This window comes from Leptodactylus fuscus, chromosome 10, assembly GCF_031893055.1.
Source record: "Leptodactylus fuscus isolate aLepFus1 chromosome 10, aLepFus1.hap2, whole genome shotgun sequence".
In the NCBI taxonomy this organism is placed as follows: Eukaryota; Metazoa; Chordata; class Amphibia; order Anura; family Leptodactylidae; genus Leptodactylus; species Leptodactylus fuscus.
In genome coordinates this window covers 15,091,529-15,213,424 of record NC_134274.1, presented here as the reverse complement: position 1 = coordinate 15,213,424, position 121,896 = coordinate 15,091,529, and the positions used below count along the sequence as shown (strand labels likewise).

Below are 121,896 nucleotides of genomic sequence, written 5' to 3'. Positions count from 1 at the left end.
ATGACTTTTTCCATCAGCTCGTACATGCAGGACTTTTTCTTCCATTATAACAGTAAGCAAACACAACGGAATAAAGTGTTCATCCTATTGTTTACATTAGAGTCAACTGGAACAGACACAGACAGAGGGGGCGCCATCTATGTAAGTTACTCTGCTACAGATAATGATTGTTTGTCATTCTGTATGTAAACCCCCAAATATAAGGCACCATGGAATTAATGATGCTATATAAACAATAATAATAATAATAATAATAATAATAATAATAATAATAATAATAATAATAATAATAGTTCTGTGAGAGATGACAGCAACGGACATCGATAATTTTAGTGTGAACATACACTAAGACTGTTCCTTTGCCACTAGTAACCACAAAGCTCTGTGCCTTTTAGAAACTTCTTAAAGGGGTTGTCCCATCACAAGGATCCTATCTAAACTGCTTGTTAATGTGGATTTAAGACTTTTCCTAAATACACTGCTTCAGCAAAACTGCTTTGTTTGTCCACTATCTTACTTTATTCAATTCATTGTTGACACAGCCCTGACTTATCTGCTCATGAGTCAAGTGATGTATCTGCTGCTCTGAGGGGGGAGGGAGGAGGGGCTAAGTGCAGGGAGCGAGCCTGTGTATCTAGCTATTCCTGTGTCTACACCACGTGACCTAGCTCCCTGCTATCAGATAGGGGAGAGGAGCTGCTTTTATTTCTTCTGTTCTCCCAGTTATCAGGCTAGCTAATTCAACTGTGTTCATTATGGCAGAGACAGGCAGTCTCTGTATGTAACACAGAATGGAGTTGCTCCTGCCTGTACTTCATAGTCCAATATTGTGCATATAGTGTTTGAGGACCTTTGACAGGCCCTTCAACGCCCCATAGGATCACGCTATGCGGTGGGCAGAGCTACACGCTTATTTGGGGGCAGAGCAAAACGGCAGGTTGCATGTGAAACCCCGCCCACCAAATGACGCAGGAAACCAGGAAGAAAGAAGATTTTACAGCAGTGAAGACTGGCGAGTATGCAACGAGGGAATACCCCTTTAACTTGTACTGTAACCAATACATAGTCCTCGTAAGGAGTAGGTCATTAAAATTTCATGACTTCTCTTATTATTATTATTACTGTTATTATTCATACACAATAGATAGTATTGCAATGCTGGTCTTCTGTTTTTAGGTACATTCTTCCTCCTCCTCATCATCATCATTATTAGCTTTTTACTAGGATGATGTTTTCTGTTCTTTTCATATTTTATACCAATATTGATGTCACTAGTATTATTATTTCTCTCACCATTTTTCTTATCTTTATGGTTGTTGTTTGTGTTCTTATTAATGTTATGATGATTTTTTATGTTATTTTTGTTACGATGGTTCTTATCATTGGAACTGTTTTGGTTGAGAATTTGTTATGGTTGATATTATGAACTTTGGTGTAATTCTTATCACTACTGTTTAGTCACTAAGATCGTCATTATAATATCTTTTGTTCTATCATTGCTGTGTTTGCCATCATCGGCGTCGTTATCACGATTTTTGTTGGAATGCTGACGATGGTTATTGTTGTAGTTCTTATCATTGCTGTTTAGTCACTGTGATCAATATTGTTATGTTTGTTATTATTAGGAATATTATCAATGTTACTATGTATTTTATTCTAAATATTTTGCTTTTATCATTATAAATATTGTTACTGTTATGTTTTTATTATAAATATTATCAATGTTGTTGTGTTTTATTATAAATATTATGGTTACTGTTACATTTTTTATTATTCTAAATATTATCACTGCAGTTGTTTCATGGTTCATGGTAAATATTATCACTGCAGTTGTTTCATGGTTATCACCAATACGGTTCTTATTCTGAGTATTTTGTTGCTGCCTGTTGTTCTTATTCTCATTTGTGTTGCTTTCCTTCTCCGCCAGGCCTACCCCTTCCTCCATACCCCTGTAATATCAGCCAGCACTGCAGTGTCTCCAGCCTAGAAGAGGAAACAAGCAGGCACAATCCTGCAGCCAATCCGCACAGCTCTGTCATAGAACTCGTGTAGAAGTGGTAGAGCCCTGTGCAGACCAATGGCCGCCTGTGATGTGTCTGAATTGGAGGCTAGCCCTACAGCACAGAGGGTGGGAGCTGCAGTCAGCTAATCGGCTGCTGGCTACGTGAGAAACGTCATCCAGAGCTTAAAGCAATAACAATAACAAGCCCAGTGACAAAGCCAGCTGCCGCAGCTGTGTGCATGAGAGCAAAGCCAGGGGAGCCAGGGTCTGAGCACAAAGCATGTCCCACAGTGAAGGGCAAAACCTCCAGGATGAGCCCCTGCAGGGTAAGAGTATTTCCGTCTACCATACGATTTTACTGTATGCATTTACTGACATAGCAGAGCTGAGTTTGTCATGCAACTCTTTGGGTCTGAGCGGTTTATGCGTTGCCATAGGTTTTACCTAAAACCACAGATAACATATGAGTATATGATAGTAATGACTTGTCTCTGATCAGCTCTGTACATCGCCGGAGTAGCAGATTATATTCTATGCACTGTACAGTAGCAGATTATATTCTATACACTGTACAGTAGCAGATTATATTCTATACACTGTACAGTAGCAGATTATATTCTATACACCATACAAGACTTATTTGCTTTCTAAACACCCTTCTGTTTGTCCCATTTGTCACCTGCGGTCGCTGGCACATGTCACCGGGGTGAGGTGTGATTGCTTTTCCCAGGGGTTTGTTGACATGACATAGACCAGGGCAATGGAGTCCAAAGCTGCGTGTTTCCTAATAGTCAGCAGAGCTGGAATCCTGACATCAGCGACAGACAACGCCATCTATGCTAAAGATTAAATTGTCCCCAAATAGAACCTGGCCGCAGATGGATCTGATGAGTAATGTACACGTGTAGCAGGGCAGAGTTTGTCATCGTGGCAGAAAAGAGTTGATGCTTTCACGCAGGTAAACTTATGAGTACAAAGTAAACAACACAAAGACACAATCAGCTCTGCTATGTTGGCGTGAGCGTTGCGTTCTGTGCGAACTAGGTAAACAAAGACTCCAGGAGGACTGTCAGCTCAGCACGGTTTTTGTGAAAAGTCCTTTGTTGTGTCAGCTATGGTTACAAGGTATTTGCAAGGTATTACTTGTGTCTAGAATGCAATAATATCCAGTGGCGGTCCGCAACCTGCGGCTTTGCTCCTTTAAAACTAAAACCCCCAACACGCTTGGAGTAGTTCAGCGACACCTAAAAATTCACAGGTTGCCGCAATAACCCTAAAAATAAAGTCATCCTTTGGTGATTTGATAGAAATCTATTAGGATCACTGCTTGCTGTCAGTGAATAAAAGTATCCTTGTTTATACCCATAGACTGAAGACATGTTCGGACTTGGGGTGCGTTCACATCTGTGCGGTTTGATCTGTTCTTCTGGTCCAACGTAGAACCAGAATAGATGAAACCATAAAAGTGGTGATGGACAACTATAGGGGGGTCCATCGGGTATCTGACACTGCCGGACAGAACAATCCTGCAGCAGATTTCAGAAGGACAGACATCAGGCACAGATGTGAAGATAGCCTTAGACCTTTAGACACTTGGTAGTTTACTCAGGCTGGGTTCACACCTGTGATCAATATCCGTTTTGGGATTCTGTTCCCCATTCAGATAATAGTCCTGCAAGACTTATCTCTCCGTGGTTTTTGGGCGGAATCCGCATTATAGTCTATGGGGTTTGTGTGGTTTCTTAGCTAACCGTTTTTTAATGTGTATACGCTTCCATTCGGGGGTCCCCAACTCCCTGAACAGAATACAGAACGCAAGTGTGAACCAGGCCTGAGAATGGAGACCTGAATGCAGTTGTCAACCTAGTGTCAATTGTATCCAGTAGGCTAAATAGACTACAAACAATGTATCCCTGCCCTGATAGTTTGCTACATTGTATCAATGCAGGCCAGAACGTAGTAGTTTGGAGCAGTCGGAGCCTTGTCCAAACGAAATTGTATCCACCTGTAAACTGTGAGCGGGCCTAGGACAGATGGTTTTATTTTACTGGCAAAAAGCAGAGATCTTGAAAATTGTGCAGAAATAAGATACAAAGTATATGAGCAAATTGGTGAATTTTTGGTTGTACTGTCCATAGAACTTGTATAATGCAGCTCCACATGGGCGCCCACATATTTACACCATCCTATTATGTGGAAGCAGAAAAGGCTCTTAAGTTTTTTCCTGCTTTTATATGACAGCTTTCAGATTCCACGAATTATTTGGAGACCCTTTAAGAGAATTAAATTGGCGCAATAAGTTACCCTAATGGTGCTGTGCTGCAGGGTACAATAGTGTCCACGGGGTAACCCCTTTATGATGTAGTAACGGGGGTATCCAGAGGGGTAACTTGAAGCTCCTGTGCTCCAGGGCAAAGTTTGTGACAATAGTGGTATATTTTATCTGTTAGAGGGACACTTGAGGCCCATCTCAGAGTCCAAGGCCTGGTAGCGACCATTACTGATGCACCTTGTATAACTACACCCCAGAGATTGTACCCATTGACACAGCACAACATTACTAGTACAGGGATTTTCCAAACAGGAAAAAATCTTTAAAAATCCAACTGCTATGAATATAATATATCAGTGCTACTCACTTTATAGACTCCCCAGTGCTCCAGTTCCAGTGTTACGCGGTCCCCCCCTTCTCCGGGGTCCAGGCACCATTGCAGCAGGGCGGGTGTGGGGTGCGTTTGCTTGTATTGTATTACAACATGCCAAAGAAATGTAAAGGATTTTCCCTGGTTGGAAAGACCCTTCAAGGCCAAGACCCCATTTTGTGGACAAACTGCTTTTTGTTGTTGTTGTTGCTTATCCTTAGGTCATCAATATGTGATCAGGGGGGAGGTCCGACTCTGGAGAGGCCACGAGGTGGTCACATGATACAGCAGCAGCTCAGTCCCTTTCAAGTGAATGGGACTGACCTACCATAACAAGCATAGCCCCTATGCAATGTACAGCACTGAGAATTGGTATAAGTCATGTGTGAACACGTCCTGACTTGTTGGTTAGGTCACATTGTGTTGTTGGGAAACTGTGTAGGAATCTCCTGTATAAGTGCGGGATGACATATTTGATCCTGTAATCCCACCACATCCTGGGTGTAGGTTGCTCTTTATCGGGTGATCATACATCCGCACTGTCATCTTCCTTGGAACCGCTTGCAAAGCATGTGCACACTGAACCTAAATATGTCCTTCACTCTGAAAACCCAAACTGGAATCTCCCCCTTTACTGAAGCCAGCGTGCCTTGGTGCCAATACTGTCAATTACCCAATTTTTTAACATTTTTTTTGGAGCTAAATAGAACAAGCAGATTTGCAGTGTAAAGAATGGGGGACGGAGAAAGCAGCATTGGTGGGTCCTCCTCCTGTGTCTAATAGGGATAAGACGCACTTAATAACGGAATATATTCCCAGGCTGAGATATATAAACTTGCAAATATTAGGATTATTTCCATACTAATAGGATGTAACCAAATTATTTCTATTATTTCCTTGCTCTATGACTGTTATCATTGCCATTCCCCTGGTCCTGCAGCTTGTCACGTCTCACTGTGTTGTAAAGTATAGCGCTATTATGGTGTGGGGGAGGGGCTTCTTTAAAAAAAATGTCTCCTGGGCATAATTATTTAGCAAGGATTATGCGGTACTTGCATACAAGAGAGACATTTTATACCTATGAAATTTAAAGGGGTAGTCCAGCAGTGACAATGTATTACTCCTACCCAAATGTTAGGGGGTACTTGCAGGTCTGGTTACTGGAATCCCCACCGATCACAAGAACTGGGGTGTTTGTATCCCATTTTGCATGGAAGGGCAGGTTGGGCTGCACAAACCACTCCATTCATTTCATTGGCCCCTTGGGAATAGCTGTTGCTGAAAGTGACCCGACCTGCCGCACCATTCAAGCACCCCAGTTGTCATGATCCGTGAAGGTCCCAGTGGCCAGCCTGCCAAAGATCAGCAAGTTGCCCCCTACTCCATTTTGGATTCCCAAACATTAAAGCAGCTTTAAAGAATGGATACTTTCTTCCAGTAACAGCGCCACACTTGTCCACTGGTTGTGTGTGGTATTGCAGCTAAGCCACATTCATAATTACTTTATACTTGCCAACTTTCCCCAAACATTTGAGAGGATTTTGCAAAAAGTGACCTCCTGGCATCCTAGGGGGGCAAATTTTTTGGGTCCGGCAAATTGTTCACAATTGTTCACATTTAGTGCTCGCGTCTCAAAAAGAAGAATGTCCCACCACAATAGGGGGCATGGCAAGACAGAGATTTTCGTTGTGTACTATGTACGCCAAGACTCCTGGATCTCGCCTGGCAAGTAGGATTTAAGATGCAGTACCAGATGTAACCATGGAGAGGTGTGGCACTGTTTCTAGTAGAAAACCTTCTAAACCTGTACAAAGAGAGGGGTTATTAGTGAAGTTTGAGGGGTTCCCCAATTCAGGATCATCTGGTAAGAGCATGGCTACCCCGTCTGGAGGACCTGGCCCGTACATGCATATGATATGAAGCGAGGGCGCCTAGACCAGACAGGTTCTATTGCCTTTTGGGTGACAAGACCCCTTTATAGACAGAGTTTGCCAATACTAATTCCTTTTCCACGTGCGCCCTGAAGATCTTCTTCTTCTGCATGCGGCCTATACAGAGCAATGTCAGATCAATAATACAGTAATGGAAGTTTATTTCTGTAAGACGGATTATTGGACATCCCATAAATCCTCTCCATATCATCTCCATAAGACTTGTCTGTATATAAGACAAGTATAAGACGTGAGATGGATCATATTATAGTATATCAGAGACTTATAGGGACATCAGATTTTTATGGACATCTCACAGTTGGGACCATTGGCCCAGGCCAGGCTTTCATCCAGGGTATAGGTTATGTTTTCGGCTTAGCCCTTAAAGGGGACCTGACGTGGACCTCCAACCACCCACAGGTTAGGATGACCCAGTGGCTAGTGTCCCTTAACCTAACATTGTCCATGGTCGTACTTATAAAACGTCTACACTCACCGGCCACTTTATTAGGTACACCATGCTAGTAACGGGTTGGACCCCCTTTTGCCTTCAGAACTGCCTCAATTCTTCGTGGCATAGATTCAACAAGGTGCTGGAAGCATTCCTCAGAGATTTTGGTCCATATTGACATGATGGCATCACACAGTTGCCGCAGATTTGTCGGCTGCACATCCATGATGCGAATCTCCCGTTCCACCACATCCCAAAGATGCTCTATTGGATTGAGATCTGGTGACTGTGGAGGCCATTGGAGTACAGTGAACTCATTGTCATGTTCAAGAAACCAGTCTGAGATGATTCCAGCTTTATGACATGGCATTGCATTATCCTGCTGAAAGTAGCCATCAGATGTTGGGTACATTGTGGTCATAAAGGGAGGGACATGGTCAGCAACAATACTCAGGTAGGCTTTGGCGTTGCAACGATGCTCAATTGGTACCAAGGGGCCCAAAGAGCGCCAAGAAAATATTCCCCACACCATGACACCACCACCACCAGCCTGAACCGTTACCGATACAAGGCAGGATGGATCCATGCTTTCATGTTGTTGACGCCAAATTCTGACCCTACCATCCGAATGTCGCAGCAGAAATCGAGACTCATCAGACCAGGCAACGTTTTTCCAATCTTCAATTGTCCAATTTCGATGAGCTTGTGCAAATTGTAGCCTCAGTTTCCTGTTCTTAGCTGAAAGGAGTGGCACCCGGTGTGGTCTTCTGCTGCTGTAGCCCATCTGCCTCAAAGTTCGACGTACTGTGCGTTCAGAGATGCTCATCTGGCTACCTTGGTTGTAACGGGTGGCTATTTGAGTCACTGTTGCCTTTCTATCAGCTCGAACCAGTCTGGCCATTCCCCTCTGACCTCTGGCATCAACAACGCATTTCCGCCCACAGAACTGCCGCTCACTGGATGTTTTTTCCTTTTTCGGACCATTCTCTGTAAACCCTAGAGATGGTTGTGCGTGAAAATCCCAGTAGATCAGCAGTTTCTGAAATACTCAGACCAGCCCTTCTGGCACCAACAACCATGCCACGTTCAAAGGCGCTCAAATCACCTTTCTTCCCCATAATGATGCTCGGTTTGAACTGCAGGAAATTGTCTTGACCATGTCTACATGCCTAAATGCACTGAGTTGCCGCCATGTGATTGGCTGATTAGAAATTAAGTGTTAACGAGCAGTTGGACAGGTGTACCTAATAAAGTGGCCGGTGAGTGTATACTTGCCACTGTTTTATACTGAAAATGGCTTAGTATCCCCCAGATTAATTGCACATGCGTTGGCCCTCAGGTACATGCGTACTGAAACCTAGGTGTACTAGTATAAAGCTTCCTCCTTACGTCCACAGACGGTATTAGCTATTTGGGACACAGTCACTGATCAATAAGGGCCTGTTGGTGGTTTAACTCTCCAAAGTCTGGGACAGTATCCCCAAGATGTTGATGCCCCCAACACCTACAAGCCCTTGCACCCCCCATAACTACAATCCCAATCACGAAAGGAGAAAAACTATAGGGATGTAGGGACCCTGGTGGCTAAAGGGGATCCAGAGAGCCGTGTGTCATCTTCTAGGCTTTTACATTGCGCAGTTTACTTGTAAATGGCCGCTGTTTAGCAGACATCAATGTACTATAAGACATGTACACTGGAAACATTACAGGAGAGCGCCCCTTGATCCTAGGAGTTTATTGTACCCCCTGCTATTTTAATCTGCAGTTATTAACATGCCGCCTCTATAATAAGCAGAGCGTGGCGAGAGCGTGGTCAGGGCAGGATAGTGCTGGCGACATTTCACCACAGGATCTACATTTTCCTCTTTTGGACAGACGGTTCTCCGTGTTGTATAACAAGCAGGGGAATCCCTCCCCTCCTTCACCCGCAGCTGCAATGCCAAGCCTTGTCCTGTACAGACCTGTCCTCAGAAACTCTATACCGTATATCATGTATTGGGTTAGACAATGACCTTATAGAGCAAGCTCAGATCTGAGGCTTATATAAGACTTGATATAGACATGTTGATTTGGACATAGCCAGTACGGCCTCTGATCAACTGATACAGGTTCTGTGCATTGGGATGTGTCATGTGCATGAGCACAGTAATTTTGGTTCAAAGGCTGCACGGAGGGAACAAAGCCTAAAAACATCTATACTGATGTGTTCAACTGTCCATCTTTGTGTTCTGGCCCTACAGTGGTTAGGTGGGATACATATATATGGCCGCTGCAAAAACACAACAATGGATCTATTGGAAGTCGTGGCTATACCGTATGGGCCGAGCCATCCGCACCATGTGTACACGCGGCCGAAGCCTGCTTGGGGCAACCATAGGTGTCATCATTCACCTTTCCCAGAATCTAAAAGATAAAAAGTGCAATGACACGTCTTATCTACGGGAGGGCAGAACCCCTTAGCTTGACACAACACTGACCAGAAGAATGTGATGTTAAAAGTTCATCATTGCAGCAACATCTGTGAGCGTTGCATCAGCGGCCATGTATCTGGGTCACAGTATCATCCGCTTATGACCGCTGCACTCGTTTCTGTTGAATTCTAATGGACAAATGCCCAGACAATGGTGATATAAAGGAAGCTACTGTACATTGCCCATACATCCAGTGCTTACATACTAGTGCTATATAGTACCTACATAATATTGCTATACAGTGTCTGAATAAACCATATTTGATTCCTTTGCCTCAGACCTATATTATATTATATACAGGGCACTTATATTTGGCTTCTGGGGGTGTCAGACACTGTGAAGAAGCCCATTTTAGTGCAGGGATTTTAAGGGGCATGTTTGCCTGAGATTAGGGCATCAATTGCAAGCATTCAGAGGGTATCTATGGCTGGGTTTTTTCGGCATCTATGATAAGGATTCCACATTTTCTACTTTCCCCCTATTCCTATTCCCCCTATATCAAATTTGTAGTGCTCCATGAACTGGTGAGTAGAGATTAGCTTTCATACGCTGCACACAGTGAGTAGAGGAGAATCTGCTCTATAACTCTCTCACTTAGAAACCTCTCCAGGATCATGTAGGACATATAGAGAGAGTTACTAACCTGTACTGGTGTGTGTAAAGTAGTTGTGTACTTCTATAGAGATGAGCCATCTGAGTCATGAGACCTGCAGTCCATCTTCAAACAGAACTGTGATTTTCACAGTGAAAGTCATTTTAGCAGAGAGAGGAGGTATAGAGCATCATCCAACATTTGTAATACTAGTGCCTTATAGGGGACTTATAGGCCACCTTAGACACCAGGACTTGAGTGCTAATCACCCCACATAGCCGTCTTCTCCTATCTGTGGTTCTGTTGCAAGACTACATCTTCCATCATGCCTTGACTACCACAGGTTCTTAGGGCATTGATGGGAAATGTAGTTTTGCATGGAGTTGGAGAAGACTTCCCTGTAGGTATGCTTCTGATTAGAGGGTATGAACATGTTTACAGGGAAGGGCGGGGGTTTGAGATATTTTTGGCGATGAAGGTGTTAAACTCATTTTAACAAATGATATCGCCGTATTTGCCACATTAATAGCAAGATTGTAAACATGGAAGAACCCGAGCTGGCGCTCCTCGAACCTCAAGGCTGGCAGCCAAATTTTTCTCTGGGCTATTAAGGCGACACAACCTCCGACAACGGACGGAGCAAACGCTTCATTCTCTGTCATTAGCTAATGAGCGGGTTAAAGATTTCTAGATCCACGACTCGCCGTGCGGTGCTGGGTTTCTAGTAACAGCTAAGGACATATTATATTGCTATTTTTAAGTGAACTTTTGTTCTCTCGCCTCCGGTGTAAGGTGAAAACAAATGGCATGTGACTGGGAGTCAGTTGACTTCCACGTACAGTGCAGTGAGTTTGCATGGAGTGGAAAAATGACGGTGATAACATAAGATATGGAGCCGGGTGACGTGAGGCCTGTTCTCACTGCTTCGGGTAAATATTGTCTATGCTATGCAGGTTAATAATAAAACTAGCGCTGCTTGTGGAGGCCTGAACCTGACTAACCTTTATCCTTATGTTTATCTGCTGCACTGAGGCGCAGATACAGTCATACTATCTCTTACAAAAATGTTGGTACACCCTGCAAATTCATTGGGGGAAATTTCTTCAAGGGGTTGTCCATGTTTTTATTATGGCCTGTGCTTAGGATATCTGATTGGTGGGGGTAGAATGGTGACCCCCATATGGCTTAGATGTTTGGAGGTACGTCTGGTCTATTTACTATACAGTGCCCAGAGCCTGAAGTGGTTGACTCCCTGCCTTGTACGCCTGGCACCAGTACAGCTCAGCTCTCATTGAAGACTAAGGAGACAATAAATGAAAAAATCATGGACAACCCTTTTAGGACTGTTGTTTCAGCCATAATGAAGTACCCAGATTTCAGGTAGTGTGAGTTATGTTAAATGTATTGGGCCGAGGCGTCCCTGTCTTGGCCTGTCTCCATCCATCTTTGTGAAAAATAGCAAGCAAGTTGCACCACATTTAAACTCATCTAAAAATCCCCCCATTGTGTTTACTGCAACTGCTTAAGGTCCAATTCAGACAGCGAAGTGATCCTGATAGTACGGTCCATGCTATGGCAGGCTGATTTGAGCATTGGACACTAGGCTTGTGGTTGGGTGGAAGCTCACAGCACGATAGATCACTATGATGTAGGGAGTTCAGTGGACCTGTGGTGGATATGTGGCCGTCACCTTGACCATATTACTTGGACTATGCACAGCCATCTGAATTCACCTTAACTTACGACTACCCATAGACCTCCACAAAGTCCAGATCCATATAAAAGATCTATATTCTCCCCATAGAATGCAGTGGATTCCAGAAATCTAGAACTGGTTGGATGCTTTTGACGTATCTCTTGAGGGTGCTCGTTCTCCTTGAGAGTACCCAGTGGTATCTTATAGACAATAGTTATTTGTAGAGGAGAACTAATTTGCATAGTTTTCTCAAGGACTAAGACTATTTAGACCAGCTGGATCTCTGCAAGGAGAACCAGTACCCCAACAATTGTCATTTAAGAATAAAACTGCTGTGTTCTGTTGTGTAACAACGTTCCTTGTCCTCTTGTGTTCTGACCAGCAGGTTCCTGGGTGGAGTTGCATTTCAGCAATAACGGTAATGGTGGCATGACAACACTAGGAGGACAAGAACAGGTACCGGCCTCAATCTCGATTCACAATGGCGACATGGAAAAGATATTACTGGACGCGCAACATGAGTCTGGAAGGAGCAGCTCCAGAGAGAGTTCCCATTGTGATAGGTATGGCTTCATATGTAGCTATTCAAGATCCAAGTTAAGGCGTTATAATGTTCGTTGATATCTTAATCTTGGATGAAATTTATTCAAGAGATTTCAGATTAGACGCTGTTCACACCACGGTCATATCTCTTGTACAGCTATTTTATTTGGCTGATTGGAGGATTTCTGGTGGTGATACATTAATAACCTATCCTAAGGAAAAGCTTAGATTAAGCCATAGGATTGGGACAGGGTGACTTTTTGCAGGAGTTTAGAGTAGCCCTTGGTATAGATAGATAATATAAAGGGGTATTCCACAGGATATGTCTGAAATGAAGGCCCTACCTACAGGACTTGAACTTATATAGAAAATCGGGATCCCTCAACTCCTATCCCACCATTCACCACATCCAGGCAGAGAATTAATGGAGAGGTGGACCTTCTGTAGGGTAAAACAGGGAACCCCATTCTCTACGCAGGCTGGAACCCAAATCTATCACACATTTATGGCGCATCCTGTGGATGTGATGACAACACACCATGATCTTTCCATGTAGCCTTTGGAGCTACTTAAAGTGGGATATTTCTAATAGTTTGAAGTGGTTGTCCCTTTGGGTAAACCATGTCCAGTGACAGATTTCCCTGAAAACTAATTGGGCCCCTGTAACCATCAAGAGGTTCATTGTAGTCTGTAGTGGACCAGACCTATGGTAGTAGAAAATATGGAGAACCCAAGTCGAATTCAGTAGCGTGGTCACTATCCGAAACTACTCATATATGTGGGTTTTTATGGAAAATCATTGACGACACAAAGTCATCCAAACTGTATATAAAACTATCTATTTCTGTTATCGTCTTAATGTGTTTAACTTTTTCCTTGGCTTTTCCAGCCCACCGCGATCCCAGACACCTCAGAGCATTCAAAGACTGAGCGACAGCGAAACCCAAGGGAGTAAAGAGAAGAGCAGTTCTCAGGTAAAGGAAACTCTACCACCATTTTATCACCAAGTAATACTAGCACACATAGATATGTATCCGTCTTTGCCTCTTATTTACTGGTACCCTGCAAATTTGGCCCTTTGCGTGGATTAAGGGCCAACATGGCTACCAGTAAGCCCCTTAAAGGGATTCTATCATTTGAATCCAGTTTTTAGCTAAACCCACGTCGGAATAGCCTTAAAGGCTATTGACTTGTCCCAAAAGGCCTCAAATAGCTACATAATGTTATGGCTGACAGAATGTGAGGATGTCAAAATGCTCTTGACCCTCCAAGTCAAAAATGCTGAGACCATTAAGAGGTTAATTTCTTCTTAAAGCATGCTTGTACGTAAGGTTATAGTTAATAGCTTGCCGGTAACATTCGGGACTTGCTCACATGCCGGTGCTCTCTACACGTCGTATTCCCCCCGGTGTGGTCGCCTGCTGGAGATTTTGATTATAATGTGTCCTACTTTACCCTGAAGCTTTTAATCTCCTTTATCTTTTTTTTAATTTTCAGGATTTACGTTTCGATGACTCGACATTACATTATGTACAAAAAAAAAAAATCATCTCAGCTGGAAAAAAGTACATGAGATTTGTATAAAGCTTTATAGTCTATGTGCAAATCTGACAACCGATCCCATAGCTTACATGTCCGTGTTATCAGTGGTATAGTAATGAAGCCCCTCTGCTTCTGTGACCCCCTGACAACACGCTCGAGTCCTATTGATGTAGTGTAATAATAGAGACCCTGTTGAATGGTGTATTTTATATTAGGCTAGGTTCACACTGAACCCCCATAGCATAAAATAGGTACAGTCAAGGAGACACGGGAGCAGAGGTCCTGCACGGAGGTTGCCCCAAACATCATGGAGAACTAAGCACAGATCTTCTATGGATGTGGGCTTGTCCAATCCGTCTGTCTTGTCAGGTCATCCCAGACAGACTGGCCATATTATCACTTCTAGGACTCCTCCTCCAGAGGGCGGTCACACCAAATATTGATGTGATTTACATATCTTTGTTTTGTTAATTGACAAAAGCATATTATTAACCCTTCTCTTTCTGAAACCATTCTTACTTTGCAGCATTTTTTCCACGTCTACCTATAACTTTTGCACAGTAGACACCTTTCTCACTTTCTCATGTTGTCTGTCCTTGAACAGATACTTCATTTGTATCCTTGAGGAGGAAGTGAATTGGATTTTTGTGCCTCCTCAACTCCAAAAATAGATTGTTTCCCTTTTGTGGTTAATGTTCAGTTGGTTTGGAAAAATTGTATCTATTGAGTCTACTTCTAAGTGGAAATGTCTGGTTTCCAGGTCTACGTCCATTTTTGTACTTTCACTGGATTATCTACCCCTTCTAAATGAGTCTATTCCATTGAACTTGCTTGTTCGGGTTCATGTATTGTATACGTGTCATGGCCGTGTTCAGATAGCAGTTGGGTTTTGTTAAGATCCCCATACAGAATCTTTCAAGAGTGAGGATGAGTGATCATCTCATCATTCAGTCAAAGTGGTCAATAGTGGACTGACCACTAGAAGACCCATGGGATCCACTAGATTCTTACCAGTCTAACCATACAAGAGCCAGTGGTGTTCAGTAGAAGTCTACCAGATCTGAGCTGACTTCGCCTGCTGATCACTTGCTTCTCGACTTTTAGGCTGAGTTCATAACTCTGGTGGAGCCTCCATGATGAGGCCCAATGAACCCTATATAAAGTTAGTAGGGTCTGTTGGGCTCCATCGTCTTCGTTATGTCACCATTTGCCTTAATTTTTTTCTGCTTCTACAATGGAGATGTAGAATGGAGATGTAAACTCAGCCTTATTCCCCCATTATACACTGTTGGTTGTATCAAGTGGACATGCCTCTGTGGTCTATGTTTAGAGAGTGAACCCTCAAAATGACTTCTTATGGTAAGCCAAGTCCAAAACAGAATCAGAACCAACATACTTGGCCGATATCTTACTTGACATCAGACCAGATGGTTGTGCCATCAGAAACAAATGCAGGTCAAGGTGCAAGCTTGAGTTGACTTTGGTATTAATAGACTATTAGTCTCTCATGAATTACCTTCTTATCTATCTCCTTCTAACAGTCAGAAGAAGATTACATTGAACGGAGGAAAGAACTAGAAAATTTACTAAAGAAGAATTCAGACTGGATCTGGGATTGGTCTAGCAGGCCAGAAAATATCCCTCCAAAGTAAGATATTTAGATGTGTCTTTATTGGATGGAGTCATTTTTTCTTTTTCACATAGTAAGAGCAGGTAATCTCTAGGAAAGAACCGTCACCGTGTGCACTTTACTGTAAAATGGTCTTACAAGTGGAGTTATGTTGTATCGCTTACTGGCCATAGATGTAGAGATCTCGGCAAATACATGGAGAAGTTATAGATGTACATGGGAATTGGTTTCAGAATTTCATTGTAGGCTTTATCTTATACAGGGAATTTGTCTTCAAACATCCAAAGCGAAGCGCCGCGCTAAGTATGAGGAACACAAGTGTCATGAAAAAAGGTGGAATCTTCTCTGCAGAATTTTTGAAGGTCTTCCTTCCATCCTTGCTGCTGTCTCACCTTCTTGCTATTGGACTGGGGTAGGTTTCTATCGCCAGTAGTAAAAAATTAAGGCCACTTGTAGTAGTATATATGTAGCACATTCACATGATGTGCTACATATATCTGATTGGGATGGGTCCCGCCTTGGGGCACCCCACTCTTCAGGAGAATGTGGGTTCGGTCAAATCTGTTCGGCAAATCCAAGTTGTTGCCGACTCTACATATAAATGGAGACAAGCTGGAAAGATGTGACCATCTATGACTCTGTTAAGGGGATATTGTCACTCCTTGGGGAGAGACCACCATATAGGTGTGTGGAGACTTATTAAGCCTTTAGCACTCCACTTCGCAAAGGACCATGGGAAGAATATGCAAATCTGTCTTCCATGATGTAATTAGGAAGTCAGCTGCTGCCTCAGTATTGCAGACCAATAGAGGGCGCTCACTGGAATGTGCAAGCCTGTCTTCCCTGATGTAGTTAGGAAGACAGAATTCCAGTGAAATAACCCAATAAAGGCTGCTCCCTTTCGCATCATGCTCGACCTTCCAAGAGGCCTTTGTTTTGCAATGACGCTGGGATTATTACCAGGTATAGTCTCTCAATCAAGGACGGCTGTTTCGATGTATTTGCATCTCATCAGCTCGATGTAGAGAGGACTATAACCTGGTAGAGGTGAGAGGCTTAGACAGGGTTAAGGGGATATTGTCACTCCTTGGGGAGAGACCACCATATAAGTGTGTGGTATAGTGAGCGCCCTCTATTGGTTTGCAATACTGAGGCAGCAGCTGACTTCCTAATTACATCATGGAAGACAGATTTGCATCTATGACTCTGTAATTGTGACTGGGGGGCTCCCTTCTGGTTGACATGTTTCCTTAATATAGGATATTCCTTAAAGAGAACTTCAGCCCAAAAATTGAAGAGCTTTCACATGAAGGTGTTAATGACAATGGCTCACGGTACCCCCATCGCTCTGGTTTTCGAGGAAAGACAGTAAGAGCCGAAAGGTCACTGCTACCATGTTGTTTTAGTAATCTGAACCACACTGACCGAAACTTCTAACGTGTCACTGTGACAAGTCTAAAGGCCATGCAACAATAGGTACAACTAAGATTAGTTTACATAAGATTGGGCAACCTCTGTACATGAAAATACTCCAATGTCAATGAGATGTCAAGTGCTTACTTACTGTTTACTCAACCTAGGCGTATAGATATTTGCTAATAGTAGAAGCCCTTTACGGGTATTTATACACTCATATCTGTATACTACGTACCTATATATACACACACAGTCACTCTCACGTATTGACCATAACAAGCTGTTAATCATGTTTAGTCAATCTATAACCTGAACTGTATATACAACACGTACACATGTTGTGTATGGTCTGTGCTACGTTCTGTGCTGCAATATAATCTATAAACACCACTTATATTACGTGACACTGGCTGTGTGCCACTACCAGTAAATCTGTACTATACATTGTCCAGATAAAGTGACAGTATGACATGATAGGATAGCTAGAATGCACCCTTGCTGGGCAATCTGTATATGGGGAGTTTGTTCTGCTATTTGTTGGTTTCTAAAGACAGGCTTGCCTTAGTAACAGGGAGTGAACAGCCAATTTGGACGGAGAGACTCTTAATGGGAGGAGATTTAAAGATGTTTTTAGGCAGAAAACAGTAACATTTTTAATAAAGTGTATTACATTTTGGTCCAGAATCACAAATTCTGTTAAATGAAACTACTTTGTCTTAAAGATTATTGACCATATAAATGCTTATTGATGGACCATGTAGGAGAGATCTGGTGAGAGACTAGGTGACTCTTTACCAAAATTCAGTTGTATTGTAGGAGTGGTCATGGTAAAGAGTAGAGATGAGCGAACACTGTTCGGATCAGCCGATCCGAACAACACGCTCCCATAGAAATGAATGGAAGCACCTGTGACGCTGACTTTGCCGGCGGGTGGCGTCACAGGTGCTTCCATTCATTTCTATGGGAGCGTGCTGTTCGGATCGGCTGGTCCGAACAGTGTTTGCTCATCTCTAGTAAAGAGTAATTTTAGGAGTCAAAAATATATAGTAAGTAGAGGACCTTTATACATTTTGCACTGGATATAACAGCTTCCAGTTGCACCACTTACAGTGGCTGTTAAGAGCAAAATGACCCTTGTTACTTATTTATAGTGCACTAAGCCAGCAAGACTGCATAGGTTTCAGACTGCGTGTCCTGTAATGTCTTGATCTTTATCTGTTTATGCTCCGCAATATCTCTACATTTGGAGACGGTTGTGAAATAACGCGTCCAGCAAAAATGTGAATGATAAACACATGATGGCTGGCTGAAACCATGTCATCAGATATGTGGAAATAACTGGGTATCGGCATATATTGCAGTAGCCCAGAAATGTTGGATTCATTTTGCATCACTTTATCGGAAATACATGTTTATACTACTCTAAATAACGTCCGTAGGCTGGGACTGTGCAAGAGCTGATACACACATGCGGCGTAAGTAAAGTCTTGTGGGCTACAAGGCAATATTTTGTCCGGGGCCCCCTACAGCAAATTATTGATAGTGATGGTTACGGGTGCTAAGGAGTTTAATCACCCTTAGGGTTGGTTCTCATATGCGTTGGTATTCCGTCTGGGGCCGTCCCCGCACGAAATACCAAATGCAATTGCAAGCACTGTGCAGTAAAAGCACACAGACCCCATAGAATATAATGGGGTCCGTGTGCTTGTCTTGCACTGCTTGCACGAATCATATGGACAGGAAAGTAAATTGTGAACTACTTTCCATGTTCTGTGCGGATATCTGGTGGCAAGAACACGGACCCCATTATAGTCTATGGGATGCGTGTGCTTTCACTGCACAGTGCTTGCAATTGCATTTGTTATTCCGTTTGGGGGGGGGGGTCCTCATGCAGACTCCCCCGCACAGAATAACAACGCAAATGTGAACAAGGGGTCAGTGTGGTTAGTGTCATCTGTGGGTCTCCTTGGCTTATGGGCCAGATGGAAGCTGCAATCTCAATTCTGATGGCACTACACCCTTTGCACCCCCTCAAGTTACACCACTGTTCACACCACGGGCGGGTGTTTCCAATCCATTTTTATGGCATAGCACATGGCTCCATTGATGGATGTGCAAGCCCTATAAATAACATATATGACAGAGGCCCGTTTTCTGATAATTGGACTCATGCTAGTCCTATTATGGAATATAAAAACAGCTTGACGAAAGTGTGAACAGAGCCCAACCCGGGATATCTGGAAAGAAAAAGGAGGAGGTTGGGAATGGTTTAGTAGGCTTTGTTTGGTGTCCACTTCAGACAATGCAGTATGAGAGCGTTTCTGCTCCATCCAATGGCCTGTCAATGTAGATTGGGTAGGCGGCCCCATGTCTCTTCTCACATCTATTGTTCCCTTTCTTTCAACCATGAGGTGGGGTGGGGGGAGACCAAATAAATGTCTACATTGAGGCACAGAGAAGCCTATTCTTCTGCCGCTAGTATTTATATATCCCAGGTGCCTTATGTCACACTAACAAATCTCTGCGAAGCCAAAACAATGGACACACGGATTGTTAAAATAGCGGACACCATTGGTGCCCAATGGACCTCAATGACTGCAATGGGATGCAATGGGTGCCCGTTTATTTTTTTTTTAAGCCACAACCACCGGATAAAAAAGTTGGACTTTCGATGGTCACTGCAACGGGATCTCCAAAGTGAACCCAGAGTGAGATATTAGGGTTAACGGTTCATACCTTAGTTATCGGATGTTCACTACAGTGTTGCATGAATAGAATGTGAAGGTTTTGTGTCCCTTTAGGCGATCGCTCCGAATACAATGGTACAATGGTAGTCTCTGCGAACACTAGATATATACGATTTCTCTCGTCTCCTTCTCACTCCCCCTGTTTTTTCTACTGTTGGTCAGCAGCATGTTCCTAAAACATTGTGTACCCATGGCAGGACACTTTGTGTAACTTTACCCACAGTTGGCAACTCACCATTGTCTGGGAATTTCTATCTATGGGTGACTGCAGTGTTGGTGTTTCATTGGTAATTTTGATATTTGTCTTATAAGTGAATGCAGTATTATACGTATGTATTATAGTATCATTATTTATTATAATTGTTATTACATATACTATGCCAGCAGGAGAGTGAAGCCAAGAGAAGCAAGGGGGGCATACCACTTTCCCAGTGACGTCTTATAGCAATAGGCAGGGGTTGTATAGGGCAGATCGGACATTAGTGGCTTATCTTATCGACATGCCACGTATGCCCAGACAGACCACCGGTAGAGAGGATCATATGATCGGCTCTTGCAGTTTCCTCGTCCACCATCCAGACACAGGGGGCGCCTTCAATACATCCCCATCTTTGTCTGGATAGTTTCCAAGCAGAAGTAAATTTAGTGTCGGGACACCCATAACTTGTCCCCCATTCACATCCAGCACCATCGCATTTATCTGCAGTGGTGTCGTGAACCGGGACTTCTATGAACTGGAACCGTATCGTCTTTACTAGAGATGAGTGAACACTGTTCGGAACAGCCGTTACGAACAGCACGCTCCCATAGAAATGAATGGACGTAGCCAGCACGCGGGGGGTTAAGCAACCGGCCGCCAGCAAAGTGTACGTGCCAGCTGCTTCCATTCATTTCTATGAGAGCGTACTGTTCGGAACGGCTGATCCGAACAGTGTTCACTCATCTCTAGTCTTTACCATAAAATCCAGGTTCTGTTTCGGATGATAGGGTTCCGGTATGGAGTCCTCATGGTGAGCACTTTAACCCTGTCTTAACTGTGGATTGACACACTGTCCCAAATTCCGGTGTGATGATGGAAGCGCAATAGCATATGAGAGTCGGACACCCCTAGTGGTGATATGAGGGACACTAACAGATCACAAAATATAAATAAAGCACACTAAAAGTCACTCTTATTAATATGCACTAAAATAAATTAACTCTTGAAACACATCACATCCAAGTGTCATCCCAGCAATGAGTTAAAAACAGGGATACGGAGATACTGCACGGTTTCTTGGGCTCTATTCACACTTGGAAACCAACATAGCATCTGTCATGAACTCTGGGACAATGATTCTGTTGGGAAGTTCCAGCATGTGGTATGGTCCACCTGGGAAAATATGTCACCCCTCCTGGTATAGAGCTAGGGTGTCAAGCAGAGGACCTCCCATTATTATTGAAGCTGATGTGAATCTGGTAGCCAGGTGGGGTGGATTAGCATAGAGCCCCCACCTCTAAACTGTCCACTGAGCACAACCAGATCCATAACTGCAATGTAGCCAGCACACAATATGTCTAGAACCCCCAGGGGAGATTACAATACACCCCCCTCCCCCCCAATAAAATATAAAGTGATGTGTTTCTACAGGTTAAATTGCCATAAAGCTCAACACATCAAGCCCTGACAACCGTGATATCTGACTGCAGGGAATGTGCAGCAGGGCTTCCTTATACTGTATATACACTATAGGCTCCGCCCACTCATAGCCATCATCGGGTGGTGATGCGTTTCAAGAGTTTACACGGCTGCAATGTAAGTCCGCAAATGGTCCAAAATTGCGGACAAATTATATTCAATGCGGCCTCTTACACCACCGGATATTTTATCCATGGTGTGGCCGGGCCGCAACTGAGGTCTGCAATTTATAGAACATGTCCGTAATGGCCGTGAATTGCGGCACAGCATGGACTCGCCCATAGAACTCTATGGGCGAGTACGGCAGTTCCTGGGCATCTGCGGAGTCTATGTTGATGATCAGCAACTTGCGGTCCGTAAAATCATTACGGCCGTGTAAGACCAGCCTTAATGCTCCATTACCGCACGTACAGATATACAGCACATTGTATATTAATACAACTAGTCAGAATTATTTTTCTAATTAAATGAATTGATATTGGTGAACGAACTAAGAACAAAAGTGATAGTTTGGTGGGAATGACACATGAGCCAGGTGGATCAGTGGTCACCTACACAATGTTCCTTTATAGTAAAACCTATGAAAGTAACAAAAATCTAATAAGAGCAATGCAGGAGAGGCCGCTGACATTGTACACTTGCCCAAGATACAGAACGTTCTACTATCCCTGTTGTGTCTTGGTCTACAGCTCCTATGAAGACTTCTGTATCTCCATGATTACAGGCTACAAACAATACAGTGTAGTCTGATCCTGAAGTTGTATTGCCTTCCATCTACCAACTATAGTATGCAGTGGCGTAACTAAAGCCTTGCTGGCCCCGGTGCAATCTTTTGTCCGGGGCCCCCTAGCGAATTCTTGATAGTGATACCTTAGTGTGGTTAGGGGTAATCTGTGGGTCTCCTTGGCTTATGGGCCAGATGGAAGTTGCAATCTCAATACTGACGCCAGTTCTTAAGGGCCCCCCTAAGGCTCCTGGGCCCTGGTGCGACTTCACCCTCTCAAGTTATGCCCCTGATGTAAACGTAGAAATAGCGGTCATACCCCGTGACCTCTGAAATGGCGTCTTAGTCCAGTAGTAGGAAACCAAGACTCCCTTTTTTTGGATTATGGCCTACCTAACATACCTATATGCTCTTGTTTCTTTACAGGGTATATATTGGAAGGCGTCTGACAACCTCTACAGGGACGTTTTAGATCTTGGAGGCGTCATCATGAACGAGAAGACACCGGACCATCGGTCGTACGATCTATCTACTTCTGTTGAATGTTATATAAAGGCCTGTCCTCCTTAGATCGGGGGTAGTAATCTCTATAAGGTATCCCATTTCATTCAGTGGGCATGTTCTAAGTAGATTTTCTTCAACTGTGAATTGTAGTTGCTTAAGTATTGGTCAATCTTCTGTACAAAGTTCAAGATTCCTAGTGCCTATTCTTAGTATTTGATTTCTCTGGGCCAAAATGGCTGCCGGAATAAAAAAATCTATCGACATTTCAGTACTGGATATATGTTCCTGCTATGCTGCCAGGTTGTATATCTCTATGTGAAGCAAACGCCTTTATTTAAAGGGCTACACAATACTCGCTGTTCAGGTATACGGTATTTCTCTTCTTTTCTTGCATGTTTTAACCGTAAAACTGCATGACTAATATTGTGCTTCTTGCTGTCTATTAGAAGTATCTAAAACAAGCCTGTGTAGTATGGAGAGGCAGTGTATTGTATAGCAGAAAAACTTGCTACGTGTACTGAAATGGTGGTCACTGGGCAGAACATAACGTGAGGCAACCTGAGGAACAGAAACCTGCACATAAGGGAACAGGATTTGCCATTGCCGTGATATTAGGTTATATTGGTTCTGATCTGGTTATCGCAGTGTACAGAGCACCTAAAGATTGTACATACTCTCTCTGTCGCTTTCAACAAACTTTATTGAACAATAATGGATTTTACATGGTAATGGTGGTTATCCCGCCTATTCGATATGGCTGCCGGTAATGGATCATCCTTGACTGGTCATGTATATAGAAGCACAGAGATGTACGACACTACGAATGTAAAGAAAGAGTCAGGTCTGAGGCCAAAGAAGGAGTTCAAGTGCCCAATTCAAAACTTTACATAGCCATATATGCAAAAAGCTTGGTTCTTACATAGGCTGTGAAGGGTACCATCTTGGGGAGCTTTTAGTGAATGTTTAGTTCTTAAGGGGGTGGCATGAGGCAGAACAAAAAAAAGAGATTTCATCCAGAAACAGCGCCATTTTTGTTCATAGGTTGTGTATGGTATTGCAGTGCGGTCTCTTTCACACAAATACTAATCCCAAAACCTAAAGAATAGGTAAAAAACTTCAATTATGTTGAACTCAAGTGCCAAATCTAAATCTTGTGGGTCTTATCTAAAGGACCTTAATATAAGTATTGGAAGGAGAGACCTGGTTAGTCGCACTGGGATAAATATTCTGGGTGTCTTCTATCATAGTCCCGTTTCTCTGAGCTAAAAATATTGATAACCAATCCTGAGGAGAGTTCACAAATATCAGTTTAGTAGGGTCGATCAGCTGAATGGAACAGGAAGCAGACAGCGCCGTTCTCTGTGTAGTGGTTGAACTGAATTACTACAGCTTAGGTCCAATTCAAGTGAATGTGCAATAACAGATCTGACCACTAGATAGAAAACGAAGCTGTCTGCTTCCTGATCCATTCACTGCCCCACATTTACTAAGGCGGATTGGCCTTTGAAAGTGGACAAATATGGGGCTAAACTTGGTCATTTATGGCTATACCTCTGCACCCTTCTCAACACTCTTTTTTTCCCCTATTGCCTTCAATGTGATACACACGTATCACATTGAAAGTAATAGGGAAAAAAGCAGCCCATTCATTTCTATAGGGAGCGCACATATGCCGACTCCCATAGAAAGCAATGGGATCTGTTTTAACGCCACCGATTCGGAACGTGTTAAGGCCCCTTCACACGGCATAAGAGCACCGCTAATTTAGACACGTATACACGTGTCCGAGCGCGGCGCTTCAAAACAGAGCCCATTGATTTCAATGGGAAGCGCACGTATATGCCGATATATGCGCACTTCCCATTGACATCAATGGGCTCTGTTTTGAAGCGCCGCGCTCGGATACGTGTATACGTGTCTAAATGAGCGGCGCGCTTACGCTGTTTGAAGGAGCCCTTACATGTTCAGAATCAGCGAGCGTGTGAAGGGGCCCTTAGATAGTCAGCAGAGTAAGGTGGGAATCAAAGTGGGGTAGGGTTGGAACTCAGGTGTTCCTACATGTACAAGAATCACTAAGGGGCTTCTTAGTAAATATGGCAAGTCTCCTGACTGTCGTGAAATCAATAATCAATTAAGAATGGGGCAAGTCTTAACGTCCCCCCACTATATCAGCTGCAGAGATTGGGTGATCAATGGCGGTGTCAGGTGTCAGACCCCCACTAATCTGATATTGATGACCCATCCATAGGATAGATAGGCCATCAATATGTTTAGCCTGGAAAAACCCCTTTATTGAACCTTTGTATGCAGTAAAATGAATTGCCGGTCAGTGGTCATAGTAAATTAAGGTCGTGCGCACACATATGCATAACCGGAGACTATAGATCCTCCAGGGTTAGAGATTGAGATACCATGCCATGAATAGTCATGGAAAAATATATATTATTCTGCCCAGTACAACAGAAACCATAATACGGCAAAGTGCAGGGGTAGTCACAGTGGTGGCATAGGACTAGGATTTGCAGTCAGTGTCCTGGTGGTTGGGGTCTGTCCGCTGTGACCCCTACCAAGTACTGGAGAGAAAGTAATAAGAAACAGAAATTCTAATGGAGAGTATACTAAATATTCTTGATGGTTATTCATACATAGGCCTCCCAATACAAAGCCCGATATAGGGGAGTTTATATAGGAGCGGAAACAGACCTTTATACGTGACTATGTGTCTTTATACAACTCTGGTAAACAGGCCCCGCCCCCAGTGCACTTGCAAGTTGATTTGCATATTTATAAATAGATACGTTTGCATTGCTTCATTGCTATGTGTATATTTCGGCTCCTACCTGGTGCTATTATTGGCCTGGGAAGCATTTTGGACCTACTAAAATCTAAAGGAATTATTATCTATGCATAAGAAATATCTTGTTTCTTCATATTCACAATCTGGAATGTGATTGAAGAGTTTGTCCAGAACAATGTCAATAAAGCTTATTGAATATATCCAAGGACGTGCACGGAGTTTGTAATTGTACAGGCCACAATTCTCTGTTGTAGAGGATGGACACACATTGGGGCAGATTCTTCATATCTCCTGTGCCCGCCAGGGGGCGCCTGCACTATGAGCTGGCATAGATTTCAATCATCAGGCCTTGACCTCTTTCAGGGAATTGGCGTGGGCAGCGTAAAAGAGCAAAAAAATGTAGTGTAAGGGATGATAGTTCTGCCCATTAGTGGCCACTTTGCTGCCAAAACACTTGCCAATATGTAACTACTGCAAAGTGGTAAAAATAAAGGATTTCTATAATTGTTAATGTCTGGGCGTGCTACAGTTCACTGAAAAGGAAATTAATATAACATGTGACAATAAAGTGCCATATTTACTGATACAAGGCCAGTTCCCAGCAGGAGGAACTTAGGTGATTTATCACTAGCTTATGGTTCCCAGCAGGAGGCAGGCAAGCCATAATTCTATATGGTGGAGGCCATACTTACTGATACAAGGGTAGGTCATAATCCCGGTTTCAAGCAGGAGGCAGATAAGCCACAATAGATCATAGAGGCCATATTTACGGATACAAGGGAAGGCAATAATCCCAGTTCCCAGAAGGAGGCAGATAAACCACAATACTATATGATAGAGGCCATACTTATAGATATAAGGGCTGGTTATAATCCTCGTTCCCAGTAGGAGACAGACAAGCCACAATGCTACAAGATGGAAGCCATATTTATTGATACAAGGGTAGGTGACAATCCCTGTTTCAAGCAGGAGGCAGATAAACCACAATGGATAAAGGTGATATTTAGTGATACAAGACAAGGCAATAATCCCTGTTCCCAGAAGGATGCAGATAAACCAGAATACTATATGATAGAGGCCATACTTATAGATACAAGGGCAGGTTATAATCCTTGTTCCCAGCAGGAGGCAGACAAGCCACAATGCTACATGATGGAAGCCATACTAATACAAGGAGAGATGATCTCTCAAAAAGAAGACAAGCCGCAATGCTATTTGATGGAGACCATATTTAATGATACAAAGGCAGACTAATCCCCTGTTGCCAGCAGGAGGCAGATAAACCACAATTCTACATGGTAGGGGCCATACATACTGGAAATGTCCCTCTGCAGTTTTACCAATATTACAGAATGTTAGATATAGCTAAATGTGTTGTTGAACTATCTGGCCAGCATTGTTTGAGTATCCAATAACTCTCAAATGAAGGAACACTCGGAAATACTGATACATTGTCACGCAAGACACAGCCGATCAGATGCAGTGTTCCTTTATGGGAACTCACCAGTGTTTCTTGCAGTTTAACGTAAAACTCAATAGCACATTATGAATTAGTGAAGACTTAACATTGACTTCTGCAATACCTGTAGCGATCCAGTGCTACAGCAGAACTAAACCGGCGTTTGCACAGAATTTCCTGGAAAGCACCTTACCGTCTATGAAAGTATCCTGCACATTGTAATAAACAGATTTTTATTGTAAGTATATAAGTGTGATCACATTCTGTAGCTTTTGATCTCTGTATATATATTGTAAATGAGCGTAGCAATGTGTAACATTTGTACTGAAACCAAAGTGATTCTCAAGAGACATTGTCACCAGAGGAGGCGCCCTTTAGTTTTGGTCATCTGTCTAATGCCCTATTAAAGCTGAGCTAATAAACACAATTGCATTAGTCCCTAAAGTACTTATCAGAAGAGTCCAGACTACAGGACTCCTAAACAAGAGGAACCTTCTTGGTTCCTCAGCTGGGGTAGCAAGGATGTGTGCTTTGGAGATCATGGGCATGAAAGGGTCCCTCAAAGTTGAAATATCTGTAGCGTCTTTTCTATAGATATATAAGCCTTCATACATGGCGTCCTATCAGTTCTTCTACTGCTAACACCCCATTATGACTGCAGCACATTTTGCTCTTCTCTCTGAGGCAGGGCATGTATACAATACAGAGCAGTTTGCTCTTCCTTCCATTATTATTACTGCTGGTTTCTGTACATGTCATTTTGCCAGGAGTAACTGTAAAACAGCAAAGAAATAGCTAAATGCCAAAGTGAACATAATATAGGAGATCCATGGATACTAGACTGCAAATCCAGGTTATGTTACAGCTAAACAGATCCCTGACACACAAAAAAGAGAAATCTGAGCACAATCAGGGAAAACAATAAACTTTCCATAACTAACATCCCATCAGCAATAACTCAAACAGCTAGTCAGAAGTGGATAAAACTCTCCTTACACTCATTCTTACCTGTGAGAAGCTGCAGACTCCTCTCTGAGCAGTGCACAGGCAAGGAAAGGTGTGTTAACAAGCAGAGGCTGTGAAGGTAGACCTGCCCCTCCCTGACTACTGCTTTCTAAAGACAGACCTTCACTAGGAAGTGAGGCGACACCTAGGGACAGGAAGTTTAGAGAATTATCCTTAGGCAGAAAACACCAACATTTTCAAATAAAGGGCATTACATTTTGGTCCAGTGACCATTTAAGGTTCCGCCTAGAACGTGCTTTTTGGGGCCACATTCTAACTCCATATACCTCTAATTTGATAGGAATAGCACCATAGTACATAGCGGTAGGGACTTATTGGACACAAAACTCTTCTTTGCATGGAGCTGAAAGGCACTGAAGCTATTCCTTGTATCCCCTAGTCACTAGGGCCTAGTGGATACAACTATACCCAATTGCTCAACTTCGACAGGGCATCCGACAATCCCTAATCTAAAAGGGGTTTATCCCGGTGACAGAGTCTCTTTAAGGATGTATGTAACTAGCTTACCATATTGAGCGATTGTCTACCAGCTGTGTATCTGTTTTAAGAAACACTACAATTTTTCCTTAGACTTGAAGTGAACCGTTCCTCTGTTGTTCCTCTTGGAAACTCGGCATTACCACTGCCCTTCTCAACCGGACAATGACAGTGTGTATAATAACGCTCCCAACTGATGAGGGGAACAGGAAAATCCCCTTGTCAATGTATTTATACATTTGCAGGAGGAATAAGAGAGGAATGGCGCACACGTTTCTAGGAAAAGATGTTCCACAATTTCGCGGCGACCCGAGTATTTCCTGAAACAGTCATGTCAGGGGAGTGGTGACGGCTCCTCTCCGATATCTGTCGCTGATTGAGTCCGCTTACTTTTCTATTTGTGTTTTTGCTATCATGTTGCACCGCACAGTAACACGCTGAGCACATGTAGTAATTCTATCTCTATGACTTAAAGGGCAGTTACATCTTTACCTGGAATTACCGACGTGAATAATCTGGTTAGTTAACCCCTTCCTTCAGTAACTCACCAGTGGAAGAACAATTCTGTCTTTCTAATGTGAACCGTGAATGTTCTTCGAGTAAACTTGTTGAATAAAGTTTTTAGTGTTCTTAATGCCAATCTGCTGTGTTCTTTTCACGCCATGTTGTTTCGCGTTTCTCGATGTGTAATAGTTTTGTGCGCTTGTGATCTTCATTGGCGTGAACATGCCTTTTATTATAGAATGTGTTAAAGGGTCATGGGATAAGCATGAAAATCCTGCTCATACTTCACACTGCTACCCTTAACTGTTTCATTGCTAGTTCCATATATATAATTCCTTACAAAGTCACATCACATCACTAAAATATCCTATAACGTTATGCTCGGTGTTGGTCAGTCTTACCGATATAGCTGCATGTAAGAGTCACATTCCCGATTGTTTTTAATTAGGAATATCTCAATTTTCATTGCAATCTTGGTGCCACAAGAAAGCGAAGACTCTCACCTCTAATATGACACCAAGAGGTACTATAAAACTGGAGATACTGCTATATGGCATTGCCATCCCCTTGGCAAAGTGAATATGGAACGGATGTCTCTGGCAACATTTAGGTCATCCCATGACATCAGAGTGCGCTCACGTCTATGGGGCTTTCAGATTTATTCCATTCCAAAAACATGGAAGATTATAGAGCAGGTCCCGGATGCCAGTGCATATAGTACACTGGCATCCAGTTGTGGCATATCGCTCCGGATTAGGCCCAAATGAATGGGCCTAGTCCGGAGGGAGTGTCACGAGGCGGACATCTGTGGCTGATTCAGCCGTGGAATCCGCCTCAAGAAAGGGCAGCTTGCTTCTTTTTTCCATGAGCGGTAACCCGAAGGAACCTATTGATTTCAATGGGAGGTGTTTTTTTTTTTTTTTTAACCGGATTTTGACTTGGATTCCACATCAAAATCCAGACCACAAAACCCCGTGTGAACTCAGCCTTAGGGTGTGGCTAGGGAGAACTTTAGAGTCTTTTTTCCTACTAAAAGGAAGTAAAATAGGTTGAAAATTATTACAAAAAATTTCAAACACATGTACATGACTGAAAAAAAAATTAAAGTTACACTTCTAACGGCGGTTTATTGCTGCCTAGCATGAAAACAATGGGGAGCAAATTCCAGCCAGAGTCCACCTCTAAGGCTAAGGCCCCACGGGCCGTATCCACAGCATTAAGGTGCTGCGGGAGGAACCGCTGCGTGAACGCATTGCAGTTCTTTCCTCAGCGCTTTTAAGAGAAAGTTCACAGAGTTTTCCACAGCGGACTCTCTCTTAATATAATGTCTACGGGAAAGCCGCCAGCGTTTCCGTAGACATAATTGACATGCTGCGATTTGCAAAGCCGCAACGGCTTTGCAAATTGCAGCGTGGTCGTGCTGCTATCTTTTCCGCAAAGTGGGGATGGGATTCGCATGAATCCCATCCACTTTGCCTGCATTGCACAATGCCACGATTTTTCCTGCAGTGTCTCCGCTGCGGGCAAATCGCGGCGTTTCCGGTCCGTCAGGCAAGTTCACACAGGGTTTTTTGGACTGAATTTTGACGCGGAGGCCGACTCATTGGCTAGCCATGATTGGATGCCGATAGAGCACATTCAGCTCCGGATTGGTCCCAAATAAATGGGCCTAGTCGGGAAGGAAGTGTTGCACCACGTATGCTGCAAGATAGGGTAGCTCGCTCACAATGAAGCCAACGGGAGGCGTTTTTTGGAGTTGGATTCTGCGTCAAAATACAGACCAAAAAACTCCCGTATGAACTCAGCCTAAATCAGCTCCAAATTCCTCCGTGTGAATCTAGCCTATATTCCCCTTCCATTGCAACGCAACACTATCCATACCGACTATTCCAAAATGTTCATGTTTCCAAAATGGCAACCACAGAAATTTTTGAATGCAGTTACAATTAGATAATCAAAATAATAATAAAAAAAGTTACCATACACAATGATAATTTCAGGTAAACATTTAAAATTTATTAAACTTTTTTTTTTGGTCAAAATAACTGAACAAATATATACAATCCTGTTGTATAGGCCTATTTGCGTTTTTTTTTTCTTTTTTCATGTATGTGGTCAGATTTTATGGCCAGGGAAAAAAAAAAAATTAATAAAATTCCACAACTTTGCATTTGGAAATAGTGTCACAACCAATATACAAGCTTCTATCCCCCCGCCCACCCTCTATATATAGATTTTTTTTCATTAGATTGTGAATTTCAGCCCAATGTGAAGAGGGCGCTCTGACCTAAGTTAGGGATGAGGTACACATTTTGTTCTTGCATATTACCATAATCGACCATTGATCCTACTAACCAGACTGTAGTTCAACACTTCATTTTTTTGTCATCATGGAGGCACAAAAATCGCTGATCTCGGTACTAAACCGCGTTTCCTACTGTTAAAAATTGTACTGATGACTGAGTTTTAGTCATTTTTTTTTTGTTCATTGAGGCGTTATGTTTGAAAGGAAACAGGAAGAAAAAAAAAGAATAAATTTGGCATTTGCAAATTAAAAAGAGACAATTGATGTGCGATGAGACATGAAAAAATATATATAAAAAAACTAGAAAAATATATAAATCATAAAATAATGCACATTAGGTATGATTAGTCAATGATGGTCTACTGGTTAGAACCGTTCTGCATAATACTGTGCGAATTTTTTTTTTCAATATTCACTCTTCAAGGCCCAAGTTCACAGGCATAACCATTATGTATTGTCTACAAGGTAAAAAAAAAAAAAAATTAAAAAAAAAAAGGAAAAGAATGAATAAAAAAAAAAAAAATCAATTTATATTTATTTTTGATGCTGACCATGCAGCAAATGGTGAGTGGATTCCAAAGTTCTGGTTCATTTTCTTCTATACATTATTAATTTCATATTTGTGATGCAACACATGAAAATTAAAAAAAAAAACAAAAAAAGAAAAAACAAAACAAAACAACAACCTATGTGCATCTATCTGTGGGTGACCTGTAAAAATATATTTAAAAAAATACATAAGACCAAAATTTAAAAACTTTCATATTTCGATATTTTATTGAGTGGTTTCCATAAGGAGGCGTGGATATTGATACAGTAAGAGAATATACAGAGGGGGGAAGAAAAAAAAAACAAAAAAAACATGAATGCCAAAAATGATTTAGACTTAAGCCCAGTGGCAAGAACCAAAATCTAAAAAAAAAAAAAATTGTCCGATAAAGGCCAGAGAAGGAATGTTACAGCCATTAACGCAATGTGTAGTTTTCAGGATTCCCAATTTACGTAAAGCAGATTAAAAAAAAAAAAAAAAAAAAAAAAAAAAAAGTAAAAAAAAAAAGTGAAGAGTCTGATTTCCCTGCGGTAACTGTTTTGGTCTATGAAATGGGAGAAAGGCTATGAATGACATACACGTTGAGCACCGGCCTCAATCCGTTCCGCTTATACCAGGTTTGAGCAATGGACATTAGGCCCTCCCCCCCCCCCCTTTTTTTTTTTCTACCCCACCGATAGGTCGCTGACATTTTCTAGTTTTTTTTTTTTCCTCCTTTTTGTTTAATTTTCTACAGAGGGACGTGCATCCATGTTCTTTAGCGGGAAGGACAGCGAGGTCTGATCTCTTACATATAAACGGCTAGGTTTAACTATGCAAGAACAAGACTTTGTCCTCGAAAAGAAAAAAAAAATTTAAAAGAAAAAAAAAAACCAAGACAAAAAGAAAATGCCATCTTTAATTAACTTTGTCCTGAAATATATACAAATTATTGGTGGCAGCAACAGCGATAATATTCTCTTTTGGGTGCCATGCAGTGTGTAGAATCTTTTTGTTGAAATCTAAGCTGTCAACGTTGATCTCGTCTTTCTTCCTCTTACCGCCGGTACAGACTTTCCTTGGCTTTAAAATGGCACGGGGTTTGCTGCTTTCTCTAGATGCTTCCAAGGTGATATCCCGGCGGGTGTTTCTATCAAACATTCTGAAGAAGTTGTTGTAAGAGCCAGTCATAATGGCGCTGGGGAAAAGAGGAAACATATTATTACTGAAGGCGTTCACTTATACTTCACATATTAAAGTCAACCTGTCGGGTGATTTCTCCTGTTGGAGAGCGGGATATGGCAGAGGAAGAGTAGTTGAGCTTATAGGATAGAGGAGAGAAGCTGAGCTGTGTGATATATAGGATAGGATATAGGAGAGAAGCTGAGCTCTGATATATAGGGTTATAGGATAGAGGAGAGAAGCTGAGTTGTGTGATATATAGGGTTATAGGATAGAGGAGAGAAGCTGAGCTGTGTGATATATAGGGTTATAGGATAGAGGAGAGAAGCTGAGCTCTGTGATATATAGAGTTATAGGATATAGGAGAGAAGCTGAGCTCTGTGATATACAGGATAGAGGAAAGAAGCTGAGCTCTGATATATAGGGTTATAGGATAGAGGAGAGAAGCTGAGCTCTGTGATATATAGGGTTATAGGATAGAGGAGAGAAGCTGAGCTGTGTGATATATAGGGTTATAGGATAGAGGAGAGAAGCTGAGCTCTGTGATATATAGAGTTATAGGATGGAGGCGAGAAGCTGAGCTCTGTGATATATAGGATTATATGATAGAGGAGAGAAGCTGAGTTCTGTAATATATAGGGTTATAGGATAGAGGAGAGAAGCTGAGCTCTGTGATATATAGGGTTATAGGATAGAGGGAGAGAAGCTGAGCTCTGTAATATATAGGATTATAGGATAGATGAGAGAAGCTGAGTTCTGTGATATATAGGGTTATATGGAGGAGAGAAGCTGAGCTGTGTGATATATAGGGTTATAGGATAGAGGAGAGAAGCTGAGCTGTGTGATATATAAGGTTATAGGATAGAGGAGAGAAGCTACGCTCTGTGATATATAGAGTTATAGGATGGAGGTGAGAAGCTGAGCTCTGTGATATATAGGATTATATGATAGAGGAGAGAAGCTGAGTTCTGTAATATATAGGGTTATAGGATAGAGGAGAGAAGCTGAGCTCTGATATATAGGGTTATAGGATAGAGGGAGAGAAGCTGAGCTCTGTGATATATAGGGTTATATGGAGGAGAGAAGCTGAGCTGTGTGATATATAGGGTTATAGGATAGAGGAGAGAAGCTAAGCTCTGTGATATATTGGGTTATAGGACAGAGGAGAGAAGCTGAGCTCTGTGATATATAGGATTATATGATAGAGGAGAGAAGCTGAGCTCTGTAATATATAGGGTTATAGGATAGACGAGAGAAGCTGAGCTGTGTGATATATAGGGTTATATGGAGGAGAGAAGCTGAGCTGTGTGATATATAGGGTTATATGGAGGAGAGAAGCTGAGCCCTGTGATATATTGGGTTATAGGACAGAGGAGAGAAGCTGAGCTCTGTGACATATAGGGTTATAGGATAGAGGAGAGAAGCTGAGCTGTGTGATATATAGGGTTATAGGATAGAGGAGAGAAGCTGAGCTGTGTGATATATAGGGTTATAGGATAGAGGAGAGAAGCTGAGCTGTGTGATATATAGGGTTATAGGATAGAGGAGAGAAGCTGAGCTGTGTGATATATAGGGTTATAGGATAGAGGAGAGAAGCTGAGCTGTGTGATATATAGGGTTATAGGATAGAGGAGAGAAGCTGAGCTGTGTGATATATAGGGTTATAGGATAGAGGAGAGAAGCTGAGCTGTGTGATATATAGGGTTATAGGATAGAGGAGAGAAGCTAAGCTCTGTGATATATAGAGTTATAGGATGGAGGTGAGAAGCTGAGCTCTGTGATGTATAGGATTATATGATAGAGGAGAGAAGCTGAGTTCTGTAATATATAGGGTTATAGGATAGAGGAGAGAAGCTGAGCTCTGATATATAGGGTTATAGGATAGAGGGAGAGAAGCTGAGCTCTGTAATATATAGGATTATAGGATAGATGAGAGAAGCTGAGTTCTGTAATATATAGGGTTATAGGATAGAGGAGAGAAGCTGAGCTCTGATATATAGGGTTATAGGATAGAGGGAGAGAAGCTGAGCTCTGTAATATATAGGGTTATACGATAGATGAGAGAAGCTGAGCTCTGTGATATATAGGGTTATATGGAGGAGAGAAGCTGAGCTGTGTGATATATAGGGTTATAGGATAGAGGAGAGAAGCTAAGCTCTGTGATATATAGGATTATATGATAGAGGAGAGAAGCTGAGTTCTGTAATATATAGGGTTATAGGATAGAGGGAGAGAAGCTGAGCTCTGTAATATATAGGATTATAGGATAGATGAGAGAAGCTGAGTTCTGTAATATATAGGGTTATAGGATAGATGAGAGAAGCTGAGCTCTGTGATATATAGGGTTATATGGAGGAGAGAAGCTGAGCTGTGTGATATATAGGGTTATAGGATAGAGGAGAGAAGCTGAGCCCTGTGATATATTGGGTTATATGACAGAGGAGAGAAGCTGAGCCCTGTGATATATTGGGTTATAGGACAGAGGAGAGAAGCTGAGCTCTGTGATATATAGGGTTATAGGATAGAGGAGAGAAGCTGAGCTCTGTGACATATAGGGTTATAGGATAGAGGAGAGAAGCTGAGCTGTGTGATATATAGGGTTATAGGATAGAGGAGAGAAGCTGAGCTGTGTGGTATATAGGGTTATAGGATAGAGGAGAGAAGCTGAGCTGTGTGATATATAGGGTTATAGGATAGAGGAGAGAAGCTGAGCTCTGTGATATATAGGGTTATAGGATAGAGGAGAGAAGCTGAGCCCTGTGATATATTGGGTTATAGGACAGAGGAGAGAAGCTGAGCTGTGTGATATATAGGGTTATAGGATAGAGGAGAGAAGCTGAGCTCTGTGACATATAGGGTTATAGGATAGAGGAGAGAAGCTGAGCTCTGTGATATATAGGGTTATAGGATAGAGGAGAGAAGCTGAGCTGTGTGATATATAGGGTTATAGGATAGAGGAGAGAAGCTGAGCTGTGTGATATATAGGGTTATAGGATAGAGGAGAGAAGCTGAGCTGTGTGATATATAGGGTTATAGGATAGAGGAGAGAAGCTGAGCTGTGTGATATATAGGGTTATAGGATAGAGGAGAGAAGCTGAGCTGTGTGATATATAGGGTTATAGGATAGAGGAGAGAAGCTGAGCTGTGTGATATATAGGGTTATAGGATAGAGGAGAGAAGCTGAGCTGTGTGATATATAGGGTTATAGGATAGAGGAGAGAAGCTGAGCTGTGTGATATATAGGGTTATAGGATAGAGGAGAGAAGCTAAGCTCTGTGATATATAGAGTTATAGGATGGAGGTGAGAAGCTGAGCTCTGTGATGTATAGGATTATATGATAGAGGAGAGAAGCTGAGTTCTGTAATATATAGGGTTATAGGATAGAGGAGAGAAGCTGAGCTCTGATATATAGGGTTATAGGATAGAGGGAGAGAAGCTGAGCTCTGTAATATATAGGATTATAGGATAGATGAGAGAAGCTGAGTTCTGTAATATATAGGGTTATAGGATAGAGGAGAGAAGCTGAGCTCTGATATATAGGGTTATAGGATAGAGGGAGAGAAGCTGAGCTCTGTAATATATAGGGTTATACGATAGATGAGAGAAGCTGAGCTCTGTGATATATAGGGTTATATGGAGGAGAGAAGCTGAGCTGTGTGATATATAGGGTTATAGGATAGAGGAGAGAAGCTAAGCTCTGTGATATATAGGATTATATGATAGAGGAGAGAAGCTGAGTTCTGTAATATATAGGGTTATAGGATAGAGGGAGAGAAGCTGAGCTCTGTAATATATAGGATTATAGGATAGATGAGAGAAGCTGAGTTCTGTAATATATAGGGTTATAGGATAGATGAGAGAAGCTGAGCTCTGTGATATATAGGGTTATATGGAGGAGAGAAGCTGAGCTGTGTGATATATAGGGTTATAGGATAGAGGAGAGAAGCTGAGCCCTGTGATATATTGGGTTATATGACAGAGGAGAGAAGCTGAGCCCTGTGATATATTGGGTTATAGGACAGAGGAGAGAAGCTGAGCTCTGTGATATATAGGGTTATAGGATAGAGGAGAGAAGCTGAGCTCTGTGACATATAGGGTTATAGGATAGAGGAGAGAAGCTGAGCTGTGTGATATATAGGGTTATAGGATAGAGGAGAGAAGCTGAGCTGTGTGGTATATAGGGTTATAGGATAGAGGAGAGAAGCTGAGCTGTGTGATATATAGGGTTATAGGATAGAGGAGAGAAGCTGAGCTCTGTGATATATAGGGTTATAGGATAGAGGAGAGAAGCTGAGCCCTGTGATATATTGGGTTATAGGACAGAGGAGAGAAGCTGAGCTCTGTGATATATAGGGTTATAGGATAGAGGAGAGAAGCTGAGCTCTGTGACATATAGGGTTATAGGATAGAGGAGAGAAGCTGAGCTGTGTGATATATAGGGTTATAGGATAGAGGAGAGAAGCTGAGCTGTGTGATATATAGGGTTATAGGATAGAGGAGAGAAGCTGAGCTGTGTGATATATAGGGTTATAGGATAGAGGAGAGAAGCTGAGCTGTGTGATATATAGGGTTATAGGATAGAGGAGAGAAGCTGAGCTGTGTGATATATAGGGTTATAGGATAGAGGAGAGAAGCTGAGCTCTGTGACATATAGGGTTATAGGATAGAGGAGAGAAGCTGAGCTCTGTGATATATAGGGTTATAGGATAGAGGAGAGAAGCTGAGCTGTGTGATATATAGGGTTATAGGATAGAGGAGAGAAGCTGAGCTGTGTGATATATAGGGTTATAGGATAGAGGAGAGAAGCTGAGCTGTGTGATATATAGGGTTATAGGATAGAGGAGAGAAGCTGAGCTGTGTGATATATAGGGTTATAGGATAGAGGAGAGAAGCTGAGCTGTGTGATATATAGGGTTATAGGATAGAGGAGAGAAGCTGAGCTGTGTGATATATAGGGTTATAGGATAGAGGAGAGAAGCTGAGCTGTGTGATATATAGGGTTATAGGATAGAGGAGAGAAGCTGAGCTGTGTGATATATAGGGTTATAGGATAGAGGAGAGAAGCTGAGCTGTGTGATATATAGGGTTATAGGATAGAGGAGAGAAGCTAAGCTCTGTGATATATAGAGTTATAGGATGGAGGTGAGAAGCTGAGCTCTGTGATATATAGGATTATATGATAGATGAGAGAAGCTGAGTTCTGTAATATATAGGGTTATAGGATAGAGGAGAGAAGCTGAGCTCTGATATATAGGGTTATAGGATAGAGGGAGAGAAGCTGAGCTCTGTAATATATAGGGTTATACGATAGATGAGAGAAGCTGAGCTCTGTGATATATAGGGTTATATGGAGGAGAGAAGCTGAGCTGTGTGATATATAGGGTTATAGGATAGAGGAGAGAAGCTAAGCTCTGTGATATATTGGGTTATAGGACAGAGGAGAGAAGCTGAGCTCTGTGATATATAGGATTATATGATAGAGGAGAGAAGCTGAGTTCTGTAATATATAGGGTTATAGGATAGAGGAGAGAAGCTGAGCTCTGATATATAGGGTTATAGGATAGAGGGAGAGAAGCTGAGCTCTGTAATATATAGGATTATAGGATAGATGAGAGAAGCTGAGCTCTGTAATATATAGGGTTATATGGAGGAGAGAAGCTGAGCTGTGTAATATATAGGGTTATAGGATAGATGAGAGAAGCTGAGCTCTGTGATATATAGGGTTATATGGAGGAGAGAAGCTGAGCTGTGTGATATATAGGGTTATAGGATAGAGGAGAGAAGCTGAGCCCTGTGATATATTGGGTTATATGACAGAGGAGAGAAGCTGAGCTGTGTGATATATAGGGTTATAGGATAGAGGAGAGAAGCTGAGCTCTGTGATATATAGGGTTATAGGATAGAGGAGAGAAGCTGAGCTGTGTGATATATAGGGTTATAGGATAGAGGAGAGAAGCTGAGCTGTGTGATATATAGGGTTATAGGATAGAGGAGAGAAGCTGAGCTGTGTGATATATAGGACCATATACCATGGTCAATCAAAACTTGCAATGGGTTAAACAGCAGGAACTGGAGTCACACTGGATCCTGGCTTGTAATATACAGGTGACACCTGCTAACTCCTATGCCTATATCGTCCATGTACAGCGCTTTGCACCAAGGGGTCAATGTACAATATATAAAAGCAAACGCTCATCCTAAAGTGACTAACCTGTCAGATCCATTCCAGCAGCACTCAAACTTGTCAAAGATGCAGTCATTCTCATAGAGAGAACAAAGCTTACTCCGAAGATATTCATGAACCTGAGTAAGAGGGAAAAAAGTTATATAGACTGTGCATAGAAACATAAAGCAAGGCCGGCCCTCCTCTGAGCCCGCACACACCTGATATGTCTCTACAGGTCGGCTCTCCATGTTCAGGTCCCACACTTTGACAGACAAGTAATCTCTTGTCATCATGTAGCGACCGCTGTGACTGAACTTGACATCAGATATTGAAGAGATGATTTCGGAGAAAAATGATCTGCTGCTCGGGTCTTCTGGCTCCTCAAAAACTGAAATAAAAATAAATGTAATTGGTTTTTTTCCTGCAACGTGTAGATAGTATCCCATCCACTTTGCAGATACTGTAAAACGCTATGACATTTCTGGGCCACACACAGACATTAGCTTGCAAATGCAAGGACGCCGAAGCTAGTAAATGTGGTTGTGCATAAGACCAGAAGGGCTGGATTTCTACCAAACATCACGCCGTAGTAACTTGTGGGTGACCACTTTGGCCGACCTGCTTTGCATTGTAACCCTGAGACCTTGTGATGTCACATGACTATAAGTTGACCTATAACCCTGGCCCCATAGTGGACTTACATTTCGAATGTCTATCGCAGAGCGCGGAATCCCGCATGTCACAAAGTCTAATCGTTCCTTTGCTACTGCTGTAGACGAACACGTTACATTGGTGAGGGTGGAATTCAGCAGCTGTGATGACTTCTGTCAATTCCTCCATGTTAGCAGGCTTAATATCTACAATATCTGCAAATGTGGTTAAGGTCTTTTCCCACCTAGAAACAAAAAAGGAAGGAACCCCTGACGGTCTTCTATAAATCCACCTGAGAAAAAGGTGTCATGAAAGCGGATGACACCTCAAGACAGGAATAACCCAAGCTTCAGCATGAGCGCGGTGTAACATGCAGGTAAAGGTATTATATGGTGGTTTGCACTTCCTTGACACATACATTCAGCACATTATCCGTACCTGACACCACTGAAGAGATCGTCTAGCGTGGTGTGCCTGAGGTCATAAGTTATGAGGAATCCATTATGACTTGTAATTGGGCCCATTAACTTAAAGGGGGGTTCCAACCCCCCCCGATCTTTTGTCGTTTATTATTTACACTGATGACCTAAAAACAGGAAAGGCCATCAGTACCCAATCGGTTAAAGTTATAGGTGCAGAGCTGCAGTACCCCAGCATCACCACTATTGCTTGGATAGTCTCCCGACCCCATCCTGTGCACTAGATGGCAGTATCGGATCAGTACAGGGTTCGGGTGTTTGACCAAAGAGCAATCCTAAAGTGACCTGAAGTCATTATGGATATTTCACTTCTATGGGAACCCCATCAGGACTTGCAATTTTTGCAAAACTTAAACCAATCAGCTATCCCAGGGGTCCTTCGGCTCTCCAGCTGCTGTGAAACTACAACTCCCAGCATGCTCCATTCACTTCCATGGGAGTTCCAAGAACAGCAGAGCCAGTATGCATACTGGGAGTTGTAGTTTTGCAACAGCTGGAGAGCCGTACGTTCCCTACCCCTGAGCTATCCGCATGTTAGGAGGGATCTAGCTGTGAGACCCCTGCCCATCCAAAGGATTCCCATTTCAATAGAGAGGCGGTCAAGCATGCACGCTGTATACTGAGAGCCGCACTATGTGGTCTTTGGCAGTCCCATAATCTGAATGGTAGTGTGAATACTTGTCAACTGCTTTTGTCATGATCAGTAGGGGTCCCAGTAGCTGGACCCCCACCCATCTACCCCGCAGCCTGCCTACTATTCCAGCTTACTCAGGAAAGAAAACAGCAAGGATCTTATCTACAAATACAGATGGGGGGAGAGACAAAACACAAGACACACGCATGGCATCAGAAAAGGATACTAAAACTTCTATCTGTAATTTCTAAATGCCATAAATTAATTCTCAGGTCATCTGCAGAGAGGTATGTTTCATGATCGCTATTAACTGAAATAGAGTTTATGTGATATGTATGTGCGTTTGCAAATATCCTCCGTGGACTCGCTTCAACCATTAGGTCCATGGGCTTCAAAATTGGCACCTGGGAGAAGAAAGGAGAAAAGGGAATGAAAAGAATCTACTGTAGGAAGTCAGAAAATACAACAAGTCCATGAGCGGCTTCTAAAAGGTCTCGAGTAAAGTGGGCACTCCTAAACTGTGAGGGCTCCTTTGGGAAGATTTCTTTTACACTTTGTATGATATTGAATAAAGGCATTAGATGGAGTCCCGCACCAAACAGGGGGCACGAGAGGCCAGTCCTGTGAATGGAGCGGTGGTCAAGCATGAAAGCGGATTCTTCGCTCAGTCTATAGGACTGACAGAGGTCACCAGGACAGCTGCAACCCTACATAAGCACTGCTCCATTCATAGAAGCCTCGTGATCAGTGGGGGTCCTAGTGATGGATCATTTATCAGCTATACAGTGGACAACCCCCATAGTATTGTCTGCATAATGTCTTATAGCCACTGTCTGCTTGGGGACAATTCAGTAAAACTTATCAGCCATCTATAGCCTAGGTGCTACCTCCTGCTGAGCCCCCACTGATCACTGTTATTAGCTTCAGGAAGGAGTCACTTTTTGTCCTACCTCCCTTATTTCTTACTGCGGCACCCCAGCTGCAGGTCCATCATGGTGTCACTGTGTAAACTTCCACGGCTCACAAAACGCCGCTTGTCTCGTGCTTGACCCACGTTCTCTGGCAGCATAACGTCACACCGGGGTGGAAGAGGAAACGGCCGAGGAATCAGAACTAATGTGACCAGCGTCAGAATAAACACAATCACTTACCCGTAAAGAAGTGATTCTAAAGGGATCGCGTAGCCGGCCATCTTCATCCTTCAGGTTGTAGCCTTCGGCTCTTTTATCGCGCTCGCTAATTTTCCACAATTTTATAGTCTTGTCTGGAAAGAAATCATGGTCTGTATTTAGAGCTCATGAAACAGAACACGACCTATGCTACAGACAAGACACGATCTATGACATAGACAAGAACTGTATATAATGCCAAGAAAAAACATTATATATCTGTACACAAGTAGTAATAAGATTGATGGACGCGACTGTCCCCCATAATGACGATACAACATATCGGTGACCTGTGACTTGTTCTTGTGTGTTCTCTGCTATTCTAAGAACTCTGGTAATAGGAGTTGTCATGGTCCTTTATGGAAACTAACATAGCCAAAAACTAAGAAATCTTCTTGACAAGAGGCAGAGTCAGCGTTAGCAGGATTGCACAGTTTACTAGGAAGGCTCGGAGCACTTGCCAAACTTGGGACTGCAGTCAGGGCACTTGCAAACCAATCTGCATGTGCACAATTCTCTCTGAAATGTGAATTACAGCGCCCATGTTGCTTCTTTAGTTGTCTTAAAGGACCTGAGAGATATGAACACTGACACTTTGTTCCTTGACAAGTCATCTGGGATAAGTGTACAGCAGTAACACCTGATAGAGTAGCTTACCATTGGTAGAAAGAAGAAAATGGGCGGCATTCTGCTGCGGCAACCACCTAATTTTGTTAATTTTCTCTTCAATTTCTAGACTTTTTAAGTAGTCAAATTCAGGTTCATGGCTCTGAAAGGTGCTGTAAACATTGTATTCACCCCTAGAATGAGGACGGCTTTTACTCTGTGGAGTAAAACAGAAAGTAACATATGAGATGTAAAGGACACGGATATAATACATACTGCTGTACAGGGGAAACGACCGAAGTATATATCCTACTGAACGCTTTTGTACCATCTAAAAAGCGCTCAATCACTAAAGGGTTAAGGCTATGTCCAACTTAGCAGCCAAATTAGTTTTATTGCTCCAAGACATAAAATGAAAGATGCAGCAACTTTACCACCCCCCCCACTCCAAGTCTATTTCTTTGTATAGCTCCCATGCGGACATGTCTGTCTCCATAGTAAGTAAATGGTACAGTTGCAGAATCTCCAATGTAAAGCATTGCTATAAGTCTGTATGCAGGATGTAAGAACACAGCTATATTATTACTTGCACATTGGGGTGGAATATTCTGCCCCAAAACCATGGCCGGAAAGTGGGGAGGAAGGGAACATAAATTTTAGGTTGTTTTCTGTCTCAAACTGCTGTCCACTCTGCAGCCTTGGCTTTTACTTAGAGTGATCTTATCATTCAGACATTTTTTCTAGGTACCACGTTGGAATAGCCTTAAGAAAGGCTATTCGTCTTCTACTTTTCATCGTCTTCTCCGCGCTGCTGTTCGCCTACAATCCCAGTTCTTGTCGGTATGCAAATTAGCTCTCTCGCAGCACTGGGGGAGGGCCCCAGCACACAAACAGCACTGGGGGCAGCCCCAATGCTGCGAGAGAACTCTCTCCAGCGCCGCCTCCATCTTCGTCAGGAGTGTCATCTTCAGCCTCTTCTTCCGGCAGTGGCTTCTAACTCCTCGGGCCTTGGACAGAGCAGGCTGGACTGGACTGTGCATGCCCACAGGCCCCGAGAAAATGGCTGCTTACAATACTATGCAAGTGGCCGTTATCTCGTGGCCTATGGGCATGCGCAGTCTGCTCTGCCCAAGGCCAGAGGCCTTAGAAGTTACAAGCCACCACCGAAAGAAGAGGCTGAAGATGACGCTGCTGAAGAAGAGGAGGCGGTGCTGTCTGAGCTCTGTGGCCCTCTCCCAGTGCTGCGAGAGAGCTAATTTACATGCCGACAAGAACTGGGATTGTAGGCGAATGGCGGCGCAGAGAAGACGACGAAAGGTAGGAGACGAATAGCCTTTCTTAAGGCTATTCCGACGTGGTACTTAGAAAAAAAATGTCGCCTGAATGAGAGGATCCCTTTAAGGATTAGCCGGACATGAATGGGACTTATTCAGCAGAGTGGCTCTGGCTGCAGGTAAACCATTCATGGCATCATCGAGAAGAACACTTTTTTTTTTTTAGCATCGAGCTTTGATTTCTGCCTCCACCTGAATCTGTGTGAACGTACCCCAAAGCTACATGCGCACAACTATCTGCTCTGTCAGAGTACTATCTATGCTAGCACAAGGGCCAATGTAGTTCTTATAGCCGCATACACACGACTATATTATCATGGGCCAGTGTGTGTGTGTAGGCTGTGAGCCCAGAGGTTCAGGACAGGTCCATCTGCGTGTAGGGAGACTAAAGCTGTCCATGTGCCCTGGTGGGTCAAGGTGAAGAGACTTGTCACATTACACAGACAGAAATCAAAGACAAACCTCTTGTTCCCTTTGAAATATGACGACTCTTCCTCCTTTGTCTCCTGTTGCTAACAAGTCTCCAGAAAAGTTGAATTCGACAGTGGAAATGATATCAGCTGTGAGAGGAAGAAAACGAGGAGAGATCAGAACATTACATGAGGATGGCGATTATTGGTACGATCAATATAGAGATATGCTCATATCTGCTTCAAGGCTTGGGCAGTTCTGATTGCAACAGAATGAGTCGCAATGTAAGGAAAAAGCCATAGAACAGTGATGGGAGGGAGGCTGGGGGACAGCACTGGCCATTGAGAAAGTCCTACAGACAGAAACAGGTCAGACTGCTGGATTCCAAGAGATGGACCGCCATAGGAATACCACCCAAATAAAATAAGAAAATACAAGACCCCCCACACCTTTACATCAGGGCAGGGCGTGTTCACATCTGTTTAGTTTAAGCTGTTCTTCTGGTCTATCATAGGAAAGTTCTGTCTAATGGCGGATAACAACAGATCCCAATGAACCCCACTGACTATAATAGGGTCTGTGGGACATCTACTTTTTTGTTCGCGATATCGCTGACAACTTTAGCCAGACTCCAGACTATGGCACTAACTTCCATAACCAACCATTGCAAAAGTCCATCCAACACCAAGACCGTGACCCTCTGTAGCCAAAGCTAAGGTCTTAGGTCAGGCGACTCATAACCAGTGAATCATGGCAGCCTGCTGTCTAGGCTACTCAAGGAACTGGAGCAGCAGAAACCAGATGTGTGCCGCCCCTATTATCTGAATAGGAGTGATGCTGCACACGTGCCCATAGACTCTAGTACTTTCCGGCACCTGGAAGCTTGAGCAGACAACCTGTGGAGGTTTGGGATGTCCTGTGAATAGGTCATCAGGATGAAAATCTGATTTGGGGCCAGGAAACCCTTGTAATTGATTGAAAGCTGTTCTGTGCCACTGGCATGGAATTGGTTAACAGATGCTGCGATCACCCCCTTGCTATTGCTTAAAAAAAAATAAAAAAATATTTTATATATATATATATATATATATATATATATATATATATATATATTATAATAAAAAATACTATACTATAATATATCTATCTATCTATCTATCTATCTAGGCATCCCCATTTTCAACAATGGTAAAAAAAAATTGAAAAAAATGAAATAATTGTAGAAATAAAAAATTGTTCTGTGAAGCATGAGGCTGCCATACACCGCTGTGTATTCCGCAGTCACTGGTGTCAGATATACACCGACTGAAATTATTTTTTTTTACATTGTACAAAGTTTCAGTCTTTTGTATCAAAACACAATAAAAATATTATAAATCTGTCATCGCTGTGATCGCATGGATCCAAAAAACATAAAGAAAACCTTGCATTTATACGGGGAGGGCAGATCTAGTCCTGGTTTCCCTAATTAAATTGCGACCTCTCAGCATTATTAATCCTATATAGAATTCCCATTACGGTACGTACTCCTCCGTGGCTAAAAATACTGCTGCCGAACAATGAGAGGACTATTTATACTCTTCCAGAAGTGTAGTGCGACCTCTGCGACCAGCTACAAGATACTCGGGTATTGTACATTATATTGTTACATGGACAGATACAGGGACACACACCCCGTATTGTGCCTGAAAATAACACACCCCATAAGTGCTGAGCAGTATGAATAGAGAGGCGGATGTCCTTATATATAAGGGCTGGGGGGGGGGTTATAAATTACAGCTCCAAATGGCGATCTGTGTATACGGCCCCTCCCCACGTGACTTGTAATGGACTGCAGGGGTGATCTGTGTATACGGCACATCCCCACGTGACTTGTAATGGACTGCAGGGGTGATCTGTGTATACGGCACATCCCCACGTGACTTGTAATGGACTGCAGGGGTGATCTGTGTATACGGCCCCTCCCCACGTGACTTGTAATGGACTGCAGGGGTGATCTGTGTATACGGCCCCTCCCCCACAAGACGTAACGGACTGTAGGGGTGATCTGTGTATACGGCCCCTCCCCCACAAGACGTAACGGACTGTAGGGGCGATCTGTGTATATGGCCCCTCCCCCACAAGACGTAACGGACTGTAGGGGTGATCTGTGTATACGGCCCCTCCCCACGTGACTTGTAATGGACTGCAGGGGTGATCTGTGTATACGGCCCCTCCCCCACAAGACGTAACGGACTGTAGGGGCGATCTGTGTATACGGCCCCTCCCCCACAAGACGTAACGGACTGTAGGGGCGATCTGTGTATATGGCCCCTCCCCCACAAGACGTAACGGACTGTAGGGGTGATCTGTGTATACGGCACATCCCCACGTGACTTGTAATGGACTGCAGGGGTGATCTGTGTATACAGCCCCTCCCCACAAGACGTAATGGACTGCAGGGGTGATCTGTGTATATGGCGCCTCCTGGCTGCAGCCATGTAAACACATCCCCGAGGTCAGTACTGGAAGTGGTTGCGGCTGTAATGGCCGTCATGCACCTGGACAGACCCCTTTAATGCCAATGTGTTATGCTGTGGGTTTTCCATGACGCGTTCTCCCCATTATTTTGCCTGTACTCTATTTATCTGTAAATAACACCCACATCATTGCTATATCTATATGATGACATAACGTACATGAATGCTATAACCAGGATGGGAAATATTGTGATGTGAATCTTGACGTTCCTCCAAAGCCAATAAAACAAACAGACTTGGGCATGTCTTGTGCTGCCGAGATAAACAAAAATAAAACATGGAGGAGACAATGCACATTGTAGTTTTGCAGATACCGGCCATGCAGGTTTAACACCACGCACAAAATGATCACCTCCGTTTATGACCTCACTGGCTCCACGCCCTGCTATCTATATATCAGATGGGAAGAAGAAAGTGCGAGGACCTCAGGATGACTTCTCACCGCCCAATGCCACAAACTAAGGGAATGCGCAGAAAGGAAATACACGAGCTCCCTGAATATTTCATAGTCCAGATGTCCCCGGCTGCAAAACTGGATAAATATACAAAGAGGACGACGCTTACTCTGCTATGGCTCCAGCTGGGACACAAACCAAAGCTACGCAGTAGATGTGCAATCTGTTATAGGAATAGAACGCCGGACAGGTTACCGGGAGGTGCGCGCCAAACAGGAACCCTCTCCGAATAGCGATATTAATAGAATTACATGGCTTTACCATCCACAATAAACGTTGCAAAAAAAATTAAAATGACACAGAATGTGTCACAAACATCTGATAGACCCCACATCGCAAGGATTGTTCCTCGTAGCCATTGTGAATGGAATAAAGTCCAATTTGTGACCACTAGAGATGAGCGAGTACTGTTGGGATCAGCCGATCCGAACAGCACGCTCCATAGAAATGAATGGATGCACCTGGTACTTACACTTTGACGGCGGCTGGCCGCTTAACCCCCCACGTGCCGGCTACGTCCATTCATTTCTATGCGAGCGTGCTGTTCGGATCGGCTGATCCGAACAGTACTCGCTCATCTCTAGTGACCACCCTTTCATTTGCAGTGAGTCAGGGGTTAGGGGGCTCCCTCCTTGGGATTTTAGTGGTCGAGCTTGCGCCCAGACATTTGTATATATACCATAAATGCACAAGATGGGAATACGCTTTATGCTTACAAGACCTCCACATGCAGAAGGGTTAACTGTGAAGGAACCTGTGCGAGTGATATGCATAAAAACCAATGGGCAACAAATCTCCCCAAGCGCGAATTCACCCTTAAATGAGATGTGCCATAATAAGTATCTATCCCCTATACAAGGGACAGAAGATGTATAACTAATGGGTGGGGAGACACGGAGAACCCCGCTGCACATTCAGCCTGACCACAGCAAGGTTGGACGTAGGTTTATCAATTGGTCTAAGATAGTCACTTCCATGAGAGGGCTAGTGATATCCAATGTAAAGCGCTATGTTACCTCCGAGGCTCCCATCCAATTCAGAGGGAGCGTGGACTCCTCTGTCCACCACACAAGACGCCTATATTCCTGAGCGAGGAGAAAACCCTTCCTGTTATACGCAGTCATGGAGCCCATGTACAGCATTACAGTATATTACAGAGAATAAAACACTGATTCATTTCTCTCTCTGCTTGTTCTGGGCTTAGGAGTCCAATGGGTGGCGCTATCTCACTTTACATGTGTAGGACTGCCCACTGGACTCCTAAGGAGCTATAAATCAATCAATTACAATTAATGCAGAGTCCCTCCCAACAAATGATATAACTAAGTGACACCTGTTCTGCTAGTAACCCTGCTCTGTACTGATAGGGAGTGGGGGAGGGACCCCAAAACAGCGCCCTTCATTCCTAGTTTAGCTTTAGTGTCTTACTTTTTGTGACCCTCATAGTGTGCTGGTCAGTACCAGGAGATCACAGACCTTCACTATGGACTCCATACGACCATGTATTAAAGGGGCAGTCACAGCATACCTCCAGATTATATGAAAAATGACGTGTACTAAGACAACGTTTAAGGGTTGCATTACAACAAAGTCAAGTCAAATATGAAATATCATCATTAGAGTCTTGGCTGTGGCGTAATAGACACATATTACATGCAAAGTGTGGGACACAGGTAAAGCATGACCTACTATTCACACTGCGTACACCTCATGCAGGTTTATTAGAGGGTCTCTCCTAATACAAGTATGTCACTACATCCACTTTCCTAATATCAGTCTTGGCTGTCTGTAGGAAGACCCATCAGTACCATTTTATTTATGCACCTTATGCTACAAACAGTCAGTAAAATAAATGTTCCCCTCCCCCCCTGTGCATACTGGCTGTGGTAAAGCAGTTAGAGGACTCCCTACTATAATAATACATGACCATTCGGAAAGACCTCTAGGTGACAATACAATGTCACTTGTCAGGTCCTTCCGTGGCAGACACGAATCAGGTAATGGCACAAGTAAGCCAGATTGGCAAGGAGCGGTGGCAGTCACCATGTAGAGTATCCACCATCTAGAGCTCCTCACCTCAGGGCTCAGCGTGGCAAAACGCAGACGCCGGCATGTCCGTCCTGATATAGTCTCCGGCTCCACCCCTTCTGTCGGGATGACAAGGAGAGGAGCCAATGGGAATCGGGGGGTGACTGGCACGCCCTCCATTGACTCTCCAATCCAGATGATCAGGAGATCCCCCCCCCCCCTTCCTATTGGAGCATTTTATTTTTTGGGGAAGAGATCATCCAATAGGGAGGGGGGTGGGATCTCCTAATCATCTGGATTGGAAAACCAATGGAGGGCGTGCCAGCCACACCCCGATTCCCATTGGCTCCTCTCCTTGTCATCCCGACAGAAGGGGTGGAGCCGGAGACTATATCAGGTCGGACAGGCCGGCGGCCGCATTTAGCCACGCTGAGCCTTGAGGTGAGGAGCTCTATACAGCAGAGACACTAGACTGGGGGTAGGCAAATGCTTTTGTTTGGCGTGCCAATTTAGGAAATCAAAAATGAGGTCCTCGGAGTGACGGTCAATAACTGTAAGGCTGCCGAGCTCCATACTAAAGTCATATAGCACAAACCCTAATATAGTGGTACTGTCATACTGCGCTCCCAGTCATGTGTTTATCGCTATCTGTCTGGATACACACGTTCTTTTCCATTAGAAGTGATGTAAATATGTGTGTAACCCACAATTAGTGATAATGTATGTGAGGGCGGGTTCACACCTGTGCCCTGTCTCCGCTTTGTGGGTTTCCGTCTTCTGCTGATGGGAGACGGAAACCCGGCAGTCAGTAACCCGCCCATGAGAGTTTTGTGGTCTCTGCGGTGAAGCCATTTTTATTTTTAACCGGGCACAAGTCCTGCATATCCGACTTTGTGTCCAGTTAAAAAAAAGATTTTGCTGTGGAGACCAGAAGACTATCACGGGTGGACACTTTGCAAACTGACTGCCGTTTTCCGTCTCCTGTCCAGTTTCTTGGGCAGGAAACTGAAACCTGCAAAACGGAGACTGGGCGCAAGTGTGAACCTACACTGACTGGCAAAGTGAGGCAACACCTGTAGGGGGCGACACACTATGTACCTGGATGCTGCATCTAGTCCCCGGCCGCCAGTACTTTCACTTTTCTTTAAGTGAAACGCAGATGAATTTCAGCCATATTGAATTCCTTGCGGTGCGGTAACAGGAACTAATAGGTGTCACACTTACACCAAAGTGACAGCACTGTTTCCTGAGGACTAGATTTGGACATAGCCGCATCTAGGTACACAGTGTCATCACCTGAAATGAAGGCACAAGACAAAATTTCTGGAAAAACAAATGCACTGCTGTAGGTTAATAGTTCTTTATTAGGTTAATTGGTAACGTGTTTCGACACCTAATCTGGTGTCTTCATCAGGCCAACCTGGTGGTGATAGTAGAATAAAAACAAAATGAAAATGAAACTCCCTAAGGGTGCATTCACACTACTGATACGCTGCCTGATTCTGAACGTTAAAACACGGTCAGAATCAGCGCGTATAAAGCAGTTCCCATTCATTTCTATGGGAGCCGGCATACGAGCGCTCCCCATTGAAATGAATGGGCTGCTTTTTTCTCTACGAGCGCTCCCATTGAAGTGAATGAGAAGTGCTCGCGTGTACGGCTCGGAATGAGCTGAGCGCTCGTATCCCATTGAAATGAATGGGAACTGCTTTATACGCCGCTGATTCTGAATGTGTTTTAACGTTCAGAATCAGGCAGCGTATCAGTAGTGTGAATGCACCCTAAGGCTACACATTAGAGGCCCCACATTGCAAAAATACAACTTATGTTGAAGATTTTGCTGTGTTTTTCTAAACCAGTGTGAGGAGTGATCTGAGCAGAAGGGAGACTTCTAAGAAAGTGCCTAGATATTTCCCATTCCTTTTGTAGCCATTCTTCGCTTAGGCTTAAAAAACTGCAGCAAAATCTACAACAAAAATTATGTTTCACGACCATGGGGCCTCAGCCTTAGCGGAGCAGCACTCAAACAGCGACATACTGTCCTGTACTGTAATTGGCACGGGGCTGAGTATCGCTGGTAGGCCAGGACTTAACACCATAGATGACTATTCTGCTAGGAGAGCCGCTCTCAGCATGGAGTGCAAGCCGGTAAATCTGGCTAACATACGGACACGGTCGTGTGCTGCCCCCCTTAGGCCTCCCGCATACAAGCGGCATGGATGTGGCTTTCACTGACCTATACATTAAAAATGAACTGACAGGGCTGCAAATGCAGACACATATAGGACAGGTAGAGGGCACATAGGATCTGATCCATAATTTGCAGCTCTTCAATTTTGGCCCAGACACAGCCATAAAAACTGCCGTGTGTACGGGACCATTGAAATCTAATAGTCCACAATATTATCCACAATTGTGGCTAAACGGTCTGGTCATGTGTATTACAGCTTAGTAACTCCATGTGCCTCACATTAGGCTGGTCTTACACGACCGTAGTTTTGCACCGCAAATGGTCCGCAATTGCAGGTTCAAAATTGCGGACCATTTGCGGTCCCATAGTTTTCTATGAGGCCTCTTACACGACCGTAGATTTTGTCATTGGTGTAGCGTGCCGCAACCGTGGTCTGGACAGTATATACCGGATGTGCGTAATGAACGCGCTTTTACGGCACGGAAGATCCAATAGAAGTCTACGGGCGCGTGCATTTTTGCGGATATACACTGAACATACATCAGTGTATATCCGCAATTGTGGATGTCAACGTGTGTTTTGTGGTGTGTTTTGTTTTTTTGCGGATCTGCATAATACTGATACACACGTAATGTTGCAGATGCACTTTGCGGAATTAATTTTCAAAGTGAAATTTGTGTTGCGGATCCGCAAATTGCGGACTGCAAAAACCACTACGGTCGTGTAAGACCAGCCTAATAGCAGTTAAAGGGGCTCTATGAGCAAAATCATGCTGATAGAGCCCCACATATGCATGAATAGCCTCTAAAAAGGCTATTCAGGCACCGTAAACATTATATCAAACTACCCCCCCCCCCGTTTTAAAATAATACCCTAAAAAAGAATGTGATCTACTTACGGATTGTGCACTGTGGGCGGGCATTCAGGGAGCGCTGTCGTCTTCATCCACGCCTCTTCTTCCTCCGATGTCCTCCGGTCCCGTCCTCCTCCAGCGCTCGCGAACTGACACTGATAAAAAAAAAAAAAGGCCTGGGCACCTGCACAGTAGCCGTAGTAGAAGCCGCATATGCTACTGCGCACGCGCCCAGGCCATTTTTTTTATATCAGTGAGCGCCGGAGGAGGACGGGACCCGAGGACTTCGCAGGAAGAAGAGGCGTGGATGAAGAAGACAGCGCTCCCTGAATGCCCGCCCACAGTGCACGATCCGTAAGTAGATAACATTCTTTTTTAGGGTTTTATTTTACAACGGGGGGGGGGGGGGGGGGGTGTTTAATATAACATTTACGGTGCCTGAATAGCCTTCACCGCAATGATTCACGCATATGTGGGGCTCTATCAGCATGATTTTGCTGATAGAGCCCCTTTAAAGAAGACCTTTCATGGTTTGGGGCACAGGCAGTTCTATATACTGCTGGAAAGCCGACAGTGCGCTGAATTCAGCACACTGTCGGCTTTCCCAATCTGTGCCCCGGGTAAAGAGTTATCGGTCCTGGTACCGTAGCTCTTTACAGTCAGAAGGGCATTTCTGACAGTCAGGTACGTCCTTCTCCACAGCAGCGCCTATCGCACTATACAGTGTGAGCGGGGAGGAACGCCCCCTCCCTCTGCTCACAGTGCTCGTCCATAGACATAAACCCCTGGGTACTTCACATTAGAGTTAATCATATGTGAGAGACATGCAGGTAATAATTATCTTCATTATTAGTACCCCCCCCCCCCCCCCTATATCTCACATATTAGTAACCCTTATGTGGAGCCCACAGGGGTTAACATGATGGGCATGATGGGGTTAATTGCTATTAATGTGAGTAATCATGTACTATTAGCGGTATTTGATATATAGGGAGTACTCTAACTGCTTTACCACCTCCAGTATGCACAGGTTCAGACCCCTGTAGTATGGTGGGGGGAGGGGGACATTATTCTACTGACCCCTTGTAGTATAGTGTGCATACATACAATGGTACTGGGGGGGGGGGGGGGTGTCTCCCTACAGATAACCAATACATCTTAACATAAGACTGATATTAGAACAGTGGCTCTCTTGGTATTTGGTGTTACACCCCCTATATCTGATATATCGTAGATCATAAGAGTCCACTAGATGCAGCTCCCACCTCTATGAAAACACTACAGAAGTGCGGCCTCGTCACCGCTTACCAAGAAGGCCGCACATTGCACAGCGCTGGGGTTGGTCCCATTCACTTCAATGAATTCAAACTGCAGACAAGCTGTGAAGAACAAGCAGAGCCCCTGTGACTTCCATCAGCTGATCTGTGGGGGGTCTCAGGTGTCCCCTGCTAATGTGATATTCAGGACAATAGGTCACCAATATTTTAGGCCACTAAACCCCTGAGAACAAAAGGTTCAGATGTAACGTTTGATCCTTTTCCTCGGCCATCTGCTGGAGGAACAGTCCAAAGACCCTTCCCCTGGATACTTAAGATACTTAACCAGTCCCACCAAAATCATCAGATTTGATCCCTTATGTGTATAGGGCCTTATACATTGTATTAAACATGCCAATATGTAGTCTTTTCAAGAAACGTTTGTTACATGAGCTCAGATACCTGGTAGTTCAGTGTAGTTTGGGCCCTGATGATGTCACCTCTAAATTGATACGTCATTAATGACATCACTGAACAGTAGGCCGGCCATACTATACCACAAATTACATGCATACGGTGGAAGTTGAGGATGGAGTGGACGGGGTATACGCTTGTGGAGTGGCTGAATGGGCGGATGTACCTGACACCACAGACGTAAAACTCCTACAAATCCAACTTACTTTGGCGATGTCAGGGGGAAAATAACGGGTACCCAATAGACCTCATTAGTACCAACATACTATAGTAGTAATGGGGTCCCTCGGGAATCTGTCGCCTGTCATCATAGCCGTTCTTCTAGTTCTACGACGCACCAGAACAATGGTTTCAGATGACACAGGTGAACACACCCTAAGGGGACTGTAAGTGCTGCAATGTGGAGGACAGGGTTTACCCAGCAATCTCAATTTTGGAACAAAGGTGATGGATAACTATTGTTATAACTGGGTGCACTGCTGTATTATGAGACCCCGTCACATTGCCTTTCAGAAATCACCGCACAAAAGCCTTGAAGCCTCACCTTTTATTTTTTTAAAAATGGACCCCAGGACTAAATTCTGTATATTCAGCCCCGCACCAACATGCACAATGTTGTCCCAATCCATTTAGTTACCCCTACAAGAGTTACATGTCATACATCCAGAGGCCGGACCTCAGGCTCTTGGGCCTCGATGCAAAGTCTATAATGGGGCCCCAACCTGCCTTGTGTCACCTGGAATTGAGCTAGATTTATAGGTCAGAGGGATCGTTGGGTTTGGCATTAGATTTAGCAGAAGGGAGACATAAGATTTCATCCAGCCGTGATTAGTTCTTGTGTCCAGGACCATTCCTGCATTTATGGTCATATCCAATGGCAACCGATCAAAACAAGACACCTCTAAGGGGGTGTTCACACTACCATTGATGTCCGCTCAGCAGTGGCTATTGTCCGTACAAGATTTTAGCAATGGACACTCACTGGTCTGTTTGCAATTGCCATTCATTTCGATGGGATTTTATCTTGTCCTTTAGGGTGCATTCACACAGAGTAAAATGGAGTGTAATTTTACACGTGTAAAAAAAATTTACGCACGTATTTTGGAGCGTGTAAAAAAAAAAAACGCTCAAATACGCGCGTAAATTTTTTTTTACACGTGTAAAATTACACTCCAAAATACACTCCACCCTTAGGGTGCATTCACACTGAGTAAACGCTAGCTTATTTTGTAGAGTAAAATTACACTTGTAAATTTTGCTATCCCATTGACTTCAATGATATTTTTTTACAAGTGTAAAAATACGCCTGTAAAAAATACACCTGTAAAATTACGCCTGTAAAATGTCATTGAAGTCAATAGGATAGCAAAATTTACAAGTGTAATTTTACTCTACAAAATAAGCTAGCATTTACTCAGTGTGAATGCACCCTTAGGGTGCATTCACACTGAGTAAACTCGCATGTATTTTTGCAAAATACACGTGTAAAAATAACTCCCATTGACTTCAATGACATTTTACAGGCGTATTTTTACACGTGTAAAAAATATAATTGAAGTCAAAGGGATAGCAAAATTTACAAGTGTAATTTTACTCTACAAAATAAGCTAGCGTTTACTCAGTGTGAACTTATCCTTAGGGTGCATTCACACTCAGTAAACGCACATGTATTTTTGCAAAATACACGTGTAAAAATAAGACTTCCATTGACTTCAATGACATTTTACAGGCGTATTTTTTTTTACAAGTGGACAAAAAAAATCCAACATGCAGGACTTTTCTGTCCGTCTGAAAAAACTGTCAGTGCCCATTTTTCTTTTTTTTTTTTGACATTGAGGTCTAAGAGCAACGGACATATTATGGACAGTAACTGATGTCTGTCTGTTTTTTTGTTTTTTATTTTTAAATGGACCCCAACGGTAGTGTGAACCCTAAGAGAAGAATGCTTAAAACAGAATTTTTAAAATTTATATTTGCAAAAATGTGTAACTTTTAATGGTCAACAAATTCACATGTTTAGAGGAAAACCCCACCAGATACAAGGGGGCAATCCCATTTGCACCCCTGCGCGCTCTGTGTCATTCTGCCATTCATTTGAATGGGTTTTAAAAGCAAAACGCCGCTGTCCGTATGCAGCCTCTCAACGGGGAAACAGGTTTTTGTTTTTTTTCGCCAGACAGTCTTGTATGTCCAGCCAAAAAAACTGTTTCCCCACGGAGAGGCTGCATACGGACACCAGCGTTTTGCTTTTAAAACTCATTGGGTTTTACAACTGACCGCTGGGAACCCGTCCCCTATGCGGTTTCTCCGGGGCTTAGGACAGAGCGCACAGGGATGTAAGTGTGAAGACATGATATGATAGGCAACCTACTGTATACATGGCATTGTAGCCCACAATCTAAGCTGGAAGAGAAGATACACTACTGAATCCAATCCTCCTAGGAGACCGCTGCATGTCCTGGAGGAGGAAGGGAAAACAAAAAAACCCCAAATACTCCCCATCTCTGGTGCTTCATTGTCTGCTGCTGCTGTCCAGTCCTCTGTGAATGGCCTCAGCTGCCAAAGGAGAGGAACCAGTGACCTATGTGAGTGAGGTCACCGATTCCTTCTAGGGCACGTTGGACTGGACATTGGCAGTGGACAATGGAGTGCGGGGGACAGGTGAATGTTTTTCTTGTTTTCTCTTCCCCGGCTCCACTAGTGTTTCCAAAATATGTGGATATCTCCGTTAAAGAAAGTCAGGGGTCTGACAACTTTGCTCTCCGACTATCAGCTACGTGAAGAGCCTGGGTGTAACGTGAAGGCGTCATTCATGTAAAAGCACTTTGTTTCCGGGAGGACAGAGAAAGCGTGCGCACAGTGAGGTGGTATACTCCAGTGTTAGTATTTTATGACAGCGCTGACAGGCCCTCATTACGAGGACTCTGTCCCAATGACACACCCGTCTGTAAGATGCTACAAGTAAAACATGTCAGTATCTGCAGAGTCTCCCATCTCCTGTACTCAGTGCACACAATACTATATATTGGATAGAATACAATACAAATCAGGACACTCAGCCGCACATGACAATGACAGAAGAGTGACATTAGGTGCACAGCTATCCCCTTCTGATATTCAACGGCCATGCACACTTGGTCAAACTTGGTCTATAGATGAGCGAGTACTATTCGAAACGGCCGTTGCGAATAGCATGCACCCATAGGAATGAATGGAAGCGGCCGGCACGCAGACTTTGCCGGCAGCCGGCCGCTTAACCCCCTGCGTCCATTCATTCCTATGGGTGCGTGCTATTCGAAAGGGGAATTTCGAATAGTACACGCTCATCTTTAGTTATGTCTTCAAGAAGAGAAGGATTTTATATACTGCAATGTAACAACCCAAACCTTCTCTTCCCCAACATCTGAAGTAGGGGAGAGTCTGGCAGACCCCCACCCACCATTAGATGGTCAGTGGGTTTGGCCAGAAGGTGTGCGACAAGCTTTAGGACAGGGATAGGGAACCTTCGGCTCTCCAGCTGCTGTGAAACTACAACTCCCATCATGCTCCATTCACTTTCATGGGAGTTCCAAGAACAGCAGAGCCAGTATGCATGCTGGGGGTTGTAGTTTTGCAACCGCTGGAGAGCCGTATGTTCCCTATCCCTGCTTTAGGAGCAAAACAGCAACTTATTGCATTATGCAACTTATTGCATTATTCCGTGGGTACAATAATACGTTGTCCCACCTAGACAAACCACATTAAATCTGGAACTTCTTCAAAGACAGGCTTACAGAGCAAACAGATGTTATACTTATGTCTGCAAGTCACCGACAGCGTCTCAGAAACGTGCAAGGTTCTGCCAAGTGCAAGCCTGCAGCATCTCTCCTCCCTAGGTAATACAGGGAGGGTCTACAGAGGGGGGTACTCCTCCTACACCATATTGGACTGAGATCATACACTGCGTTTATTTATTTATTTTATAGCCAAAGCCAAGACTAGCTTCGTAAGGAATGGGACATATAGAAGAAGCTCTTATACTTCTCCCTTCTGCTAAATCTACTCCTGGCTATGGCAAAGTCTGGAGGTGGAAAACAAAAAGAAAAAGCAGCTCCCCAAATAAAAATCTGATCAATGGGACCCTTCCCATTCCATCACTAAAGCGGGGGTTGTAGAGACTTCTGTTTGAATGGGGAGGTGACGAGCATTGTCTGGTGCCACTTATACAAAGGCTATGGGACTGGTCCATAGGCACTGAGTGGCATGGCGTGGCCTGGGAGCCGCTCCATTCAGTGCCTATCTCAGACATTAGGAGAACATATGGTAACACATTGCCTGCTGCTTTTTAGACAGTCACCTTTGAGCATGCTCCACATGTGCAGATCACCTTCTACAAAAAATGACAAGAGGAACAATTCCAAGAGCTATAACATATGTAGCCTTTATCCGCCACATAGGGAATGGCACTATGACTATACGGAGATGTTGGTCGCAGTCAGAGAGCGTCGCGTAGCCCCGGGACACCTTCACTAATAGTCACATTGTGAGGGTGCTGCAACTTCTAGTAACAAACAGATGAGCGAGTATTAATTGAAACGGCCGTTCCGAATATCACGCGCCCGTAGTAATGAATGGAAGTGGCCAGTACGCAGACTTTGCCAGCGGCCAACCGCTTAACCCCCCCGTGTGCCGGCTGCGTCCATTCATTCCTATGGGTGTGTGCTATTCGAAACAGGCATTTCGAATAGTACTCGCTCATCTCTAGTAACAAAGCAATCCAGTAGTGCTCAGTCTTTTTGTGGCTAGAAGTGACAGCTACGGCACCTGCGACTCCATGTAATTACATTAGTGAAGGAATCAAAGGCAACGTGGCAATTTTTGGTTTCACGACAGGCGTTGCAGCCAAAGTCACCATATGGTCAGTGTGTCTGATCACTGCGTCCACCAGGAGTGACTGGAGCAGTTATGTGCACGTATGGTCCTCACTTTATTTCCAAAGCACTGCAGTCTGTCTCCATCATTCCTACAGAAGTGAATAGGGCGGTCACACACTTGCATTGTTTTTGTTAATTCACAACAGCAACAAACTATAAAATGAATCCATCTGATGCCGAACAAAAGATACAGAGCGACCCCAACTCACTATAATGGGGTCCTCACTGGATAAGTATGCCCGTGCCAGCTGCATCATAGAGTGGGCGCTACAACCCTTAATAAATAGGTCTATACTCCTCTGGGGACTAGTGTACCACTATTTATCCTGTATGGGTGATGGTGGGCATCTCGCAGAGGTCACCCAGCATCACCAACCCCTAATAAATGTCTGTAATAGGGTTGGACAATTAGGCTGAGTTCATACTGAGTATTTCTGGTCAGGAATCGGTCTCTAAATCAGCCTCCAAAAAAAAGCTTCCCTGATTTTGAGGCGGAATCCCGATCAAAAAACTCTGCGTGAACTCAGCCTTACAACCTAAAAAAATACTGATTAATTGAACATTTTTATCAAAATGAATTAAAAATTTTAGGGCACGGAATTTTGGTTATTCCCAAACCAGTAATTATGATTGGACAGTGTACAATTAGTGATATATCCTTTAGCCAATGGCAGAGATGCAAAATAATCCATATAATCCCTAATGTCACTCAGAATATCCATGCGAGCTGCACCCCTCATTGAGTCCTACACGCCCTAATAACAGAGTATATACCCTTGTTTACGCGCCGACGCGCTGGTATTTCTCCTATAGGACCGATAGCAGTGGTCATCCAGCATCGGTCATGCCAGTGGTATCACCCAAGGGGTTCCATTATTCTTAATAACTGGTGTCTATAACCTTAGTGAAGTAGGCATGCACAAGTATCTCTCCTGATGGGCACACCTCTAATGTTACCTAGTGGGTACCATTACACCTAATAACTGGGCCTATGCCCATTTAGGTAACAGTCAAACCAGTGCGTCCTGGGTATGAATGACAGCTAGCCGTGGACTAATATGCAGAATTAATTGGTCTTTGGCTACAAGGATAATCTGTATTCTCCCTATATGACTGATGGGTAGCAATGAGCATTACCCAGATCACCCTCAGCCCTAATGCCTGGGTGTATACCCTTTGGGTAGCAGGGGGTATCCCTCAGATGTCATCTAACATCACCCAGTGGGTGCCACTACCTCTTACCAATGGGACTCCAGCTCTTTGGCCAGATGGTGGGCCAGTGTTTCCCCTGTCGGAGTGATGGGTAGCGCTGAGCATCCTCCAGACGTCACCCAGTGGGCGCTACTATCCCAAATCAATGGGTCTGCCCCTCTCTGGGTGCAGTATGTCCCTTGTATGACTGATGGGTAGCGGTGGGCATCCCTCACATGTCCTCAGCATCACCCAGTACATGCTCCCCCTCCCCCAATAGCCGGGTAATCCTCTCCCCATAGCGCCCCCTTAGGTCATACCCACCTTCTGCCACATCCTCGTCTATGGCACCTTTGACTTGGGAGAAACACCACTGGAAATCGTTCCCTCCGCCCACTCCTGGAAGACAAGAGACACAAGAGCCGGTGAGGAGGCCGCTAGGCCGCCCACTCCCGCACTACCAGCCCCCCTCAGGCCCTGCAGCAGGACAAGCCGCGGCCTCTCTGCTATATTTACCTGCCATGGCTTCCCTGTAGGAGCAGGCCTCCCAATCCGGGCGTCGCTGTGGTGGAGGAGGAGGACGGGGAGGGTTCGCCCTTCACACTCTCCCCCTCCTGACTACGTGTATGTGCGGTGCCGGCCTGTCTGGGGCTGCAGCTGCCGAGCCGGTGCCGGGGGGAGGAGGCGGGCAGGACTCGGCAGGGGACGCGGTGCTCAGGAGCCGCTCTCGGCTTCTCCGGGATGAGGTTTCAAAATGGCGCACATTGCTCGTCGACATGATTCGGTGACGTCATTTAACCCTCCTGCCGCCGGGCGCGGCACTTAGTCACACACAGGAGAAGCTGTAGTGCTGGGGGCGGAAGTGCGCGGCGGCGGGAGGGTTAAACCAGAGGAGCGGATACTATGGGAAATGTATGCGGAGTCTAGTGTCATCACATGGGGCTGCTGCCCGGAGGAACTACAGAGCTCAGTACCGCACACACATATATAACGGAGTGGACGATACCACACACATGGGCTGGGGGATACGTTACCCCTATCAACCAATCAAATTCCAGCTTTAATTTTTCAGCATCCTTTTGGAAAATGAAAGCAGCATCCTGATTGGTCGCCATGGTAGGCTAGTCCATTTTTGAAGATTGGTTTTGCTAGGTTACAAACCATCACCAGAGGCCTGTCTAGGACTGAGTGCACACTATGCAGAAGAGATGTCATGGCTTGTGCAGAATAAGACCATATTCACATCTGAATTGGAGTCTCTGCATGGGCTCCACTTTTTGCTTGCCAGTGCCCAATGGACCCCATATCAACAGGGCCCCGCGGGACCCTTCGGGGGGTCTCTCTGTCCCAGTCCTACGATGAGCCATAAGAACAGAGACAATGGTGCAGATGTGAATTTTAGTTGCACATTTAGACCACATTTTGTCTGCAACCTGTGGACTCAGGATATGGGTGGGCGCTCACGACACCATGACATCTCAGGGTGGACATATCCCTGGCCCATGTGGGGTAACAAACATCTCCTTGACCCAGAACAGAGCGCTTCTCTGTGCAAGTGGCTCCCCCGCAGGTGGACTCCTGCTATTACATGGACCTGAATAGCATTTATATACAGTACTACCGCTCCTCTGCAATAACCTAAAATATCTGGTGGCCATAGCTTCTGAATCAGTTGCCCTTCTTTGTGCTGGAGTCAGATCAGATCAGGCCTCATTCATACAATGGTATTCAGGATCTCTACAAAGCCCTGGGAGCGGAGCACTTGCACACGAAGGAATTCTCCTGTAGTACAGAGCTGTACCAAGTTCACATGTGATGTATAACTAAAATCCTAAAACAACATGGAGATTAAAGGGCTTTTCTGGTTTTATGGAAATAAATCTCTGTGACTTTCTAGGATTGTTTGTGTTTTTGTTCCTCGTCCTCTTGGTTAAGATGTTGAGATGGGTTTCTCTAAAGGCTGTGACCTGAGTCTGTCATCACAGCCAAGTAACTGCGATGCAAGGAGGATTTATGGGTGACTGACTACATGAGGCTTGCGCTAGGCCTCTAAGAAAGCAAAGCAGAAGAGTCACGGCGTCGTCCTAGCACCTCCGCCCCTACATACCAATGACTGGCGAGGGTCAAATCAATCAGACTCCTGCTGATCAGACATTAATGGCATAACCTAGTGATCTATGACAACTGAATAATCTCTATAAGGTTGGGGCCCCATGCTGCAAACACACCACGGCAAAATATGCTGCATTTTACATTGCTTGCAAAGTGGGCCGTGGACTTTCTGCTGATGTCTGCATTGCTGTAGGTATGATTGACATGCTGCAATCTTCAAAAACAACGATTTTGCAAATCGCACTGATTATTTTTCTGGAATCCACTTTGCAGAGACTGTAAAATAAAATAAAAAATCATACTCATCTGTCCACAATGCTCTAGCGCCATCCCTCACCTGTGTTCCAGGTCCGTCCTGTTCTACTGCACCAGCGTCTTCTCAAAGTGAAACTGTTCGCCGTCTGTGACATCCCGCATCCCTTTTGCAGATTGGCCTCAGGAAGAGACCCTGGTACGTCACAGATGGATTGGCCTCAGTGGTCACGTGTGGCAAGGCACTTCCATCGGAAGACAACAGTGACCCAGGAGAACCGGACTGTGCTGGAAGGCACCAGGGAAAGGCGAGTATGATTTTTTTTTACAATTTTTTTTTTTTGTCCATTTTGGCTTGGACAACCCCTTCTTGGTACATATCATGGCCCTAAAAACTACACCACGTGCTTTGATAGAACCTCAGATGATCCTGGTCTTGTGGCCTCGAAATACACGTTAACACTGCCGGCGGCATAGATATAGTAGGTGCATAGTTAGCGGTCGCCTCAAAGATCCTTCTACCCCACAAAATATACCACTATTTTAGATGAGACATGGTCAGTAATGGTCGCATTAGGGCTAGTTCACATGTGAATACGTGTGTGCATATTCCGTCGCAGCTGCCGCGACGGGATGCCGGTGCAGTGCACGGCCTCCCGTCGCGGCTTTCCACTCTGGTTTAGGCCCAAATGAATGGGCCTAGTCCGGAGGGTGCTGTCGTGAGGCAAAAGCCGCGGCTGATCAGCCGCGAAATCCGCCTGAAGAAAGGGCCGCTCACTTCTTTTTTCCTCTATCAACAACATGCCTCTTGCGGAAAAAAGAACGCTAGCAGTCTGCATAGACCGCTATTGTGAGGGGGCGGATTATGACGTGGATTCCGCACCAAAATCCGCCCCCTCTTGCCCCTTGTCAACGGGGCCTTACAGATTTTACATTGGTATAAAAAAGTTACTTCTCAGTACCCACCTACAGAACTCCCGTCCGAAACCTGCCTAACATCATTTCTTTTACTCCTCTGTTTCTCTGAGGTTTTATTTTTTGGATTCATTGGTTATTTTGAGCATTACAAGCAGTTATTCTTAGTGTATGTTCTTTGTGATTTCTCATCCATGTGTACATCACAGCTCTAGTCTAACCGTGCTCAATACAGTTTAGTAGTCACATCATTGCAGAATCACACACGACGTGGTTAGGTTCGGATGATCCGCACCTGGAAGGAATTCGACAGCGCTGGCAGGTATTCAGTTCATCACGCCATTGTCATGCACTTGATCACCTGCCACACGCTAAGGCTATGTACACTACACATTTATCCTAGACTGAGACAAATAATCTCTAGTGACTACCGGTGCTGATCACTTTGACTAATTTAGTACAAAACACATGAAAGTCATTCTGGGAAGTTACTAATGCAAAAAATGACAACAGATGAACATACTTTATGATCTCACTAAACCCCTTATTAAATAAAAGAACCCCGGCAAACTCTCTGCTGCTCCGGCGCTGCTTTCCCGAAACTTCCTATCACACTTTACTTACTCACTTTAGTAGGTGTGTGCCATACAGCAACCCCCCTCCCAAACACATTTTAAGGCTAAGGTCACAGGGTTTGGTCCCACTGCAGAATATTGACAGTGGACCCTGTCACTGCAAAGACCAATGATATCACAGGGTCCTGGCCATGGCTTTCAGCAGTGATTTTTGGGCGACTGGCCCCGCTAAGCTGCAACTGAGCCTACAATAATAGACATGCTATGGGTTTGCAGCAGGCCTGGCAAAAAAAAAACCCAGTGCATTGCAAAGGTTGAAAATCACTGAAGAACCAGGAATAATAAGCTGCAGTGCTCCTAGGCAAGTGATGTCATATCCATTGGTCACATGGCCTATGAATGGAACTGAGCTGCAGTACCAAGCATGACCACTATACAATGTACGGCGCTGTAGAAGGTGATTTCTTGTCTAAATACTTGGGTCTCTTCTAACAATTGATCAGAGGGGGTAGGAGGTGGAACCCCAACTGATCTAATATTGGTAACCATTAATAGGAATTCGGGGTAACTTCGAGAGTGGTCAGTGGGACAACCAATCTCAGGAACCAGCGGTGCCCATTCAAATGAGTCCACTGTATGAGCAGGCAGCAGCAAAACACCCCTGTCCTGGAGATTTGTGGATGAGACACTTATCAGTAGGCAAGTTACCCCTATTTAAAAAAAAAAAAAAAAAAAAAAAGTTTTGAAAACTCCATTCCATACATTTGGATACGGTTGCTCCTGTAACACGTGCATGTATTTCTGCAAGTCCCGTTCATTGAAGTTGCATATTTTTCTGCATTGAGTCTGCAGCATGTGGACGCACTCTTATAAAGCAACTCTTACACCATGCATAGTCATTGTGACATCTATAAACATTAATGCAATCCCTTACTACATGGACATTTGTATCCAGAACCGTCCTATTTGATAAATTTGATTTGTTATATATAGTTTTTATTAATGAATACTGAACATAAGCCGAGCTCCGGAGGAGCGGAGGACGTTCACTATTGTAGATTTTACTATGTCGGATCTTTTAATAAAATGCCTTGTCCATAAATAGAACAGGTTGTTTTTAATAAGATAGCTGAGCACGCCAAGTTTCATCGCTTTATTGCCAAATGTTTCCGCTTCTCCCAGATGACAGAGCAATGATCTGATCACGATTTCACCATATTGTAGAGATAGTATTACATTCACAATATTTAGGTATGTTCAGTACTGAGTTGCAAAAAAAAACCCCAAAAAAACTCTACACTTAAATTCCCTTAAGGCTATAAGAGATGTATCGGAAATGCAGCATTTTTACGTTGCGATTTACAGTGCAAGCAAAGTAAATGAGATTTTAGAAAAGAAGATCTACGTAAAAGCTGTGAGACTGCGAGCGTTTCCCTAGAAATTCAATAGGGGAAGCGAAAAAGCAGAGGAAACAGAAGCAAGAATTCAATGGAAATCAGTGCAGAATGCTGCATTTTTTTTGCAGTGTGCGTTTTGCAACATGAGGCTTGAAGCTCAAGGAGTTTTTTTTGGAATCCCCTAGAATTAGTATCAGATTAGGAGTCCGACCCCCACTGATCAGCTGTTTTAAGAGACAGTAACATTTGGCACAGGATGTCCCACAGGGTAAGTGATATTTGTTTGATGGGTGGGGGTCCCAGGACAGACCCCCCCCACCAGATATTTATCATCAAAAGTGACTGATGGTGGAAGTCTGGTGGGCTAATGAAAAGGAGGTCTATGAATGATTTGTCACCTGCTGCCTGTTGTTCTACTCCTGGTATTAACACTTGGTCCATCTTCTGACTATATCACCATCTTATCTTCTGGCACTTCAGATCCTTTGGCTTTCTTGATAATGACTAGAGATGAGCGAGTAGTGTTCGATCGAGTAGGTGTTCGATCGAATACTACGGTATTCGAAATACTCGTACTCGATCGAACACTACTAGCTGCTCGAAGTTTAAGGTTCGATGCAGAACCAGCGTTGATTGGCAGAATGCTATACATTCCGCCAATCAACGCTGGTTCCTCTCTTACCTTTAGAAGTCTTCTCCGTGCAGCGTCCCCGCGGCGTCTTCCGGCTGGAATTCACTCTGCCTAGGCATCCGGCCTAGGCAGAGCCAACTGTGCATGCGCGGGCATGCCCGCGCATGCGCAGTCGGCTCTGCTCAGGTGTCGGGCCGGCCAGAGCCGACCGCGCATGCGCAGTCGGCTCTGCCTAGGCCCCGATGCCTAGGCAGAGTGAATTCCAGCCGGAAGACGCCGCGGGGGCGCTGCGCCGGGAGAAGACTTCAAGGAGAATCCAGCCCGACCGTCACTCGTGGACTTGGTAAGTATAATTTTATCGAATTTTGCGTACCCCTGAAATGAGCATTTCCCCCCATAGACTATAATGGGGTTCGAAATCTGTTCGAACAGTCGAACAGTGTGCGGCTGTTCGAATCGGATTTCGAACCTCGGACATTTTAGTGTTCGCTCATCTCTAATAATGATGTGTTATATTCCTGACAACTCTACGGTTCCATCAGCCCATCTGCCATCACTCAGAGACTACTATGACGATCACAGCCCGGCTATTTGTCTTAGGCCCAGTTCACATCTGCGTACCTGTTTCCATTCAGGACCCCCCAATCGGAAACTTATATGTATTATAAAGGAAACCCGCGGACCCCATAGACCAGGGATCCGCAAACTACGGCCTGCTGAGGACATTTTTCCAGCCCCCCCCGCATGTAGCTCACGCGCCATTACCCGGATCGCTCACTAACGGGGAATCTGGTACAGGATTCCCCATGAGTGAGCGATTGCTGCTTTCAGTTTTATGTGCAAATGCACATGCAGCTGAAAGCAGTCCATTTAGGCCGAGGTCCTACATTGACTACAGAGTGTGACCTCTGACCCGACGTAGGCATGATGACGCAAGGACAATGCCCGGAGGCTCTTCATGGGTAAGTATAATACTGTGTGTGTGTGGGGGGGTGCGTACTGAGGAGCATATAATACTGTGTGGGGGGTGGAGTTACTGTGGAGCGTGTGGTTTCTGCACGAAATATGCAGGACCTTGAAAATACACAGGCATGTATATGGGGGCCATAGAAATGATTGAGTCAGTGTGCTAGTCATGTAATACACGGCTAGTACATTGACCGTGCACACGTCTGCATGCGGCCTTACTATTACATGCCCTCTCTAAAGTCACACTTTGCCTAGACATCCAGTGCATTAAGAAGTGATTGACATCCTTGAGTGACACAACATTAGGTCTTACGAAGAAGAAATGGACCTGCTTTGTATGGCCGGTCTGCTACAAACCCCCAGTCGGCTTACTGAGAAGTTTGATTTTGGAATCTGTCCAATAGAGAGATTTAATAAGCTTGTAGATTGCACAAGGTGACTTTTCCTCCAGGACACTAGAAAACAGAAATAGATTTAGTACATACATTAGTGACTAGAACTAAATCACAAAGCTGCACGCAATGTGGGACTGGCCTAAAAATGCTGAAAATGTTGCAATGAACAGACTACTATTTATTTGCTTATAGGCTATAGCCACAAATATATTGTATCTGAACGCTGGGCGGTGACAATAGGGTTTACATGTGGATTTTGGTGCCTATTTGCCATAGATTTCACCCTATACATTGCAAAGACGGACAATTTCTGAGCGGACGTTGCACTTTTTTTTCCCTGCAATATGTGAATAAAATTTGTAACGCTTTCCTCCACTTTGCTGCTACTGCGATACCATTGCAAATCCAGATGGAAAATCCATAGAGTATGGGATCCTTGTGAACATACAATAAAGTCGCAGATTTATGAGCAAAACAGGCCTAAATGGCTACAAAAATATGATACAAAAAATACTGACAATTGGGGGAGGGGGGGTTATTTATCAAGGCTGTCTAGTATATACTGTAGTGGTTTCATAATGCCTGCACCGCTGATGGATACGTCTCAGTTATGACAAGCAGTGTCAGATTAGGGTACCCAGGGGCCCAACAGTACAATTTATTCAGGGGGCTCACTATGAAGATTAAAGCAGGGCAAAATGGTGGCCCTGGAAGAAACTTGATTGGTGATTGAGCCTCACCAGGACCCTAAGGAGATGGGCCCAGGAGTGAGTATAGTGATCTAGATGTCATCTGAGCAAGCCAATGAACTTTTATATAGCAGTTTGTTCAATAGTGGGTGTAGAGCCCCACTGCAGGGAGCTAAGAGAACGCCATGAAAATGGGCACATTGCACAGCACTATGGCATGCATTACTCTGGCAGGGATTGAGGGACTAGAGGCCCACTATTCCCCTTGGGTCATGGACCACCCTTCCCCAGGGGATTCATCTGTTCCCCTATGGGCCAGTTCGAGCCTGATTGCAAGATGGATGTCTCGCCATGAATCAGACAACTCCTCCATTGGTGACCATAGATCCCGCACAATATCTCTGTATGAATGGCCGCCATATAATACTACATATCCCCTATGGTTGTGTTTCGCAATCCTCTCTCCCTTTTATCGGTCAAATTTTTACAAATTTGCATTACTTACATTTAATGTATTTTATTTAAATTGATAATTTTAACATTTTTGATTTTTACCTAAGTGAATATAATCCACTAGATTATTGTATTTCCGCGACCGTTTTCTATAAGCCACACAAATTTGGAGTCCGTCTGTGTTCCTATTCCCAAATGAAATTTCACAGCTACGCCGCGGACAAGCTTTGCACGATTTTTGTTCCGTGTTATGTTGTTTGTATCAGTCTGTATCAGGAATAATAGGGTTAATCCATCAAGTCAGCTGTCTGGAAACAATGAGAAAATGTGGACTTGTACAGGAAGGCAGGGAGGGGACAGCTTTCTCAGAACATTCTCCGGCTGCTATAAATAACCTCTTCCATTATCTGTGTACTCAGCATTTGGGGAAGCTTTGCAAGTGTCTATTTCACATGACGCTGGAAACCGCTATCGTCTCTGAAGTTTCAGGTGATGGACCGTTCTCCAGATTTTAGTATATTTTCTGCTATTATGTTCTATTTACTGTCAGATTGTTACATTGGTTTAGTTCTAGATCCCCATAAACCAAAATATAAAATAAGCAACCTAGACAATGATTATAGCAACTTTATTTAGATGGCAAATTTGCAAAATTTATATTTTTAAAATTTTTGGCAATGGCGTAAAACATTTCACTTTTTGGACCAGTTTCAGATTAACAATACCAGGTCAGAGGAGTCCAATTCCAAGCACCCCCCACCAACAAAGAATTGTGGCTGGATGTACGGCTGTGCCTAGTATTGGAACCCAGTCCCATATACGTGAATGGGATAGAGTTGCAGTGTACTGGAATCGGTGGCGTAATTAGGAATGGCGAACTTTTGACCCCCCCCCCCCCCCGACCAAAGCTGAAGACCAACCGACCTCCCTTCCCCTCCTGCATTCCTATACACAGTATTATTTTACGCTAGTGGCCCTTGCACACAGTATTATGCTTTTCAGACCCCATAATATAATAATCAGAGACCCAGGGGAGGATACAAACATAAGAAACACTGTTACTTACCTCTCCCTGGCTCCAGTGCTGTTCCTGCTGATGTTGACCATCTTCAACGACGTATGGGACGTCACTTGACCTGGGCCTGCATAGCGACGTATAAGGACGCAGGCCCCAGCCATGTGACTTCAGGGACATCACACAAGTAGGCTTGAAGTCTGCCTGGAGCCAGTAGAGGTAAGTAACAGTGTTTTCACCTCCTCTGGCCCTCCAATAATCAAACTTGAGGGTCTGTCAGGAACATCCTTCTTCCCAGCAGCGCCAATAGCGCTGTACAGCGTGAGCGGGGAGGAACGCCCCTCCCTCTGCTCACAGTGCTCACCCATAGACAAGTATTGAGGGGAGGGGAGGAGGCGTTCTTCCCCGCTCCACAGTACAGTGCTATAGGCGCTGTTGGGAAGAATGACGTTCCTGACAGAATGTCAGGAACGCCCTTCTGACTGTGAAGAACTACGGTACCGGGACCGATAGCTCTTCACCCGGGGCACAGAGTCGGCTTTCACCCGGGGCACAGAGTCGGCTTTCACCCGGGGCACACACTGTCGGCTTTCCAGCGGTATACAGAACTGCCTTTGCCCAAACCCATGAAAGGTCCTCTTTAATCCTAGCAGGCTTTGGGCCTATATGGTGCTGCTAGCACAGGCTTTGTGTTTGGGCATTATCATATAGGCCTGAAGCCAGCTAGGATTAACATCGGATCCCGGAGAGGTAAGTAACATGGTTTATTATGTTCCCTCACCTCCCCTAGGGCTCCGATTATTATACTCGGGTCACTCGGCAGTGGGATCGCGGCCTGGCCTGGGCCTATTCACTGCTGGCCTCCGCGGCCTATAGTACAAGGGCAGGGTCGGACTGGCCCGCCGGGGAACCAGGAAATCCCCCGGTAGGCCCCGAGCTTTCACTATCAGTCCTCGTTTTCCCATTGCAGATGCATTGACCAGGGCCCCTGGCCAATGCATTTGCATTGAGAAAACGAGGACTGATAGTGATCCGGGGCCGGATCTGTAACCACGAGGCCCCAGGCTGTCAGCAGCACTGTAATGCTTAAAGATGGCTGGCTGCCGGCAGTTTCCCAGGGCCCCGACACTTACACAGGGGCCTCTTGCCCGTGGTATACTTTCCCTATTAATACAGGGAAAGTATACATGGGGGCTGAGGACCCCTGTGCAGCAGCTGCAGCTTCCCCTATCCCAATCCTCCATCTCTCTGTGCAGCCCGGAATTCCCTCCCCTCCTCCTCCCAGCAGTGAGTCATCGCTTATCCCTCACATTGTACAGTGTGGGGACAGGAGCAGTCTATAGCCATGCTGCACTTCCTTATTCATAAATGTGAGTATATTCTTTTTTTTTTTTTCTTTTCTTTTTTTTGGTAAATGTAATAACTAATATGTATATGTTTATATTTGTTTAACCCTTAAGTACTATCATGGTGTCTGTCATACACCACTACCATACACATATCATTATGATAGACACCATGATAGTACTTAAGGGTTAAAGTATGTGACTTGTATACTGTGTGAGGACTGTATGTTTGTATACAGGTATGTATACAATACCTGTATGTGTGAGTGAATTTATATAAATGTATATATGTTATTATTAGAGATGAGCGAACAGTGTTCTATCGAACACATGTTCGATCGGATATCAGGGTGTTCGCCATGTTCGAATCGAATCGAACACCGCGTGGTAAAGTGCGCCAAAATTCGATTCCCCTCCCACCTTCCCTGGCGCCTTTTTTGCACCAATAACAGCGCAGGGGAGGTGGGACAGGAACTACGACACCGGGGGCATTGAAAAAAATTGGAAAAAGTCATTGGCTGCCGAAATCAGGTGACCTCCATTTTAGACGAATAGTGGATTTCAAATCCGGGTCATATGAGAATGTGAACTTTGTGACTATGAGACAGGGATAGCTGTACAGGCAGGGATAGCTAGGGATAACCTTTATTTAGGGGGGAATGTTATTAAAAATAACTTTTTGGGGCTCTATCGGGTGTGTAATTGTGATTTTTGTGAGATAAACTTTTTCCCATAGGGATGCATTGGCCAGCGCTGATTGGCCGAATTCCGTACTCTGGCCAATCAGTGCTGGCCAATGCATTCTATTAGCTTGATGAAGCAGAGTGTGCACAAGGGTTCAAGCGCACCCTCGGCTCTGATGTAGCAGAGCCGAGGCTGCACAAGGGTTCAAGCGCACCCTCGGCTCTGATGTAGGAGAGCCGAGGGTGCACTTGAACCCTTGTGCACCCTCAGCTCTGCTACATCAGAGCCGAGGGTGCGCTTGAACCCTTGTGCACACTCTGCTTCATCAAGCTAATAGAATGCATTGGCCAGCGCTGATTGGCCAATGTATTCTATTAGCCTGATGAAGTAGAGCTGAATGTGTGTGCTAAGCACACACATTCAGCTCTACTTCATCGGGCTAATAGAATGCATTGGCCAGCGCTGATTGGCCAGAGTACGGAACTCGACCAATCAGCGCTGGCTCTGCTGGAGGAGGCGGAGTCTAAGATCGCTCCACACCAGTCTCCATTCAGGTCCGACCTTAGACTCCGCCTCCTCCGGCAGAGCCAGCGCTGATTGGCCGAAGGCTGGCCAATGCATTCCTATGCGAATGCAGAGACTTAGCAGTGCTGAGTCAGTTTTGCTCAACTACACATCTGATGCACACTCGGCACTGCTACATCAGATGTAGCAATCTGATGTAGCAGAGCCGAGGGTGCACTAGAACCCCTGTGCAAACTCAGTTCACGCTAATAGAATGCATTGGCCAGCGCTGATTGGCCAATGCATTCTATTAGCCCGATGAAGTAGAGCTGAATGTGTGTGCTAAGCACACACATTCAGCACTGCTTCATCATGCCAATACAATGCATTAGCCAGTGCTGATTGGCCAGAGTACGGAATTCGGCCAATCAGCGCTGGCCAATGCATTCTATTAGCCCGATGAAGTAGAGCTGAATGTGTGTGCTAAGCACACACATTCAGCACTGCTTCATCACGCCAATACAATGCATTGGCCAGTGCTGATTGGCCAGAGTACGGAATTCGGCCAATCAGCGCTGGCTCTGCTGGAGGAGGCGGAGTCTAAGGTCGGACCTGAATGGAGACTGGTGTGGAGCGATCTTAGACTCCGCCTCCTCCAGCTAAGCACACACATTCAGCACTGCTTCATCACGCCAATACAATGCATTAGCCAGTGCTGATTGGCCAGAGTACGGAATTCGGCCAATCAGCGCTGGCTCTGCTGGAGGAGGCGGAGTCTAAGGTCGGACCTGAATGGAGACTGGTGTGGAGCGATCTTAGACTCCGCCTCCTCCAGCAGAGCCAGCGCTGATTGGCCGAATTCCGTACTCTGGCCAATCAGCGCTGGCCAATGCATTCTATTAGCCCGATGAAGTAGAGCTGAATGTGTGTGCTTAGCACACACATTCAGCTCTACTTCATCGGGCTAATAGAATGCATTGGCCAGCGCTGATTGGCCGAATTCCGTACTCTGGCCAATCAGCACTGGCTAATGCATTGTATTGGCGTGATGAAGCAGTGCTGAATGTGTGTGCTTAGCTGGAGGAGGCGGAGTCTAAGATCGCTCCACACCAGTCTCCATTCAGGTCCGACCTTAGACTCCGCCTCCTCCAGCAGAGCCAGCGCTGATTGGCCGAATTCCGTACTCTGGCCAATCAGCACTGGCTAATGCATTGTATTGGCGTGATGAAGCAGTGCTGAATGTGTGTGCTTAGCACACACATTCAGCTCTACTTCATCGGGCTAATAGAATGCATTGGCCAATCAGCGCTGGCCAATGCATTCTATTAGCGTGAACTGAGTTTGCACAGGGGTTCTAGTGCACCCTCGGCTCTGCTACATCAGATTGCTACATCTGATGTAGCAGTGCCGAGTGTGCATCAGATGTGTAGTTGAGCAAAACTGACTCAGCACTGCTAAGTCTCTGCATTCGCATAGGAATGCATTGGCCAGCCTTCGGCCAATCAGCGCTGGCTCTGCCGGAGGAGGCGGAGTCTAAGGTCGGACCTGAATGGAGACTGGTGTGGAGCGATCTTAGACTCCGCCTCCTCCAGCAGAGCCAGCGCTGATTGGTCGAGTTCCGTACTCTGGCCAATCAGCACTGGCCAATGCATTTCTATGGGGAAAAGTTAGCTTGCGAAAATCGCAAACTGACAGGGATTTCCATGAAATAAAGTGACTTTTATGCCCCCAGACATGCTTCCCCTGCTGTCCCAGTGTCATTCCAGGGTGTTGGTATCATTTCCTGGGGTGTCATAGTGGACTTGGTGACCCTCCAGACACGAATTTGGGTTTCCCCCTTAACGAGTTTATGTTCCCCATAGACTATAATGGGGTTCGAAACCCATTCGAACACTCGAACAGTGAGCGGCTGTTCGAATCGAATTTCGAACCTCGAACATTTTAGTGTTCGCTCATCTCTAGTTATTATATATATGTGTGAGTATATATGAGTGTATATCTATCAGTGTGTAGGTATATAGTGTGTGCAGTCCCATCCACACATTGCAGAAAAATACACGGTGGACACACTGCAATTTCCAAAACTGTCGCGGTTTTGGAAATCGCATCATGTCACTTATACCTACAGAATCACCTATAGTGTCCCTATAGGTATAAAGGAAGCAGAAAGTCCTCAGAGGAAAGCTGTGCGGAATTTCTACAAAAAGCGCTGGGGAAAACTGATGCGTTGCTGCCAGGGATTTTCCTGCAGCGCTTTTTGCTGCGGGACGCTGTGTTAAGTTCACACAGAGTTTTTTGGTCAGAATTCTGACCAAAAAGACGGCTCCCATTGAAATCAATGGGAGCCGCTCAGGAGCTTTTTCCGGGAGCTTGCTTGTGCCTCGCAATTCGGCCTGAAGACACTCCCTCCTCTGGACTAGGCCCATTCATTTGGGCCTAATCCGGAGCAGAGAGCGTGGCTGGATACCAGTGCAGTGCATCGGCTTTCAGTCATGACTCACCGGTTTTTGGATTGGAACCTCCGCCTCAGGTTCCGATCCAAAAAAACCCTGTGTGAACTTACCCTCAAGAATTTATCCATCTTTCTAATATTGATGGCCTGTCCTTAGGATAGGCCATCAATATTACATCTGTGATGATACAGCAGCCAGGACCTCTGCAGATCAGCTCTTCCAGGACAGCGTGGCTACAGGTAATGGTAAGGGCTAGTACATACAGGGGGCGGTATAGCAGGTTTTGGCACTGAGAGCGACACGGTGAGCCATGTCACTCCTGGGTCAAAACCCGCCTGCCACAACTGTCGCGGCTCCCCCCCCTGGAATCGGCTGAAATGAATGGGCCAACTCCGGAGGTTGCTGCCACCAGGCGGATGCTGTGGCTCACTGAGCCGTGCAATCCACCTGAAGAAAGGGCAGCCTGCTTCTTTTCTTCTTTTTTTCAGTGAATGGCAGCATGCCGCTCACGGAAAAAAGAAGCTTGGCAGTCTACATAGACCACCATTGTGAGGGAGCGGATTATGACATGGATTACGCGCCATAATCAGCCCCTTCTGTGCCCGTGTGAACGGGCCCTTACATTCTAGGAGCCATGCTGCTCACATTCCATACAGTGTGTAGCAGTGGGTTTAGGTACTGTGGTGGTGCACATAGTGTGGTGGGTGAGCAGTATGGCTCCTGACATGTTTTTAGCTTTAGTCGCCCTGTCTCGATAACGCTGATCTGCAGGGTCCTGGTGGTGGGCTCCTAGAAACAATTCCACTGGTGGGCCCTAGACACCCCAGTCCGACACTGTACAAGGGGAAGCGGGGGCGGCAGTGATCAGGTCGGGGGAGGTTGGTAAATAGGCCGCTACCTGCTGGAGATACTTGACGACGCTGCCTACGCTGATACGTAGCTGTCTGAACCAGTGCAAGGAAAGCGGCAGCTCTCCTGCGCTGGTTCAAAGAAAAAAAAAGTAAAAAAAAAAGAAAAAAATCGCCCGGGCCGCCACCCCCCCTCTCGTGCGCCGCCTGAGGCGAGCGCCTCACCTCGCCTCATTAGAAGTGCCGTGCTGGTTGGATGGCACACTTAGTCGTGTGCCTGTAGTCTTAGCAAAATTTGGTACTAATTTTGTGACGGACTCTTGCTACAAATTACATTTAGAATTTTTGGCCCATTGTTTTTTTTTTCATTCTTTTCTTCAGGATGCTAAAAAATGAACCATCCTGTAAGTTTTTGTCTCGGATTGTGTACATGATTGAGCTGCAGAACCCACAGTACAAGGCTAAGACTTAGTAGCCCCACTGGAGGAGATTTATATTGGTGGAGGGTGCGCTTCATTTATGAAGAGCTGCACACCTTCCTATAAAGTAAGTACAGTCTCCACCGGTGTGTATTTTTGAAAAACACATGTTCATTTTTTGTTTGTTTTTTGGGCGGAGATTAGTGATAAAATTTTTCCTGGTATTTTCCCCATATGACTTTAAAAATTCCATAAGATATGCACATTTGTAACAAAATGGAAAAAAAAAACACCGTCTGCTTGAAAAAAATGCTTCATGTTAATGTTTTTTGGTTTTTTTTCAAGTGAATAGAAATTGCAGAAAAAATTTCATATAGAGAAATCCTGGAGATGTTTTTCCTACGAGTCCTTCCAGGAGGACAATTAGGTGTCTCTGAACTGGTTCATTGCAGTGAGTCAGTAGGTGACGACTTGGCTTCCATACATTTAGAAGAAGGCTCGGATACAACACCCTGTTGACTCACAGTCCTAGCAAGCTAAAACATGTTTGTATTGGACAATGCACAGAATGAAACTTTAGGAGCCCTGACATAAGTGTTGACATTATTGCTCATTTGTTTTTGGACATTTTTAGCATAATAAAAATATGAATTATGATAGTAAATAACAAGTCATCAAGATTATTCCACTTGTGCTTATCTGGAGGTCAAACTGGTCCATCAAAAGATCTTTCAGGGCTCCTAGTTAACCTATCTATAAAACATAGTGTAGAACACTGTCAGGGCTCCTAGGAACCTATCTATAAAACATAATATAGAACACTGTCAGGGCTCCTAGGAACCTATCTATAATACATAGTGTAGAACACTGTCAGGGCTCCTAGGAACCTATCTATAAAACATAATATAGAACACTGTCAGGGCTCCTAGGAACCTATCTATAATACATAGTGTAGAACACTGTCAGGGCTCCTAGGAACCTATCTATAAAATATAGTGTAGGACACTGTCAGGGCTCCTAGGAACCTATCTATAAAACACAGCGTATAATACTGTCAGGGGTCCTAGGAACCTATCTATAAAACATAATATAGAACACTGTCAGGGCTCCTAGGAACCTATCTATAATACATAGTGTAGAACACTGTCAGGGCTCCTAGGAACCTATCTATAAAATATAGTGTAGGACACTGTCAGGGCTCCTAGGAACCTATCTATAAAACACAGCGTATAATACTGTCAGGGCTCCTAGGAACCTATCTATAATACATAGTGTATAACACTGTCAGGGCTCCTAGGAACCTATCTATAAAACATAGTGTATAACACTGTCAGGGCTCCTAGGAACCTATCTATAATACATAGTGTATGACACTGTCAGGGCTCCTAGGAACCTATCTATAATACATAGTGTATGACACTGTCAAGGCTCCTAGGAACCTATCTATAAAACAGAGGTTTTTTTTCCTGCCAATGTAAGTGCAAAATTGTCCGTGTGCACGTCGCCTTAGTAAAATGTACACGTACAACTAATACTATATTGCAAGTGGTCTGTTTGACAACCTATGTCCCGTTGCCCCTGAATTTGTGAGCTCATTTCAGTCCAATAGACTTGTTGACCACAACCCGTTTTGCATGATATTATTTTTCGCACATGAAAGTACATCAAAGAAGAGAGCAGGATGAAAGACGTTCAGAAGAAGAATACGTTCCCGAATAGGAGGTAGAGGGCAGGCACTATTTTACATCAAGGAGGGTGGAGGAAATGTAGTTATGTTCTCGCAAAATTCTATGTTTTATATGAGAACTTCAATTCATGTGACATAAAACTGCTCCGGATAAGTGTCTTTTTTCTTTCTTTGTTATAGTCTAATATTTTTCTCCAATGACTAAGCTTTGCAGGATCGTATAAAATATCTACAAATCTGTTGCAATCCTGTAGAACAGCAGTTACATAGGAATGACAGCATAAGCTAAGCAATGTATAGGTGCACTATTATTACTTTGTATTATAGCGGGACTTAAAGGGGACCTGTCACCAAGTGTGAAAAACCCAGTGATGAACATCATCTGATAAATGCGACATAAAGTTCTTTAATTCACTCTCTGGATCTGCTTACCAAATGAAAGATTGCCATAGAAATGTATCTATAGACCAATGATGGATCCAGCTAAGTTTTGTGCCATCAGGTGACATTAGCTGTCTTTTAAGGTCATACATCTAAAATTAAAGGTGATTATTTTCCTTACCTGGATGATGGCTGGATGGTCAGTTGGCAAAGGCCTTTCTTCGCAGTTCCATTATATGCACGCACCCAGACTCAGTCAAGCATGCATATGTGTTTTCTATGGCCAGAGAGGAACAATCTGCTTTCAAACTCCTCAGATAGTGGTTTATCTGTGATGGGAACAAAGAATTGGGTGAGATGAAATCCAACATGCCCAATCCCTCCCTTTTGTCAGGTCTGCCATTGGTGGAAATTCTGGACACCCTCCATACACTTGAGAAATGGGCGAACCTCTCAGGATTCGTTTTCGGATCAAACAAGTTTGGCACAAACCACACCTTAAACTGGCTTAAAACATAGTGTATGGCACTGTCAGGGCTCCTAGGAACCTATCTATAATACATAGTGTATGTATGCTGTTACAGCAGGGGTATTGCTGAAGTAATGATTCTTGTTCATATTGTATCATTCATTCTTGGTTGTTTGACTTTCATACAGTGTTTTTACATATATTGTGCAATGCTGGTGCATAGACATTGATATTGTGTGCAGGGCTCTTTAAGTAGTTTTCTCCCATAATTCTCTGTTTCTGTTACTCCTCCCTTCTTGTTGCATCTTCTTCCTGGATATGTGTTATTCAGTCTGTAACCACTGAGCAACCATCTTGTAGAACTGAGAAAGGAATTGTGTTTTGACCGTATGGCATATCATCTCTCAAGGTAAAGACAAATAAACTACCTGAAGCAACTCCATTGCATCTCTCCACATGCAACCTGGGAACGCAGGGAATGAAATGTCAGCGCGTTCTGCTATCTGCCATTAGCTTACATACGGGAATTACAATCTCACATCTTCAGAGATTTCTCTAACATGCATCTGTGGCAGAATAGTCAAAACACAACTTTCTAGTTAAAACAAGCTATATCTGCAGCTCCTGCAGGATCTACAGACAGCCTGCAAGCAAGCACAGTGAGAATACAGCATAATCTGCAGCACGCCACACAGCCTGCAGGTGAGCTCAAAGCTGTCCTCCATCTTGAGCACATGTTCTCCTCACCACAGTGAAATAAGGGGCAGCGCCATCTTTATTGACATTTTCCACACAAAGGCACCATGTCCACAAGGAGCTATGTGGATTCCCCTGTCACTGCATCTGGGACAGTGCATCCTGCTATCAGGGACTCAGATGTGCAGGAAACAGACTCCATGTTTCAGGATGTACAAATTGAGCGATTAAAACGTGTCAGTAAACCCACGCAAAAGATTAGAGAGAACTTTGAAATAACTAAAGAAGAGTTCTGTGATAATCTTGATGAATTATGGCGAAGAACTGAACACTATATAGCAGCGCTCTCACGCCATGACAGTGACGCAGCAAAATTGGTCACCACACTAAACCGCTTATCTGCCGCCTATGAACGCCATCAGCGACTGTCTGCAAAATACGTCACATTCCTGAGTAACGCTGATTTTGATGATGCTATAGCAGAGCTAACTGAGAGGGAGAACCTATTCCAAACGAAAGATGCCGCAGTGAAAAACGCCAGAGATAAGGCAGAACTCCGCATCGCACACCTACAAGAAGTAAGGTCCCATCGGTCTACTTCATCCAAACATACGCTGTCATCCTCCAGATCCTCTCGTTCCAGAAGGTCAGCATTACATGATAAGCTTATTGAGATCCGTGCTGACGCAGAGGAGGCCAGTGTCAGACGGTCCTTTGCTGAGAAGGAAGCAGAAATGGCGCAAAGGCAAGCAGAGGCAAAAGCTGAAATGGCGAAGAAGGAAGCAGAGACAGAAGCTCAACTAAAAATTCTCCAAATGGAAAGGGAGGAAGCAGCTGCCTTAGCCAAGCTAAAGGTTCTTGAACAAGCATTAGATCAAGACGCCGACCTAGACTGCTCCATCCCTGCAGAAGTGGAAGACCCAGCTGACCGCACTGCCAATTATGTGCTGAAGCAATCATCTCCTGCACCGCCTGCTAAGTTACATGCACCAGCACCACTCCAAACCGACTACATGGCTGTGAAGCATCAGATGATGCCACCTATCCAGAGCAAGGTAATTTCCAGCATCACACATGCAGATCCTCCAGAAACTAAACCACAGCTCAACCCTTATGCTACATCATTTCACCCCGATTCATCTCGGCCCCATATGCCAGAGAATTTATACGTCCCAGGGATATCACAAGTTAATCTGGTGACACAAGGTGGGAGATCAGACATGTCGGACTTTGCCAGATATATGATACGCAGGGAGCTGATAAACAATAGTCTCTCAAAGTTTGATGACCATGCTGAGAATTATAGAGCCTGGAAATCCACCTTTGAAGCAGTGATCAGTGATCTTAACCTCACTGCCAAAGAAAAACTTGACTTGCTTGTTAACTGGTTAGGCCCAGATTCTGCAGAACGTATAAAGACATTGAGAGCAGTTCATGCGGGCCACTCAGAGGAAGGTCTTGCTGCGGCATGGGAGAGACTTGAACAGACTTATGGCAGTTCTGAAGCTATAGAAAGTGCCTTATTTAAGAGACTTCATATGTTCCCAAAAATCACCAACAAGGACAGCCGCAAGCTTCAAGATCTGAGCGACCTACTAAAGGAATTAGAGTTAGCCAAAATGGACCCACGTCTGTCAGGTCTGAGTTACCTTGACACATCTCATGGTGTTAATCCAGTGGTATCCAAACTACCATATGGCATGCAAGAAAAATGGGCCGACCTAGGTTCCAGATACAAAAGAGACCACAATGTGTCCTTCCCTCCTTTCTCTTATTTTTCCAGATTTATCAGTGACCAAGCTCGGAAAAAGAATGATCCCAGCTTTGACTTCACAGAATCCTCTCTACCAGCTTCATCATCATGTTCAAGGTATGAAACAAGCAAACGTAGAGACTTAAGGGGAACAGTATCTGTTAGGAAGACAGACGTTCCAATCGCTGCACTCTGCACCACCAAACAGGACACTCCTGTCCTTAAAGATAAAGACCCTAATAGTACGTGCCCTATCCACAAAAGGCCTCATCCCCTGAAAGAGTGTAGAGGACTTAGGGCAAAGACTTTGCAAGAACGCAGAGACATGCTCAAGGAGCTAGGAGTGTGTTACAAGTGTTGTGCTTCTTCAAAACATTTTGCTAAGGACTGTAAGGCTGTCATCAAGTGTACTGAATGCAGTAGCGACAAACATGTCGCAGCCATGCATCCTACTTCTTCATCTGACAACTCACATCCTCAAGCAGCATCTAAAGCCGTCACTGCGCATGGCGGGGAGCCATCGGCTCAAGTTTCAGCTACTACCACTGTCTCCTCCTCCTGCATGGAAGTATGTGGCAAGGATAATGGTCCCAAGTGCTGTGCCAAGGTGTGCTTGGTGAATGTCTACCCAGAAGGGCAATCTGAAAAGGCCATAAGGATGTATGCCATAATAGATGAACAAAGCAACAGGTCTCTAGCAAAGCCTAAGTTCTTCGAGATCTTCGGTATAGAAGGAGAAGCAATACCATACACTCTTAACACTTGTTCTGGTCGCATAGAGACTTCTGGCAGGAGAGCCACTGGATACGTTATCTCTCCAATTAACAGGAATATTCACATATCCCTACCAACGTTAATTGAATGTGACCAGATGCCTGATGATAGGGAAGAAATTCCTACGCCGGAAGCTGCATATCATCATTCCCACTTGAGACACCTGGCTAAGGAGATTCCTCCTATGGATGTGAATGCTGACATCCTGCTCTTGCTCGGAAGAGACATTCTCAGAGTACATAAGGTACGTCAACAATGCAATGGTCCACATGATGCCCCATATGCACAAAGACTTGACTTAGGTTGGGTAATCATTGGCAATGTATGTCAGGATAAGAGTCTCATGTCATCTCAAGTGAACTCCTTTAAAACCTTTGTGCTCAACAATGGACGCACAACCTACTTTAAGCCATGCCTTCATCACTATGAGGCAAAGGAACATCTTCCTAACTTAAAAAGGGCACCAGACATCGTCCCTACACCTTATGACGACTTAGGAGCCACAGTGTTTCACATAACACAAGACGACAACAGAGTAGCTTTATCCATGGAAGATAAAGACTTTATCAAAATAATGGACAGTGAATGCTTCAAAGATCAATCTAACCATTGGGTTGCACCTTTACCCTTTCGGACTGGGAGGGCCAGACTTCCTGACAACCGGGAACAAGCATTATCGAGATTCATCTCCTTGCAACGTACGCTGAGAAACAAGCCTGAGATGAAAGATCACTTTGTGGCATTCATGGAAAGGATATTCCGTAACAATCACGCAGAGCCAGCTCCACCTCTGCAAGAGCATGAAGAATGCTGGTATCTTCCTTCTTTTGGAGTATATCACCCACGAAAACCCAAGCAGATCAGGGTGGTATTCGACTCAAGTGCCAAACATCATGGCGTATCTCTGAATGACGTTCTCCTCACGGGTCCAAACCTGACCAACAACCTGGTAGGGGTGCTAATGAGATTCAGAAAGGAGCCAGTTGCCATTACAGCTGACATTGAGCAAATGTTCCATTGTTTTATTGTACGAGAAGACCACCGGAATTACCTGAGGTTTCTGTGGCACAGAGACAGTGATACCAACAAGGAAATGATTGAATACCGCATGAGAGTGCACGTGTTCGGCAACAGTCCTTCACCTGCGGTTGCAACATATGGCCTACGAAGGACTGCTTCTGATGGTGAATCAGAATTTGGAAAGGATGCCCGTCACTTTGTCGAAAAAGACTTCTACGTGGACGACGCACTCAAGTCCTTGCCCACTGCTGAGGAAGCCATAGACTTGCTGAGAAGGACTCAAGGTATGCTGTCCAGAGCCTGTCTGAGGTTGCATAAAATAGCCTCCAACAGTATTGCTGTCATGAAAGCTTTCCAGCCCAGCGATCATGCCACAGAATTCAGAGACTTAAACCTAGGCATAGACGATCCTCCGGTGCAGAGAAGTCTGGGTTTGAGATGGGACTTGTTAAACGATTCTCTTGGCTTCCAGGTTAATTGTGCAGACAAGCCGTTCACTAAGCGTGGAGTTCTCTCAGTGGTGAATAGCCTGTATGATCCACTGGGATTTGTAGCACCATTGACTGTACAGGGCAAATTCCTACTTAGGCAGCTCTCAGAGACGATTGAGGACTGGGATGCTCCACTGCCACATGACAAGCAGCCAAAGTGGGAGTCCTGGAAAGAATCCCTACATGCCTTGGACAGAACTCACATACCACGTTGCTACACTCCAGCATCTCTCACCACAAGCCAGAGAAGGGAAGTCCACATATTCTCGGATGCATCGACTGAGGCTATCGCAGCTGTTGCCTACTTGAAGGTAATCGACAACCGCACTAAAGCTCATGTTGGATTTCTGTTTGGGAAAGCTAAACTAGCCCCTAAACCTGAACATACGATCCCGAGGCTTGAACTTTGTGGCGCTGTACTGGCTGTAGAGATCGCAGATTTTATACAGTATGAGCTGGACATTCATGTGGACGATGTTCAATTCTATACAGACAGCAAGGTTGTCCTGGGTTACATAAACAACCAGACAAAACGCTTCTACGTCTATGTTAGTAACCGCGTTGAAAGGATTAGGAAATCCTCTAAACCTGAGCAGTGGCACTATGTTCCATCTCATCTCAACCCTGCAGATTGTGCCACCAGACCATCATCGGTCAGTGCCTTTGCTAAATCCTCTTGGTTAACAGGTCCAGAATTCTTGCTGAACGAAGGAAAGGAAACATCTGGTCAAGACGTCTTCAAGATCCTGACAACGATCCTGAGATTCGTCCTGAAGTGAGTACCCTCATCACCAGGTCTGTAAGGAGGTCCGGCCTGGACTGTCACCGCTTTGAACGCTTTTCTAGATGGCTGAAGCTTGTACGCACCATCGCAAGGTTAGTTCACATTGCACAGTGTTTTCACACCAAGAACGATAACTCTGAATGTCATGGTTGGCACATCTGTCACAAGCCCCTCTCTGCAGAAGATATTACACTAAGTGAGAAGTTAGTGATACGTAATGTACAGCAGAGTGCCTTTCACATGGAACTGAAATGTCTCCGTGACAAACTGGACATTCCTAAAAACAGCCCTATTGTCAACTTAAAGCCAGTGATTGACGAACATGGTATGCTAAGGGTAGGTGGTCGCCTGAACAAGGCCGAGTTAGAGACATTTGAAAAGAATCCTCTCATTATTCCTGCTCACCACCATGTTACTACATTGCTCATACGGCATTATCATGAGAAAGTCAAGCATCAGGGCAGACATTTCACTGAGGGAGCTTTAAGAGCTGCAGGCCTGTGGATAGTAGGTGCAAAAAGGCAGATTGCTCGATTAATTCACTACTGTGTGCTATGTCGCAAGTCTAGAGGAAAGTTGCAGCAACAGCAAATGTCTGACTTGCCAGCTGACAGGACCAGCACTGAGCCACCATTTACCTACGTTGGTCTGGATGTTTTTGGGCCATGGACAGTCTCTGCTCGTAGAACCAGAGGTGGTCATGCTGAGAGCAAACGATGGGCAGTGTTATTTACATGCATGAGTGTACGCGCCATACACATTGAAGTTATAGAATCCATGGACACTTCGAGTTTTATCAATGCTTTAAGACGTTTTCTTGCCATCAGAGGACCAGTAAAACAATTGAGATCCGACTGTGGAACCAACTTCACAGGAGCTTGCAGAGAACTGCAAATCAACTCTGAGCCAGTTCAGAACTACTTGGCCGACAACGGTTGTACATGGATCTTTAACCCTCCTCATGCATCTCATATGGGCGGATCATGGGAAAGGATGATAGGCATTACCCGTAAAATACTGGACTGTATGCTTATGGACTCAAACTCCTCTAGGCTCACCCATGAGACTTTAACTACCTTCCTAACCGAGGTCTCCGCTATTGTCAATTCTAGACCTCTTGTTCCCGTATCTGTGGACCCGGATTCTCCTGCTATTCTTACTCCAGCGACTCTCCTCACTCAGAAGCTCGGATCTGTTCCTAGTCCACCTGAAGAACTTTCATCTGGAAACATCTATCGGAAACAGTGGAAACACGTTCAGCATCTGGCCAATTGCTTCTGGAGCAGATGGAAAAAGGAGTATTTGGCTCTTCTTCAAGGACGAAGAAAGTGGCAGCAGGTTAAACCTAACTTACAGGTGGGAGATGTCGTTTTGATGAAGGACCAGAAAGTGGAAAGAAATGCATGGCCTATGGGACTCATCTCAAAAATCTTTCCCAGCGAGGATGGTAGAGTCCGTAAGGTGGAAGTAACCATCACACGACAAGGTGACTCCAAGACATTCATCAGACCTGTATCTGAGACTGTCCTCCTGTTACCTGTCGAGGAATGAGTCAAGCAAAGAACATTGCAAGTACATTGACTCAGTTGACTCGTCACTGGACTATCCCAGGAACAGCGATATACCGTGCATTTGACGCATTCAATATTTTCAACTGTTCCTGAATACATGTTCACAGTTATTGTTATTTTTCCTTGTTTTTGCATTTTGTCTTTCAGGGTTCCAGAATATACCAGATGGACATTTATGTTAAGTAGTGAAATCCAAGGATTTCAGACGGGGAGTATGCTGTTACAGCAGGGGTATTGCTGAAGTAATGATTCTTGTTCATATTGTATCATTCATTCTTGGTTGTTTGACTTTCATACAGTGTTTTTACATATATTGTGCAATGCTGGTGCATAGACATTGATATTGTGTGCAGGGCTCTTTAAGTAGTTTTCTCCCATAATTCTCTGTTTCTGTTACTCCTCCCTTCTTGTTGCATCTTCTTCCTGGATATGTGTTATTCAGTCTGTAACCACTGAGCAACCATCTTGTAGAACTGAGAAAGGAATTGTGTTTTGACCGTATGGCATATCATCTCTCAAGGTAAAGACAAATAAACTACCTGAAGCAACTCCATTGCATCTCTCCACATGCAACCTGGGAACGCAGGGAATGAAATGTCAGCGCGTTCTGCTATCTGCCATTAGCTTACATACGGGAATTACAATCTCACATCTTCAGAGATTTCTCTAACATGCATCTGTGGCAGAATAGTATGACACTGTCAGGGCTCCTAGGCACCTATCTATAATACATAGTGTATAACACTGTCAGGGCTCCTAGGAACCTATCTATAAAACATAGTGCAGAACACTGTCAGGGCTCCTAGGAACCTATCTATAAAACATAGTGTAGAACTCTGTCAGGGCTCTTAGGAACCTATCTATAATACATAGTATAGGACACTGTCAGGGCTCCTAGGAACCTATCTATAAAACATAGTGTAGAATACTGTCAGGACTCCTAGGAACCTATCTATAAAACATAGTGTATGACACTGTCAGGGCTCCTAGGAACCTATCTATAATACATAGTGTAGGACACTGTCAGGGCTCCTAGGAACCTATCTATAAAACATAGTGTAATACACTGTCAAGGCTCCTAGGAACCTATCTATAATACATAGTGTAGGACACTGTCAGGGCTCCTAGTAATCTATCTATAAAACATAGTGTATGACACTGTCAGGGCTACTAGGAACCTATCTATAAAACATAGTGTATGACACTGTCAGGGCTACTAGGAACCTATCTATAAAACATAGTGTAGAACACTCTTGGCACTTTTAGGAACCTATCTATTAAATTTCTAGCTCTCCAAGGCAAACACAGCCAAATTTATATCAAAGTGAATGTGACATTATTATACTGTAGTATACCTTCACCAGGGGTGTTGTAGAAAATAAAATACCATTCTCTACTCACCTTCAGTTGCCTCCTTTAGGCCTCCTTTTGGCGTATGTCACTTTGTCTCATCTTCCTCGTTGATGTCTTGTGCTTTGTCTCCTCCTCAGTGACATCTGGCGCTCTCATCATGGCAACATCACAGTCATGCTCCTGGGTTCACTGCTGAGGTCTGGGATGACATCATGGTGACCCAAAAACAGGCCTCAGCGGTGACCCTGGACACCACAAGGGGGCCCAAAAGAGGTAACCTAAGGGGAATATGAATTTTTTTTTGTCTCTTCCCCAAACCTCCACCTATCATACTCCGAGGTCTGAAGACCTTAGATTTGGTGGCAAACATTTGTGACCCCAGCTGATCAGATGTTTGAAGAGGTAATCTTTTGGGCGATTTGGAACAGGAAACCCCACACAGGTCCTTATAGATTGGGGTTTTAGTGTCCCATAGCGCCCTCTTATAATGCAATCTGAAGCTTCATTAAATTAAAAGAAGTTTTATACCCACTTATTGGCTGTCCTAAATTCCCAGTGGGAGGTTTAGTGTCCTAAATTGTCCTGACAGATTTCCTTTAAGAACTGTGCATGCACTCAGCAGTCTCTTAAAAAAACAGGGCATAGTATAGAGCAGTGGTTCTCAACCTTTCTAATGCCGTGACCCCGCAATACAGTTCCTCATGTTGCGGTGACCCTATTCAGTTTGGAATGTGCGTCCATAATGGCGTGCGTTCCAGCTGAATAGTGTTGCTGCAGACAGTAGCACGGCTTCTGAGTGGCTAAAGCCATTGGAAATATGTATTTTCTGATGGCTTTAGGCATACCTCCCAACTTTTGAAGATTAGAAAGAGGGACAAAATATGCGGCGCGCTCAGCGCGCCATAGCGAATTTAGCTCCGCCCACTTTTATGTTGACTCCGCCCATTCTTGCTAATTTTTCATGTGCTCCCACACAGTATAATCCTCTTACAGTCACCCGTACATTATATGTCCCCTCGTCATCTCTCCCCCAGTTTCATATAACCCCTTCATCTGCCCCCAGTTTCATGTCCCCCCTCCATCTCTGCCCCCAGTTTCATGTCCCTCCATCTCTGCCCCCAGTGTCATGCCGCCCCCCCCCTTCATCTGCCCCTTCATTATGTTCCACCTTAATGTTTGAAACAAGAACAAACTCTTATACTCACCTTCCAACGCTCCCTCGCCTCTCTCTCCGCAGTCTCGCTTACTCATATAGTTGTAGGCGCAATGTGACGTCATCACATCGCAGATACACATGCAGAAGCCGCAGCACAGCATTAAAGCAGTAGCTGGCTGTGACAGCTCCTGCTTTAATCGCCTGTGTGTTCAACTCATTGACGTCCTCCGGGCCCCGATAAGTTGAAACCGGGACATACCTCCCACCGATCGGGATGGTTGGGAGGTATGCTTTAGGCGACCTCTGTGTTTTGGTGGTTCGACCCCCGCCGGAGTCGCGACCCACAGGTTGAGAACCGCTGGTATAGAGGGATTTGGGACACTAAATAATGTCCTGCCGCCTGTTGAATGTCCTAAAACGTACCAGCGGTAGCTACAGACCATGCTATATCTGCAAATGATCTGCAGATTAATATCTCTCGTCTATGGCCAGCTGAACGTTGGTACCAAACAGCCATTGTTACATTGCACCCGGTATTTCTGCAAGTCCCTATTGACTGTGACATCGGGAAATATTTCATTAAGGCCAAATTGGAAGAAAAGTCTCCGTTTGCTTTATGGCGGGGGCCTTCAATTCCCAATCTAATTACCCGCACAGATATTTTAGCGACCACTTGACATGTGAGTCAATGTACTTTGCAATGCTACTTAAGTGATAGCAATCAGGATACTGATAAAGAAGGGTCTCCGCCACATTGTAGCGATTCCTTCTGATAGGGTAGATCTAAATACGAAGGTCTGATCAGCCCCTCATGAGGCGAAAACATCAAGAGCTGCGATCACAATTGTTCCATCCGATAAGCAGAAGAGGGGAGACGTCTAAACACTACAAACCACTGGTGTCCTCAAGGAGATATGGAAGAAAGTTAGGGGAAATCTTGAAGAGCTACATGTGTTTTCTTCGGTCCTCCGCCGCACGTTGCGTCTGCTATATCAACACAACACTTACCAATTATATTTCTAAGCAAACAGGCAAAGTGCTTAATGATCATAGGCACAGGCGCGCGCTCTCCCCTGTCATTATACACCGCCATTGGGAGGATTTGTTTCCTGCTTCTACTGTTCCCGTAACGTAATAATTAGGGATCTGCCATAGAGAAGACAAATGTATGTTTATCTCAAGATGTGACGCAGAAACATGGTTGGGCGGTCACGGATACTGCTCTCATCCTTTGCAATTGTATGCATATAGCAATGCATGGAATCTGTAGGCTTTTTATATCAAGGATATGTCCAAGCTCAAAGATATTGATTGCCTATCTGGAAGCGTAACTAAAGGATCACGTGCCCTGGTGCAAATCCTCCCTGTACAAGCCGATCCCATCAACACATTGCATCAGGATTCCTTCTTTATCACAAATTGTGTACACAAGATCCCCATCATTCTCATCCCTTGTCTCTGCGCCCACATAGTAATTGTTACCCCTTTTGTGCCACATCCTCACCCACAGAATCCCTCCTTGACTATCTGCTGCTGACCAACTGCAATTGTTGCCATTCAAGGATTATTTTTCTCCTTTCTGATAGTGGAAGGCTGTGTATGATAAGTATTCTCAGTCCAGTGCACCAGAAGGCAGGGTGCAAATCCCCCTGTACAAGTTCTCCTTGCAACCATTAGACACTCCCATCAACACATTGTATCAGGATTTCCCTTTCCTTCTCTATCACAAACTCTGTACACAAGATCCCCATCATTCTCATCCCTTGTCTGTGTCCTCACATAGTAATTGTTACCCCTTTTATGCCACATCCTCCCCCACAGAATCCCTCCTTGACTATCTGCTGCTGACCAACTGCAATTGTTGCCATTAAAGGATTATTTTTCTCCTTTCTGATAGTGGAAGGCTGTGTATGATAAATATTCTCAGTCCAGTGCACCAGACGGCAGGGTGCAAATCCCCCCTGTACAAGTTCTCCTTGCAACCATTAGACGCTCCCATCAACACATTGTATCAGGATTTCCCTTTCCTTCTCTATCACAAACTCTGTACACAAGATTCCCATCATTCTCACCTCTTGTTTGTGCACCCACATAGTAATTGTTACCCCTTTTATGCCACATCCTCACCCACAGAATCCCTTTTTGGCTATTTGTTGTTGACCAACTGCAATTAATTCCATTAAAGGATGATTTTTCTCTTTTCTGACATTGGAAGGCTGTGTATCATAAATATTATCAATCCAGTGCACCCAGAGGGCAGGGGGAATACATTTATGATACACAGACTGTAAGATATCAAAGGAGATCAAAGAAGTTTAACCAGCCCTAGTGTGTTGAGGGTGACCTGTGGCTCCCTGTGTCTTCTGACCTCAGGTTTCAGCAGCAACCACTGTGACCCCTATATTTACCTTGGAGGGCTTATCCTTAGAATAGCTCCTCCAGATCAGTTCAGATCAGTGGTGGCCCAGCATTGTGCTGAAAACAGCTGATCGTGGTAGTGCTGGGTATCAGAGCCCCATCAATGTGGTATTAATGACGTCCTAAAGATACGCCCTCCATATCTGATCTTAGAAACCCCTTTATTCATCTTCATAGAGGATTGGGAAGATTAGCCTGTTGATAGGACATTAATCGGAGAACATCTGGAACCCCCAAGATCAGCTGTTTGAAGTGGCAGCGACGTTCCCTGAGCATGCTTTTGCTTCACAGGATATATGACATCATGATCATCGGCCACACGGTCTTGTTGCAGCTCAGTCCCATTCAAGTGAGGTATCCAAAATGGGGTGCTTGGTAAGCTAAAGTTCTGACCAGAACGCCTTGACCTATTCCAAAAGCAGATGGTGGGAGCCCCAGGTGTCAGACCTCTGCCCATCCTATGGATAAGGAGGGTATCGTCACTCCTTGGGGAGAGACCACCATATAGGTGTGTGGAGACTATTTCACTGAGATTCTGTCTTCCTAATTACATCAGGGAAGACAGGCTTGCACATTCCAGTGAGCGCCCTCTATTGGTTTGCAACACTGAGGCACCTGACTTCCTAATTACATCATGGAAGACAGATTTGCATATTCTATCCTATGGATTGGTCATTATTTATTACCCCTGGAATATCCCTTTAAGGTGGCCATACACTTTTAATAACTGTTGGCTGAGACTCATTCCTAAGAACTCCCCATACACACGAGTACACGCGGCCGAGCAGGCGTACATTTACATTGGGAGACGGATGCAAGCCGCTGCTACATACCTATGGCAATGGTTTATCTACCCCATGGGGCAATAAAATCCAACATGTCCAATCCTATTTACACCAACATCTTCGGGAAAGACCTGTGAGGTTCCCATACCTATCACATGGTCAGCCAGTTTATTTAACCTGGATAACTCCTATATACGACACATTCCTGAAAGAAGTCATAAGAAAAATAGTATTGCTGCATTACCAGTCTCCGTCCACCAGAGGGCAGTCTCAGCCAACACAATCGGCCGTCCTTCTGCGCCAGGATCTAATCCCTCCGAGTACCATTCCGTTTCTTCCTACTATTGATCACTTTAGTCTGTGGTTTATAAAAGCATATTTTCCTTGACAAGCTATATGGCTATCTATAAAGTTTATATTACTATAGTGAAGTTATTGTCTCTAAAGGAGAAAAAAAAACTAAAAAAAATCTAAAACTGCTTTTGGATTCTTTTCCTAGGCAAACTTTCTAAACACAAAATTAAAATTTACTTATCGACAACGGTGACGACGATAAAGCGAGCGGAAATAACTGAATAATAGAGATAGGATAGTAAATGCGTCTATGAAGGGATGTGAACCGCTTTATAAGGGGAGAAAACCCGTTTTAACATTTTTATTCTGATTATTCAAATAATTTTTCGGTATAAAAAAAATCTCTGCCTTCTGTCTGGGATGTCGGGTTGTTGTAACAGCCGGCGCCATCTTCTGTAGATGTATTATCTGGTATAGCTGCTTATCTCTACAAGGATGTACAGGTAAATACTGACCACCCGGATGTATATATAGTAAATGGGGGGTCGGCGTCGGGTTCAACCAAGTTTATTTTTGATTTTTCGATATTTTAATTATAGATCCTGCAATTTTATCTCTGGCCACTAAGCCTAATAATAGACTGAACTTGCCTATGACTTTATTGACAGGTCTCTCTCTTTATGTGCGCATTACTCAAGCCAAAACAAGATGTTAGAAGATAGTCATACGTTATTATTGAAGTGTTGGACCAGTTTGCCATGTCTGGGGGGGGGGGGGGGGAGGGGGTAGGTTGGCTACACAATAATATGGCAGGGATCACAGTTGGACCAAGCTGACCAAGGGTCACTTGGAAACGACTCAAGGCTGCATGGAAGGACAGATAATAACATGGCAGAGGGGAAGGAAGTTGGGCGGACATTAAAGGGATTCTACCATTGAAAAACTATTTTTTCTAGGTAACACGTCGTAATAGCCTTTATAAAGGCTATTTGTCTCCTACCTTTGGAAGTGCTCTCCGCCGCGCCGTTTGTTCGAAATACCGGTTTGTACTGGTATGCTAATTAGTTCTCTCGCAGCAATGGGGGCGTCCCCCAGCGCAGGAGATGCGATGGGGGCGTCCCCATTGCTGCTCGAAAACAGTCTCCAGCGACGCCTCTGTCTTCTGCTGGATCCTCCCCTTCCTTCTTCAGCTTGATATCGGACGCCTGCGCTGTACGCTCTGTTCGGCGAAGACTTCGAGGAACGTACTGCGCATGCCCGCGGCCATAGTGCCGACACCGTAATTTCGCGCATGCGCAATACGTTCCTTGAAGTCTTCGCCGAACAGAGCGTACAGCGCAGGCGTCCGACATCAAGCTGAAGAATGAAGGGGAGGATACAGAAGAACATAGAGGCGGCGCTGCAGTCGGTTTTCGAGCATCTCCTGCGCTGGGGGACGCCACCATCAATGCGAGAGAACTAATTAGCATACCGGTACAAACCGGTATTTTGAACGAACAGAGCGGCGGAGATCACTTCCAAAGATAGGAGACGAATAGCCTTTCTAAAGGCTATTCCGACGTGTTACCTAGAAAAAATAGTTTTTTAATGGTAGAATCCCTTTAATATGGAGAGGAGTAGGGGCCCATTTGTGTAGCGGGGCCGACTACACAGAAAATTAGTAATATCATTAATAAGACGGGGAAAGGTCGAAGGAACAGATCTTCAGACATTTGTTTGACAAGGGGAACAGAAGAACAGACATTAACATGGCAGAGAAGACGCAACGGAACAGTTACAAAACCAATAGAGGGCTACACAACAATGGCAAGGGGCAAGTTGGTTACAAATGAATGTGGAGGGGGTGGGGCTGAATGGTTGGACAGACAATAATATGGTGGGCTTGGGGCAGTCAGTGTGAACAGGGAAGAGAGATAGACTGATGATCCAATATAAATATGGCCATTTGGCCAGATAGGACGAAAAGGAGGACAGAATTAAGGGGGCAGATAATATTGACAGGGTATGTAAACAATACCAGGGTGTTTCATGGTATGCTTTAATTTGTTTATTCTCAACCCAAATAAGTTGTCACATTTCCATCCTCATGACAATGACATGTAAAGAAAATGACTGGCTGCCATCCAACCTACCCAATCCCATGACCACCATGGCTGGCCATTGACTGCCCCGGACTTATAGATATTTATTACATATCATCTTAATGACGTTCTAAACAAAACAAAGAGGACTATGGCACTGGCAATGAAACACTACAGAATTGATGTCGCAACTATTTATGGCCACTTTATTAGAGACGTTTACACATATTCATAAAGGCAAGCTCCAAGGCTAGGTGTCTCCATAAAGTGGCCACTTGGTGTATTTCCATTGTTTTGACCCATTTGGACTTATCTTAGGGGTTAGAAACCCCCTTTAAGTAGTCAGAAATGGGGTACCAAATATTTGCAGCTTCCTCCACCTGTTCTTCATGGCATCTTCGAGTCTTATGTGACCTCTTGCACCCACCTCGGAAGCCAGAAGAAGCTAGGAAACCTCCATCGAGGACCAAGGAGAGATGGGGCATGCTGACTATAAGTGTTTCTTATGTTTCCACATCTCCCCCGGGTCTTTACTTTTTATATTCTGGGGCCTGAAGAGTAATTCATGGGTGGTGAACATGAAAAGTTTTGGGTTTGGGTCAACCGGAAACTTGCGAGCCCCTATAGAGCTCACAATGTATATCATTCACTATCAGTATATCTTTGGAGGAAATCAATGGAAACCTGCAAACTCGCAGATGTTGTCCTTGGCAGGATTCGACCCCAGGACTCCAGCGCTGCAAGGTTGCATTGCTAACCACCATGTTGCCCCTAAGGTCAACCAGAAACTTTTTGAAAATTCCAATTGAATTTCTTTGGCTCTGCACCGCTTTGCACATCTCTAGTTGTCCTCTATGGGAGCAGTTATATGGTATTCATGGTTTTCCGCTCCCCCTATCTGTGTACATCCCGCTCGTCCTCCATGGCGGTGAGCCCTGTAAATAATGCCGTTGTTCCTGGAAGCTGACACCCTTGATGATATTTGGTTAAGGTGAAAAAATTAATGAAAGAAAGGACCTAATGAATTCTAATCTCATCCCGAAAGCTCTGGTTGAGTCTCCCGCACGATTATTCCTAATTTACCGGTGCTATAAATCTAGATGAAAGGAAGTGTAAAACTCTAATGAACTGGATCTCGGAAGAAGTAGCTTGCAGCTAATGATTGCAAGACTGATCTGCGCCTTTGTGTTTCTGCAGATATCTCAAGTAAATTCCAGTGAAATATTTTTGCTGAAAAATGTGGATATCAAGCGCTCAGTGCTTTTGTCTAGACAGGTTCCATTTGCAATTTTGGCAATTTGCCAAATGATATCATTTACTATGGCTAAAGTGCCATTTTATGGCCATTATACAGTCATGCTTAGTATCTTCCATCTTATAAATGACGCCTAGCGCCACCCGGATTATCAGGAGCTTTGTTTAATAATAATTCAACATGCAGATGCTTGCAGATCCATATCATTCAATTTGTTAGTGGCATACCTTAGTTCTGCCTTAATGCCCTCTGCATTCTCATTAAAGGGATTTGTTTGAAAAGTAAAGTTTGTATTTAAAGGGGATGTCAAGAACTGTAAAATATGGGTCTAGTTCCATTCAAGTGCAGTATTGGCCATAGTTCATGGACATCAGGGCATAAGAGCAGGACCTGTTTTCTAATGTTGTACTGCCCCTTTAACATTGGCATAGTGATACGATGAGACTATCCTCGGCTATTTTAGGTAGATGACCCCTCATTGTCCCAATGGTCCTATACAGGATTACAAAAAGTGGGTTTGGAAATTTTTTTCTATAAAAAACTCCACCATACTTGTCCCTTGTCTATATGTAGTATTGCATCTCGCCCCCTTCAAAGGAAAGCATTTGAGCTGCAATACCAGTCGTCGACTATGGTCAAGCGGGGCACTGTTTCCAGATCGTGTTTTGTGATCTTGTGCGGCCCTTTAACAATGCAATCATCAATATCGATATTATATCTAATAGTCCAAAGATAACGATTATTCCTAATTTACCGGTGCTATAAATCTAGATGAAAGGAAGCGTAAAACTCTAATGAACTGGATCTCGGTTGGTGTTGATGCAAATTAGTGTCTACTAGTCAAGTGGGCGGTAATGCTGCAGGACATATGCCTCCAGTGAAATCACAGTGTAAGGCTGCATTCACATGGAGTAAACGCTGGCGTTTTTTGTGTGTTTTTTGCACATAGCGCCGCGTTTACGCCGCGTAGCGTTGCGTTAACGCCGCGTTAACGCCGGGCAACGCCACCGCTAAATAGCGCGGCGTTAACGCGGCGTATATGCGGCGTTAACGCGACGCTACGCGGCGTAAACGCGGTGCTATGTGCAAAAAACACACAAAAAACGCCAGCGTTTACTCCATGTGAATGCAGCCTTAGACCTCATGCTTATAACCGTTTATATTGTCAGGACAGGTCCCATTCCTGTCTGTTTTATGGCCCGGGTCACTGAGAACAGTGAATGAGGCCGTGAAGGCGCGGGTGTCCATGGATGTCATCCAGGTGCCATTTGTGCCGTTCAATATCGGTCCGGTTCCATGCACAAGACCGTATACATGTAGCCTTACACAGTATCACACACAGGGCCGGGGCTGTGTAGAACTGACTAGTCTCCAGTGCCTGATGGATCGAATTTGGAACATTCACCTTGGCTCGATATTGTTTAGGGGCAATGATCCACAGCTTGCTCCAAGACCCAGTGACGCCATTCAGTGCAAAGACTGTCTTAAAGATTCAAAGCAATGAAAGGTTATCACTAACGCTTTATTTTACAAAGTGCAATGGTCACTATTTAGGACTAACACGGGACTGGAGTTGACAGACCACCATTGGTGACAAGTTTGAGATATGCCTATAAATATACATTATGTCTTTATGAAGGGAACCAAAAAGATGTTTGACTTATTAAGCTGGGTTTGATTTTGCAGCCATTATGAGTGTCGTTCTCTTTAACCCCTACGTTGTTATCAGCCAACGGAGTGTTATAAGGAATTTCATCGCTGGATCATCTGACACTAAAGGGAGGCATTCATCTGCACATCTAATAGCCGGGAAACAGATGGCTTCTCATTACAGTCTTAGAAAATTGCCTGGGCTTATCCACAGAGCACAGCATCACTTTGAAATGTTGGAAGATGTGCACTTGGATGGCGTACACGCCGAATATATCACATCCGGCACAGCAGCCAAATGTCAGGTCCGTAATGGTATTAATTATCGAGTTAATAATCACCTCTCATGATTATATAATCCTAAAGTACAAGACAAGACCAACCTAATACAGGAAGGCAAGGAACGGTTCCAAGGAAATATACTTGGAAGAGTGGCCTCATGGGAATTTATGTTACAGCAGCCACATGGACTGAAGCCTCTCAATAAACCAGGTTTTCAATGATAAAAAATGGAGGAAAGCCGCATAGATTGGAAAAGGAGGTAACGTACGAGGGTAGTCTGAAAAGTTTCCGACCTCCACATGTAGATGGCAACACTCGTCAACCAAAGTTGGAGAATGCGTTCGCGCATGCGTTGGAATGTACTCACAAAAATTTCCATTTTGTACCAGCGGTTTTTCTTTGACAGTCGTTGTAGCGAGTCGTTACGAGTGATTTTGTGAAAATGGATAAAATCGAATATGGAGCTGTCATTAGATTTTTGTTTTTGAAAGACGAGTTGGACGCTATATACGGAGACTCTGCACCATCATGTACCACCGTCAAATTTTGGGCAGCTGAATTTAAACGTGGCCATACCAGCTTGGTTGACGGTGAACATTCGGGACGGCCAAAAACTGGAACCACGAACGAAAACGTTGCTCAAGTCACCAAATGGTGCTAGAGAGCCGTCGAATGAAGGTTAGAGAGATAGCAGAGGCTATGAGCAGTTCGAAAGAACCTGTTTGCCACATATGGGTTGAAAATTTAGGGATGAGAAAGCTGATGGCGCGCTGGGTGCCGCGATTGCTCACTCCGGACCAAAAACGTGTTTGGATGAACATTTGCATAGCTCTGTTGGCGCAGTTTAGTCCACTGTGTTTTTGTTTCTGGGGTGTGATGGTGTATCCAAGTTTCATCCACAGTAATTAATCGGCGCCATAACTCCGCACCTAAACTGCGTCAACAGAGCTTTGACGGTGGCAAACTACACTGCAACAATTGTCAAAATAGCTGAAATTTTTGTGAATACACTCCAGCGCATGTGCAAATGCATTCCCCAACATTGGTTGACGAGTGTTGCTATCTACATGTGGAGGTTGGAAACTTTTCAGACTACCCTCATATAGAGCATAGTGGGAGAAAGCAAGCCGACCAACGCTTCACGTCCCAAAACAAAGCCGTATTTTTGGAAGACAGTCATCAGAAGTACTATCTCATTATACCATAACATAATTATATTAAAAAATCGTAATGTCTCTCTCTTCTGGGCAGTGCTGTCTAATTTTTAGGTCCAGTGGTCCCAAAACAAACTTCAGCCGAGGTTCCTGGAGATGGTAGAGAGAAGAGATTCTAAGTAATTCGATCAAAGATGAACATTCTTGAAAGGAACATAGTAACAAGGTCACATGTGTAAGGAGGATCTATGCCGTATACATTGTACTGTACACAACAAGAAGACAATATAGTAGCAATTCATGAGTAAATACTATAAGAATTGTCTTTATCAGTTTTTAAGAACTGTCCAAACCTAAGTAAGACAATGTCTACCCCGAGACTTTACTTATGGAAGGAATAGCATAGCATTGGGGTAATGTGTACACTCATGTTATGAACATGTACATAGGAATCTGTCTGGGCATATACAGAATCCATTGGCGTTATGATCGATGACTCTTTTATTCCATCTCATACGTAGGCTTATAGAAAGCCTCTATCCCTTCCTATAATGGGTCAAATACTAGATGATGAATAGGTCCTGTCTATTGATCTTGTCAATCGAAAGCAATAAATAAGGAAGGACTCCGCCATATAAAAAACAAATAACAACCGATCTAAGCGCCACTTCCTATAGAGCTGGTTATGTCTTGGATGTTCTCCCATTGATAGTGATTCGGCATGTTTCATGCTCTACAGGAGATCAATAACTCCATTACACAGTTTTTATACCCCTGGCTATTACGTGGCCACCGAATGTCTTTGTTAATACTTCTGTGTAGTGCAAAGACATCAGAGCTATGTCCTATATATTGTGCTATGGACATTACAATGTGCTCACCTACGCTCGGTATTATGTCTGGGAGGTGTAATAGGGTACCCAGGTCTTCTACTATACCCCCATATGCCTTTAATGCCACAAAGATTGTATGGATTGGCAGTATATGGCATGATGTATCACTGTATACGATGGCATGATGTATCACTGTATACGATGGCAGTATATGGCATGATGTATCACTATAAATGATGGCAGTATATGGCATGATGTATCACTATAGACCAGAGGTTCTCAAACTTATTTTGTCTACCTCCCACTTCGAGAATTAATTATTTTCTAGCGCCCCCCCCCCAAATTTTTTTAGTGGCTAAATTCACTTGTTTTCGTAATATCGTCGAATGACATGACTGGCTGTGACATGATGGCGCGTGCGCTTTTACATGAGGCAGCGGGCGGGCCTAATACTTTCGAGAGTGGACTAGAAACTTCTCGCTTCGCATTGGAGCTTACCGCCATCTATGGTACAGTTTGACAACTTTTGGACAGGAAATAGTTACTGTCTAGTCCCCTAGATGGGGTTACACGAGGAAACGCACGTTAAGCGTAAAGGAGTGGTAAAGTTTGTGTTAAAAGCAAAAAAACAATTTTAAAGGGGTAGCCTCATGAAGCTTGATCTGCCTTCTAAGCTGCTTAAAAATCTTCTTTCTTCCTGTTTGCTTGCGTCAATTAGCCCCGCCCCCAAATTAGCGTGTAGCTCCGCCCACCACATAGCGTGATCCTATGGGATGACTGAAGGGCCTGTGATGTCATCAAAAGGTCATGTAGATTTGGATTTACCTTGTACGGAGTTTCCTAAAGGACCTGGCTCCTCTGCCCACTAGCAGCCTGCTCTATATAATAAAGCTTTATCCTAGTGAACAGAGAGTCCAGGTCCTTTAGCCCAGTAGGATTTAGACTGCTTTATATAAGAAAGCAGCACTTATTCCACACACACACCCCCCCCTCTATCTCACAGCAGGGAGCTAGGTGATGTGTATGTGATGTGTATGTGTGGTGCAGACACAGGCTGGCTCCGTACACTCAGACCCCACACAGCAGGGAGCTACGTCATGTGTATGTGATGTGTATGTGTGGTGCAGACACAGGCTGGCTCCGTACACTCAGACCCCACACAGCAGGGAGCTACGTCATGTGGTTCCCTCAGCAATGAGCAGGGGGCCAGGTGCTAGTGTCCAGAATGAAGTGAATAAAGTAAGATAGTGGACAAACAAAGCAGTTTTGATGAAGCAGTGTATTTAGGAAAAGTCTTACATCCACATTAACCAGCAGTATAGATAGAATCATTATGATACCACCTCTTTAAATTAGCCATCGCCCCCCTAAACCGCTTCAACGCCCCCCAATCTTCTCTGTGCCCTTTACTGCCCCCCTATAGGCCTCCAGCGCCCACAAGGGGGCGTTATCACCCACTTTGAGAAAGACTGCTATAGACGATGGCAGTATATGGCATGATGTATCACTCTATCAGAACTGTATATGACCATAAGGTGTGAGTATGGGAGGGTGGATTGCTTGGCTGAGCTTTCCTTAGTTATGAGATGTATCATTTTTCTTCTTTAGGGCTCGCCGGACAGTTAATCTATCAGCTTTATCCACTTACAATAGATTATGCTTTGCTCTGAAGATTACGTCAATCAACGCTGATATTCTGTCACGAGAATAAGATATACGCTCCGCTGCCTTCACTTATTTCTACTTAAAATCAGCATTAAAATACAGTAGAAATGAGATAAGGGAGACGTGAAGGCAGAGCTGTAAGATGTGCAAATCTCAGTATTCTTCTGCATTTATGTTTTCTTAAAAATACTTTCTTTAGATAAAAAAATAAATCAGTTGTGAATATAAATCTCTAAGGATTTCTCATGAGTCTTAAAGGGGGTTTCCAAAATATTTATATTGAGAACTGATTCTGACACCACCAACAGTACATTGATAATACACAGCGTGATGTCACAGTACAGGGATAATACAGACAGTGATGTCACAGTACAGGAATAATACACACAGTGATGTCACAGTACAGGATATTACACAGCGTGATGTCACAGTACAGGGATAATACAGACAGTGATGTCACAGTACAGGGATAATACACACAGTGATGTCACAGTACAGAGATAATACACACAGCGATGTCACAGTACAGGGATAATACACACAGCGATGTCACAGTACAGGGATAATACACAGTGATGTCACAGTACAGAGATAATACACACAGTGATGTCACAGTACAGGGATAATACACACAGTGATGTCACAGTACAGGGATAATACACACAGTGATGTCACAGTACAGAGATAATACACACAGTGATGTCACAGTACAGAGATAATACACACAGTGATGTCACAGTACAGGGATAATACACACAGTGATGTCACAGTACAGGGATAATGCACACAGTGATGTCACAGTACAGGGATATTACACACAGTGATGTCACAGTACAGGATAATACACACAGTGATGTCACAGTACAGGGATAATACACACAGTGATGTCACATTACAGGGATAATACACACAGTGATGTCACAGTACAGAGATAATACACACAGTGATGTCACAGTACAGAGATAATACACACAGTGATGTCACAGTACAGGGATAATACACACAGTGATGTCACAGTACAGGATATTACACACAGTGATGTCACAGTACAGAGATAATACACACAGTGATGTCACAGTACAGGGATAATACACACAGTGATGTCACAGTACAGGATATTACACACAGTGATGTCACAGTACAGAGATAATACACACAGTGATGTCACAGTACAGGGATAATACACACGGTGATGTCACAGTACAGAGATAATACACACAGTGATGTCACATTACAGGGATAATACACACAGTGATGTCACAGTACAGGGATAATACACACAGTGATGTCACAGTACAGGGATAATACACACAGTGATGTCACATTACAGGGATAATACACACAGTGATGTCACAGTACAGAGATAATACACACAGTGATGTCACAGTACAGGGATAATACACACAGTGATGTCACAGTACAGAGATAATACACACAGTGATGTCACAGTACAGGGATAATACACACAGTGATGTCACAGTACAGGGATAATACACACAGTGATGTCACAGTACAGAGATAATACACACAGTGATGTCACAGTACAGAGATAATACACACAGTGATGTCACAGTACAGAGATAATACACACAGTGATGTCACAGTACAGGGATAATACACACAGTGATGTCACAGTACAGGGATAATGCACACAGTGATGTCACAGTACAGGGATATTACACACAGTGATGTCACAGTACAGGATAATACACACAGTGATGTCACAGTACAGGGATAATACAGACAGTGATGTCACAGTACAGGGATAATACACACAGTGATGTCACAGTACAGGGATAATACACACAGTGATGTCACAGTACAGGATAATACACACAGTGATGTCACAGTACAGGGATAATACACACAGTGATGTCACAGTACAGGGATAATACATACAGTGATGTCACAGTACAGGGATAATACACACAGTGATGTCACAGTACAGAGATAATACACACAGTGATGTCACAGTACAGGGATAATACACACAGTGATGTCACAGTACAGGATATTACACACAGTGATGTCACAGTACAGAGATAATACACACAGTGATGTCACAGTACAGGGATAATACACACGGTGATGTCACAGTACAGAGATAATACACACAGTGATGTCACATTACAGGGATAATACACACAGTGATGTCACAGTACAGGGATAATACACACAGTGATGTCACAGTACAGGGATAATACACACAGTGATGTCACATTACAGGGATAATACACACAGTGATGTCACAGTACAGAGATAATACACACAGTGATGTCACAGTACAGGGATAATACACACAGTGATGTCACAGTACAGAGATAATACACACAGTGATGTCACAGTACAGGGATAATACACACAGTGATGTCACAGTACAGGGATAATACACACAGTGATGTCACAGTACAGAGATAATACACACAGTGATGTCACAGTACAGAGATAATACACACAGTGATGTCACAGTACAGAGATAATACACACAGTGATGTCACAGTACAGGGATAATACACACAGTGATGTCACAGTACAGGGATAATGCACACAGTGATGTCACAGTACAGGGATATTACACACAGTGATGTCACAGTACAGGATAATACACACAGTGATGTCACAGTACAGGGATAATACAGACAGTGATGTCACAGTACAGGGATAATACACACAGTGATGTCACAGTACAGGGATAATACACACAGTGATGTCACAGTACAGGATAATACACACAGTGATGTCACAGTACAGGGATAATACACACAGTGATGTCACAGTACAGGGATAATACATACAGTGATGTCACAGTACAGGGATAATACACATAGTGATGTCACAGTACAGGGATAATACACACAGTGATGTCACAATACAGAGATAATACACACAGTGATGTCACAGTACAGGGATAATACACACAGTGATGTCACAGTACAGGATAATACACACAGTGATGTCACAGTACAGGGATAATACAGACAGTGATGTCACAGTACAGGGATAATACAGACAGTGATGTCACAGTACAGGATAATACACACAGTGATGTCACAGTACAGGGATAATACAGACAGATGTCACAGTACAGGGATAATACAGACAGTGATGTCACAGTACAGGGATAATACACACAGTGATGTCACAGTACAGGGATAATACACACAGTGATGTCACAGTACAGAGATAATACACACAGTGATGTCACAGTACAGGATAATACACACAGTGATGTCACAGTACAGAGATAATATACACAGTGATGTCACAGTACAGAGATAATACACACAGTGATGTCACAGCACAGAGATAATACACACAGTGATGTCACAGCACAGAGATAATACACACAGTGATGTCACAGTACAGAGATAATACACACAGTGATGTCACAGTACAGAGATAATACACACAGTGATGTCACAGTACAGGATAATACACACAGTGATGTCACAGTACAGAGATAATACACACAGTGATATCACAGTACAGGATAATACACACAGTGATGTCACAGTACAGGATAATACACACAGTGATGTCACAGTACAGGGATAATACACACAGTGATGTCACAGTACAGGATAATACACACAGTGATGTCACAGTACAGAGATAATACACACAGTGATGTCACAGTACAGAGATAATACACACAGTGATGTCACAGTACAGGATAATACACACAGTGATGTCACAGTACAGGATAATACACACAGTGATGTCACAGTACAGGATAATACACACAGTGATGTCACAGTACAGATATAATACACACAGTGATGTCACAGTACAGGGATAATACATACAGAATGAAGGATGCAGCACAATGTTATGATAGAGTGTGAGACAGTTTGAAGGATTTTTATGTTTAATCAATGTTTATTAATTTTTCATAAGTAAACACAGAAGTATAACAGACAATTGAGGAAGAATAGGCGAGCCAAATATCCTGCAAAACAGGGTGTAAACAAGAACAAGGTACATTTGGGGCAAGCACCATAAAGGGGTGGAGAGGAGGTTCCTGCACAGTATGAAAGACAATTAGGTCAGTAATGATGGGCAGTACACAACTGGCACCGGAGATCTCCCTGCACCTTACAGATCTGTATAACTGAGAGAAGAGCAAGCTGGGGAGAGGGCACAAGGGGGAGACCACTAACCTTAGAGTCTAGGGCGAAAATAAGGACCAGAAGGGCTGTATCTGCCCCGCATTCCCACCAAATGTGGAAGATACTGTAGTACCCCCTCTTGGAGTCACAGTGCCAGCAACGGTGGGGAACACTCAAAATCTGTGGAAGAGGTCTGGACATCGATACCATTGAGTTCTTCTCTTGGACGCTGCAGAAGTTTGATGCTTTTGTAGACTGTCTAATTTACTATATTGAAATATTAGAGTTAGTAAATGTTAGTAGAACTTTATGTATTGAGGTATTAGCAATGTGTCTAGTATATCCTAAAGGACCCGCACGGCACTGTACCGGTGTGCACGAGTCCTGACGCCTATGGCTATGTCCAATCACCATATAGAAGGTGTATAGTGTAATTCCCCCATGACACCTTGTATCTATAGGTCACTATAGGTTTGTTTTGTTGCATTTCCTATATTGTAACTGACTTTAGATGGTTCCTATGGGACATCGGCTTTATACTGAAGTCTGACGAATGCCGCACATTATGACTTACCCAGCGGCTTCATTGTACAGCGACTCTGAAAACCTCTCCGCTCCATTTATATCACTTTCCAGCCTCACCTGATAGCGGTAATTATCTGGTCTTGAGAGCTCATTTGCGGTGGCGACATTGGGCCATTTGTATGTTAATCCAGCCGTAAATATCACAGCATACAACAAAAAAAAAAAAAGTTCCCTCCCCCCGCCATCTATATAGCTTTTACAATTCTCTTCCTAATAATCCGGGGCCAAGTCTGCTTTTGTCATTTGTATCATGAAGGCTACGGTAAAGTAGTCTTTATGGATTCTTCTTTGTACATTTCATTGAAATCCTGCAAACAGATAATAACGTTAGGATAAATCTTCGCTCACAAAACCGGATCGAGCTTGAAATTTGCCATTAAAACATTAAGAGTCAGATGAAAGGAACTCCAGCCCTGGCTATTACATTATCCTTAAACAAACACGTTCCCGCGGCCTGGGTTATGGGGATAATCTGATTTAACCAAAGTTATTGCTAGACAATGAGATATTTCTCACCGCGCTACCCAAGCAAATTAACAAATGTCTGAGCAATCTGCTTCAATTAGCGCCATGTAACGACGAAATGTACCGGTTCCCAGGCATCGCCGGCTTCCTGCACTTACTTATAAACCGCAGGATCTTTAATACTATATAGATTTTATCTATAGACTTGAAAGGGTCCATAAACCTCCAGCCAGCAGGATCGATGCCCATTTGGGCCATAGGGAGTTTACGAAAAAGCCTCGTAATCAGCCGCTCTGAACCCATTTGTCTCCAAAGGAGCTTACAATAATCTGTTTTCCGGACGGAGATGACCACCAATGAGCGCCAGTCTTTATATTAGGAGATGGTGTTGGGTGTCAACCATAGACAGAATGGGATGTTCTTGGCCACCAAACTGCTGGAATAGAAGTCACTTTGGTATTGTATCTATGTAGTACGCTAGGCTGTGTTATATATGTGCGATAAGCTTGGCTATGTACAAAGTTTAGTTATGGTTCCAAATCTATTCTGGGAGCTGAGAGATGTCACAGTATCTATATAGATACAGTCATCCTGGTTCCCTGTATAAGCATCATGTACTGTGCAATAGCAAGTACTGTGCAAATCTATGGTGCAGAGTAGAGATGAGTAGTATTCGATCGATTAGGTATTCTATCGAATAATACGGTATTCAAAATACTTGTACTCGATCGAGTACCACTCGCTATTCGAATGGAAAAGTTCGATGCAGAACCAGCATTGATTGGCCAAATGCTATACAGTCGGCCAATCAACGCTGGTTCTCCTCCTACCTTTAGAAGTCTTCTCCGTGCAGCTTTCCCACGGCATCTTCCGGCTCTTCATTCACTCTGCCAGGCATTGGGCCTGAGAAGAGCCGACTGCGCATGTCTGCTTGTAGTGCAGGCATGCGCAGTCGGCTCTGCCCAGGCCCGATGCCTGGCAGAGTGAATGAAGAGCCGGAAGACGCCGCGGGGACGCTGCACGGAGAAGACTTCTCGGAGGATCCAGCCCGACCCTCACTCGTGGACTTGGTAAGTATAATTTGATCGAACGTTGCCTACCCCTGAAACGAGCACTTTCCCCCCATAGACTATAATAGGGTTCGATATTTGATCTGAGTAGTCGAATATTGAGGGGCTGCTCCAAACGAATATCGAACCTCGAACATTTTACTGTTCGCTCATCTCTAGTCACAGTATCTATATAGATACAGTCATCTTGGTTCCCTGTATAAGCATCCTGTACTGTGCAATAGCAAGGATTGTGCAAATCTATGGTGCAGAGTCCAACAATTTCACTGGGATCAGTCAACCTTCTTATTTGTGTTGGGGCCTCTTAACTATTCCCCAACACATGATGCTAGAAGAAAGAAGGATCCAGTATGCTGAATTTCAATATAGCATTTCTTTTGTGGACATTAGAGATAAGCTACCACCAGAAGAGTCTGATCGTGGTTGAATGCAGAGTGTATGTGTACTGGGAGATGGAGGGAGGAAGCTGATGGTTATTCTACGTACACCCCAGATCATTAAGTGGCATCTTGTTAGGCAGCAAAATCCCCACATTACCGTTCTGTGGGGCGTATTGAATTTCTCAAGGCCTCCTGCACATGACCAAGTGTGCAGGCTTTGCGCGGGCTGATTTTTTAACAGAATGCATTCGGATGACATTGGAGAGTTCTCCATGATTCTTTCCTTTCTATGGGGGCTTCCAATCTGTTCTGTTCCAATGACAAGAAGCCGGATAGGACCTGCTCTCTAACCTTCACAACGCAATGGAGCATTGGGCGCCCCACTGGGGAGAGCTTCAGCTTGCAAACTCAACGTTCATGAAGACTAAATACACACCCATACAGCGAATTTTGTGCTTTGACCTGCCATGCAAAACGTGCCATGGAAACTCGGAATCCGAAGATTGGACAAGACAATTCTATTTTCTGCAATACAATTGAAATGAATGGGAGGCGGAATCTCTGCACTGGATTCCTTCATGAAAATTTTACTCCATGACTTTATCCTACCTATTGTAAGACCTATAACCACATGGTGTCCTTCCAAAGCAAATCTTGGCAGTGGCTATCCCTCTGCATCATGGATAAGGTTTATGTAAATCTTATCTATATGTTGCGACTAAAACAGACCTGGGCAATGTCCGGCCCCCGGGCCACATCCGGCCCTCTGACTGCTTCTATCCAACCCGCATAGCTAGTGGAAGTTTTTTCAAGGCCCTGTGATGATGTCATCACAGCCTATCACGAGGATAGGCTATGATTCGTTAGTGGGCGGAGCCACATGGGACTGTGTGCTTGCTGCAAGCTGCCGGCAATGGGGGCTGCTGGATGAGAAAGAGAGAAGAGACAGCATGTGTGAGCAAGAGGGGGGCACTAGGGGCAGATGTAGGGGGGCAGTTACACTGAATGCACATGGAGGGGGCACATTAAACTAGGGGGCAGATGGAGGAGGATATTAAACCATGGGGGGTAGCTGGAGGGGGACATGTCTGCCTCTAGTTGCCACCATTTTAATGTCCCTCTGCAACTATCCCCACTGTTAAATGTCCCCCTCCAGCTTCCCCAGTTTAATGTCCCCTCTAGTTTCTACTAGTTTATACTGGGGCACCAGGAGAGGGACTTAATACTGTGGGACATTTATAGGGAAACGTTATAATTTGGGGGTGTATAATGTTAGGGTGACTGTAGGAGGATTTTACTTTGTGGGGCACATGGAAAAATGATTGAGAATGGGCGGAGTCAGCGGAGAAGTGGGCGGAGCTAAATTTGCCACAGCGAGCATGGCCCTCTAGAACTGTTACAATTTCTCATGTGGCCCCATGGGAAAATTAATTGCCCACCCCTGGACTAAAACATCAAATATTGCTGCAGATTTTTCCGACCAATTTCAACATCATAACTTTTCCTTCGGATATGCAAAAAGTACTGGACTCTCCGTTAACCGTGATTGGTCCTGACCCGAAGGAGTTAAATCTTTGACATGATCCGATTGCTAAACATTTACAGTAGCTTTTCAACCTAGCGTTCTCTATCGTCTTCGGTTTCTTTGCAAATTCGCCAGCGGGTAAATTTGGTAATGGTCATGTCGAGCCTCTAAGTCAAACTACGACTTCCCGGGCATAATGGCGCATATTTTCTGTGTATTTGATGTTTATATGTCCCCGACTATCCTAGGTTTTTTAATTTTACATCTGCAGCCCTCCCTCCGAGTCTCAATAGTATCAAATTTGGCCATTGTGCTGTGTTCTGCCAGCGCTAATCTGCAGATTTGTTTGAATGCGACTGCTCCCGTACAACTCCAGAATAATAATTTCTGCTTCATAAACTAATGTCACTGCTTGCATACATTTTAATATGGCAGTGAGATAATGCCAGGCAGTTCTTTCAGCTCTTTTGGGCACTTGTGTGAATTTACAAATCTTTATCGCTCTGTCATTTAACAGGGAAATTCAATTAGGCTTCATTTTACAAAGCGCTACAAATTAATGATATTTTTCGAGATATTTTTCCAAGTATTTCTTCTGTGTTTACTGAATTTCATTCCGGGCGGCTTTATAATATTAGATAGCCACGCTCTCATGTTAGAATGTAACTTAATGAAGAACAAAGTAGATTTGCCTCAATTAATAAGCGATTAGGGTGGAATAATTCGGAAATATACTTTACATACCCGGGGCATGTCTGAACTACATTAGGGTCAAGGGGCTCATACGTACAACCATGTTAGCTGTTCTAAGTGGTACAGAACCATAACATGGGGGTAATGTTAGCATATGGGGGTTATCCAAACTTATATGTGGTGTTTTGTACATATTTCATATGCAAAAAATTATCAAGCCCAATAGGACACAATGATTTTTCTCCAAGTCCCGCCCTGTTTCCGCTTCTGTCTCTCGACTTCTGCTCATTCTTCTCTACTCCCGTCCCTGTATACTTCTATAGCCAAGTATAATTTGAGTCGTTACCTGCAATCCATCTCTATATGGATATAGCAGAGATTTTCAGAGTGAATGTCAGTTTAGCAAAAGGACTCCAATGTATAATGTGTAGAGATGAGCGAGTAGTACTCGATCGAGTAGGTATTCGATCAAATTCTACGGTATTCGAAATACTCATACTCAATCGAGTACCACTCGCTATTCGAAAGGAAAAGTTCGATGCAGAACCAGCATTGATTGGCCGAATGCTATACAGTTGGCCAATCAACGCTGGTTCTTCTCCTACCTTTAGAAGTCTTCTCCGTGCAGCTTCCCGGCAGCGTCTTCCGGCTCTGAATTCACTCTGCCAGGCATCGGGCCTGGGCAGAGCCAACTGCGCATGCCCGCTTGTAGTGCGGACATGCGCAGTCGGCACTGCCCAGGCCCGATGCCTGGCAGAGTGAATTCAGAGCTGGAAGATGCCGCGGGGACGCTGCACGGAGAAGACTTCTCAGAGGATCCAGCCCGACCCTCACTCGTGGACTTGGTAAGTATAATTTGATCGAACGTTGCCTACCCCTGAAACGAGCATTTTTCCCCCATAGACTATAATAGGGTTCGATATTCGATTTGAGTAGTCGAATATTGAGGGGCTACTCGAAATGAATATCGAATCTCGAACATTTTACTGTTCGCTCATCTCTAATAATGTGTAATAGAACCCCTACCTATCTTGTGCTATTTAGAATAGTGATAAATTTCATGTGGCAAAGGGACCTTTGGGGTCTCTAAGCATCTACGCCCAAAATTGATAAAACCCCTATAGTTAGGAGCCCCCTAGGCATCAAGGGCCAAAATTGATTGCTACCGCTGTACCCCCTATAGTTACACCCCTGGGGACCAGGGAAGCATCATGATAAGAGGAAAAAGAAGCACAATGTGAAAAAAAAACTAAGGCAAAAAAATAAAATACATAAATGAGTGCCAATACTTTAATCACAGCTTCTAGCTCCGCCTTTAGCGACAAAGTCTAGTGTAGAAAAATATCGTTTTTCTCCACTTTCTACATTTAGATAACAGAAAAAAACAAAACAATAATGTAAAAATTAAAATTATATCAAACTAAAACCCCAGTTATCACCAAAAAAGAGGAAAAAAATTCTTTGAATAACCTGATCAAAATTCTTCTTATTCTTCTTATGGTAGAGTTGGAAGGGACCTCAAGGGCCATCGGGTCCAACCCCCTGCGAGTGCAGGTTTTCCTAAATCATCCCAGCTATATGTTTATTCAGATTCCGCTTGAAGATTTCCATTGATGGAGCGCCCACCACCTCCCGTGGCAGCCTATTCCACTCTCTCACGCCCCTCACTGTCAGAAAGTTTTTCCTAATGTCTAATCTGTATCTCTTTCCCTTTAGTTTCATCCCATTGCTTCTTGTACTTCCTTGTGCTAATGAGAATAGGGGAGATCCCTCTGCACTGTGACTACCTTTCAGATATTTGTAGACTGCTATTAAATCTCCCCTCAGCCTTCTCTTCTGCAAACTAAACAATCCCAGTTCTTTTAGCCGCTCCTCATAGGACATGGTTTGCAGACCTTCCACCATTTTGGTTGCTCTTCTCTGGACTTGCTCCAATATATCGATGTCTTTCTTGAATTGAGGCGCCCAGAACTGTACACAGTATTCCAGGTGTGGTCTGACCAGGGAAGAGTACAGCGGAATAATGACCTCTCTTGATCTAGATTCAATGCTTGTCTTAATACATCCCAGAATTTTATTCGCCTTTTTTGCAGCAGCACCGCACTGTTGGCTCATGTTGAATTTGTGATCTACTATTATGCCCAAGTCCTTTTCCCCTATGCTATCACTTAGTTCTATTCCTCCCACACTATATATGTTTTTTACATTTCTGTTACCCAGATGTAGAACTTTGCATTTGTCCCTGTTAAATACCATTTTGTTCGCCTCAGCCCATTGTTCCAGTGTGTCTAAGTCCTTTTGAATACACTCTCTCTCCTCTCTAGTGTTGGAGAAAAAATGTTCAAAACCATATGGGAAAGGGGAAAGAGTGGACAGGACGTACAGGAGATAAACGCTAAGTACAACCAAAGTACTCTGTTCATACCTGTATATGTCAGTACTTCTCTGTATATGTCCTGCATCATCCTAGGACTGTTTCTGGGTGAGAAAGACAAGGTGGAACAGATTCTTCTATATGTACTGTGTGTAGTGTATGTAAGCTATAAATATGAAAAAAATAATTTTAACGTAAACAGAACCGGTAGACTGCAGGACACTGCAGTGAGGTCCACAAACCCCAAGAGGGCAGCCGTCTGACAGAGCACAGCGAACTACCAGTTAACTACACTGCCAATGGTGTGTGTGCGGTACTAAATGTGAACAGGCTGCAACCAAATCCCACCAGTTAACTTCACTGGCAAGGTGCGCCTGAGTATAGCTGATACAGCAAGGCTGCCGAGGGTTAACCGTCACCCCTGGTCAGCAGAACATGCTGCGCCTAAGCTAGGAGCTACAATAGTAGTGTACAGGCAATAGGCTGATTCCCACTGGCAGAGCCAAGGAGTCCTAGCTAGATCCCTAGACTGCTCCTGCCTATCACTGGTACCTAGCCCTGACCTCCTGTCTCAAAATATTTCAGATAAAGTGTGAGCACCGGGTGGGCGTCGGCTCACACTATATAAAGGCTAGTCCCCGCCCAACAGGGGCGGTGGCCATGATCTCACCGATCATGCTCAGTATGGGCAAAATGGGACTTAGCCTCTGAGCGGCTCCAAAAGGTCTGAGCATGCTCAGTGGGCCAAAAGCTGGACTTAGACTCCAGACACCTCACTGCACGATGCAGAGGGCGAGGGTTGGATTGGCTATGCGCTGGACGGGAAGCCTGCAGGACCCCATCCTAACAGCTAGTCTCCATCCACCAGTTCAGAGAGGACTGCAGACTCCAGATAGAACAAGTAGAGGGGAAAATGGCTAAAATCTTCAGACTATAAGTCATATAATGACCAGAAATAGTTACATAGTAGATAAAATAGATAAATAGTGTCACTTCTCATGTGCACGATCATCCTGCAAAGTTACCTGAAATGATAGGGACTCTGTCACCGTTGCAGTAATGTTTCAATATTACAATGACTTTGAGTTCAGTTCAATGGACGCTTAAACTGCATTATGTTCATCCGAAACCAAAATCATTGCTTGTAGCTGAAAACATATCACAATTTTCCTCTTGTACACAAGGCTAATAAATGGCGGTGCGATTTGGTAGACATTGAGTCTCCGTTGTATCCCTTGGCTTGTCCCAGCCATAAACTGGATCCTTCAGATAAGCGCGCATTTAATGTAACTAGAGATATTAGAAGGGGGCAGCAGGACATTGCTGAGTAATGCATAGTTAAGTAGTCTAAAGATTACATAGTGCTGGCGGTGTAACTCTCACAGGGCATCTTACCGAGGAACGCGCCACTGACTTCATATTTCACTTCCAATTATATTACAGCTGGACTGGAAATGGCTGCTTATGAGTGTCTAGCTTACAGAAAACACGAAAAAAGATGAAAAAAAAACATCTGTAACTTTCATGGGGTACTGAAAAGTTTCAAGATCTTCTATGACATAGCGCTAAAATTATACCGCCAGATGGTGCTTAAAATATAGTGCTCAATAAATAAACTAGGGACACAGATACAGATTTTACTGCTACTATATATCTAGAAGGATGAAGTCAGGTTCCCATGATTTTAGATTCTTTTTGCCCAGATTTAGTTTATTTGATGTGATTTATTTTCGATCCCTTGGTGGTCTTGGGTAGTGAGGGGGTCAATGGTAAATTCAGGCTTCTTTCACATTTTGTCCTCATATTTTTAAGACATCACCTATGGTCCAGTGCACATTATCTCCATATATCCACATAGGGTACCACATTATCTCCCACCCGTCTGTTTAAATGGACCTATAGACCCCTACTCACCCAATGGAAGCTAAAAGAGCCTTGGTCCGGGCAGAATATATCAGGGTTTCCACTTCGTTGCTTTATGGGAATAGTTCTGAAGACTTGTGGTATTCCATGGAGTTGCGCCCAATAAATAATGTGTTCATTTATTTTGCCTATGGGGTGGACAACCTTCAGCGGTATCTATTTTATGTATCCATTTAACATATAGGGCAGGAGCTTCTCCATGTATACTAGTATGTATATTACACAAATAGATGACTGTAATCTCATGTTGCACGACCAAAGATCACCAGATCACTCTGTCAGTGGTGTAACTAGGAATGGCGGGGTCCCGTGGTGAACTTTTGACATGGCCCCCCCCTCCCCAACCGACACCGAACACCTCGACCGACCCCCTCCTCAGCACTCTATTATGTCCCTTAGTAAGCCCTGCACACGGTATTATGTCCATTAGTGGCCCCTGCACACAGTATTATCCCCCATAGTGGCCCTTGCACACAGTATTATCCCCCATAGTGGCCCCTGCACACAGTATTATAGCCCATAGTGGACACCCATAAACAATTTTTATACTCTGGGGTCCTTTCAGACCCCAGAGTATAATAATCGGAGACCTGGGGGAATAAAAACAAAAAATTTCTTACCTGTCCCCGGCTCCTATGTTGTCTTCTATGCTGCCGTCCTTCTTCTATGACGTCGGACGTCACATGAGACGGGTTCATGTGACGTTAGAGACGTCAGACAAGTAGGAAGGAGGCCTGGCAGGATCGTGGAGAGGTAAGTAAGGGGGCATTCACACTACGTATACTGAAGCTTATTCTGAACGTAAAACACGTTCAGAATAAGCGGCATATAAAGCAGCTCCATTCATTTCTATGGGAGCCGGCATGCGAGCACTCCCCATAGAAGTGAATTGGCTGCTTCTTTCAGTACGAGCAGTCCCATTGAAGTGAATGGGAAGTGCCGGCGTGTACGGCTCGGCATGAGCAGAGCTTACCGTATACGCCGCCACTTCCCATTCACCTCAATGGGACTGCTCGCAGTGAAAGAAGCAGCCCATTCATTTCTATGGCGAGCGCTCGTATGCCGGCTCCCATAGAAATGAATGGAGCTGCTTTATACGCCGCTTATTCTGATCGTGTTTTACGTTCAGAATAAGCTTCAGTATACGTAGTGTGAATGCCCCCTAACAGTGTTTTTTATGTTCCCTTACCTTTCCCGGGCCGCCGATCATTATACTCGGGGTTCTGCAAAGACCCTCGAGTATAATGATAGCAGCGGTAGCGGCTGTCACCGAGCCCCTAATATCCCGGGCCCTGTGGCAGCTGCCTCTGCTGCTATGGTGGTAGTTATGCCATTGCACTCTGTGACTCCTTAACATCTCAAAAGGATCAAACCCTACTTGATTTTTTTGCAACTTGAAGTCCTGGTTGCGGCATTCTTGGGGTCGCACGAACATTAGTAAAGGAGCTGTAGGGCAGCCCAATGTTCAATGGTCAGGCGACAAGTGTTGTAGCCAAAGTTGTAGCATAGCCCTAGTCTTAGAGGAGTAAAATGTGGAGAGCAATGGTTTACATAGCTAAGAGTGGAAACCATAGGCCAGGTATTGTGTAATTCAGCCCAGATGGTGGGCTCCAGTACTTGTAAAGCACATATGTCATATATCCACATATGGATGGGACACACCGTAGAGTGAATCAGTCTACAATTCCAAGCACAGTCTAGAAGGTGATGCCTACTTGATGTCCCTGGTAGCCATGTAAATGGGCTCGAAGAATGTTCTACCTAGCTTATCGGGACCAAAGATAAACCAATAGGACCATTTGAAGCCAATAACATGACCTAATGGAGAACATATGGTGAAAACGTTGCACCTGACCAATGTTTCATATACTTTATGTTGTGTATCACTCGATGGTGTCATACAAGTCAGTCCTATCAAAGGCAGCTCAATAACGTGTAGTGTTGTTCGGTGCCTGTTCCCATGATTCTTATGTTTAATTCATGACATTTTATCAGATGAATAGTGAATGTTAAGCACTCAAGGTTCTTTCTAAAGCGCAGTATTTTACTTCTAATTGGAAGCAGCAGTTGTTTCACTTGTGTTTGTATAAATAGCCAAAGGCGCAGAGTAAAAAATACTTCCAATAGATGGATAATTGCGAGTATAAAATGCCTCGTCTTTCTCCCGATGTGGACCCTGGGAGCATGCTCATTACAGTCATCGGATTGGAAGTATTCCTTAAAGTAGCGTTATGGCGCCATAGGGAACTAGCCACAAGGTAGGGCGGCTTTATTATGGAACGATCTGCAGATGTTCTGTGGTGGGAAGCTAAACAAATGTTTGCCGAATACTCACAACACAATGAAAAACAAAAATTTAGGGTCACGTTGTCAACTTCTGTGTAGGATGGAAAAAAAAAGTTCTTATGGAATAAAATAATTCCCTGCAAATCAAAATGTTCCTATTGAATTCTCCCCGTGATGTGGCCTAATGGCTGTCTAGAGTTTCCATTAGGGGGCAGTCTTGCTTAAAAAAAATTATCAAATTTTCAAAAAGTTTAAGAAAAGTAAACCCTATTCTTTTGGTTATCTATTTGTCGTTGGGTGTTCGGGGCATGATATATATTCTAAAATGTAAAAATTTAATTAAATTCCAAGAACCATAATGTACGTAGATGCAAAATTACCTTTTGTACTTTGTTTTTATTATTGGTCCATAAGGGGGCTTTAAAAAAATACTATAGAGCAGTATGGAACAACTGTATACTGAAAAGCATTGCTACATGTACAAATAATCAGGGGGAGCTATAGGAGGGGCTCAGGTAGCCATTGCACTTGGGCTCCGGTGCCTGAAGGATTCATAGGCTCATTATATACTAAGACACCATCTGTATTATCAATGGCACATCATGGAAGCCTTGACCAAAAATAGTATCTAGAGATTTCTGGTTTCAAAATGATTAAAATTCCCTGTTTTATCTTCCAAAAGTATTGGCACCCCTGCAATTCTGTCTGATAATACTCATTTTCTTCCAGAAAATGATTGCAATCACAAATTCTTTGGTATTATATTGATTTAATTTGACTTCAATGGAAAACCACAAAAAGAATTGTCAAAAAGCCAAATTGGTTATAATTCCACACCAAACATAAAAAAAGGGGATGGACAAAAGTATTGGCACTGTTTGAAAAATCATGTGATGCTTCTCTAATTTGTGTAATTAACAACACCTGTTACTTACCTGAGGCAGTTAACAGGTGGTGGCAATAACTAAATCACACTTGCAGCCAGTTGAAATGGATTAAAGTTGTCTCAACCTCTGTCCTTGTGTGTACCACATTGAGCATGGAGAAAAGAAAGAAGACCAAAGAACTGTCTGAGGACTTGAGAAGCAAAATTGTGAGGAAGCATGAGCAATCTCAAGGCTACAAGTCCATCTCCAAAGACCTGAATGTTCCTGTGTCTACCGTGCGCAGTGTCATCAAGAAGTTTAAAGCCCATGGCACTGTGGCTAACCTCCCTAGATGTGGAAAAGAAAAATTGACGAGAGATTTCAAAGCAAGATTGTGCGGATGGTGGATAAAGAACCTCGACTAACATCCAAACAAGTTCAAGCTGCCCTGCAGGGTTGGGTTGATGTGGTGGGTTCTGATGACCCTAATCTTTCTGTGATCTGGGTTGATGTGGTGGGTTCTGGTGACCTTAACCTATCTGCAGGGCTGGGTTGATGTGGTGGGTTCTGATGACCCTAACCTACCTATCTGCAGGACTGGATATATATGGTGGGTTCTGGAGGGTTCACATTCCTTTCTAAAGGCAGCTATATTGCGAACCAACCAAGTACTTTGCAAATTTCGTCTGTAACCTCCCGGTAAACTGTATCAATAGGATGCATTTTTAATTTTGCTGCTTCAGCGTCTACCATTCAACATGAACTGTTCAGAATTCTTTGTAGCGCTCTGTCTATACACATTGTAATTGCAAAATAATGAGCAAATATTTGAGTTCTGTCTTACGGAAATGACTTCTTCCCCAAGACACTTCATAGATTTTACCAGCCAGTCACTTTCGGGAAGTGAATGTTTTTGGAATTTAAAGCTGTAAGATAATTCACTTATGAAGCTGGCAAACACTACAACCTCCAAAATATTGTATCGCGAAACCTGTTTTTTGGGTTGTTAACCTGCCAAAACAAGGCGCCCGCTCCATATGTTTAACGGCACGCTCGTACCCATAATGCTTTGGATTTGAATTATGAGAAGTTCTCAGTAATGAGCTCGGAATCCGAGCAAAAAGCAAAATACATTTTCCGACCAATGTGAAAAGTTATTGCAAATCTCGTCCTTGGGAGGAAATTGGTTCTGTCATAATGATTTTAGGCATAATCCGGTAGCTATCTGATTGCTTCCTTTATAGTCAACACGGCTTTTGATTAAGGGTAATGTTTTCGGCTCCACTTTGATTTCACATTTCAAAGGAAATCTATAATTAAAAGTTGCTCCGTTTTGATTATTTATGAATCATTTATAGAAATACTCCTGGAATACCTCCGCTTTTCTTATCTCTTTCGGCATAGATTTCGTCCATGCTGTGGATGGGTCATATAGAAACCAATTTTTTCCATGATGAGATTGATTGTAGTTTGGTCATTGGGTGTCAAACCACACCGTTGGCCCTTGGAGGTGAATGCTTGGGGTAAGACCCATCCACCAGTCCCACATAGAAAGGAGATGTCAACCAACTACATGGGGTCAACCAACTACATGGGCTCAACCAACTACATGGGCTCAACCAACTACATGGGCTCAACCAACAACATGGGCTCAACCAACTACATGGGCTCAACCAACTCCGACTTTAAAGGTAGCAGGTCACCAGGGTGAAGCATATTAAACCAACGTTGCAGTTGAATTGGTCAGGCTCATCTGAATGTGAATCCATGACCACATCAATAATAAACCCATTGGGCACATCAAAAATGTTTTTGAAATGTCATATCATCCTCTGGCCTGTTGCATCCTGACCACTCAACCTGGTGAAGACTCTTGACCCTGACCATGTTTCCTTTGCATCCATGACTATTCTATGGAGCATGACCTGAGGATCCAGAGCAAGAAAGTTCTTACCTCCAGAAGATCCCTTAAACCCTATACCTCAATCTAGTCAGTCATACAAATTACACCCCTAATCCACATCTCTAGTATAACCGTAACATGTCTTATTTTATGGTGTCATATTGGCTTGTCATGAGAGTTATTTTTAGAACTTCCCCTTTAAAAGGAATCTCCACTTTGGACAATTCTGGACTCTCTTGATCAGTTGTAATCTGCAGTGCCTCTACAGATGAAATCAAGTATTGCACAGGGTCCCCCATTGGGTCCGCATTGTTGGGTCCGCATTGAAATCAGTAAGCTGGACTAGAACATGTTGGGTCCTCCAGACAGTGAAACCTTCTTAGATGTGGGTTTGGAATGGAACTGACTCATCTATAACATCTGAATTCTTCAAAAAGGATTCAGTCATTCAACAGGCGCTGCTCCACTGAATCTGGTACTATTAGAATTTTTTTTTATCTTACCTCACCATTCCTGAGCAATCTTTTCTGTTAATGTCAGCACAATTATACTGCCTTAATCTGCTTTAGTCTTCCATGCCTCCATGATGCTAGTGAGCTTAGCTGTGTATTGTATACAAGTAGACCCATGTTTCCTACTCTCTCCACTCTTTCCTGTTATGTCTTTTTTGTATACAGTATGTTACAAATACAATAGATATATAAAATACTGTATATAATAGACAAATATCATCCCACTTGGGTTAATACTCCAATACTAGCACCCTAAAGCGGACCTTTTACCACCATTCTCAACTCCATCACTTTGCATCCACTAATAGACACCCTTCTACTGTTTCCAGCACCGTTGGAAATTTTTCTCTTGCCCCCACCACTCCTGAGCAATCAGTGTTGTTAGTTTCAGTACCCAATTTAGGATTCAACTTTCAGGTGGTTGGTGCCAAACTATGTTTTCTAACAAAAACAGTCCTCCTGACAATAGAGAGTTTAGTTGGGTATTGAAACTAACAGTACCCATTGCTCAGAAATGGTGAGGGCTAGAGAAAAAAATTCCAATTGCTTCAGAATCCGTAGAGCGACACCTAAAGATACAAAGAGTTGGAGTTGGTGGGGGTGGTGGAAGCTCCTCTTTAACGGATTACCCTTTGATACCTTGCTTTCAGGTGAATATTTCACGATACAATGTATCTCATTACCTGGTCTGTTGTTCCCATCTTCTACATTTAGCAGAGGAAAAATAGTCCAATTATACAAGCTTTGTATTACATTACATTCACATTGTGCTGGATTTTTTATTTTTTCATAGAGAAATTGCAAGTTTGCCATATTTTATGAGTCTGGGAGACAGAAGCGGAGAGCTAATATTAAATCATGCTGTTTGGAAGCCGCGGCTTGTAAACCTTGATGCATCTTTAATTATGTGACAGCCGGATGACGGCCACTTCAGGACCTGCATCCTCATATTTCAAGGATCTAGTCACATTGAGGAGACTCCGACCCTTCACACTCTGCGGGATTCTTCAGTCTATTTGAACAGATTTTTTCCAATTAAGTATTAACAACCTTTTTTATTAGAAACAATTGTAGCGAGGACCCCGATGTACACCGCAGGCGAGTTCTCCACTAATGGTGCTGCCAAATATGTCGTGACCTTTCTAACGTGTTTTGTCTGATTTTATACTTTACTGTTATTTAGAAAAATACTTATGAAGTTGGTTAGAATGGGAGCAATGACATGGGCAACACATGAAATGCCCAAGAGATATTATCTTGTATAGGGCGCAATGGTGGCAGAGCCTTGCAAGATTCATTTTTTGGATAAGTATGAGGTTATTATTATCCTTTGGGGGCTCCGGTCTTTACCTATGGGGTCTTGCAGCCTCAGCTTCGGGATGACCACTGAAGCCTGTGATTGGGCCTCAGCATAGAGTGTGCTGTCATGACATTGGCACACCCCACGTGGCCATTGAGGCCCAATCACAGGTTGCCCAAAGAGACCCCTAGAAGACTGGACAATGAGGAGAAGCGAGGACAGTTGATAATCAGTGTTTTATATTTTCTATGCACAACCACCAGGGGTGAACCTGCCCCTTTCGCTGCCCGAGGCGAACGACAGAAAGCCGCCCTCCCCGGGAGGAGGGGGCAGAGCGGAGGGGCGTGGCAGAGCAAAGGGGGTGGGGCTAAGTGAAGGGGGCATGGCTTAGCGGCGTTCACAGGCAGAGAGCAGGCACGGAGAGGACCTGCTCTCCGCCTGAGCGTGAGGGGAGGCAGCTGGAGCAGCGCTGCTCCAGCGGCCTCCCCATTCCACCACTTGGTGCTAAGCCAGTCCAGGACAGCTTGTTCTGAACTGGCTTAGGTAAGCAAAAATGCCGCCCTCCCTGGGCCCCTGGCATAGTGCCACCTGAAGCGGTTGCTTCAGGTCGCCTCATTGGAGGTGCGGCGCTGACAACCACTGGGCCTCAGAGAAAGACTTCATCGTATAACAGTTTGTTAATGGCGAATCAAAAAAAATCATGGGTTTGGCTGAACCTCAAAATTGTGGAAAAAATTTGTAGTGTATTGCTCATCTCTTATAGATGTTTATGACTTGGAGGCGGTAGGAGTTGTTGAGCGTTTGGACGTAGGACTTGAAAGATAGGTCAGAGCCCAGGGTTATCCCAATGCAATGGACCTGTGGGACAGGGGTAAGTGTGGTTCCATCAACTGTGATAGATGGATGAGGTAGAGGGGCCATATGGGGTGGGGCAAAGGTGATGAACTCTGTTTTCTCCATGTTGAGATTGAGAAAGCGTGAAGAGTAGAGATGAGCGAACACTAAAATGTTCGAGGTTCGAAATTCGATTCGAACAGCCGCTCACTGTTCGAGTGTTCGAATGGGTTTCGAACCCCATTATAGTCTATGGGGAACATAAACTCGTTAAGGGGGAAACCCAAATTCGTGTCTGGAGGGTCACCAAGTCCACTATGACACCCCAGGAAATGATACCAACACCCTGGAATGACACTGGGACAGCAGGGGAAGCATGTCTGGGGGCATAAAAGTCACTTTATTTCATGGAAATCCCTGTCAGTTTGCGATTTTCGCAAGCTAACTTTTCCCCATAGAAATGCATTGGCCAGTGCTGATTGGCCAGAGTACGGAACTCGACCAATCAGCGCTGGCTCTGCTGGAGGAGGCGGAGTCTAAGATAGCTCCACACCAGTCTCCATTCAGGTCCGACCTTAGACTCCGCCTCCTCCGGCAGAGCCAGCGCTGATTGGCCGAAGGCTGGCCAATGCATTCCTATGCGAATGCAGACTTAGCAGTGCTGAGTCAGTTTTGCTCAACTA

At 44.1% G+C, this 121,896-nt stretch overlaps 2 protein-coding genes across 6 annotated transcripts; one reads left to right on the top strand and one right to left on the bottom strand.

Moving 5' to 3' along the window:
* Positions 1-2,169: 2,169 nt before the first annotated feature.
* BNIP3 (BCL2 interacting protein 3) lies at positions 2,170-28,962 on the top strand. Of its 5 annotated transcripts, none has more exons than XR_012711762.1 (7): positions 2,179-2,328; positions 12,168-12,348; positions 13,218-13,302; positions 15,412-15,518; positions 15,763-15,912; positions 22,492-26,072; positions 26,151-28,962. XR_012711762.1 is itself a non-coding variant. In XM_075257720.1 (6 exons), exons 1-6 carry the CDS (start codon positions 2,283-2,285, stop codon positions 22,535-22,537), a joined length of 612 nt encoding a protein of 203 aa, XP_075113821.1. In that variant the 5' UTR covers positions 2,170-2,282; the 3' UTR covers positions 22,538-28,962. The 5 variants fall into 5 exon arrangements, 3 of the variants coding, with proteins under 3 accessions (XP_075113821.1, XP_075113820.1, XP_075113822.1); XR_012711761.1 differs by having other exon boundaries at positions 22,492-26,494; positions 26,641-28,962; XM_075257720.1 differs by having other exon boundaries at positions 2,170-2,328; positions 12,171-12,348; positions 22,492-28,962.
* A 3,606-nt stretch (positions 28,963-32,568) lies between these two features.
* PPP2R2D (protein phosphatase 2 regulatory subunit Bdelta) lies at positions 32,569-61,006 on the bottom strand. The gene is made up of 10 exons (XM_075257711.1): positions 60,696-61,006; positions 60,504-60,578; positions 44,351-44,448; positions 42,606-42,771; positions 41,931-42,043; positions 41,006-41,183; positions 39,717-39,881; positions 39,234-39,403; positions 39,061-39,152; positions 32,569-32,864 (listed from the first exon to the last, which is right to left on the bottom strand). The coding sequence occupies exons 1-10, from the start codon at positions 60,700-60,702 to the stop codon at positions 32,585-32,587; spliced, it is 1,344 nt and encodes a 447-aa protein (XP_075113812.1). The 5' UTR covers positions 60,703-61,006; the 3' UTR covers positions 32,569-32,584.
* Between the last annotated feature and the right edge of the window lie 60,890 nt (positions 61,007-121,896).

Excerpts from the sequence above, each read along its gene's own strand:
- BNIP3 (XM_075257719.1), top strand. The coding sequence starts at position 2,283 with ATGTCCCACAGTGAAGGGCAAAACCTCCAGGATGAGCCCCTGCAGG. Across the intron at positions 2,329-12,167 it reads CCAGGATGAGCCCCTGCAGG|CAGGTTCCTGGGTGGAGTTG; the intron begins GTAAGAGTATTT and ends TGTTCTGACCAG. Across the intron at positions 13,303-15,411 it reads AAGAGAAGAGCAGTTCTCAG|TCAGAAGAAGATTACATTGA; the intron begins GTAAAGGAAACT and ends TCCTTCTAACAG.
- PPP2R2D (XM_075257711.1), bottom strand. Across the intron at positions 42,044-42,605 it reads TTTTCTTCTTTCTACCAATG|ACAAGACTATAAAATTGTGG; the intron begins GTAAGCTACTCT and ends ATTTCTTTCCAG. Across the intron at positions 39,404-39,716 it reads CTGCGATAGACATTCGAAAT|TTTTTGAGGAGCCAGAAGAC; the intron begins GTAAGTCCACTA and ends TTTTTATTTCAG.